Source organism: Eublepharis macularius, chromosome 18 (assembly GCF_028583425.1).
Source record: "Eublepharis macularius isolate TG4126 chromosome 18, MPM_Emac_v1.0, whole genome shotgun sequence".
Classification (NCBI taxonomy): domain Eukaryota; kingdom Metazoa; phylum Chordata; class Lepidosauria; order Squamata; family Eublepharidae; genus Eublepharis; species Eublepharis macularius.
Window position 1 is genome coordinate 12,716,754 of NC_072807.1, and position 138,232 is coordinate 12,854,985.

At 47.5% G+C, this 138,232-nt stretch overlaps 6 protein-coding genes across 11 annotated transcripts; 2 read left to right on the forward strand and 4 right to left on the reverse strand.

Moving 5' to 3' along the window:
- Window positions 1-6,331: 6,331 nt before the first annotated feature.
- ATG4D (autophagy related 4D cysteine peptidase) lies at window positions 6,332-27,364 on the forward strand. Of its 4 annotated transcripts, none has more exons than XM_055002539.1 (11): window positions 6,332-6,494; window positions 8,461-8,793; window positions 10,681-10,764; window positions 11,290-11,463; window positions 12,293-12,626; window positions 13,620-13,684; window positions 13,806-13,954; window positions 14,558-14,636; window positions 20,685-20,761; window positions 23,335-23,454; window positions 25,919-27,364. In XM_055002539.1, the coding sequence occupies exons 2-11, from the start codon at window positions 8,574-8,576 to the stop codon at window positions 26,099-26,101; spliced, it is 1,485 nt and encodes a 494-aa protein (XP_054858514.1). In that variant the 5' UTR covers window positions 6,332-6,494; window positions 8,461-8,573; the 3' UTR covers window positions 26,102-27,364. The 4 variants fall into 4 exon arrangements, with proteins under 4 accessions (XP_054858514.1, XP_054858515.1, XP_054858516.1 ...); XM_055002540.1 differs by lacking the exon at window positions 6,332-6,494 and adding an exon at window positions 6,495-6,804; XM_055002541.1 differs by lacking the exon at window positions 6,332-6,494 and adding an exon at window positions 6,495-6,688.
- A 5,438-nt stretch (window positions 27,365-32,802) lies between these two features.
- On the reverse strand, window positions 32,803-41,145 carry LOC129345783 (galactosylceramide sulfotransferase-like). Its single transcript, XM_055003013.1, has 2 exons — window positions 41,042-41,145; window positions 32,803-33,955 (listed from the first exon to the last, which is right to left on the reverse strand). Exons 1-2 carry the CDS (start codon window positions 41,143-41,145, stop codon window positions 32,803-32,805), a joined length of 1,257 nt encoding a protein of 418 aa, XP_054858988.1.
- Window positions 41,146-42,165: 1,020 nt separating this feature from the next.
- Window positions 42,166-64,990, reverse strand: KRI1 (KRI1 homolog). Its single transcript, XM_055002899.1, has 19 exons — window positions 64,894-64,990; window positions 64,720-64,799; window positions 64,531-64,630; window positions 63,921-64,023; window positions 62,265-62,307; window positions 61,364-61,398; window positions 59,574-59,673; window positions 59,292-59,369; window positions 58,827-58,939; window positions 53,972-54,080; window positions 53,665-53,760; window positions 53,349-53,519; window positions 51,458-51,533; window positions 49,868-49,980; window positions 49,037-49,178; window positions 47,502-47,632; window positions 47,316-47,380; window positions 44,199-44,294; window positions 42,166-43,595 (listed from the first exon to the last, which is right to left on the reverse strand). The coding sequence occupies exons 1-19, from the start codon at window positions 64,967-64,969 to the stop codon at window positions 43,181-43,183; spliced, it is 2,142 nt and encodes a 713-aa protein (XP_054858874.1). The 5' UTR covers window positions 64,970-64,990; the 3' UTR covers window positions 42,166-43,180.
- A 3,953-nt stretch (window positions 64,991-68,943) lies between these two features.
- On the reverse strand, window positions 68,944-71,894 carry CDKN2D (cyclin dependent kinase inhibitor 2D). Of its 3 annotated transcripts, none has more exons than XM_055002669.1 (3): window positions 71,820-71,894; window positions 71,536-71,698; window positions 68,944-70,399 (listed from the first exon to the last, which is right to left on the reverse strand). In XM_055002669.1, exons 2-3 carry the CDS (start codon window positions 71,683-71,685, stop codon window positions 70,040-70,042), a joined length of 510 nt encoding a protein of 169 aa, XP_054858644.1. In that variant the 5' UTR covers window positions 71,686-71,698; window positions 71,820-71,894; the 3' UTR covers window positions 68,944-70,039. The 3 variants fall into 3 exon arrangements, with proteins under 3 accessions (XP_054858644.1, XP_054858643.1, XP_054858642.1); XM_055002668.1 differs by having other exon boundaries at window positions 71,824-71,868; XM_055002667.1 differs by having other exon boundaries at window positions 71,536-71,843.
- A 9,568-nt stretch (window positions 71,895-81,462) lies between these two features.
- On the reverse strand, window positions 81,463-109,143 carry AP1M2 (adaptor related protein complex 1 subunit mu 2). The gene is made up of 12 exons (XM_055002422.1): window positions 109,003-109,143; window positions 106,422-106,578; window positions 102,714-102,781; window positions 100,665-100,795; window positions 99,431-99,578; window positions 92,521-92,647; window positions 91,068-91,210; window positions 89,009-89,080; window positions 88,065-88,223; window positions 86,678-86,803; window positions 84,670-84,745; window positions 81,463-82,671 (listed from the first exon to the last, which is right to left on the reverse strand). The coding sequence occupies exons 1-12, from the start codon at window positions 109,042-109,044 to the stop codon at window positions 82,649-82,651; spliced, it is 1,272 nt and encodes a 423-aa protein (XP_054858397.1). The 5' UTR covers window positions 109,045-109,143; the 3' UTR covers window positions 81,463-82,648.
- On the forward strand, window positions 109,078-118,146 carry LOC129345329 (gonadotropin-releasing hormone II receptor-like). The gene is made up of 4 exons (XM_055002423.1): window positions 109,078-109,151; window positions 115,715-116,281; window positions 116,550-116,757; window positions 117,560-118,146. The coding sequence occupies exons 2-4, from the start codon at window positions 115,745-115,747 to the stop codon at window positions 118,018-118,020; spliced, it is 1,206 nt and encodes a 401-aa protein (XP_054858398.1). The 5' UTR covers window positions 109,078-109,151; window positions 115,715-115,744; the 3' UTR covers window positions 118,021-118,146.
- Window positions 118,147-138,232: the final 20,086 nt, after the last annotated feature.

Here is a 138,232-nt window from a genome sequence, read left to right on the forward strand (position 1 = left end):
GGCTGCTAGCCAGGGAACTGCAGCTGGACAGGCCTTCAGCAATCAGCCAAGGCAGGGAGGCTGGGCAGCCAGGGAACAAGGCACAGCTGGTGCTGGTCAGTGGGGCCAGATCAGCTACCCCAGCTGCAACTGCTTGGTGCAGCCCAAGACCAGGCTGGAAGAGGGGTGGGACAGTAGAAGGAAGCCCTATAAAAGCTGGCTGGGAAGAGCCCTGTGGTGGTGGGTGTGAACGAGGAGTGATGATGTGGAGTGAGGACGGTGCAATGCAAGAGTGGAGGTTTGGAGGAGAGTTCTGGAAGGAAGGGATGAAGAAGGACACAGGGGGCAAACAGGCCAGGTTGAGCAGGCCAGCGAGTGGACTGAGAGGGAGTCTGGGTGAGGTATACCGCCCCTCCTTCCACAGAGCAGGGTCCTGCAGAATCCCTGGCCCCCCTATGACGTCAGGAGCAGACCGCCCAGGGCCACACCCAGCGGCAGCGGCGGCACGCCCTGACAGCCATGTTCTCCATGGGAACTGATCTGTGTAGTCCATGAATCTGTGAGATCTTTGGGGCCCACCTGGAGGTTGGCAACCTCAGTTAGTGCCAGTATCATTGGCCTGCAACTGAGAACCAGTTTGCTGATGGCTGCTCGGTGTTGAATATTAGTTGGCCAAAGGTGTCTTGCTGGAGAGAAGGCTGAACCCAGCCTGGTTAGAGGTAGCAGTGTGTGACAAAAACAGAACTGTCTGAAGAACGAAGTCTGTGGCCTGGCAGCAGGCTTGAGAGGGAAGCTGGGGAAAGAGGAGCCTGAAGAAGGTCTGTTGAGGAAACAGTGGCACCTTCTAAGGTGCCCTCATGACAGCATCTTTGAGAGCAGTCCTGTCCCACTCGAACTGGCTGCTTCAGAAGTGGTAGTTATATCTGCAACAGAATAGCCAAGGAAGGGCTTGGTAGGGAAATGCGATTTCAAAGCCAAGCAAGCAGAGCTCTGCTAGTGCTAACTTGAGAGACTTTATCTGGATTTAAATGAACTTGAGAGACTTTATCTGGATTTGAGCTACCCCAGGGCTTGCTCTCTCCCTTAATTGCAACAGCTTTAAGTAAAAGCATACCTGAATTAAGGAGTAGCTAGCTGCACTGCAAAAGTAATTATGTTATTCATTTAATTTTAGTAATTCCTTAATAAGCATTTTTTATGATTTGGTTCCCATGAACTCATTATGTGTAGGATAGATTACACTAAATAAAAAGCTACTGGAATAAATAATAAAGTGTCATAAAGTAAAATGGAGAAGTCGCTCTAACAGTGACTTTGTTTAAAGTTTTAATATGTCAGCTTTCTGGTCAGATTTAATTTGCTTGTTTTATTGTAAGTAACTCTGAGCAATGAGGGAAAGAGGCAGAGAAAGACAGTAAATAAATAAATTGGACAGATGATTTGTTTCTTAATGTATTGGAAGTAGTAGGAGGAGACCTAATGCCCCCGTCATCTTATCTTGGTGGCAAGCAGTAGCTGAAAGAAGATTTTTTTGTCAGGATCACTTAATAAGAATAATAAAGCTCTTACCAATCTCATATGAGCCAGAGAAATCTTTAGTACGAGTAGAATTTGTAGCTCTACCCCCTAAGACACACCATCCTTCTTTAAACGATGTATTTTTCTGAAAAAAATCTCTCATTCTTTAAATGATATCTGTCTCATCACAGTTAAAATTCCTGTTTTGTTTTGCTTTTTAAACTAGCGGGGCAAACTAGTAGCCAATTGGCCCAATAATGATAGTTTATTTCTGCAGAGGTTAAATATTTCTCCTAATGTCTGCCCCCCTCCCACACTCACATTTACATGCTTGTTCTTAGATTGGCAGGATTTGAGTATGAATCTGTCTGAAGAAGGGAGCTTTGACTCTTAAAAGCTTATACCTTTGAAAAATCTTGTTGGTCTCTAAGGTGCCACTGGACTCAAATCCTGCTGTTGTACTGCTGACCAACATGGCTACCCACCTGAAACTGTTCTTAGACTAAAACCATATATAAAATGCAGAGAAACTGAAATATGATGGTATATCCCTCTTGCATGGCCATCAATTGATTTAGACAGGGCTCATTTTGAGGGGGAATGCGCAGGAACGCAGTTCCGGCAGTTCCCCAAAGAGGTCACGTCAGGTGGCCCCGCCCACCTGACTCTCGGCCATTTTGGGCCCGTTTCAGCCTGGATTGGAGCCGAAACAGCCTGGATCGGGCCTCTGATGGGTGGTGGATCACTCTCCCGCTCATCATCAGTCCGATCCTGACCATTTTGGGCCCCTTTTCAGCCATTTTCAGCCCCTTTTTGCAATTTTGGGCCCAATTTCAGCCCTGAATGGCCAGGACTGGGTCCAAAACAGCCAGGATAGGTGATGTCAGGGGGTGTGGCATATGCAAATCATTTATACTGATGACACACTTCCGGTAATGGCAAGTGGCGTGACATATGCTAATGAGTTATGCTAATGAGTTCCTCCAGCTCTTTTTCTGCTAAATGACCCCTGGATTTAGAAATTCAGTAGAAGTCCTCTTAAGACGGCCTGTTTTTGACATCAGAAACCTGATAACACTTGCCTTTCTGCTTCTCACCAAGAGCAGAAAAAGGCTTGAAACGGTGGAAGAGGAAAATATTAAATTGGGTCAGTGATCATGAAATCTATCTATGGAAATTTACTCTGCATAAATCTTTCAGAAGGTAAGTATTTTCCTTCTTATTCTGGGTGAAGATGGTCTGTCCTTATTCTGCCTGCTGTGCTAGCACATTTTATTATTTCTTCGGCAATGTCCTTGTCACTGACTAAGCGAACATCTTAGCACTCACATTAATCTTATTTGCTAAAAAGCAAGCCCAATCCATGTGTTTCATTGGAGCATAGAGTTGCCGCTGTCGTCTTTCTTTTCTTGGCCTCGGCTTCTGTCCTAGGGGCTTCCAGATTGTTTGCGGAGGGGGGAGGATCCTCCTTACTCCATCTTTCTGATCACTGTAGAGAAATTTCCTAAACATTAGAAAGAACTTCCTGACAGAGTGGTCCCTTAGTGGAATAGGCTTCCTCAGGAGGTGGTGGGCTCTCCTTTGGAGGTTTTTAAGTAGAAGCTAGATGGCCATCTGACTGCAATGCTGATTCTGTGAACCTAGGCAGATGAGAGGGAGGGCAGGAAGGGTTACATCTGTGCTTAGTTCTCATGGCCCCTTCTCACGTGCCCAGGGTAATGCCGATTGCCACTTTGGGGTCAGGAAGCAATTTTCTCCAGGCCAGTTTGGCTGGGGCTCCTGACCGTATTTTACCATCTTCTGGGCATGGAGCAGGGATCAGTGAGGTTGTGGGAGGGGAGGTATTTGTGAATTTCCTGCATTGTGCAGGGAGTTGGACTAGATGACCCTAGAGGTACCTTCCAACCCTATGATTCTATGATTGGCCCTACTCAGGAAATGTATAAGTACTTGTATATTTCTCCAACAGGGCTAGCAGGCTTTGCATGGCTATTTCGAGTAGGAAAAATAGTGCAGGATGTGAGAAGGTTCATGTTGTGGTTCAGACCCAGTCAGGCCCCTGTATTCCTGCTATTTGTTTACTTAACTCTTAGCATCATGGCTGTTGTGGGTTTTCCGGGCTGTATTGCCGTGGTCTTGGCATTGTAGTTCCTGACGTTTCGCCAGCAGCTATGGCTGGCATCTTCAGGGGTGTAGCACCAAAAGACAGTGCTACACCTCTGAAGATGCCAGCCACAGCTGCTGGCGAAACGTCAGGAACTACAGTGCCAAGACCACGGCAATACAGCCTGGAAAACCCACAACAGCCATCGTTCTCCGGCCGTGAAAGCCTTCGACAATACATCTTAGCATCATGTCTGCTTTGGTCCATAGCAACATGTTATTCCTTCAGTCTTGTAACTTCCTTTTAGGAAGTTATCACAGGCACTAGATCTGTTCTTCTCTATAATCTTCACACCCACTCACCAGGACCTCTATCAGGCATCAACAGAGAATCTCTTTCTTTTTGAATCTCCCCTCAGTTACACTGTCTGAATCTTTAATGTACTTTAGACCTTCTATCTGGCATTGCTTATCTGTGTACGACATTGTGCCTACTGTGAGACAGTTTGCATTTGGCACATCTCATTAGTTAGAGGTATTCCTAATTGGAAATTTAAGCCAGTCCAAATCAGAACAATCTAAACCAAGAAGCTTTTTGTGGTAAATGCTAATGGGAGTGTGGTTTTTTCTAAAGCAGAGTGCTGACATATCAGGATTCTCTTTGTTATAAAGATCAAGTAGCTGTACATAATTTCAGTTTTCCATTCACAAAGTAAGCTGTAGTGGTGTGCACATAAAAAAAAACCCTGGGAAATCCAGATCTGGGTCTAAGGAATCTCAAAAAAATCAGGGATTCCTAAAATCTGGGAAAGATTCTGGGAAAGACAGAGCAGAGAATCCCAGATTTATTTGGCCATTATTCCTTATAGAGAAAACTATCTGGGGGTTATCCGAGGGGTTGAGGAGTTGTCTTTAGAGGACAGTCAGGAGTACGTTCCCAGCAAATTTGGAGGAGTTTGCTTGAAAAATGCCACCCCCAGATAACTCAGTTCATTTCCCCCTTAGGGAATAATGGCAAGCGGCTGAGGGCACCTTCTTTGGGGGGGGGGCATAGAATTGGACCCCAGAGTCTGATCTTCATGAAACTTGGGAGGTCTTTAAAGGACAGTCAAGAGTAGGTTCTCCACAAATTTGATGGAGTTTTCTTGAAAAATGACCCCCAGCCTCTCAGATAGCCCCCAGAGAGTTTTCTCTATAGGGAATAATGGATGAATAAATCTGGGATTCTCTGATCTGTCTTAGCAGGATCAGAGAATTTTTCTCAATTGTTTTGGGATCCCTGAGACCAGAATCCAGATTTCCCAGATTTTTTTTTTAGGTGCACACCACTACAGCTTACTTTATGAATGGAAAACTGCAAATTTTGCACAGCTACTTGTTTTTTATAACAAAGATGCCTTAGGAAGTTGAAATTCTGATCAGAGAAACAAAGAGTAGCGAACACTTAACCTTTTACCTCTGGTCATTTTTCCTCCTCCAAGTGTCCCATCAAGCCATATTACATATTAGCAGTGAAGCAACGTGGTGGTCCTCAATTATATGTTCTCCAATTTGAAAGGGGGAAAGGCCCAACCATACCCCAAATTCTACATGTAAATGGGACATGTGAACAGATTCTCCTTTTTCATCAGGTTTCACCAGTATCCACAGCTAACTGTATTTACATACATTCTTAATTTATACTCCTCCTTTCTCCCCAATGGGGACTCAAAGCAGCTCACATCAATCTCCTGTCCCCCAATTTACCCAAACAACAACTGTGCAAAGTAGGTTAGGGAGGGAGTGTTTCACTGACCTAACATCACTCAGCAATCTTCCATGTCAGAGCGGGATTCAAACCTGGGTCTCCCAGATCTTATTCTGACACTCTAACCACTACACCATACTGGCTTCAATGTGAGATTACAGAATGAATTTTGATGGGAGTCCATGAAAAAACAACAAGGCTCCATGAAGTTTAATGTAGTTTTCACACAATTGTGGAACCATGACTACATCTGTTGTTCTTGTGGGTTGCTCCCTGGACACTGGGGAGATGCATAATGTCACATGAGGATCCACGTATTTAATGCAGTTTTTGCACAAAGACAATGCCACAAAGACTTGGATCTGTGTTTTTCGTGGTTCAGTCTGTGGCCATGGGTGTGATGCATCATTTCATTTAGAGTTTTGGGTGACCTCATGTAAAAATCCTGAGGATCCATCCCTTGGGACCACATTTTTGCACTGTAGTAGAACCATGAAGCATGGGATGCATGATTGTTTTGCTCCTGCCTAGAGAGTAACACATGATCTACAATATGAAGGTGTTTTTATTTTGTTTCAAGGTAAAAATCCTATGAATTCAAGAGGATCCATGCCTCGAATGCATGTTTTTGTGCCATGGTGGCACCATGTTTCTAAATCCTTGCTTTTTATGGTTCAGTCGGTGGACCAGGCTATGATATGTGATTTGTTAGATTTGTGGGTCTTCTATTTAAAAAAACTATAGGATCCATGAGGATCTGTGTCTTGGAACCACATTTTTGCGCCATGGTGGCCCCATGAAGTGGTGGGTGAGTGGAGTTTTTTTGTGTGGCTATGGAGAAGCTATGGGGCTGTATAGTGAATTTTGGGCAACCTCGTGTGACAATCCATGAGCTTGGGAACCACATTTTTTGCACTGTGGGGCGCTATGAACCACATTTTTGCTCCATGGCCCCATGAAGTGGTGGGTGAGTGGGGTTTTTTGTGCAGCTACGGAGAAGATATGGGATTGCATAGTGAGTTTTGGGCAAACCTGTGTAAAAACCCTGAAGATCTATACTTGAGAACCACATTTTTATTTGGGCACTGTGAAGGAGCCGCGTGGATCCACGTTTTACTTCCTTCCCTACCTATTTCCACCTGCACAGGTAACATTCTGCCACCGGAAGTCCACTCTCAGACGCCCGGCGACCGTGGCTCGAGTCCCGGGCCGACCTCGGAACCGCCGCGCTGCCGCGCCTCCTCGCCGGGGGCGGAGCAGGACGGGCCGCCGGGTGACGCCACCGCAGGCCCGCCGCCGGCTCCCTTCCACCGCGCTCGACGCTGCGCCTTCCGCCCAGAGGTAGCGCCCGGGGGCGAAGCGGGCAAGCCCCGCCGCTTCCCTCCCTGCAGGGGTCTCCTCTGGGGCCGCCCCCAGGCACCCCTCGCCCGCCCCGGAGGAGCCGGGCCGTCCCGCAGGTGCGTGCGCGGGTTGCTCCGCCGGGGAGTGGGCGCCCTGCACGGCCAAGCCAAGCCCGGTCGGAAGCCACGGGGGGCGGAGGAGGCGCCTCCCTGCCCTCCCCTCATACGGGCCGGTCGCGCCGAGGCTGCCGCTGCCTCCCTCAGCCTCCCCGCTTGCCCTTGGCGCGCCCGGGCAGCGACGCGGCCTCCCCGTGGCCATCTTGTACGCGGGCTGAGCGAACTCCCGGCCTCCACTCGGCCGGTTTCCTGAGGCCCCGCCGGCCCTCCGTGAGAGGAATGAGGTAGAGAGCTTTGGGGCGGGTTGGCACTAGGGTTGCCAGCCTCCAGGTCGTGGCTGGAGATCTCCCGGAATTACAACTGGTCTCCAGGCCACAGAGAACAGTTCACCTGGAGAAAATGGCTACTTTGGGGGGTGGACTCTATGGAATTATGCCATGCCAAGGTCCTTTCGCTCCCCAAACCCCACTTTCTCCAGGTTTCACTCCCCAGATCTCCAGGAATTTCCCAACTTGGAGCTGGCAACCCTAGTTGGCACAGAAGAAGCCGGGGAAGAAGGCCGCAGGGGCGGCTCTGGGCGGCTGAAACAGGGGGAGTTCGGGGGTCTCTTAAAAGACTTAACAAACGGACTGTGTTACCCTGTGGTCTTGGTTATGGAAATGTTCTTGGTAGCGAGTGTTCTAATCTCACCCTGTGGCATCCGCCTTGGGTCTCAGTGAGAAAGGCGGACTATCAATGGCAGGAAATACATAAATGTTAAAAGTGTACAAACTCTTTTGAAAAGAGCAAGAGTCCAGTAGCACCTATCAAACTAACAAAATTTGTGGTAGAGTGTGAGTTTTTGTGAGTCACTGCTCACTTCTTCCGATACCGAGTCCAGTAGCACCTATAAGTAGCACCTATAATTTGTAGTAGGGTGTGAGCTTTTGTGAGTTGCAGCTTGCTTCTTCAGATACGAAGAATTGAGTTGTGACTCACTTCAGATACATCTGAAGAAGTGAGTTGTTGTGACTCACGAAAGCTCGTGTGTGTGTGTAACGCCCTCAAATCATAACTGATTTATGGCAACCCCTGGTGGGTTTTTCATGGCAAGAAACTATCAGAGATGGTTGGCATTGCCTGCCTCTGCAACCCTTGTCTTCATTGGAGGTCTCCCATCCAATTACTAACCAAGACTGATTCTGCTTAGCGTCTGAGAGCTGACAAGATCACAAATTTTGTTAGTCTTATAGGTGCAACTGGACTCTTGGTGTTGGAAGAAGTGAGCTGTGACTCACAAAAGCTCATACCCTACCACAAATTTTGTTAGTCTTACAGGTGCTAATGGACCTGCTTTGTCAGGTGCAAGAAATGTGAGAGAACGCAAGGGTACGAACTGAAAATACAAACTGAGGAAAATAAAATGTATTCATTTAAAATATTTACTCCCCACCACGCTTAGAACAACTTACAAATGTAACAAACTCCTAGCCAAAGGGTGAACGGTCACTGGTCATGAGGTTTGCCTTTTGAGCTTAGTATCCTTTGAACTTCTTTTGTTCATTTGCGGCATCTCCGAGATGTGAGTGTGGAGTGGAAGTTCTCTATGCAGGTTTAAGTGGGCAGAGGGCACTCGCATGAGCCTTGTTGTGTCTGAGGACTTTTGTTCTTTCTCAGGTGCTTTGCCAGAGGGACTCATCCTTGTCTCTGGTGGTTCTGCAGTTTTGCTTCTTTGGCAATGCACCCGGCCTGCCAGAGAGGACTCAGCCTATACAGGTCCCAGTTGTTAAATGAATTCCGTGTCACCTGCTTCAGTGCAATACTTGAGCCACGATGAGCTGCCCCACTCAGACGGACAGCAGTGCTTTCGTTCCAGGGCCGGCAGCCATGGGGAAAGCTGCATGAGGTCCATCTCTGCAGGCGGTTCTGCCCATGGCCAGCACGGCGAGCCTGATAAAGTGGACAAAATCAAATGCAAATTCCTTTCTGTCTGGAACAAAGTGAAATATGGTGAGTAGGAATGACACAGGAATTAATGGAGAAGCTACCGGCCTTTCTAAGCCCATAGTTTAACCGGTGGTGTTTCCTGCTGAAGAATAATAGAGTGTTCCCCATCCTCGGGCACCAATATTGGTTAGTATGCATTACTCCATTGCTCTCTGTGTGTCCGTGCCAAAAAGGTGTGACACCAGGATCCGTGAGTCTGGGAAAAACCTAGCTTGGTAATGGTGCCTGGAATCTATTTGAGCTGTTAAGCAGTGGTACCTCTCCCCCCTCCTCCCCCATGGCAAATACTGGCTGAGGGAATTAAGCAGGGGAAGCTAGCTCTCAGTTTCATCTGGAGAGCCCTGGTGCCTAGAACTTCATGAAAGTGCTTTGAATAGAGGATTATGAATTCACTTTTAATTGCCTGTAAAAAGGTGGCTAAGTTGGAAAGAAAGACATTGGAACTCTCTGCCGAATAATATCCGTGCCCTGCATGACTTGATGCAATTCCGCAGGGCTTGTAAGGTAGAGATGCTCCACAAGGCTTTTGGCGAAGGACAACGACAGACGCCAACCTACTGGCACTCCTTCCTCCTTTTTCCTCTCCCACCTCTTCTGTTTTTCCTGCCCCCTTTCCACCTTCATGGAAGCCAGTGAAAAATTTAGAATCTGAAGTATTAACACCATTCAAGTACGTTTTATTCATGGATTATTTAAATTGTTTACTTTTTGTGAATTTTTCTATTATAATGTTGTTGAGTTGTGTGTACTCAGGGACAGGGTGGTTTATAAGTCAAAATTATAAATAAATAAAAAGGTGTGTGTGTGTTAAACAGATTCCCACCGCTACTTAACTTCAGTTCCTTTTCCTTTTGAAAGAGTTTCAGGAGGATGGGTGGAAACAAGATCTTAAAACTCCTTTTTGACTAGCCGGAAGGTTCTCTGCTTTCCCATTCACTCTGCTTATGCTGAGGCAGGGAAATTGCCTCCTCCTCTCTCACTGATTGGCTTTTTCCTTTGTTGGGCTCTGTCTTTTGGGCATTGCAAGGCAGTGCAGAGGTCTAAATTATGTTCCCCCCTGAGCTCTCCACAGCAGGATGAGCTGTACCATCTGCCTCTTTTGGCAATTGTGTGTGTGTGTGTGTACCAAGATGTGTCTTCTCTCCCTCATTCCACCCATCAAACTAAGAGTTTGTTGTTAGACTTCTTAGCCAGGGGAAATGCAGAGCATCTTCCTAACTGCATGTGTTAGGGTTGGAAAGGAAATTTTCTTTTTAGTGGCCTTGAGAACAAATTGAGGCTGCAGTGTGCTGCACTTAAATGGACGGCCCACTGCTATCTTCGCGAGGTCCAGCAAGCAAAGGATAATGCTGAAGAGGGTCTTGACTATGGGCTGATGTTAAGGCCACCAAATCCTGTAAACAATGTCTAAGGAGATAGTTTTAGGTGGGTAGCCATGTTGGTTTGCAGTAGAACAGCAGGATTTGAGTCTGGTGGCGCCTTAGAGACCAAGAAGATTTTCAGGATATAAGCTTTCAAGAGTCAGAGCTCCCTTCTTCAGATACGAAAGACTCAGAGACTCGTATCTTCTTCATATCTGAAGAAGGGAGCTCTAACTCGCAAAAGCTCATATCCTGAAAATCTTCTTGGTCTCTAAGGTGCCACTGGACTCAAATCCTGAATGTTCAAGGGTTGTCTTGCATGATTAGTGGAGCAGGTTATGTGCTTTGCACAATATTTCTGTGGTGTATGAAGTTGAGGTTGGTGGAGGAAAGATACAGTTCTGGACATTCGGAACTGCTTCAATCTGCACACCAGTCCATAGAAAGAAAACGGAGACCCATTTTTGTAAGCCTGAAATGCCACTTACTGGTTTGTAACCAATACTAGACCTTTTTGACCCTTCTCCAGGTTGGACAGTCAAGAGCAAAACCAATTTCAGCAAGCTCTCTCCGGTCTACCTCTTTGGATACATCTACCACTTTGAGCAAGAGGGTGAGTAGCTTAGATTTAAGGGGTGGTTTCTACTAGCAGGTTTTTGTTTCAGGGATATTACCCCTCATGCCATCTGATCCGTACCCCTGGCCTCATCACGTGGGGGCTGCATACTCTCAATCCAGGGCAGTGGCTTTCTGACGGCGCAGTTTCCCAAGGTGCTCATGGGTGACTCAGAAGAACAAGAACAGGAGAAGCCATTTTGTATCAATTTGCTGTCATTCTTCCCTTCTCTTGCCTTTTTCTGCTGTTTGCATAGTGGGAAACAAGACAGGGTATTTCCACATGGGCTGTGCTTGCCATTTTTTTTCTTGCCTGGGGCTTCAGTTTTGTTTCTCTTCCTTCCATTTATTTATTTTACTTTTTATTGAAGGTTGGTTGTCCTGGCAGAACCGCAAGGGGGTCTCCCCGCAAATACCTTGGGATTTATGGAGCGTGCTTGGCTACCCGAAGTTACAGACTCGAGTGGAAATTTCACTTGCCTCTGGGCCAGTTCTACCTGACAAGGCTACATTCTTCTTGCAGAGGATGTGGAGCGTTTCCAGAAGGATTTTGCTTCCCGCATCTGGCTCACCTATCGGCGAGAGTTTCAGCAACTGGAGGGCACTATGTGGACCACAGACTGTGGCTGGGGCTGCATGCTGCGCAGCGGCCAGATGCTGCTGGCCCAGGGACTCCTCATCCATTTCCTTGGCAGAGGTGAGAGAGTACCAGAAAGAAGGATAGTTGTGAGAATCTGTTTTGCCTCCCCACTCAGAGTATGCAAACTTAAGCATAACAGGGTGGTTTCAGGTGAGCAGCCATGTTGGTATGAAGTCAGAGTACAAGATCCAGGTCTAGTAACAGCTTAAAGAACAACTAGATTTCTTATACCAAGGCATGTCTGAAACCTACCTTGGAATCATATGTGGACAGCCCCAAAGAGCCATCTAGTTCAACAGCCTCTCCTTCCCATTGCACTTGGTGATGTGGCATTAAAGTTTCTACTGGAGCACATAGTTTCTGGGAGTTGATCCCACTGGCAGGATTTAGGATTTAGCAACCCAAATCCATACTTCATGTTTTATTTTATTGTAACTTTTATGTTCACGTGCGGGACTTCTTGATTAGCCCTCTGCTAATCGTCAGGGTCAATCTGACAGAGGATTAGTTTCTTTTCTACTATCAGGTGATTGTCCCCACACTACATATACGGTTGCATTGTATTTCTCAATTGCCATGTGGATTAGGGAGTATACGGTAAATTCTGTCGACTGATTTTGCTGTTCTTTTGGTTCCTGCCCTGCTCATTGTAAATTGTTTTATTGTTTTATTGAATGCCAATAAAAGGTTGCTGATCTGCATGCCAAACTAGACCCTCTTGTCATCGTGGTTGTTGTTGATGGCTAACCTGTACAGGTGAGGAGCCATTCAGGTTGCCTCTCAGTGATTGTGAGCGTCTCTGGAACATGTTACTGGGTTGAACAGCCTGCTGCTCTTTCTTCTGAGGCTAAGAGGCTGATTCTTGGACTTGTGTTGTATTTTTCAGGATGGACCTGGCCAGACGCCTTACTCACCAGTGATTTGGCAGAGAACGAACCCGAGAAAAGCGCCTCCTTTTCCTGCTCCAGCACCGCTCACCTGCATCAGACCCCACCCCTCCCAGCTAATAAGAGAAGGGCCCCCGTGGAGAGCTGGACCCCTCAGCATACCTACAGCCCTGATGAACTGGAGAAGGAGCACTGTCACCGGAAGATTATCTCATGGTTTGCGGATAGGCCGGAAGCACCTTTCGGGATCCATCACCTTGTTGATCTTGGGCGCGGTTCAGGAAAGAAAGCTGGGGACTGGTACGGCCCTTCTATCACTGCCCACATTGTGAGGTGAGAAGGGTGTATGGCATGAAAAGTAATTTGTGTCTCTGGGAATGTGCTGGACTTGGAGGGCGGGGGGTGGGGCGGGGATGAGGACAGGAATATATCTTCAGCTTTACTTGAAGTATTTTAGCATCTCCATTATGTGATTGGGAGAGTGCCTGGTTGCTTTTGAGCACAGGGTGGGCCAAGTTGGTCTTCCAAGAGTGTTCAGCATAAAGCATTAATTGCTTTGGGGTGCCTTGGTAGTGTGGCCAAGGAAAGCCAATACAATAACCTGAGCAGATTGTGAAAACTGTGCCATGTATGAGTCATCACAAAGTTTCAAGATGGGTCACTGACATTTTAAGTGAAGATTTGTTACGGATCTGGCCAGATGCCGTGTTCACCAATAATATGGCAGGGGTGAAGCTCATGAAAGTTTACCTTTTTTAAGCAGTGTGATTTGACAAGTTACAGCTGCCAAACTTGCAGTGACACCATTATGGTCTTGCAAAATGTATTCTGCTGTCCAAATGATACGTGCCAGGCAGTACACATGATGTTTACCTTGATTCCTTTACAGTAGACAAGTGAAATAAAAATTCCCTAAATAAATAGTAGCGTCCAGTAGCATCTTTAAGACTAACCAACTTTATTGTAGCATAAACGTCCGAGAACTACAGCTCTCTTCGTCATCTGACATCATCTGTATCTGATGAAGATTGCTGTGGTTCTCGAAAGCTTATGCTACAATAAAGTTGGTTAGTCTTAAAGGACTCTTTTGCAACTACAGACTAACACAGCTAACTCCCCTGGATCTAAATAAATAGGTCCTTCTTCTCTACAACTGTTATAGAACAGGAGATCACTCTTCACTTATCTTACATGGTGAAGCAAGCTTGTCTCTTCTCTTTTGCACAGAAGCTTTAGGGACGGATTTGGTGTCCTGACTGAGAGTAGGATTGGGGGAAAAGCAGGCAGAACTGTGTCCCCGTGAAATCTATCCTCTCATCCTTGCAGGAAAGCAGTGGATTGCTGTTCAGAAGCAGGAAGTCTGGTTGTTTATGTGTCTCAGGACTGCACAGGTAAAGGGAATGGCTAGGCTGTCCTGTGGCCCATGAAGCACCAAGGGAGGTCACGTGGGTGACATTGGGCTGCGTTCCTTAGGGCATTCAATCACATTCTCTTTTCCTGCTGCCCCCTCAGTATACAAAGGTGATGTCGCAAACCTGGCCAACAGGAGTGAAGATAAGGCTGCGTGGGACCCCCGTGCAGACTGGAGTGCAGTCATCATCCTGATACCCATGCGGTTGGGTGGGGAGAACCTCAACCCTGCCTATGTGGACTGCGTTAAGGTGACGGGGCAAATGCGCGAGAGTTCAGTGGGCAGACGGAGTTTCTGGGAGTTTGCTTTGAAACAGGCGCCCGGTGGAAACACAGCAACCTGAAATAGAGTTGCCTGGGAACAGCAGTCAATTTGGTGATGGCTAGCTGGGTCTTTCCAAGACTCAGGTCTTTCCTCCTGAGTTCGCTTTCCATTAGCATCAGGGCTTTTTTTCAGCAGGAACGCAGTGGAACGAGTTCCGGAACCTCTTGAAAATGGTCACGTGGCTGGTGGCCCCGCCCCCTGATCTCCAGACAGAGGGGAGTTGAGATTGCCCTCCGCGCCGCTGAGCGGCGCAGAGGGCAATCTCAACTCCCCTCTGTCTGGAGATCAGGGGGCGGGGCCACCAGCCACGTGACCATTTTCTCCGAGGGCAACCCCCTGAGTCCCACCACCTCTTTCCCCAGGAAAAAAGCCCTGATTAGCATGGTTCTTGTCCTGCGCAGTGTATTGGGAGGCTGGGCACCTGATGTCAACCTCCAGGACATCACTGGGCATCCAAGCAGAGAGGAAGACATTAATTGATACTGTCATTAAGTTCTGAAGGGTCCGCCTATATCTCCTTGCCATACAGGAGCTTCTGAAGTTGGATTTCTGCATCGGGATCATTGGAGGAAAACCAAGGCACTCTCTCTATTTCGTGGGATATCAAGGTACCAATCTTCAGGCCGTAGATCTCACTGCTGAGCCCTAGAAATCATCTCCCCTCCCCAGCGTGTTGGGTTGTTACTTATCTCAAAAGATGGATGGTTGTGAGTCAGGCCAGGCACCCAATTTCTGTACCAAAAAATGCATGTAAAGCACAAACATTACAGCAAAAAATATATTATCCATCATCATAAACATGCCATACACTATGCACATTCAATATACACATATAATGCATGCTTGTCCATGCATTATATACATTATTAATGGGGCTTAGGTTAGAGACCTGCTTCAAACATTCCCTTCATCAAGTAACAATAACATCATCACGCTGAAACATTCTCTCTCCCAGACCTCAATAAAATTCTGAAGGGCTTTAATAGACAGTGAATGTTGTAAAGGCCATAAATACTTGTATCAGTGCATTTAGTGCTGAATAGAGGAGTCCAAAAAGTCAAGCATTTAATTTCCAAAGTAGTGTTGTGACAATTTGATTCTTCTCTCCTTGCATCCATCCAACTAGAATGTAGTTTAAAAAGTCTAGCATGTACATTCAGTGCTGACTTCAGCAGTCCCAACGTGAGTGTGCCTTCTTCCCTTTCTGTTTGTTTATGTATGTTATTTATAGTCCACCTTTCTCACTGGGGCTTCAGACGGATTACACAGAGTAAGGCAATACAATCAACAGGGTGAGACATCCAATAAATAATGTAATAGGATATTGAATGGCAGAATCTGGAATCAGCCGGAAATATGAAAACAAAACTGAAGCAAAGTATAAGTGTTAACGTGATGTGTTAAATGATGCAGGAAATTACGTAGCAGAATCCTACTTGCAGCAACAGGCAGTATGAACTATACACAATTGTATAGTCCCTAAACTTTTACCAAGTAGCAGGACTTGAGAGGAGGACGTGGTGGTCTTTTGAGAATCCTGGTCTCACGCTGGTTAGGGCCTTAGAAGAAAGGACAAGCATTTTGAATTGTGCCTGGAAAAAGATGGGGAGCTGGTGCAGACCTTTCAGCAATGCCTGGCCCCTGCATTTTGGACCCATTGAATGTTCCAAGCTTTTAGAGGCAGCCTCATGTAGAGCACATTACAGCCGTCTAACCTGGATGTGATGAGCAGATCACAATCTTTGAGGAATGGCTGTAGCTGGTGTATAAGGTGGAAAAAAGCCCTGCATGTCACAGAGGAGACCTGAGCCTCTGGCTGTAGGCCAAAATCCAGCAGCACGCCCAAGCTACGAACATTCTCCTTGAGGGGCAGTGCAACACCCCCCCCCCCCCAAGCAGGATCTGATTCCTCAGTCCACAAATTTCAAGGAGTCATTTGGTTTTGTCACTGATATAACAACATCATCTGCATAGCTTTTCATTTTGTATTCTTCTTTGCCTTCTTTTATTCCAATGATGCTGGTGTCTTGCCTGATTTTCACTGCCCAGATTTCAGGGATACTGAATTTTATTTTGGTATCCCTGAAACCCCGATCCGGATCAACCAAAAAATTTTGGGTGCACACCCTACTACAAAGCTCTTCACAGTCTTGCTTCAACACACCTATGGGACTGCCTCTCTCACTGTGTTCCTACTATGACAGTTTTGCTCATCTGTACAGGGCCTTCTGCAGGTGCCACCTTGAACACAGGCAAAATCAATAGCTGCCCGTACATGTACATTCTTGGTGGTGGCCCCTACCTTTATGGAGCAGCCTACCTGAAGAGGTCAGAAAAGCTCCCATTTTTCTGGCTCTCCACAAACTATGCAAAACTAAACTATTCAAGAGGGCTTTTTACTCAGTTAGGAGGGCTGTTTTGTACTGCAAGGAAGTGGTCTTAAAGAGCTGCATCAGTAAAGGGATAGGGACTATAGATTTTACTACTATGTACTGTCCGTTGCTGTACGTATAGTCCTACTGGGTAGTTTCTGTGCTTTAAATGTGTCAGTCTTAGAATTTCTTGTGCTCTGTTTCAGCATTTCTTCAACTCTGTATTGGATTTAAATCTTTGTAAATTTGCATTTATATACCCTATTATATTGTTTATTGAAATGTCTTTGAAATAGACTGTACTGACTCACCCTATGTAATTCTCCTTGAGTCTCAGCGAGGAAGGTGGACTATAAATATCATAAATAAATAAAACCTATTAAAAATCTAAGACATTTGTCAAGTTCATTACCAGCTTCTAACCCTTTTTGTTTTGGCTTCATATATCAAATAGGCTTAGTTGATTTTTACAACTGGCTAGCTTTATATACAAAATTATATTCTAAGCTTTTTCATTTTCAGTATTCTCATTAACTGTTTTCTTTTTTTAAAAAAAGAGTGTTATATTAATAAGCTGACTCTTATTATAAGCTCCCAAACTGTAGTAATTCTTATCATAGAATACATTTTCACAAGAAAAAATGTAGTTCTTTCAGTCACTTTGGAATAATATTGAGTTAATACAACTGGACGGTCCAGCTAATCCAATCTCATCAGATCTCAGAAGCTAAGCAGGGTCAGCCCTGGTTAGTACTTGGATGGGAGACCACCAGAGAAGTCCAGGGTTGCTCTGGACTTTTGCCTTGAAACCCCTAAGCAGTCCCCATGACTTGACTGTGACTTGACAACACACACACACACACACACACACAAATGGACTTTTTATTATATGGTCAACAAACCTCTAAAAGATAGTCATTAAAACAGAATAGCAAATATCACTTTGATTAACTAAGGTATTTTACCATTCAGGATGGTGTCCCAAAGAATATGTTTAAAAAAATTGCCACTGTTTACAGCTTTTACTGACCTCAAGTCAGCTTTTGACAGAATTGCAAGGGAACTTCTTCGGAAATAATATTTGATCTCCACTAATTTAAATTCAATTTAACTTAAGCGTACTCCAAGTTGAACTGCTGTTATCAATCAATATATACTACTGGACTAATATGAGCTTGGTTTGTCTTTCTGAGTTTTTGTGAGAGAAACAGACTGTAAATGAACTAATAGATACACCGCACACAAGATCGTCCAAATTATTCTTGATTAGCGTCAAAGAGAGAGTAGAAAGCAAAATTGCTTATTACTTGGTTTTATTAGCTTTCATATTTGTTTTTGGAAGAGTAGTTGCTCTGTTAGATGGCTTAGATCCTTCCATTATAGCATTCACTACACCATTTCTGTTTCTGCCTGAAAAAAAATCTCCTGAAAAGTCAGAGAATCTTGAAAACAAAATCTCAGAGTTTATTTTTCCTTCATTAAATGTGTACATTGTTCTCTAAGCTAATTTTCCCATCCTTTATTCATAAGGTAAATCTTTCTTTGGATGTGCCAACAATGTTTCAATTTTCCAGCCTTTTTATTAATACCAACCAAAAATAACACAGCACAGTATGCAAGCTTTCAAGCTCTTCAGAATTCTTCATCTGTCTGGATATTTAAAAGCAAATAGAAAGGCAGGGGTATCTCGGGCAGTCTAATGATGTGAGGCAGGATATGCAGTGCAATCCTAAGCACGTTGTCAACTCAGAATTAAGTCAGCAGTTGAACTTAGTGGGGCTTACTCATTAGTAGGGTTACTTAGGATTTCAGCCTTTGTATACTACATTTGGAGGGAAGCTATACAGTGGTACATGCATATTTGAGGGTTTTATCCCACGGAAACTAAGAGTTTCTTGGATTGTTCCAAAGCAACCCATTAACCACTAAACCATAAGGCTATGTTAAGATAATTATTCTCCTGAATAATCTTTAAGATGCTATCAGCCCTCTAACCGGAAAAAAGCATACATCATTCATTATCCTTTCTTAAATTTAAAAGATAAAATAGTAAAAATACAATCGCTAAGATCCTTATCAAAGTGTTTTCATAAAAGCGTTTCATTGCAACCCAAGTTTTGGAGATTTACGGGTATAGGGATGTGCCTTATTATCAGCCCAATTATGTGAACCTAACATGACTATTAAACCATCTCATTAGTTTCCACTGAAGACCTCAAAGCATAGAATGACATGTTCCCGAGGAATACTTGCTTTAAAGTATATTCTGCTTGTTTCGCTTGCTCTAAGATTTATTTCTGTGTGTGAAGCAATTTATTCATAAACTATCTTTCCCAAAGCTGGAACAGTAAGCAATACATGCTTACAAATTTGAAAAATACAAAGCAAGTTCTCGGGCATTTTTTGTTCAGGATCCATTGGAGTCAAAGTTAGGCGTGTGCACACAAAGACATTAATAGCATTCGATTTATACACCACCATTCAGGACAACTTAACACCCACTCAGAGCGGTTTACAAAGTATGTTGTTATTATCCTCACACCAATCACCCTGTGAGGTGGGTGGGGCTGAGAGAGCTCTGAGAGAGCTGTGACTGACCCAAGGTCACCCAGCTGGCTTCAAGCGGAGGAGTGGGGAATCAAACCTGGTTCTCCAGATTAGAGTCCTGCCTCTCTTAACCATTACACCAAACTGGCTCTAAATCCTAACTGGGAATAGAGATGGGCATGAACCAAAATACGGACCAAAATTAAGCACGAACCAGGCTGGTTCGCGAACCGTGGTTCGTCAGATCCCATTTCTGATGAACCGCCACAAACTTCTAGCCTGGTTTGTTTGGGGTTTTTTTTGGTTCGTGACTGCAAACAGCCTGGTGCCAATCAATCAGTTTCCTAGGCAACAGGGGATGGACTTCCGGCAGACCTTCTGCTGACCCGGAAGTGACCTTCTGCTGACCGGGAAGTGCTGATTTTCTGACCTGGTTTGATTTTTTTTCCGGTTCGCGCCCATCTCTAACTGGGAATACCGAATCAGAGCAAAAAATGGTATTCCCTGAATTCTGAATTGATTTTCTAATTTGGTTCAGTAAAATAGCAGAAATTTGGTAAAATTCGGCCATTGTTTCCTATGGGAAGCAAGTGACACTTGCAGTTTAGCCCAACTGAAGCAAGTGCTTGTGCTTGTGCCTGGATACTGCTTGGTTCTGTTCTGTGGTGTTCTACCACTGACGGAACCCAGTGCCTGGTTGCTGTGAATGACACTGGTTCTGTTGGGCTATGGTGCGACAGTTTCCATCTGGAAGGCCTCTGTGTTAGGTGGTGCAGAAGGAAAAAATAGCCTAACGCTGTGATCCTTCCCCAACTGACATTTTTCTTTCAAGGTGAACTGACTTGGAGGCTAAGCTCAAACCCTCATCATAGGCAGCTGGCAACACTAGCTTCAGTTTGGTCCCCCATAGATGACTTCTCACTAGCCAAGCATCCAGCTGTAAAATACTTTCTAAAGGGAGCAGTGCTAGGTTCCCTACTGCTGTTTGTGCCAGTTGCAGGCATTGCTTTGTACAAAGTGGTCCCAACCTGAAAGGAGCAGGTCAACACATGGTGGCAGGGTGGGCAAAAGCACATTTTGGGTACTAGTTTACGCCTAGTAAATGAACTGTCACTTGCCATTTTGCTTTAGCGGCATAGATCCTATGAAGAAACAGGACAACGAGTGGTTTCTTGTGAAGGTGATGGGAATAAGGCTGAGAAAGAGCCAGTGTAGGTGTCAAGAGTATTGAATAGTGCTGGAATTCATATCCCCATATTGCTATAAAGTGACCTTTTGTAGCACACTCAATTTCTCTCGCCCTCTCAGCATAGCCTACCTCGCAGGGTTGTGAGAATAAAAATGGGAAGGGAGAATCATAGGTACTGTCTCAATTTTGTCTACACTGCTTAGTGTTTTGCATAGTTTTAAGTGGAGATGTAACTCAACCTTTTCCCCATTCTAGTTTTTCTTGGGGATGACCGTTGCTTAGAACAGTGTGTGGCAAGTTAGATGGGCCAGTAGTTTTCATTGAAGATCGGCTCTGCTCTCTGCTAGAAAGCAGTATTGTTCAAGAAAGGTCGGACTGCATGAGCTTTATGCTTCTTTTAGCCCTTGAATCTACTTCTTGAAAATGCAGTCAGGACTCGGAGTACAAATTGGGTGTTGCATGGTTCCTTGTAAGTCTGTGCATATCATCATAGGCAAGCATCCATAGACTAGCTGCAATCCTTTACCTCCTGCTTCCTTGTCTTCCAGATGACTTCCTCTTGTACTTGGATCCTCACTACTGTCAGCCCTTTGTGGACACCACCCAGGAGAATTTTCCCCTGGAGGTGAGCATCTCCAGCATCTCTCTGAGCTTCAGGATTGTGCAATAGCGCATTGGTGCTGTGGTTTTGCCGCTATGGTAGTTTACCTTGTGGTCTGTGTGGAGTTTCCAGCTTAAGTTGCCATCACATTCTACCCACGAAGTCTAGGCCCCAAGACATAATTCTAAGTATTAATTGTTTAATCTGGGATATAAGAATATTGTGGGATTTTGCTGCTATGGGACTAATAAAGATTCCATACAAGACAAGAGAAGGTCTTGTGACTGAAACAATCTAGATGGCTGCTAAGATGTCTAATTTTATTTTCTTAAGAACGCCATTATTTTCTCCAAGGTCTCAGAGGAGTGTATTGTCCAAATGTAAGATTTGCTCCAAATCATCAGACTTCAGAAACTACTGATCTTCAGAGAGGAGGGGATTTTTATACAAAACTTTGATCTGTTATTGAGTTCTGAAAACATTTGCAGTTGTTTCTAATATATACTTTACTTCTTACTATTTTTACACCCTAAGTCATAAACAGTAACCCTCATCTGATAAATGGAAAACCTAGAAGTTAATGATCATATAACTTAACAACTACTGCCAAGAATTTTGCCACATACAAAGTAGTTTGTTTATCATTGTCACTGAATAACTAGGATGATTTTACTTCTGGAGACAAAGAGTTCTGAGTAAATAATAGGGAGATCGAATCGGCTTCTTAGTTCTGAAAATATAGGACAAATGAAGAAAATGTGATCTACTGAGTTGATTTTGTTGCTGCCGCAATTGCAGAGCCTATCGGAATATGGAATTCTACCAGTGATTTTTTTCTGGGGAAAGAGGTGGGGGAACTCTCACCCACGGCAACTCCCGGGAGGAGGTGGTGCGCCTCTCAGTACATGTGCCAATGATGGGAAGTGACATCAGGCAGGCTGTGGCCACCCTGGGAGCGCTTCTGTGCTCCGTGGGGGGGTGTCTGGTTTGGCAAGGGGGGGGGGTCTGATTCGGCACTCCCCCACCTGGCAGTGGCTGGATCTGGGTCATTTCAGGCCCAAAATGGCCCGAATCGGCCTGGAACAGGCTGCTGCTGCATGGGACAGCATTCCCCTGCCCGGCAGCAGCCTGAACCTGGCCATTTAGGGCCCCATCTGGGCTGTTTTAGGCCCAAATTGGGCCCAACCAGGCCAGAAATGGCCTGGATCAGCTTGCAGTGGGCTGCTGCCACATGGGAGAGCAATCCTCATCCGAGCAGTGGCCTGATCCTGGCCGTTTGGGTCCTGAATTGGGCCCCAAATTGCCAAAAGGGGCCCAAAATGGCCAGAATTGGGCGGCTGCTGGGGGTGGAGTGTTCCCCTCCCTGGCAAAGACCCAATCCTGGCCATTTTGGACCCAAATTTGGCCCAAAATGGCTGAAAGGGGCCCAAAATGGCCAGGATCAGGCTGCTACTGAGTGGGGGGATCTTCCCCTGCCTGGCAGGGGCCCGATCCTGGCCATTTTCAGCCTTGAATTGGGCCCAAAATGTCTGAAAGGGCCACAAAATGGCCAGGATTGGGCTGCTGCCGGGGTGGGGGAGTGTTCTCCTGCCATTCAGAGGCCTGATCCTGGCCGTTTTGGCCCTGATCCTGGCCGTTTTGGGAAATGTGAGGAGTGTTCAAAGAAACAGAAGGATTAATTTTGGCTTGATCACGTTGAATGAGATCTTCACTTACCTTGCTGGTTTACCTTTGGACTTGTTTCCGTCAGAATTCATTGATTTGGTGGACTTTAACTGTCTATCTGAACTCTCAGTGTTTTGGAATGGCTTATTTTGAGTAAATGTATGCTTTGATTATGTTTGGATTGTGTTTTTGACTTACACTTCCATTGTATTTAATTACACTATAGCTTAGTAGTTTCATATATTTGATTGGTTATTTCATTATTTTCCTTCACATACAGTCGGTTCCAACTTTGATAATTTGGCATTTTTGTTGGAGAGAGAATGCCAACCGAAAAAAGATGAGCACACTCTGCCGCATGCCCTCATAGTCAAGGTTCCTAAGACATCTTCTAATGAGCAGGGTCAATCTTTGACTACTCATCGTTTCCAGTGCATCCTGCGTAATGCCTAGGCATGACAGTGTATGATCGAGTAGTCTATCCCAGTAACTTAGATGATGGTCCAAATTGACTAGTCCAAGGAAACTTGATTCTGGATTTGATTTTAATATCCTAAATTTCAGATTAAATGCTTCAAAGAACATCTCCCCAAAAGATGTTTCTTTACATCTAGGACAAAGAAGGGCTCTTAAACTAAGAAAAATAGTGTCCAGAGTTGCTCATTGCATTTCACCATAGTTCCTGCTGCTGTGGGGGGGAAGCCCCGTTTCTCACTCGTAATTTGTGGCTGGGTTCTTCATTGGTCACTGGAAGTGCCTTTCACATTTTGCCCTCACAAGAAAGAGGCTAATAAGAGGTGCTGTTGGTAGATGATGTTGTGTCAGAGAAGCCATGAGGCCTTGACTGCCCAGAAGAGCAATCCTTCCGTCATATCCTGATTTTACTAACTTCCTTGTTCCTTTCACCTTTTCCTCCTCCACCTCTTTCCTAGTCCTTCCACTGCAACTTCCCTCGCAAAACGGCATTCAGTAAAGTGGATCCCAGCTGCGCTATTGGATTCTATGCCCGTCACCGCAGAGAGTTTGAGCAGCTGTGCTTGAAGTTGACGCAGGTGAGGCATCCAGACAAGCTGCGCTTTCTCAGAAATAACATTAAAACTGGTATTCTCTAGGTGGGCTAAATAATACCAGTTATGTGCCGCTTACTTCAAGCTAATGGGTGAATTTAACTCAGCTGCACTCTTTGGGAGCTCAGGTGGAGTGTTGAGTTTGTAGAATTCCAGATCTCATTTTGAGGTTACCAGAGCATGGACTGGAGTGGCCAGGTCAACTGAGTCTAAGAAAAGAGTGAGTTGGCAAACCAGATGCAGCAGATAGAAGGCACTCTTGGCCGCTACACCAGTCTGCTTTTTGAGCATCCCCCAAGCTCTTAACCTGCTCTGCAAAAGCCAACATCCTCCATGACACATGACTCCAGTCGCTCTAGAACATCAGCCTTCTGGACCAGCATTCTCTCTCTCTTGTCTGGATTCAACTTCACTTGCCTTGGCCACCTGGCCACAAAGCATCTGTTCAGAACCAAGACGAATGCCTCTGTAGGCCTGGATAATGAAATATAGAGCCGGATGTCATCTGCACAGGATGATCTCATTCAGCAGCCAGATACGTTAAAGAGTGTGGGTAGGAGAAAAGAACCCTTGGGCATACCACAGGACAAATCCCACCCATTTGATTCTGCTCCTCCAGTGGAAACTCTTTGCATCTGATCAGACAGAGAAAACCCAACCACCCCAAGGCTCCATCTTTAATACAAGTGCCATGTTCCAGCTGGTGGGTAAGAATGAAGTGGATCTGCTGGAAGATCTAACAGTATCGAAAGGGATGAGTGTCCTGTCCCACTTTGAACAAAGATCATCTACCAGGGCAACGACAGCTGTGTTGGTTCCATACCCAGCCCAGGAACTTTATTGAAATGGATCAAGGACAAATATGTCACCCAGGAAACCCTGGAGATGTCCAGCCATCACATGCTCTGTCTAGAATAGGTAAATTGGAGATTGGGCTATAATTGGCCACCCCATCCCTAGCCAATGAAGAGTTAAAAAAAATTTCCTTCAAAGGCCTAGGGTTTTTCAGTTTCACTCAATTCCTATTAGAATAACCTATTAGTTTTTTGACCCAGGATGCACAAACAAACACAACCTTTATTGGCATGTCAGAGTGAAAAAAGGTACATTAAAATTAGTTGATAGCTTCCCTGATACAGATTGCAGATTGAAGAAAGCTAGCCACATTAGAGGTTATAGAAAGGTTGTGACCAGATAGTAATCGCTGGACCTTGGCATTATCAGAAAGGCCGCACCATGAATAGAGAAGGGAGTTCAAAAGTTTGTCTCGGATCTTAGAATAAAATAAACAGTATAATAGAACATGGGAAACAGATTCAATGACACCCATGCCACAAGGACATTTTCTGAGTTCATAAGGGGTCCCTTGACATCTGCCAACGAAAATGGCCGGAGGCAGTATGTTGAATCTGGCCAGCGTTAGTGCCCTTCTTTGATGGGGATCAGTTAGGGGCCCCAGGATGCTTGAAATCACAGTCACTTAACACCTGATGGATAAAGGACTAAAGAAGGCTTATGCTGGGTGAATCTTGCCTTCAACAGATTAGTGAGAACCCTAGGGCTTCAGCTAGTGAATAGCTTTGCAGTGGAATTGTAAGCTGTTCATTAAGCGTTTATGGGATGGCACTAGGGTAAAGGTAACGTTTGAAAATCTTAGGGGCTGACGACATGACTGCTTGATCACCACACTCTCGAGCGAAAAGGCTGTGGTTCCAGATGGACCGTGAGGGCCTTGGATCAACAGGCCCTTTGTGTAGTGATTGTTTCTGGGAATGTCATCTGCGTAGATCCTGAAACAATGGACAGCTCTCTGAAAACTCAGAGTTTTGTTCAGATTTTTTGTTTTGGATACTGAGTTTTTCTTTGAGCGTAACACTCATAATCCTTACTTGTTTGATGGAATGATTGAGGTCTCTACAATTTAAGGTCATTATTTTGATGTCTCTAGCCACTCCTTGGTGACTCAAAAATACAACCTTTCCTGTTCAATGCTCCTCCTTGAAACTCTTAAGAATTAAAGTTTAAGTGAATTTTTTTCTGGCAACCTTTGTTTTCATCATTCTGAATATTTTAATGTTATTCATGAGTTTCTCTCCTTGATTGTTGATTCCCGGTTCCAGGTCCCAGTGCAGATTCCCAGGGACTTCACTGCCCACCTCTCTCCATTGCAAAAACTCTCATTTTATTCCTACCTTGTACTTAATTAAAAAAAAAGTTATCAGCCTATAAAAGTATATACCTCCATGTCCCATGACTGTTCATGTTACACAAAAACCTTTAGTGTGGCATCTTGTTGATGATTTTTTAGAAATTCAGGTATACCTCTACCAGCTGCTCCTGTCTGTGTGTTTGTTAAAGACTCTCAAAGACACCCTTCCCTCCCACTGTGTTCCAGGGCAAGATGTACTCAGCGTCAAATAACTTGGTTATTTTCCTTTGCCTGCTACAGGTCCTGAACTCTGCAGCCGTCAAAGAGAAGTATCCCATGTTCTCAGTTGTGGAGGGTTGTTCCCAGACATATGGCTTGGATGAACCGAGCACCCACTTCTCTCAGCAGACGTTGCAAACCCAACGGCTTATCAAGCGGGACAGGGTGAAAAAACCTACTGCGGAAGAATTTGTTGTCTTATGATTACTGAACAGGAAGCGTCAACATCACTGACTTATTTATTATTATTTATATAGAGCCTTTAGGCTGGCTCCATCCCTGTGCAGCTGAGAACGGGACTCCTGTGTCATCTCTGAAGATGACTCTGTTGCTGTAACCTCATCATGCTGCAAGTGAGAGGTCTTAGTTGCCACAAATAGGCCACTGCTAGAAAAAAGTCGTCACACTGGAATACTTAGCACTGAGATTGGCTATGCACAGCAAGAACAGAGACATTAAAACTGGGGCATGAAGACTGTGGGGGGTGAAGGGAAGACTTCTCATAAGATGGCTGTGAATTTGTTTTATAAAAAATAAGTTTGTCTGCTCTGCTGACATTCCAGTCCTGAACTTGGGATCAAGCTAACCCTTTGACTTGCTGCTGTCTCTCAGAGTTAAAATTCTTTGCTACCCTGATTGCACTGTCACTTTTCTCCATCAGCACTGTATCTACTCACCAGACTTTCTAACCCATCGCAGTGATGCGGGAGGAACCATGTCCTCTTTTCTGAGCAGGGGGAAATCCATAGTCACTTTAGTAAGGGAAGAAGAGCTTGCTTTTGATGGGGCTTTTACCCTGTAGCTCAGGGTAACCTCCTTGGGATGAAGGTGGCTCCCCCCCCCCCAATTTTTATTATTCCCAAAGCACCTTTCTTCTCTTGCATCATCAATTCATCCTGTCACAATCAAGGGAAGGCTACAGTAGTTCTCTATACAGGCTCCTGCGGCATGTTGACTGGACACACGGGGAGGGAGCAGGGCACAAGCGCATTGGCCCTGCCCGTCCACCCCCACCAGATTGCTGGGCAATTGCATAGTGTGAACAAATGGAAGGAGTGTCTGTACACGTGCTGCATCCCCGTAATTGGGAATTTTGTTTTCTAAATGCTGCTGATTATGGGGAGGAAGTGTACACGCGGCACCAGGTTTACAAGCCGGTGATCAGGCAGGGGCGGAACCAGCAGGCTCAAGCCCAATCTCCCTCTTGCCATGTTCGGCCAATGCACGGAGGGTTCATGTGTGATCTTGGAATCTGAGGAAGCAGGTTTGCAACTGAGTACTCTCATCTGCCTCTTGTCAACGATGCTCAACACATTTTTATTCATAGGCAGCCAGACTTGCTCTGAAGATTACTGTGTTGATGACAATTCAGAAACTTGCCATAAAGGGTTGCTCCTCTTTAGTTCCCTTCAGAGGCAAAACCTTCTGGATGCGTTTTAGTTAATAAATGATCAATTTGGTGCATAATTGTGCAGTTGTGTGTTCACCTGGGCTCGTCGTACAATTATTGGTCCGAGAGGGATCTACAGCTTATCTAATCTACCCCACGCATTTGGCAACCGGCCAGCTAAACCCAGATGCTGAAATCGACACATCCTGCCTCTCTGTATTTATTGTGTCATGACATTTCAGAGAGAGAAAAACCCTCACCCCTGTATGGATGGTCCAAATCCTCCTGCAGTCAAGAAAACCATCCCACCTCTCGAACCTCCCGTCGCTTTGGAGCTGTCATGAAAGAAGCTTTCCTGAGAATTTCTCTAGGGTAAGCGGCTAGGAATGCAAAGAAAAGAAGCAAAGTTCCCCCACAGAAAGTTGAGCAGGGGGTGAGCCTTCATTACAACTCTGGATTTTTCTACTTGCGTATAGTTTCAAGCTCTGGAACTCTGATTAATAAGCATGAACCTTTTCAGCTGCCAGTGGCCTTCAGAAAAGGTGGCAGCGCTTGACAACAGTGATACAGAAGTTGGCCTTTATTATTGGTGGGACATGAATACTGCTTGTGTACTGTGACGGCCACATTTTCTGAGCTGGGGAGTCCAAATCTCCATCCTACCTCAGTATTGAACTACTTGGTTACAGGAAAGCCATTTTCTCAGTCCCAATCTTCCCCCTTTCCACACACACCTGTAATATAGGAATGATTCTGCTCACTTAACAAGCCCGTTCTGAGAGGACTCAAATAACGCTTGTGCAAGTGGGAGCCAAAAAGCAGGGCTATGTGCTTAGGTGGGGAGGGGCAAAGAGGGAGGGAGGCTGGAGAGGGAATCAGCTGGCTGTAGGGTCGAGGAGGCTGCAGTTGGGAAATGCGTGCATGTGTGTATTGCTCCTTTTTTGCCCCTAAGCTGCAGCAGCAGCAGCTGTCTATCCCCTTCCGCCCTTCAGTCCTCTTCTACCAAGCTTATTTAATTTAGTACTTTATTTGTATGCTACCTTTCCCCCAGTGAGGACCCAAAGCATCTTACCTTGTTCAACATTTTATCCTCACAACAGCCCTGTGAGGTAGGTTACGCTGAGTGTGACTGGCCCAGGGTAACCTGGTGAGTGTCCGTGGCAGAGTGGGAATTCGAACTTGAGTCTCCCATAGGCCTGCAGCCACGGTGGGGCCCCATCAAAAACTTGTTACGCCCCCTCAGTGAGCCATTAGTCTTTCAAGTGTAAATTGTCTGTGCAAAGGGGAAAGGGTCAGCATCAAAAGGTGTGAACTCTGTCATAAATCTTCCAAGTGTGAATTCTTTCAGTAAGTGACTAGAACAGAATTAGTAGTTAGCAGGGCTGGTTTTAAAATCCTGCTGGAGAGCGTGGGTAGTAAAATCATGCTGGATAAAAACAGAGAGAGAGAGAAGCTAACTAAGGAACTAAGGGGTTCAACTGTATTGCAGCATAGCAAAGCAAAATTGAAAGAAAACAGGAATATGATCCAGAGGAGTTAGCCGTGTTAGTCTGTAGTAGCAAAATCAAAAAGTCCAGTAGCACCTTTGAGACTAACCAATTTTATTGTAGCATAAGCTTTCGAGAACCACAGCTCTCTTCATCAGATGCATGGAGGGCAGAAGGAAACTGGCCAAATATAGAGGAGGAGAGGGGGGATGTGAACAACAGTATTCCATAATAGTCCTACAGACCTCTTATTGCTGAGGATTTATTTTTTTTGGCAGGAGACAAATAAGGGCTTAGGCCCAGAGGTCGGTGAGTGCATTTCTTTTGTTGTTGCTAATATTATGCTACCCCACAGGAATCTGTATTCACAGGGGAGAGCTGTGGTGTTTGCTCTGAAGATGTCAGGGTCGTGGGGAAGGATTCCCCACCTGTGGACAGCTCAAGCATCATCCCGCTGTTACCTGACCCTATGCACGTTCACTTGGAAAACCATGCTACGTACAGCCTGTCCCTACGCGTCTTGTATGTTTACTTATTTGAACACACATGAAGCTGCCTTATATTGAATCAGACTCTTGGTCCATGAAACTCAGTATTTTCTACTCAGATTGGCAGTGACTCTCCAGGGTCTCAGGTGGAGATCTTTCACGTTACCCTTTTGTCTAGTCGTTTTTCCAAACAGGAGATTGAACACCTGGGACCAAGCAGATGCTCTACCGAATTACTGCAAAACAATATTTGGATGTGCTGAGCCGAGTTCAGCTACAAATGACAGGATGGGCATTCTTGGTTGGAATGCTCTGTTTCCCTTACAGGAAATTGACAAAGGACAGGGAAAAGGAGATTGTATTTACAGTTTCAAAGAAAGGTTCCAGCAATCTGTAATTCTGCAAACTATGTAAAACAGTTTTTTTGCGAGGACATCTTTATAAAGGTAACAGGACAATAGAGAACAGGGCTGTAGTCTATGCTGTATATCATCAATTTGTTGCATACACTATTGTGCTCTTGCTGCATTGTTTTCTACTTTTATAATTCCATTTTCTTTATAGTTTGAGAGTCCTATAGTGGCTGGATTTCAGAAGTTTGACCAGTAATTTGACTATTGCTAAAGCCAGGCTGTCAGTTGGCTGGAATGTGAATATTTATGTGGCTTGTCCCTAACCTCAACTGCTCCCTCTCCTTTGTAAGGCAGATGATATAAAAAAAACTTTAAAACTTAATTATATATACTATTTGTGTTTGATTTGTTCCTTCTTTAATCATGTGCTTCGCTGGCCAAAGAGCCTACTCTACCTGGCTAATCCCCCAACCTCACAGGAAACTCGGCTGTATTGTTTGTAGCTTTTTCCATTGCAGGTGCCGTTTTCTAGTTGAGAGTTGCTAAACATGGGGGCGGGTGTCAGCTCCTTTTTCTGGTTTCTTTGTCTGGAGATAGCATCCATCTCTCTTCATCTTGGAAATTACTTCTGATGCCTTTTGCCATTATAAGTTCGTTTTATGTTTTTTAATTTTTTATGTTGCCTAGCAGTTTTCTTAAATAAATCACATTATAATTTTGAACTGGGGATATTTCACATTCTGCTTTGAAGCTATTATTAAAATTGGTCACAGTACCAGGATGAAACCCAGTTGATGTTGGAGCTCTCTTTTATGACAGCAAGCTCTGAAGGGTCTGGATATCACCTGTCAAATGTATTTCTTTAGCCTTTTCATATCATACTTTTATTATTTTCTGGGGTCATGGAGACATCGCGTTAATTCATGGGGCCAGAAAGTGATAGTGTACAAGAGCTCTGGGCAATTGAAAGAATATCACCATGAAACTTGTAACATGCATGCTAGCTGGGCTGCCACTTCCAGGAAGGGGGTAATTGACTGAGCAAGCCTGGGAGAGGTTTTTAAACATCTCCATTCCTCACCTGCAGTAGCTCAGTGCCTGCAGTTGGGAAGAAGTTGGGAGTCATTTTTCAGCTGCGTAGGTTCTCTCTACGAGAGGATAGACTCAGATGTGCATTGTGTGCATGGCTTTCTTTGGCATAGAAGTCTGGGGGGGCATCTTGGTCCTGCTGAAAAGATGCTGATACAAGTTCCTACAGGAAGCTTCAGGTGAGAGCTGGTACCTGTTTTGTGTAAGTTCAACCAGGTTTTCAACAGTTGAAAACCTGAGAAGTTGTGAATATGTTGCTCCTGCTTTCCTGTACCATGACCGAAACAATCAACAGGGCCCTTATCTCTACATTTTTATCGCACCGAGGAGTTTAGGGTGGCTTCCCGTTTTTTCTGTTATTTTAAAAGGCATTATACGCTTTTAAATAAGATGTTTTGGTGGTCATTATCTTGAACAGACAGGTGAATGTCTTGGCTCCAACATTGTTTGTATGTGTTTTGACTGCTTTGGAGAGAGTGATAAGAATACGGGTCTAGAGTTCAGGAAAATAAAGCTACCCTTTGATACGTATTATTTTCTTCAGTCCAAAAACTATTTCACTTTTTAAAAGCCCTTTTCTCCCTCAAATGATGCACAAATTCCAACAGCTGCAAATTCTGACTAGTAGAATGATGGCGTTAATCCTTTAAAATGGTTTTCCGTCTGCATAAATTTAAACTTTTTGTTAACTGCATAAATTAAGCTTTTTCATTAAGTGCCTGAAGTTTGAGTTAATCAAATTTATGGCAATGGTATTTTAAATGTGTATTTTTATATCGCATTGATGCCAGTCAACTGGATGACTCAAAGAGATTTTGTTCTATATCTGCAGAGGAGTTAGCCGTGTTAGTCTGTGGTAGCAAAATCAAAAAGAGTCCAGTAGCACCTTTAAGACTAACCAATTTTATTGTAGCATAAGCTTTCGAGAATCAAGTTCTCTTCGTCAGATGCCTGATACAGATACTGGCCAAATACAGAAGAGCAGGAGAGAGAAGAGAGGCGGCAATTTCCTTTACAGAGGTGGGGTCTGGGGGAGCTCAGTGGCACCTGGTGTGAGCTTTCGGGAACCACAGATCTCTTTGTCAGATGCATCTGGCAGGGAGAGCTGTGGTTGTCGAAGGCCCATACTACATTGGAATTGGATGGTCTAGCTGTTTGGCTGCTACAAACTAACAGGGCAAACTCCTTTGAAGCCAACTGATACACACACCAAAAGGAGATGTTTACATATACTAGCAAAGGAATGTTTTGGTTGTACCCTCCTCCTCCCTCCCTAATTGCCGCCTCTCTTCTCTCTCCTGCTCTTCTGTATTTGGCCAGTATCTGTATCAGGCATCTGACGAAGAGAACTTGATTCTCGAAAGCTTATGCTACAATAAAATTGGTTAGTCTTAAAGGTGCTACTGGACTCTTTTTGATTGTTCTATATCTATATCCTAAAAAGAAGAAACAGCAGCAGTTTGTCAGGCAGGGGTAAGACACTGGCTAACATTCCCTCTTCTACACAACTCTGAAGAGTAGAGGAGCCCTGTTGGCCTTTGCAGAAATTCTGCAGGGCCGAGCGCCTGTCTCCCAGAAATCAACCTAGTAGAAGAATTCACAACCCTATAAAAAGGCAGGAGGAAACAGACAAACACATACTTCTACACACAGTGCAGATGGGCTGTTACAAAGGACCAGTAGCTGAACAATTCTGATACAATCTGATTTTTTTTGCTTTCCCCCCTGCCTTTAGTGTGCTGGAAGAAGCAGGAAAGGGCCAACAGCACTATCCATTGTTGCGAAACTGGTGAAGGGCGAGATAAGATCTCTCAGTTGCCCTTTGGCAACCTGAGGAGCAGAAGCCTCGGCCGACTCCCATGGCCACCTTGAAAACATATTCATGCACATGCGATGCAAGAAGTTGATCCCTGCCTTTTCGAACTAGTCTATTTTGAATTCTTTCCTCCTCGTGATAAAAGCAAAAGACTTCAGATTTTGCTTTCGAATCACAAACCCCCAGTGTACCCTGTCTGCTGTGAGAGGACAAGGGGATGGGGGAGTCTGTAGGAGCAAGACTGGACTTCAGATCCCTTCAACGACTGTTTACATTGACCTCCTACGTGGTGGGAAGGGGGCGCATGTTCCTTCCATATTGCCTGTAATAGAGGTAAGCATGATACTGGAGTTCTGGTAAGACCATTCTGAAGCAGTCTCTGTATTGGGCAGAGGTGAGATTCTGCCTCAGGTTATAGCCCAGTATGGTGACACTTCCCGGCTGCCAGGGCCGCAGGTCGTCTGCCATGATCTCTGGACCAACAGGGCCCCCTGCTAGACACCTGGCTACAGTCTTCTGCCTCAGGGCCCGAAAGGCGTCTAATTCGCGCTTCATGCGTACATAGCCATAGTGCTCCACCTTGCGCCAGAAGACACTCTGGAAGAACCTATAGAGTTGCACATCAAACCAGTTCCAGGCCTGGATTTTCTGCCCCATCTCCTTTGCCAAAGGCGACGACTCCTTATGACGGACATTTAGCCGGACATAAACCAGTTCTTCCATGTCTAGACCTAACAATTCCCGTGCCAGAAGCAAGGACTCATCAAAATGTTCTGCAAGCATCACCAGCTGAAAGGTTTGGTTAAGTCTTTCCAGCTCACTTGCCCACTGGCTGCTCGGGGCTGCTTCGCGGCTTGCATTCAGGCCCAGGTCAAAGGTCATGGGGTTCCTGGCTAGTCCGTTGCTGACATCCTGAGCATCATAGTACTGACTTGATGCCTCAAGAAAAGCAAGTAGTGGGCTGGAGTGGTTGTACAGTAGCTGGAAGGCGGGCACGATGTTTCGATAGTAATGGAAGACAGATTCAAAAGTCTGCACTGGATCCCGCAGGATGGTGAGGAAGATGGTTTGGGGGGCCATGACAGCCTGGACTTCCCCAGCGTCCAGCCTCATGTGGCTGCAGAGCAAATTGAAGTGGGCAGCCCCAGGTGGGAGGTCTTCCACAAAGTCCCCGGAGAAGCGTTCTGGGTATGCAAACTGATAGGAGTAGCGTGGAAAGGCCACAGTCAAGTTGCGCCGCTCGCCGGCACGGAAAAGTATATTCTGCACTGTACTACTGCCTGTCTTGTGGGTCTTCAGAAAGACAACGCTGGGTCTTCCCTGCTTTTCCAAGCCAGACTTTCTTGCAGCCCACTGTTTAGCCAAAGAGCGGGTTAAAGTAATCTTCTGTTGGCGGCTGAACAGCTTTTCTCCAGAGTTGATCTTCAGTATTTCGCTGTAAGAGAAAGCCACAGAAAGGTGAATTAATCTGCATAGCTCGGAATGAGTAGTTGGTTAATGCCCTGGGAGGCTACTTGCAAGAGCTGGACAGAACTTTGGACTGGGACAGCAATGCTCTGATTGCTTCAGTGATCGTGGAATGGAAAAGCTCCACAACCTATCCTAAGCAAGACTCTAGAAGATGGTTGTTGTGGACCATATACCTTCAACAATATACAAGACTCTAGAAACTGATTACAAATAGAGGAACTGAGCTGGAACCTAAGCATGTTCCTGTCACTAGTCTTGCCATGATCCTTCAGTTTCCAGTTTGTTGGCAACAGTTTCTTACCCTTTGGTTTGTGACATGTCTATCTGTTCTGCCAGACTCCAGCCTCAACCTGAGTCTTTTCAGGGCAATGGCGCAGATTGAAGCCTGAAGGAAGTTCACCCGTCAAAGGCCCCAACTCTGGAGTGACGTGAGCAGCGGTGCCCATTGTGGCGGAACAGCTGCTCTGACACACAAGCAATGCCCTTCCTGCTTTCTGGGGTTAACCAGTGGCAGTCTGAGTCTCTGCCTTTGCACGTGCCACCCACCTTGTGCCCTTCCAATTCTCAGAGGCTTTTGCTGTCTCTTGCACCCGCTGCCACCATTTGACCTTTGTGGGCACTGTTCACAGGGAGGGCCAAGGCTTCCACCTCCCCTGTGCAGGCGTGCCCCTCTGAGCCCTGCCTTGTGCCCAACCAGCACCTGGGCTACTGCAGGGACTGTTGACTGCATCTTTGCACCACGGCGGAATCAGCCATTTGACAACAGTCTACCCTCTTCCTGTGGCACCTGTTTTAGGTAGTGTGGTTGAGCAGTGGGAGACTGTGGTACAGGGAACAGCTACCAACATTTAAGAATTTTAAAAGTATTTATTAAAGAGAAAAAAGTACTCGTATTCACACTTTTAAGCACATCACCAAAGTAAGCAAGGGCTCTCCAAAAGAAATAGGTAAAAACGCAATTCCTCCCTTTTTACATGCCAACTTAGATCTTCTGTTTAGGCTCTCTATATTAGAAGGTTCTGGCTTATTGAGAAGTCCTCACACCTTTCGTGGTTCAGACCTTCAGCGTACACAGGGCCAAAGCTCCTTCAGCTTCCAGCTTTTTCTCTGGATCGTCTTGGACCCCCCCCCCATTTGATTCTCCTCCCAAGCATCCCTTCTGAACCTCTTTTTAAGTATCCAAGTGGTGTGCGAGTCTGAAGTCTGTGTGGATCATCAGAGACCTGGATGCCTGCCTTCCCAGAAGACTGCTCCATGCAAAATAGGACAGGTAAAATCCTTTGCCTTGCTTTTTTACATATGACTCATTTTGCAGATGCCGAGAATGGCTACATGTATTTCTGGACTTCTTAATATCCAGTCTGTAATGTACTTTGCATCTTACTTGGACTGCATGCCTCAGCACTGTACCCACCCACCTCTTCAGTGTATCTGCTTGTGCTGTCATATTCTTGCACCAGTCTTTCTCGTACATCACTTTGTTACCGATACCTAAAAATAAACCCAAATTGGGGCATGTTTCACACTGTGCGCGTCTTATGTGCTATCAAGTTGCTTTTGATATATGTTGACTCAATGACTTCCAGAGCATCTTATCAACAGCCATGTTCAGCTGTTGCAACCTGAAGGCTGTTACTACCTTTATTGAGACAATTCATCTCATGATGGCTCTTCCTCTACTTTCTTACTGACTGGGAATTAGGACCAACCACTGCTAGGATTAAGGAAGCAATAGTAGTGCTTGTCTATTTGGGTGACTTGGGCACCAAGGTGTTTTGCTGCCTTTTAAAAAGACCTGATTTGTCTTGGCTTTGTTTTGCAGTGATTTGTGCAGAAATGTGTCTAATACAGACTGATAAAGAGGTTTTGCAAGGCTTCTTTCCCCTTTAAATTGGCCTCCTTCACTCTGTTGTTGTAAAGCATTTTCTGTTTCTCAGCATCTTTACTTCCTTTTCACTTGCAGCGGCTGTTGCATTTCTGAATTAGCCTTTAATTTAATCCGTTCTTCTTGTTCATCAGGTGATAGATAATTTTATAGCACTTTGCAGCTAAATAAATTGCTGTTTTTCTTTCCTCTGTCATAATTATACAACTGTGGCCGTCGTCACACGGGCATCTGTTCTGTTAAATTTACAGCATATAGCGTCATCGCTGATATCGGCACAGTAACGCTTCTTTGGGTCACCTTGCGTTTCTTCGCGCTCCCAGCTGTCCACACCTAAGCGCTCTGTTCCGTTCTCTCTAATGGGCGCAGAAACAGCTCCTCCCCCCCCCTTTTAATTTTTTTTGGCGTTTAATCCGCTATAATGGAATAACAACGTAATTTTAAAAAAATGGAAAATGACTGAACATGGCCATTTTTAGCGAGGTGTGGTTTTGGGTTAAAATAAAAATTTCTCTAATGGCAATTCAGTCATTTTTACTTGTTTTCTTCAGCAGAAAATTTTCATTGTGTGATGTTGTTATAGCGATATAAGGATATTATTACAAAAAAAAAACGGGAGTTGCGGGAGAAATGGATTCTGGGATTGAGGAGAGAAAAAAAGGGTGGGCCTATGGCGTGGCGAGGCGAAAAACATCGATGTGAGGCATTCAAACTGAGGCGCAAAATATCGCGACTATCAAGCACAAAGCAGAAGAGAGAAAATCGCATCAGTGTTGGAATAAGGTGGGTGTTTGCCGGGAAATTGCGCCATTTTCGTGCTAAATAGAAGCCCGTGTGACGACGGCCTGTGAGATAGTGATCATGGAAAATTAACCAGCAGTTGCTTTGGCTGCAAAGAGGACCAACACAAACCAACTGAATTAAGGCTAGAATACTGAATGACACGACAAGAGTACATGAAATAGCTAATGAAACAGGCAGAGGCAATTGTACAACCGTGAAGCAAGGAAGTTCATTAAGGGGAGGTGCTGAGTGGTTACCACCTTGCCCAGGAGACAGGCTCACAATACGGTTCTTATTGCACAGCATGGTCTTTGCAACTCAGCCCAGATTTCAGCTCACCCACCTGCATTGCCCTAGCTCAAGGCTCCCAAATGTGTCGTCCATGGGCATCTGCCCTTAATCCACTTGGAGCTCACCAAGGTTTTCAGAAAGCGGGCTGCACCAATGTAAGGTGGAATTTGTTACTGGCCTCCCTGATTCAAATAAAAAGGATTTCCCGTGGTTGCAATAGCAGCTACTGGCGGACCACAAGAACTAGTAAGCACCAGGGCTTTCTTTAAGTCAGCATGTGCTTTCCATTCCCCCTTCAGGCCTGAACAATTATTGTTTTGCAAAGCAGGAGTTTTGTTCTGGTCTTTAACGTCCAAGGAGATGAATTATTGCATGAGGGGCAAGGATTGTTCAAGAGTAGAAGCCCACTCACTCCTTCAGGTTTGTTATATTCCCAGTGGCTGGACCATGCATCCAACTAAAGTGTAGATATTGAACGAGAGAGCTTAATGAGTTCAGCGTGGCTGCTGTGCAATTCTCCATCTCCTGCAGCAGTCATTTTGAGTTTGGCTCTGCCTCTTCTTTTTCACCAACCTCTCTCAAACTTCCAAAGAAGCCTACAGGCTCAAAATGCTTTGGGACCCTTCTCCTAATCTCATGCCTTTAAACCAGGGCTTTTTTTCAGTTGGAACGCGGTGGAACGGAGTTCCAGCACCTCTTGAAAATGGTCACATGGCTGGTGGCCCCGCCCCCTGATCTCCAAACAGAGGGAAGTTTAGATTGCCCTCCGTGCCGCTCAGCTGCACGGAGAGCAATTTCATCTCCCCTCTGCCTGGAGATCAGGGGGCGGGGCCACCAGCCATGTGACCAATTTCTCCGAGGGCAACCCAGAGTTCCATCACCTCTTTTCCCAGAAAAAAAGCCCTGCTTTAAACCTATTGTCTCCCAAAGGACTTGCCCCATCTCCATTACTGAAATTCTGACACCCCAAACAAGCAAACAATATATTCAAAATGTTTTTTCTTTCAAGGAGAAAACACAAAGTGAAGGCACCTGCAGTTTCACATGTGTGCATCCATGCCTGTCATCTTGTCCACGCAGCACTGTCGATCCTTATTACCTGTTTTGTTTTTAATTGCTTTTTAAAATTATTAATATATGTTGCTGTTTCTGATTTTAAGGCATTGCTCTTTAGGCGCTTGCCTTGAACACGTTCCTGCAGTGGCAGCATAGGTAAATAATGCCATTCCTGATAAGATAGTGGTCACAAGAGAAGGAGCAAAAAGCCCTTTTGAGGGTTGATGGGCACCATGTGGGTGGCACGGCAGGCAGAGATCAGAGTGCTGCTGGTAACCCCTAGGCGCCGCAGAGGGCAAGAAGGGGCAGTGCTCGTGGGTCAGTGGGACTGTTCCACTATAGAAGCACTTTGCTCTTTCATGTGCTTTGTGTATATCTTACTACATAAAAGCTTAAATGTGTTCAAGACGATTCACCGGGATTCCATTGTGCAGGCTCACTCTCATGTGCCCGTAGCAGGGAAAACAGGCGAGTCTTGGCAACAGGCCTTGTTGAGGCGGCCAGAGCAGGAGCGTGCCCCGCTGCCTGCTTCCTTCCCTCTACATGCTGCCAGCTGAACAGGACCAAATGGGGCACCTGATGGGCAAAGGAGCTCACCGCGCTGCCTGCTCCCCTCCCTCCCCGCCTCCAGCTGAAAGGGGCTGAACCAGGCACCTGGCAGGCAAATGAACACGCCACACTGACTGCTCCCCTCGCCCACCCTCACCTCTGCAGTGCGCCCCGCAGCTTATAGCCTCCTCCTGCTTGTCCTTCCTTTCCCTGCATTCTCCTCTCACTCCCCACACCTCCGCCCACCTGCCAGCCTGATTTCTGCATGTCTCCTCCCCTCCCCACTCCCCCCTGCAGTACTCTCCCTGCCCGCCTGCTACCTGATTAGGCTGAATCGGGGCAGCTGGCAGGAGCACAAGGACCATCACTCCCGCCACTCCAGCTTCCCTTGCTGGGCTGGTAGACCTGGCCTCCATTCCCTCAGAAACCAGGTTTACCTCTCCTTCCTTGGCTAATTCAGTAGACCTGGCCTCTGGACTTGCGGAGGCCAAATCTACCTGCCATGGCTCTGCCAGCTGAGTAGACCTGACTTCTGTACTCCTGGAGGCCAGGTCTACTGCCTATAGCCTTGCCAGTAGACCTGACCTCCGGACCCAGAGAAGCCAGGGTCTGTCTCCCATTCCTTTATGGGGCCAGTAGACCTGGCCTCCTTTACCTGGTTTTTTTTGGGGGGGGGAGGGGGGAGAACATGCTGCTGTCAGGCACAGGAGCCCACCAGGGAACCTGGTGCCTGTCAGGTTCAGAATGCTTCCCTATATATTGTAACCAAAGAGACTCCATTTTAATTCTTTCAGTGTTCTAAGTGCTTCTTTCACAGGTGCCAAGATGTTCCCTAGCAGCTCTCTCTCTCCAGAGGAATGTTTTGACTACAGCTTTTCCAGTCCTGGGAAACTTTCACTTTCTCAGCTTCAAAGGGATTGTTTTGAGAACTATGGGGGGAGGCTGGGCCTACTGAGTCTTAATACTTTGTACTGTATTATAATGGTTGCATTTTTCAGTAAAGCTTTTGAAAACAACGGACTCTTGTCTGATTGCAGAAAGTAGTCTGGATACAACTATTATTTAGCCACAGATCTGACAGTGCCAACCCCCCCAGCAGCACTCCCTGCTTGCTACAGTCCAGGCAGCAACCCGTTCCAACCTCAACAGGGCCAGAATGGGCCACTGCCAGGAGCAGGAGCCTGCCAGGACGCCTGCCACCTCCCTGGCAGTGCTCCCCGCTTGCAGTGGCCTGATCTGGTGCCAATGGGGCTGGAATGGGCCACTTCTGGGCACAGGAACCTGACAGGTTGCCTGCCACTGCCGCCCCCCCCCCCCCCCGTGGCACTTCCCACCTGCAGTGGCCCAATCTGACGCCATCAGAGCTGGAATGAGCCACTGCCAGGCTCAGGAGCCTGCCAAGCCACCTGGCATCCCCCCAATGGCACTCCCTGGCTGTGGAGGCTCGATCCATCCCCACCGGGGCCGGAATGGGCCGCTGTCGGTTGCAGGCACCTGCCCCCCCCCCCATTGCAGCAGTGGGGAGAGGGCAATGCCTGGCCCACCTGCACTGCCCTTTCTAGAGCCCGTTGTATTTTCCTCCCAGAACGGGCTTTGTTTCTAGTTATAAACAAACTCAGTGCCTTGGGGTTAAGTAGGCCATTATGCACTGAGTTCGTGAAGGGGCCAGCTCCGTCTGCTCTGCAAAAGAAGCTCATGACCACAATCAGTCGGGGCTGAAGGTGGAATGGAAGCACGCACTAAGGAAAGCCCGGGTGCTTACCGGCCCACCTAATCCTTCAGAGGCTGGAAAACTCTTTCCTTTGAAAGAGGGAGCCCAATAACAAGCCCTGCCTTACAATGGCACCACCCGCTTTCTGCAAAGCTCATGGGGCACTAGGGGAAGGAGTGGGGATGGCACCCCCAGTGGTTCGGGGAACCCTTCTTGAAACCAAAAGCACATCATTATTCCTGGCAGCTGGTTCCTAGGGCTTGTGATTCTCTGAAAAACAGTGGGAGCTGGCTTGTAGTTAGCCAGAACTGCAAGCACTGAAGTGTAGCAAGAACATAAAAAGGCAGGCAAGAGGCAGCGCAGATGTGCCAGAGCGTGGCCAGGAAACAGCAGAGGCTGCTGCAGCTCTGTGCCACCAAGAGCCTCGAACAGGCCAGGGACGGCAAGAATGCTCTCATGCCCCCACACATTACCTGGACATCTCAGCTGCAGAAAGGGAGCTTCTGGGCTAGCGGTAATGGAGCATTTCAACAGGTGCCAGGATCTTTGCAGTAGGATGGCTTCAGGGAGACCTGGCCCAGTAGTGGCCTCCAATGAGTGGAAGGGAGGGAGGCTCAAGTCTAGCTAGGAGGTCTCCCTTCTGGAGTAGGAGCAGACCGAAGGAGATGGGGGGGGGGAACTGTTCAGTGGTGCTGCTGAGCCCCAACCCCAGGACTGACTTTCAAAGGCAGCCTGTGCCGAGTGACACAAAACTTCCCCCTGCCCAAATTACTCACTTTCTGGTCAGGTGCCTGAGGAGCAGAAGCAGGAGGAGCAGGATGATGGTCACCAGCCAGGAGCGCTGCTTCCAGATGGCAAAGGGAAGCCAGACACAGTTCATGGCAACGGGGCTGCCTGGACCAGCAACCCTGTGGAAAGTGTCGGGGACTGGGACAGATGGTCACAGAGCAAACTGCACCCGTCAGTCCGACGGCAGTTGCCAAATGAAGCTTTTGCTTGGGTGGCTTAAGCCTCTCAGCCCTGGGCCTTGCCTTATTTCACCTCTCTAAAGCCGCTCAGAACCTCTACAGGCCAGCAGGGGAGATGGAGGCCAAATTAGCAGCTGAACGAGCAGGAGTTGCCATCTCATAAACCCAAGGAGGCTGTACTCAGCCAGAACCAAAATTCAGAGGTGGGGCGTGAGCCAAAGAATAGCATTGCCTGTCCAACTGCTACCCAAAACATATTAACAAATTCCAGCAGTGTACACAAGTGGGGACCTGCAAGGATTCAGGGCAAGGGATTGCAGTCCTCGCACCTGGTCCCTCCCCACTTGCATGTCCCTTGCAGAGGCGGTAGGGGCTCCAAATGGATGCATGCGCTGGCTCCACCCTAGTGCTCACCCTCCAACCTCCATACCTTTATTGCATCCACCCACCAACTGTGGTTTCCATCCACTTGCAGTCTCTCCCTGCTTCCTGACCCACATTACCCAGCCACAGCTGCCCAGAGAGCTGGAGGCAAGCAGGCAGTGCTTTGGGCTGCAGCCTCCTCAATCCTCAGCAGGTCAGCAGTGGGCCAGGCAAGGCGGACTCAGAGCTGTACAGCACAGCAACCATGGCCTCAGCAGCTCCACTACCATTTCTTTCCTTGGGTAAGGAACTTTTCACCGCCCCCTTAAGCAAAAATCTGGTGTGTGTATGTGTGTGTGTTGGGATGTCCCCTACTACCCAGCACACAGCTGCAACAGCAACTCAAAAAGCTGCCTAAATGTTTTGCATGCACAGAAATTGCTTTTGAGTTTTTTTATGCTTTGGAACCCCCCAAGATTTCCTCTCACTTCCTCCCCCAGGTTTACAGAAACATTGACCCAAGTCTCAAGTGGCCCCACCGTGCAGGTTTTTTGAGCCACATGCTGAAGCCAAGAATTAGGTAGGATTTTACTGGGCAGAATTTGTACTTTTAACAGACTCGTAATAGTAGGTGAACAAGAAGTCCAGAAAAATGGAGAATGACTCTGGGATAGAAGTGATAATATGTTGGGCGGACAGTTTAGGGAAAAAGTCACCCTTCATGGCTAAGGGCAAGAAACTGGGGAGGTGGGGGGCGGCGAGAGATACTTTTCTGGAACATGAAATCCAACGTTAATTTTTACACTTAAGATTTCTGTATCAGCTTCAAGAGAATGATGCATCTTTTTAACTCCGTAACGAGATCCCATTCCAGAGACGTGCTCTAAAAGCATTCCAGGAGGTCACCAGCGCCTGAGAGGCACATCTGACCTTACAAATTCTTGAAAGGCAGCCCGCAGCGGGGAGACATCTGCTTCATCTCTCTACCAAGACACCGACGGCAGGATTACTTCTCCAAAGCCGCTCTCGTATCCTGAACTCGTCACCCCAAGTCCCCTCCGGGTTACAAAGCTAGAAAAAGCAGGAGAGACGTTCCCGGGGAGTTAGGAAATGGAGAGGGGGCAGGTTTACGCCCACAAGGCGCTGGAGGGAAGAACGAGGAGCCCTGTTGATCGTGACACCGGTCCTTGTGACCGTCTTCAGAGTCCTCCAGGATCCTCTCTTTTACTTCCATGAATAAATCTGAGGGCTTTCTTGAAAGCACAGCTTTCCCCAAAGGACTTGGTCCCACCTATAGACAGGTCTGCTAATTCTGTTTCCAGGACAGTGGCAGCCGGTCCCTTTTTCTTTAGGCACAGGAGTTAGAAAACAAACGACCAAACCAAAACGCAGAGGTGGTAGAAGATCAGAAGGATTTAGCCGATTATCAAGGACACGTACATCCCTTCCAGAGAGACGGAGCCTTCCTTGCAGCACAGCAACCAGGCCAGAGCATCGACAGGGGAACATCGGTTGCCTCCGTCTGAGTGTCAAAGCGCTGTTGCTCACTGCAAGGGCCAAAAGAATAATCCTCCCTGCCTTACTTTATTTCCCTCGCCTCGCCGGGTGCGCCTTCTGCCTTCTCTTCTGTCTCTCCCGGAGCAGCTGGCGATAGCGCAGGCGCTTGGGATTGAGACCGTAGGCCTGGAGCCGGTGGCTGCTGAAGTCTGCGCCCCCAACCCGCACCTTCGTGCCCAACAGCAGTCCCTTCCTGCCTCTTCGTCTCTGACCAGGAGCTGGAGCAGGTGGAGCAGGGGCCACTGAGGAAGTTGCTGGGGTGGCCTTGCCCTCAGCCAGATCCAGAGGGATTCTGGCAGCTTCGCTGGGAAGTGGGAGCTCCCCCTTCTTGCCTTCCGGGCTGACCAACTCTTCAAAGGGCAGCTTCTGGCGCTTGGTCTGGTCCTGGCTCTTCTTTCCTTTCTTGCCTGAAGGGGCCTTTGCATCTTCTGCCTCTCCAGAGCTACAAGAAAACGGCACATGTGGGTCTTTGTGTACCACAAAGTGAAAGGGATGCAAATTCGGGGGGAGGCAACAGCTGAATTTTGCTGTTGCCACCTGCACCAAAGACCTCAGAAGTCAGAACCTTCCCTGGGCCCACTGGATGGGTGAGTACTAGAAGGCCAACAACTTGGGCAGAACCGATAAGCAAAATGGCATTAGTAGGTTAGCAGGGGCAGCTGATCAGGAGGGTCTCCTGCCCACCCCCCCCCCCCCGCCTTCCTGAAGGTGGTTCTAGGGAAGGCTGCAAGAACTTCTTTAGATGGTAGGGGGGCTGCCTGGTGGGTCTCCAGTCCTGGTTTCCACACACATCCCTCCCTAGTACCATGTGGCTTGACTCACTCAGACATTATGGACTACCTTAAAACAGCCATACAACAAAAGGCACCTGTGAATATGCCATCTCATTTGTGTTCTACCTGGGACATATTATACTAGCTGACAAGATTACTTGGGAGGGGGTCAAGAGTAGGACTTGGTGCAAAGATTAACACAGCTAGATTTCTTCTGGGGCCCTGAGAAGACTGACCACGCTGCCAGATCCACCCATCCCCTGCATACATACTCTGCCCAAAGAGATTTGAAGATCTGTTGCTTCTTCCAGGAGCTTTGGCCTTTGTGCTCATAGACTCTCTTATCATGCAGCTCTTCCTTCTCTGACCTGTATGGAAAACAGACACCCTGATGAAATCCGGAGCATGACTGAAAACCCAAACCCACCCACCCAGAGTTCTTTCGGCAGAAGAGGAAAGAAACAAGGGGCTCCATGCAGCCAAGCTCAGAGACACCAAGAGAGAGCCAGCTGGAGAGCAAACGAGGAAGATCAGAACGTTAGTTATAGATCTGCAAATACAACTAACCTGGTTGTTGTGGGTTTTCCGGGCTGTATTGCCGTGGTCTTGGCATTGTAGTTCCTGACGTTTCGCCAGCAGCTGTGGCTGGCATCTTCAGAGGTGTAGCACCAAAAGACAGAGATCTCTCAGTGTCCTGCTGGCGAAACGTCAGGAACTACAATGCCAAGACCACGGAAATACAGCCCGGAAAACCCACAACAACCATCGTTCTCCGGCCGTGAAAGCCTTCGACAATACATACAACTAACCTGGATTGGCGCTTGGGCTACGCTCTGTTTAAATTTTGTGAGTAAAAATCAGGCTCTTACTGCACCATGTTGTACTAATTGTGAGACACACAATTCAGGATGCAGTTGCTGTAATTTCATTAAGATTATACTGGATTAAAAAGATTAGAGGTTCATGTTTATCTTTACTGTAATCCATTTTGCTCGAATCAAAAAAAGGTACGACTGTCTTTTATACCGAGTATTTTCCTTGATCAACTGAACTGTTACACATTTCAATTTTCTCCCCCTTTACGTAACGTCATCAGGGGGAGATCACTCAAATTTTGGGGGGCAATTTCTCATTTATTTCTATTCATGGGTTTTTAACTTCACATTCTCCAAACTTCTGTTCTGTTTAGCAAGCTCAGTGGCTTGGGGGCCAAGACGGCTCTTCCTAGCATTCGACCCCACGTCAAGGAAAGGGGAATGGCCATTGCCCTGGGAGGCTTGTCACTGGCAAGAGGTCCCCACCTTGAAACAACCATGGGAGGGCAGGTAAACTGTCAGCCTCCTTGAGGTGCAGGCCTCAGGACTAGGAAGGAGGTAAAGGGCCCCTCTCCCCAACACCCCTCACCTTCTCTGCCGCCTCTCACCCCAGCAGTCAGGCAGCTGCGTAGAGGACAGCAAGTGAGAATCAAACTACCACCCTGGCAGCAAAGACTGGCCACAGTGGCTGTTGGTGGTTTTTCTACCCTTTCTCCTCAGCCAGCTTGTCCACCAGGTGCCTTGGTAATCTTGCTCTCTCCCCTGAGATGCTGTGCCTCACACCAAGGAGAGAGTGAGAAGACAGATGGAAAGAGGGCATTGCAGGCTTCCTGCAGAGAGAAGCTTCGGAGCAGGAATCCCGAGCACACTGCACTTCCCTCACTGTCTGGAACAAGGCAGAGCTGTGAGCCACACGCCAGGGGGAGAGCAAAAGAACAGCCTAGGAAGTGAAGAGCACACAGGTAATTTAAAGGTGGCTGTGCCCGTGTTATGTTATCAATTGTGGACATGAAAGACATGAGAGCCAGTTTGGTGTAGTGGTTAAGAGTGCAGGACTCTAATCTGGAGAACTGGGTTTGATTCCCCACTCTTCCACTTGAAGCCAGCTGGGTGACCCTGGGTCAGTCACAGCTCTCTCAGAGCTCTCTCAGCCCCACCCACCTCACAGGGTGTTTTCTTGTGGGGATAATAATAGCATACTTTGTAAACTGCTCTGAGTGGGTGTTAAGTCATTCTGAAGGGCGGTATATAAATCAAATGTTGTTGTTGTTATTATTACTATTATTATTATAAATTGCTTTAATAGCTGAATGTTCTGGGCTCCCATGCCTGCTTCTGGATGGAATGACATTTTTGGGTATCCAGGAATATTCTTCTCTGGTGCCTAATCTCTCTTCCTGCACAACATCTCCCAGGTAAGATTCGGGCCCATCCACCTCAGCTCATGTAAGGGGCAGATGCCTGGGGAAATCTCCCTTTCCCCTCTTCTGGTTCTCTTCAAGAGCCAGTTTGGTGAAGTGGTTAAGAGCGGCAGGAATCTGATCTGGAGAACTGGGTTTGATTCCCCACTCCTCCGCTCGAAGCCAGCTGGGTGACCTTAGGTCAGTCACAGCTCTCTCAGAGCTCTCTCAGCCCCACCCACCTCAGAAGGTGATCATTGTGAATTTACTTGGCTGTCTTTTTAGGATACCTTTTGCTGTCTGAACTGCTTTCTGCTGGCTGTGAGCACATCCAGTTAGGGCTTCCTATTTCAAGTGCTGGCCTTTATTTCTTTACACTGACTTAATATTTACGCAAAACTCACACCATTTGGGATGCCCCTCTTTCCACGGAAGCTACTGAAAGTGTTTCTGTATTTTTGGCGTTTTTTCCTACTCTGAACGTCATCTTTTAATAAAACCTTCTCAACTCTCACGCTGTCCTAGTTACTCTGACCCTGTGGAAGCACGAGTGGCCAAGGGAACCGAGGGCGGGAGGAAGACTATTGGCTTCTTTTAACGTCAGTCCTCTGGTGTGTAAACTCCCAACTGGCTAAAGATTGGGGGGCAGTGATTTCCCAAAGCACACCTGTCCAGAGGTTGGTCAGTGCAGATGGAAAGGGCAGGAGCTGGCCAAGTCAGCCTGCCGCCTACCCAAGAAAGTGGCCCCCTTGGCTGATCTCTTCCACTCCTGGACCCCCGCCCCCTTCAGTGACAGTTAATAAACAAGCATCTCATCATATGCTCATAATCTGGGCTTTATGAATTCTCATCAGAGTCCTTATCCTCATGCTGTCCTGCCCTGGATAGCCCAGGAGAGCCTGATCTCATCAGATCTCAGAAGCTAAGCAGGGTCGGCCTTGGTTAGTAATTGGATGGGAGACCTCCAACGAAGACTGGGGTTGCAGAGGCAGGCCTCTGTTAGTCTCTTGCCATGAAAACCCCACCAGGGGTCGCCATAAGTCAGCTATGACTTGAGGGCTCTCTCCACCACCAATCTTCATGCTACTTTCCATTCTGGCACAGGCGCGTGGGGAAAAAGCTTTCATAAAAAGCTCCAGCCACTGCCAATGGCACCTGTTCTCCCTCCACTCACCTGTACATGCAAGCCTTCCGCAGAGAACACCAGCGGTTCAGCTCCTTGTCATCGGCTGCCAAGATCTTTGGGCGGGGAGGAGAGAAAGAAAGTCGGTCAGTCCTTGTGCTTCTGTCAATGGGGAAGTGCTGAGGGCATTCGCTGCTCTGGATTCTCTCCCCCTCCCACCCTCCCAGAAACTTTTACCTCCTCAGTGGACAGGCCATAGCTGCAGGGAACCACCTGACGGTACTTGAAGCGGCAAGGCATGTCCCCGATTAGATCCTCGTAGTCAAGGCGGTAGAACTCATCCAGATATTTCTCAAATGACTCGGTCTCTGTGGGGACAAGAACAGCAAGGGGTGCTGTTTCACCGCAGCTGGAGCCTCAACTATCTGCTTCAGCTGGCCCTCCACTCCCCTCATCCAGCCCACCCAAATGCTGAAGCTCCTGCCACAGTAACAGTCATTTCATATTCAGTCAGGGACATACCCAGGGCTAAACGTAATTCTTGCAAGCCAGAAGATGATCAGGGTTCCTCTAGCATGTTTAGAGGCCCTTCACACTCAACTCAGCTCCTGTTCCTTGAAGCTGGAGAACTGGAAGAGAGTATGGAGGCCAGCTCCCTTCTGCCTGGATTGGCAGGGCTTTACCTTCAGAATATCCTCAGAGAGAGGACAGCTGCAAAGGCTGGCTTCCGCTACTCAAGGTAAGAACTGGTCAAATGTTATATTCTTCACAGGAATCAGCATCCTTTCCAAAGTCATACACCCCTTGGGCACACTGTTTAGCAGTGACCAGAAAACCCATCACGTGATGGCCCAGACATGGAAGCCAATTAAACAATACAGTTGGGAACAGACTTGGAAAAATAACCTGTGTGTGTTTGTTTGTCAACTGCTTTCAAGTATGGCCCAAGTACCAACAACCAAATCTGTGGAAACCTTAATGGCCATCCCAGCTGGAAACAGATGAAAAGGCTGGTTCACACATTAGCTGGAACGTGACACCTAAGTGTGGACACAGAAACTTGGGGGTGGGAGAGGCTGGATTGTATCTTCCGGGAGATTCTAGGAAAGGATATTCTAACCCACATGGGGGTGGGAAAACAGAAAATACGTTGGCATGGAGGGAGAGAGATGCATTTTGGATGATTCCATCTGAAACAAACAGCTCTCACACCTGAGGTCCATTTTGATGGCCCCTATTGCCATATGGAACAGACAAAGGGATGGCTGCCTACACAGACTCCAAGGTAATCGAAAGCAAATTGTAGCTTCTAAGTTAAAAAATCAGCTAGGGCAGTGGATCCCAACGTTTTTGGTACGGTGACCCATCCAGGGCTGACCCGAGAGACTTACTCCCCGCATTGCAAGTGTTAACTAGCTTGGCAAAAACTGAGACTAGCACCTGAGGTTTTTCTTGGTTATGGCTGAATTTTATATAGCGACATTTCATCCTGAACTTGCTTGAATATTCTACTTCTACTGTTTATTCTTTTTTTCCAGATCCTGTTACATAAAAGGTCTGCCAAGTGAGGATCTTCTACGCTGCATCTGAAAGAATGGGTCCAGTCCACGAGACAGAGCACACACAGCGACTCCAAAAATGGGCTCCACTGTACCTCCCTAGTTGCAGCCAGCCAGCCGGCCTCTCTGCTGCTGTAAACGGGATGTCCCGCTCTCCCTCTGCTCCTAACCCCTCAAACCTGAGTGAGATGCCAGCACATTCAACGGCCTTACCAGGGTCAAAGGGTTTCTTCTTTTTCTGGATGGCCTTTGCAAACCACGACTGGTGCTTCTTCTTGCCTAGCTGGGGAAGCTCCAGCTTCCGTTTCTTTTTTGAAGGACCGGGCTGTTGAACGGGGTCGTAATCCGCATCCATCTGTGGAGGGGGGGGGGGCGCATAAGTGGCAGAAAATGAACAGCAAGAACCACAGAGCCCCCCAAGGGGCAGCAGAGCAAGCACCCCTGGCTCACCTAGAGTGCCTAACAGCTGAACAAGAGAGACAGAAGCCCCAAATGGATCCAGGCCTACACCAAGGAGCCAGCAGCCACACCCCACAACTCCACAGCTGCCCCCGCCCCCCCAGACATGCATTTGCACAGGCACCTCTAGTCCTCCAGCAACCCACTGAGAATGGAATAAACTACACAAGCAGACTGAAGTTATTATCACAAGGCTTCCTCTGCATGTGAGACTCCTGCAAAATACAGCCTCTCCTTTATCTTTTGAACACCAAACAGGTGGTAAGCAGGCAAAAGGCCTGGCAGTGTAGCTTGCAAGGAGCGGGGAGAAGAGGCCACCATTTCACCCTCTTCCGTGGCCAATTCCTCCTGTTGTCAGATGCCTTAACTGCTGGCAACTATCTTAAATTGCAGTCGGCATGATGCACCTCACTGTAGACACAGCATTCTTTCCCTCGTCATTTGCCCTCTCTCTCTCACATGAGAACTTCCACTCTCTACAGCGGAGTGACCGAATGAAGTAAGAGAGCACTTCCTACTGTGTTTCCCCACCCCCACGCCGGTAAGTAGGGATGACACATGCAGTAAAAATACAAACAGATATACCACAAAGTCAGGATCCTCACAGTGCGGCTGGTACTCCTCCGTCTGCTGTGGCCACAAATCTGCTTCTGACTCGGGGCCATCCTTTCCTGTCCACTTATCCCAATTCCACTCATCTTGATCGGGAAAAATTAAAGTATTTGTGTTGTGGTTTTAGAGCAAAAGTTTCTACAGATTCTGCTGTTTGCTAAAACCCATGGGATACTGAAACCAATCTTCCAATACAAACAGAATTCCCCAGTCTGCTACAGCCGCTTTTGGGACAAGAAACCAAGCAGCTGCTTCCAACAGAAAATGGGGGGGGGGAAGGTTTGTATGTGTGCCTCTCTCTCAATGAACAACTTGTCAATGATATCTTTAGTAATTTGATACATCTGTCATACAATGTGAATTCCTGAGACCCAATTTTCATTTTAGCAGTGACGCCAGCCTCCAGGGCCAGAATCCCAAATCAAATTGTACAGTTTCTCCAAGAGGTTTTCAGCTTGGTCTGTTCATTGCACATTTTCCTGTACCTCTGTCACAGCCCCTAGTCCTGTTCCTTCTAGTGAGTGACCTTCACCGGAGGCATTCCCAACTAGGGGTGTGCAATTTGGGTTTCTGATTCGGGATAAATACCCAAATTGGACCCAATTTGTAAAGATTTGGGATTTCCGAATCAGGCCCAGATGCTGGCTCCAATTTGGAAATGCCGAATCAAAGGTTCCCAAAGTGATCCAGGCCACTTCGGAAAGCTACATGGCCCCGAGACTGGCTCCACCTGACCAACGGAGGAGGATCCTTCCTGAGGGCCAGCTGGAGTTTAAAGGGCCCTTTCCCTGCCGCTTTGCAAAGCAGCTGGGAAAGGGCCCTTTTGGTGCTCCAGCCTGTCCGTGGGGAGGATCCTCTCCACAGTCTGGCTGGAGCACCAAAAGGGCCCTTTCCGTGCCACTTGCAAAGCAGCAGGGAAAGGTCCCTTTAAACTCCAGCTGGCCTGTGGGGGGGGGGGGATTTCTAGCTGTGCGAAGCAGCTTTAAGTTTGCCCGTTGCTTCAGCTGACTGGGGCACCACCAATCAGCTGGAGCAAGGGGGTGTAGAGCTGGCCTGGGCTGGGCCAAAGCTTCCCATGGCTTTTTCACTTTGGTGTACTTCAAATCTTTATGGAGCATACCAAAGCGGTTTAAATACCCGAATCCCAAAGTGGCTTGCTGCTTCACTTTTGGGGGTATTCCGGATTGTTTTCCTGCTTTGGGTAAACCTGAAGTAGGAAACCACTGCACATCCCTACTCCAAACATGTGCAATATGTGCAAAATACCTGTCCTCACCCTTGAGCCAATTAGAAAGCATGAGCAGATCAAGATGGCCACATGTAGCCCATTCTCCTCCCCATTCTACAGCAGTCACCCATCAACCACACCTGCCACTGTTTGGTCTCCCACCAAATAAAACATGGAAGTTCATTTATCCATCACAGGCTGTATCCGTTGGCCTCTCCTCTATGAATTCTTCTAACCCCCTTTTAAAGTCAGCAGCCCCAACATGACAACTGTAAACCTAGCTTATATTTTTATCCAGTCCATCATCTCCCCTTGTCCTAAAACTACCAACATACCATCACTTCCATCCTCTGCCTCAAACTGGGGCTTCTCTTCCTCATTGATCCCATAATACTCATCTCCAAAGAGTTCCTGAAGGAAAAAAGGATAGCATTAGGCTTCACTGGCTGCCACCCAGGATGAACGCACACAGGGACAACCTGGGCAAGACCTATTTGCACACAACAAGAGACGTGGGGGGCCTCGTCCACATTCTCTCCCCAATTCCTCCCTCCTCAAAGTATGTTTGTGGCCTGTTCCCAGAAGCACCTTGCGCTGAAATGTTGCTTACTTTTGAAGCAAAGCGTCCCATGTGCTTAGCTTCTCAGTAGTGTCACCTGCTTAAGATGGCTTTAGAAAACAAAAGATGATCCCTCTAGAAAGGCAGTGGTACTCACTCCATGGCTTGTGGACGGCCACATTCGAAATTACTACCAACCAGATAAGCTATATTTACTTCATCACTGGCATGAGTCCTGCCGCTTACCCGTACCTCTGGTGGCAGTTGTTTCAAGCTGGTGCCAACCACAAGCCCTACTGGGCAATGGCCTTGCCCACTTTCCTGAAACATGGGACAGGTGCCACATTGGGGAACACTGCTCAGAAGAGCCACAGGTGGCATGTCAAAGGACTCCTGAGACAATGCATGACGATGTTGCTTATGTGAAGAAGGAAGGACAAGAGTGCAGCATGTGGACTGATGCTTGTGGAATGGCACTTCATGGACTGTTCATTTTAAAAACTTTTATTCTCTATAGCAGTTGTAGAGAGAGATCCAAACAGGGAGAATGGGGACCAGTGAACACAAGCACTAACTCTCAGTGCCCTGAAAACTAGCTGGACATTTCTGGGTTGCGAGCTTCCGCAACAGATAATTTGCATTCTTAAATTTGTCATCCTGAGCAGCGGATGGCTTCCAGACAAACACAGCACTGCCCCTGCTTTACAATGCAGGCACTGGAAACTTTACCCTAGATATTCCACCAGACTTCTGATAGCCATTGAGCCCCAACCTGGCCAGTCTTCTCTGCACAACAGAAGCGTGGCAGGCACAGGATCTTCTTATAAGACTGCTGGGAGTGCTATTCTCGCCAGGCACTTTCAGATGGAGACGTGGGCAAGCCACACTCCCCAGTCAACCTGCTCTCAGTTCTGCCCTGGCACATGATTGGCTTATAGCAGGGGTGGCCAAACTTGCTTAATGTAAGAGCCACACAGAACAGACGTCAGATGTTTGAGAGCCGCAAGACATTATGCATTGAAGTGACTTCAGATGAGGTGGGTTTGGGGGAGTGTCCTGAAAGTGACGTCACAGAAAGGGGTGGGGTTTGGTGCAGTATGCTGGAAGAGACATCATCGGAGGGGGTGGAGCTTGGGAAGAGCCATCACGTGACCTTTGACGTGGAAGTGACATCACAAAAGTAACATCACCTCCTTGCTAGGCTTCACCCCCAAAGGTCCCAGATATTTTCTGAGTCAGACCCAGCAACCCCAACATTTCTATTGAAAATATGAAAGACATGGAACGAAAGAAGGAAGGAAAAGAAATGGGAGGGAAAGACATGGAAAGAAAGGAGGAAAGGAAGGAAAAGACATGGAACAAAAGGAGGAAAGGGAGAGAAATTAACTAGACTAAAATAGAATGTATGGCCTCAGCGACCTCTGGGAGCCGCACAATATGTCTAAAAGAGCCACATGTGGCTCCCGAGCCACAGTTTGGCCACCCCTGGCTTATAGCAAGGAAGGGCTTTTGACAGGCAAGGAACAGAGATGAGAACTAGAATTCCTGGTTCAAATGTGGTCTCTGCCATGAACTCCCTCGGTGGCCTTAAGCACCTTTCCTTCAATGCAGAGCCCACACTGGCCTACATTAGGGAAGCCCTGAGTACTGGGGGAATGTGCTCTCACCTGCATGAACTGGTCATGCTGGGCAGGGTCAAAGTCCGTTTCAAGGTGACCCTCTTGGAAGGGGTTGGCTTCACTGCCTGTGATCTCACGCAGCTTCTCCAGACGCTGCAGGATCTCCTGCCGCTTCAGGTTCTTCAGCTGTTTCAACTCCTCCTGCTTGTGTTCCCTCGCCTTTGAGACAGACAATTCACAGCGTTAATTGGGGAGGTCACAGGTGGGCCATCCAGGCACCCAGCGCCATACTAGCCAAAGTCTCTCTGCAAACACACCCACAGACCCAGGTCACCATGAACCAGACCCCAGAGAGGCCACTCACTTTTCTCTTGCGCTCAGAGATCTCCAAGCGCTTCTCCTTCCGTCGCTCATCTTTCTGGCGCACTGAAGTTGTAATAACTCGGGGATGGGATTTCAGCTGGCAGGAGTAGGGGAGAGAGGAGGAGGAGAAAAATGAACGGGCCACTCATCCATTCCTGTACACATTCGGGTGAGAGGCAGAAGCTCCCTCCCATTCCAGACAATCTCTCGCCCAGATTCCCTCTCAGCGATCACGCAAGGAAGACCCCGAAGTTTCACTGGGGAGCCCCCTGTCCCAGCCCCTCCCAGGCAGAGGAAGATTCTCTCACCAAATGGGCCTGAGGCTCCTCGAAACGGAAGTTGTACTTGCGCTCAAAGTCTTCTTGCTTCTTGAGGAAGAGTTCGCCCTCATCAGAGGAGTCCGACACCGTCAGCTGCCTGTGGCATGAGAAGGAATGATAACATCGAGCCAAGGGCAACAGAACGGGTTCTTATCAGCTGCAGTCCCATATGTAAGTCCATGATACACTTAAGATGGATTCTGAGTCATCTCAAGCAGGTAAGATAATACTGATCCAGAGGTATCTACCACCCTAAACGAGCCACTGCAGGACTGGGCAGCACTTCCAGAGTCCTGTCCAAATACAACAACAATCATTTGTGGTCTACTTTGCTTGCTTACACACAGACACACAAAGCTGCCTTATACCAAATCTGGTCCCTCAAAGTCTACCCAGACGGGCAGCTGCTCTCCAGCGTCTCGGGCGGGGAGGGGGAGTCTTTTACATCACTTACTGCCTACTCTTTTTAACTGGGGATTGAACCTGGGACCTTTAGTATGCCAGGCAGATGCTCAAAAACGAGCCATGGCCTCTCACCTAACATGCGAAAAAATTTATTTTAGACAGACAAGTTGACCCCGATCAAGGCGGTCACTGCTTGAATGCTCAAGGTGCGGGACTGTAACCTTGGTCTCCAATTCTAGCCTCTCGAGGACTAGGAAGCATTTATTAAGCTGGACTGAGGAGGCAGTAAACGAACGGCCTTGCCCCTCCCCTGGCAGGTGCCTTGAGGGATCCTCCCATCCTACACGCTGGCCCCGCCAAGGAACTCCTTTGGCACTGGAAAGCCCAGAAGGATCTCCCAGCAATGGCCGTATCCTGTAGCTCTGCAGGCGCTCTCCCTCCCTGAATGCTGTTGCAAAAATAGCAAGGTTTGTGACCTGGTGCTTTGCCCAATGATTTACACCAAGACTCGGAGAACTTTCAAGAGGAAAAAATCATGTATTTCATAAAACAAGGGGACAGGGTTTCGGCAAGTAAAAAATACTCCGAGCCCACTCAAATATGGCAGGGAGGGTCTTCTATACCTTTCTCCTTCTTGAAAGAAAGGCTCTGATCTGAGGAAAACCCGCCTCCTTCTGTTTCTGTGCCCTAGTGGAACTTTCCCTTCGCCTTATCTCTCTAGCTCAAACTAGTTCTCGTTTTCAGTGACTATCTTGCTGTCTAAGCTGTTCTCTTACACTGTTATACACTGAAGGCCAAGCAACTAAGCTGCTTTGTCTTTCAAGCTAGCAAGAACAATGGGCTGTTTTTGCTCACAATGTAACAGCACCCACAATATTCATGAAGCAGACATGCTAGATGGAGGGGAGACTCACAGAACATAGCAACTGGGGGCCAAGCTACAAGTGACACTTGTCAGCTTCCCTCAAGTTTTGATGGGAAATGTAGGCGTCCTGGTCTTGCAGCTTGGTTCTCCCGACTGCTGTCCAATGGACTTTTCAACTGTCACTTGTCCAACATTCCGCCAAGCTGCCTACATTTCCCGCCAAAACTTGAGGGAAGCTGACAAGTGTGCAACCTGTGTCAGGCGTCACTTGTGGTTTGGCCCTGAGTCAAGTTTTAAACCACAAGACGGCTACCCATTAGTTACCATGCTCTGTTCAGGCTATTTATTATCACTTACAAAGCTCTTCACAGCCTTGGTCCGGCATACGCTCCCTATGCTCCTCCATGGCAGCTTCGCTCTTACAAATAGGGTCACCTGCAGGTGCCACCCTGCACATGGGCAACATCAACAGCAGCCCGTACACGGGCTCTCTCTGTGGTGGCCCCCACCCTATGGAACAGCCTGCTTGAGGAGGTCAGGAGAGCCCCCACTCTCCTGGCTTTCCACAAACAATGCAAAACTGAATTATTCAAAAAGGCTTTTTACTCAAATAGGAGGGTGGTATAGTAGAAAGGGGATCTCAGATGATCCACTAATGAGTTAGGAACCACAGACCTCACCACTATGTTGTATTAGATTCCTGCTAATGCTACGTCCTTGTGACCTTGTATCTATTTACCCTCTGGCATTGTTTATGGAGATATTCCTGATATTGACTGTACTCATCTCACACTGTGTAATCTGCCTGGAGTCTCAGTGAGAAAGGTGGACTATAAATGACACAAATAAAATAAAAACAAGAGGAACAGCTGCTGTCGAAGGAACCTCTGATTTGAGCCTGGACCTCGCAGAGCCTAGCTGTATACTCTAACCACTACTCCACGCTGGCTGTCAGCTGAGTAGTTGACAAGATGGGAGTGAAGGGGAGCTCTTTTTCATGCACAGCTTTATTCTCAGATGCTCAGAGCCAGAAAATCTGGAGGCTCAGAGGTCGTGGCCTGTGGGATGCCACCCAACTTCACCCCTCTACCTCCCCTGGCAATAACCCAGGTCATCTCTCAAGTTCGCTGTTACAATTGGACATGATGGCAAAACCTCCTCGGAGCAGCCAATGGGAGGGAGAGGCAGATCTCTAGGATGCCTGCGGATCGATACAGTATGATGAGAGAAGTTACTCTGTTGTTAGTCTAAGGGCGGCTCAAAGAACCGGGGGAGGGGATCCCAAGCTCAGTCTCCGGCGTCTCCAGTGAACAGACCTTCAGCAGCAGATACTGGGAACAATCCTGACTTGCTTAAGGCTGGAGAAAACCAATGCCAGTTAGCTTGGCCTGTAAGGGCTCACAGGGGAAGGAAACCCGACACTGCTACACCAGCACTCAACGCCCCCCCTTTGTTTTATGACCCCCTTCTCATTTCCCCCTTTCCCCAGCCTTTCTGCTTCTCCATTCCTATTTGTTCCCTCTTCCACTGTCCCCCAGCCTGCCTATGGTTCTGCTTCCTTCGGCATAGTGGTTACGCAGTGGGGCTGCTATGCAGCCATTCACTGGCTTGCACTACGGCCATGAACTTAACAGGTGGCCTTGGGGAAGCCACTCCTCTCACCCCAGCTGCATTGTGGGGATAACAACTCTGGTGTTCACATGGAGCGGCAAACAAAAGCAATCAGTCCAGGAGAGCGGTATATAAGCACGCTGTTATTATTAAGTTGCCGCTGTCCTCTCTTGGCTCTCCTCCCACAAAATCCTACAGCCATTCCCCACCTCACCTCTAAAGAGGAATTGCAAAGTAATTGAAAAGTAATCTCTCCATACTTGCACTATGTCACGTGCCAACAGGGCAGCCAAGATGAGGTAGCCTCATGAGACTTCGCCACTTGTAACCTAGTTATGTTTTATTTAGACTTCCCTCCCTTAACTGTAAGGTTTTCTTCTGCACATCCGAGGTTCTCCTAGGGTTGTAAACCTCCACCCCCCTGGCCATGGTTGATTACCTCTCCTTTGTACAACTGTGGATTCATATGGGAGGGCCAGGGCTTTTTTTCAGCTGGAACGTGGTGGAACGGAGTTCTGGCATCTCTTGAAAATGGTCACATGGCCAGTGACCCCGCCCCCTGATCTCCAGACAGAGCGGAGTTGAGATTGCCCTCCGTGCCATGTGGCGCGCAGGGCAATCTAAACTTCCCTCTGTCTGGAGATCAGGGGGCGGGGCCACTGGCCATGTGACCATTTCCGCCGAGGGCAATTTAAACTTTAAAAAACTCCCCCCTTGTTCCAGCTGACCCAAAGTGACATCATTGTGAGGTCCCGAGTCCCACCACTGAGTTTCACCACCTCTTTTCCCAGAAAAAAAGCCCAGGGGAGGGCTATATCTGGCAATCAAGAATAAGATGGACCAAGGGTCCGACTCGACAAAAGGACAAATCCTACAACGCAAGAGACAGGCGGAAGTCGGCTATTCTTAAGTGGTAATTCCAAGCTGGAAAAATGAGATCAACTAGCTGGGGGGCCTCCATCCCTCTCCACTGGCACCCCTGGAATTAGCACCGTCCAGATTCTGTAGGCACCTAGGCCCAGATCACACACGCGCCAACACTGACACAGCTCCACATGGTTTCTGGGAAGCAGCTTTCCTTGTGGTTTCACTAATTTCAGGCACAACAATGCTGCTGCTTGTCTCTCCCCAGGGCACCTGTGTGTGGCAAGAATTGGCAACAGCACGAAGAACAGCTGCAGGGAACCAACACCACAGGAACGCAAGAACCTCAATACCCTTGACCATCGGATCCACGGACTGCAAACCGCCACCCCATTAAACACTGAAGTTACCTCATCTGACTACACAAAAGGTGTCAAGTCACGTTTCGAGGTTATTAAGTGCCATTACACGATCTTGCATATGCACACTTGAAGACAGACCCATACAGACAGCCTCAGTAGAAAGAGGAAAGGAGTTTTCTATTCTTTTCAGGCCCCACCTGGAGTATTGTGTGCCGTTCCAAAGGCCTCGTTTAAAAAAAGATGTGGATAAAATTGGAACGGGTGCAGAGGAGAGCAACCGGGATGATCAGGGGCCTGGAGACTGAGCCCTGCGGGGAAAGATTGAAGGATTTGGGAATGTTCAGTTTGGAGAAGGGGAGGTTGGGGGAGACATGATTGCTCTCTTTAAGTATTTACAAGGCTGTTACTTAGAGGAGGGAAGGGAATTATTCCTTTTAGCAACAGAGGATAGGACTCAAAACAGTGGGTTTAAACTACAGGAGGGAAGGTACCGGCTGGACATTAGGAAAAACTTCTTCACATTAAAAGTAATTCAATAGTGGAATTGGCTGCCTGGGGATGTGGTGGACTCCCCCTCCTTGGCAGTCTTCAAGCAGCGGCTGGATGAATACTTGTTGGGGATGCTTTAGGTTGTTCTAGCATTGAGCAAGGGGTCGGACTAGATGGCCTGTAAGGCCCCTTCCAACTCTATGATTCCCCCATCCCCACCTCAGAGCCTCCAAAGCCCACCACTCACCTTTTGTCCTCTCCTTCACCGGATTCCTTGAAGCGCTCATTCAGGAGATAATCTCGCAAAAACCGTTCCTTCTCATCCAGTTGAGGGTCATTCCAGTATTCTCTAAGCGGGGCCTGGAAAGAGACAGGTAACGATTCACGCCTGGAGGAAGCTCACCCACCCAAACTCTCCCAAGTCCAGGGGGACATGAGGAACAATCTCCATCAAGCCACCAAATATCCAGACCGAGACTGGAAACAAAACCAAAACAGCCTCAACAAACCAGAGACAAGGCTAGACATTTTGGTAGGCACATTCTGTACAGCCACAGAATACTGGACAGTCGGGTGGAATAAGGTTTGTGAATTCAGGAACGCAGGCCAACACACACACGCCTTGAAGTCAGTAGCCATTAGCCAGAACTGGCCCCTCGGTGGCCAACTACCTGCTCCTTCCTCACTGCAGAATCATCAGCTCCTCGCTTACCAGATCCTGAAGGGCCTCCTCCGCCTGCGGTTCCTTTTGACCTTTCAGCCACCTGATGTAATCTGCCTTTTCATGCTCCTGGAATACAACAGAGAATGCCAGGATATGCCATGCACACAAACCCAACACAACCAGGCCTGGTTACTCTTATTTAAAGGTTTAGTTCTCCGGAAAAGCTAGAGCCCCTGCCCAAAGCTGCAGCCAGGGTCCTAAAACCTTGCCCACTGTTGGAGGTGGAAGAGGCCAGAAAGTCACGCAAGATCCCAAAGCTTCCTCACTTACTTTCTCCTCTTTGCTTTTATTCCGTTTGTGCAGCAAGGCTGCGGAACTGCCATCTTCACCTTGTTCTTCTTCATCGCTGTCAGTCAGAAATTTCCGGAAACTGTGGAGGGTGGACAGAAAACAAGTCATTGGACTTACCATAAAAGTTTCTTCTCATCAGTAGACTGAAAAATATCCTCACCATGGATTACAATCCCGTTTGCGCTGTAGGCCAAATATATGCAAACTAATTGTGGAAGCTTCCATACAGTACATGGTTGTAGGCAGAACTGTAGACCCCAGCCTATGGCCCCCCAAGTTACGGAAGATTGCTTCAACAAGAGTTAAGAACAGAGGGATCAAGGGGGCAGTCCAGAGAGGAAAACGGACTGGATTTGGTCGCAGGGACAAGTCTTGTTCCCCTGCTTCTGGGCCAATACAGAGTGCTAGTGCCCCTACCATCTGAGGTTAGACAGGTGGCAACTCAAGAAACGGTCTTCTCAGATGTGACATCAGAACTTTGGAACTCCTTCCCCAGGGAGAGTAGTCTGTCTCCCTCTATCGTTGCCTTTCGCTAGTGGGTGGGGTGGGGTTATCACGATTAAAACATTTAACTTAATTCTTCAGTCATAACCATCATTCAATCATCGTGAACATTATGGCAAATTCACTGCACAAAAATTAGTCGCATCTGAGCAATTTGCATCCTTGAAATGGTGATATATGTCTATAGCATGCAGAGGAATCACCTGTAGATCGCAGTGTATGTGAAACATGAAGTGGTTAAAATCTGGTCAAAACAAGAATGTCCAGCGTTCCCCCAAATTTACATTGGAAAAATTGTAACTGGTCCTCAGTCACTTGTACCCGTTTCCAGGCCTTTCCATTTTTAGCTATAATAAGCATTATCAGAGGGAGAAGGTAAATGGACTCTGGTCTAGAACTGAAGGGTAGACTAGCTTGTCTTTGTTACCCAAATCTACATCCAGGCACAAATTCCCTTCCCTTTACGTCTTTACATAGCTTACCTCTTCCCAAGTTCTGGAAAATCAGAACTCCAGTTTCCAAAAGACAAGTAATTCAAATTACACAAGACGTTTCCTCCTTTCCAAGCTATTCTACTCTGTGGAAGGAAAAATCTGAGCAACTCAAGTTTTCTCTAGATACAAGCCTGTTTAGGAACTGCAACTCTGAAACTGTCCATTTCAATGAAGAATTCACGTGAGATATCAGCATTTCCCAAGAATGGTTAAAAGCCTGCTTTACCAACTTTTTTGTCAAAAATGCCTTGTATTTCATAAATAAGCGTTTCTGTAAAATCGCTGCATATTTTAGGAAGACAGCACAAAAGGGAAACAACTATTGTCAGGAGCACACCACAGCTCATTCTCGTGTGTGGCAGGATGTGCAACGGCACGAGGCATCTCATGAGGTTATTCCAGATGTGATGCCCTTTACTTATGAACACTCCTAACCATAAGCTCTGGGGAAAGATGCAATTCAGGATGCGTAAAGTTCTGGGGTTTATCTTGGATCAGGCCTAGTCTAGCCCCAGAATCCATTTTCAATGTCCTCAAAGAAGTAATAAAAGTGAGGAGCTACTGGGTACGCACAGAATGCAATCTCTTCCTCACGTTTTGGAACAGGAAGAGGCAGTAATACTGGGACCTTTATTTTGAGAAGTTGGCCAGTGGAATAAGATACACAGCCTAGAACATTAGGGTGTCTATCTTCTATGCAGTTGGTGGGGTTGGCAACACAACGACATATACAAACCCAGACCCAAGGCACTCCCCTCCCTCAAAGCTTACCTCTCCTTAAGCTGTTTCTGTTCTTCGACATAGCTCTGGGAATTTGAGGGAGAGAAGATTAACACAATACACCAAAAGATTTTTATTGATTTATTTATTTCAGATTTCTATTCCGCCCTCTCCGTGAGCGGGCTCATGGCAAGTAACATTGTATTAAAAATGCAATTTAAAAGTTCACGTACACTAAAAACAACACATTTAAAATAGGATGGTGGACAGCCTACACAGGGAGGGTTAAGATTTTATACACCCCTTTTTCCAGGCCAGCAGAGGCCCAGCCTCAGCCATATGCCTGGCGGAACAACTCTGTCTCGCAGACCTGGCGAAAAGATAGTAGGTCCTGCCAGGCCCTGATTTCAGCAGATAGAGTGTTCCACCAGGTGGGAGCCAGGACCGAAAAGGCCCTGGCTCTAGTCGAAGCTAGGCGGGCCTCCTTGGGGCCAGGGACCACCAACAGCTGCTTGTCCCCTGACTGGAGTGTTCTCCGGGGAATATATGGGGAGAGACAGTCCCGTAGATACGCTGGTCCCAGTCCACACAGGGCCTTATAGGTCAATACCAGAACCTTGAATCTGATCCGGTACTCCACTGGCAACCAATGCAGCTTGCATAAGATCAGTGTTATATGCGCCTTATTTGGCACTCTCATAATAACACGTGCCGCTGCATTTTGTATCAGCTGTAATCTCCGGGTCAGGCTCAAGGGCAGCCCCGTGTAGAGCGAGTTACAGTAATCTAGCCTAGAGATTTTAACTCCTCTTCTACAGGAGAATGGCAATAATGTAGTTCAACAACTGTACCACAATACCAGATCCTTCCCCACCCCAAACCCAGAGGACATGGAGACTCTTTGCCCTAAATCCATCCATAGCCTCCCTCTTCACTCCCCTCCCAGCCTCACCATATGCTTTTTAACTGCTACTCCATCTTCATCCTCATATTTGCTGCAAAGAAAGAAAAAGGGATTACTGTACCAACAGATCTTCTCAGAGAGACGCACAGGACTGCTTCATTTTATTCCAGGTGAGAGAAAATACATTTGCACACCTGTGCAAATCCAAATACAGGAAAGGCTTTAGAAGAAAAGCACTGCATTTTTAACTGGCTCATATCGCAAATAATAGGGCAAGAGGCTTCCTGCTCTATTCAGTCCTTGACACTGTAGAAGCAAGATACAGATGAGATAATGCAATTGCTTTAAAAGTGGGAGATATCTTTAACACTGCACTCAACATTCAGCCATCTCAAGACCCCTGTTGACTTTCCTGCCTATTCAGAACCTTGGAGAAAAACTCCTGTCGTCTTGGATAACTGATGCTGTACTAGCACCAATACAGGTGAAGGGGTAGGAAAGTTTAAGGGCATGCTAAAGTCCTGGAAAAATGGGAATCTGTGCACCATCAGTAAACAGCATACAATATTTCCTTTGGTATGTCTAGAACAACAGGCCTGCAACAGTTTACTGCTGTCTGAGCTTTCATATGCCACAGCTCACCCATTTTGGCAGGTGCACAAGACAGACGTAAGAGTCAGGATTATCTTAAAAAGTTGGAATCATATTAACTGAAACAAATGTAACATTCTGCATTTCAGTAGTTGGGTTTTAAAGTGTTACTGGACCCAAACCTTGCTCTTCTACTAAAGACCAACACGGCTACCCACGTGAAGTACCCACCTCAGTGGAACAGGCTTCCTCAGGAGGTAGTGGGCTCTCCTCCTTTGGAGGTTTTTAAGAAGAGCCGAGATGGCCACCTGACAGCAATGCTGATTCTGTGACTTAACATGAAATCAGGCAGATCAGGAGAAGGAGATCAGGGCAAGAAGGGATGAGCCAGTGCTTAGCTCCTATGGACCTCTCTTACGGGCCATGGCAACGCCAATTCCCACTTTGGAGTCACGACAGAATTTTCTTCCAGGCCAGATTGGCCAGGGAGCTTTAAAGTTTTTCGCCTTCCTCTGCATTATGCAAAGGGATAGACTAGATGACTCTTAAGGTTCCTTCCAGCTCTATGTTTCTATGATTTCTTGTCAAGAAAGAAAACCATCTTGTCATCTCTTGCAGGTACATTTGAGGAAATCTCCACATCCAAGCTTAGAAAACAAGCACCATGTGAGTTGCTGTAAGTTTAAAAGCAATACTGCCCTCACATCATATGATTTCTTTACGTCTGCTCTTCTACCACTCATAGACAACTAACAAACTTTACACATCAGAATCACAGTCAAAACACTACCATACCCTCCTAAGGCCCATGACTAGAATATATGGACCAGGCATGCCAATGAAAATGTTACAGAAAGCAGAAGAGAGAGACAGCATGCTTGGTTGCATGGTGGCACGGGGGCAGCCATCACACATCCTCGTTGACTAACCTTGTTAGTTGCAAGGTTGTAGCTGTAACTGCATGAGAGAATGATTCCAGGCTACAGCTTCACATGTTCAAAGAGACCATTACAAAAAGGCAATATGCTAATCCCCAAAACACTTCCCAGCATTTCAAAGTTCTGGAGATGAGGGATTTTAATGGAGCGACCACCCTGCTTTATCATGTCTTACCCTGCCCTCTCCAAGATGACCTTCCTCTCATAGTCCTTCAGATACATGGGCTTCTGTTTCTTCTTAGAGCCCAGCTTCTCATTCTCTCTGCCTGAAGAGGAATCTGAAAACAAAGCCAAGCAATATGTACTACCTGTTACTTTAAGCATGACTCTACTGGGTAGCTCTACCTTGTCTCATGCCAGTTCTAGAATTGCTTATGCTGCTTCAGCATTGCTTCAACTTTGCATTGGATTTTTGCTAATGCTATGTCTTCGTAAACTTGCATTTATTTACCCTGTGCGTTGTTTATTGAAATGTCCTTAATATTGACTGTAATCCCCCTTGAGTCTCAGTGAGAAAGGCTATAAATGACATGAAGAAATAAATAAACTCCCAAGAGAATATGGCCAAGTGAGCATGGACAAAACGAGGTGGAGCAGGGGGCCAGGTCAGAGCAGCAGGGATGGCTACTGGAAGCCCCCCCACCAAGCCAGGTGGGGATAATAATAATGCACTTGTAACCCACTCTGAGTGGCCGTTAAGTTGGCCTGAAAGATAGTACATAAATCGAATGTTGTCGTTATTTTTATTATTGCTATTGTTACTGTTTGTTTATTATTACTGTCACCTTCGTCGGAGTCCAAATCGTCCTGCCGGTAGATGCGGGGGTCCCTGGTCTTCAGCCAGCCCAGCGTGCGATAGAACGCGGCATCAGCAGCCTCCAGGTCCTGCCAAGGGAAGAGAAACGCCCGGAGCTGCCGGTGAGCCTGCAGGCCCGCCAAAGGCCTCCGCACGACCGCCCCGGGGCCCGACTCACCCTCGCCGCCGCCTCCTCCTCCGACTCGGAGCTGGACTCCTCGCTCGACTCTTCGCCCGCGTCCCCGTAGCGGTCCTGCACTGGAGGCAAAAGGCAGCCAGAAGCGGCGCTGAGGAGGGCCTCGGAGGAAGCGCGCCCGCACGAGAAACCGCCGCCGCCCGCCCCGCCACTCACGCCGCTGCAGCTCCTCCCGCCGCCGGTACCGGCTGTAAAGCGCCGCGAACGTGGCGTTGACCCGCAGCTCCGACATCGTGAAGCCACCAAGCTCCACTTCCGGCCCAAGAGGAAGGGGAAAGACTGTCCCAGCCTCACTTCCTCCTTACAAGCCAATCAAAAGGGAAGGTGAGGACACTTTAGCTGTCAATCAAGAGCGCTGGGTACGCCCCCGTTTCTCGAAACTTCCGGAGGAGTCAAACAGAACAGGCGCGCTGTGGGATTGGCGCATGCGTTTTGTCTGTTCCGTTTACCCCTCCTACCCACGGGAATGGCAAATCGGGTTAGCCCATTATCCATCTGTCACTGTTGCCAACTCCCGGATGGGAAATTCCTGGAGATTTTGTGGATGGAGTCTGGAGAGGACAGGGTTTGAGGAAGGAAGGAACCACCATTGTAATTCCGGGAGACCTCCAGCCACCACCTGGAGGTTGGCAACCATAACACACGGGTGCTGAAGGAAGCCACAGCACTAGGATTAGAAAGTTTGAAACACTTCAGAAAAGGTATCAGAGCAGGTATCTCAGCAATAATGCAGAAAATGGAATTACAAAAGTAGAAGTGGAAAAGAGCGAGAGTCCAGTAGCACCTTCAAGACTAACAAAATTCATGGTAGGGTATGTGACTCACGAAAGCTCATATCCTACTACCAATTCTGTTAATCTTATAGATGCTATTGGACTCTTGCTCTTTTCTACTGCTGCAGACAAACACGGCTGCCCATCTTGATCTAGAAGTAGAAGGCAATGAATGCACCAAGAGCCAGATTGCCACATACACTTCTACTGTGGGAAAATGTACTAACTTGTTGTCCAAGAAAAGAGCAAGAGTCCAGTAACACCTATAAGAACAACAAAATTTATGGTCGGTATGAGCTTTCATGAATCACAGCTCCCTTCTTCAGATACCAAGAGTCTGTATGCGTTTCAGAGACTTGGTAAGTTAAATTTGGTCAAAGCGTATCATGTAGGAGCAGGGGCCTCTCCTTGGCTCCAGGTATTTCAGGATTGGCTTTGTTTAAGCACCAAGCAGCACCTGCTACCCCTGCAGAGCAGACAGCAGCTGTCCTGCTTCAGCAATTCCCATAGTCAGCTGTTGGCGGTTTCCTGGCAGATGCAGCGCGCTTGGTAAGGCTTCTGAAGAAGCAAAACAGGCTCAGCTGTTCTCATGTTTAAAGCTCCTGCTATCTCTCTCCGATGCGTCAGAAACCACACACGCACAGTGCAAAATGCCTGGCAACTTTTTTTTGCCTGTGCCACACCCAGCAGCTGGGACAACATTCTGGGAGATAAATGCTAGGTTACTAACTACAAGTCTGTATTTGTTGCTTCAGGAGGTCCCTCCCCTTTTTTCCCTTTTCAGTCACTTCACTGTGGTGAATCCAAGGAGTTCTTTTCACTAGCATATGCCTGGCTTGCAACCTGACAGTTTTCCCAGTATCTCAGTTCTCTAACTGCTGGATTAGATAGCCAGTGGTCAGTAAAACAACTGCAAAGAGTAAAACTTTGCTCCCCCATATCTGGGAGAAGTGGGAAATTAGTTCTATAGCCAGCAAGAACTGTAGCAGCCATTACAAATACATCAAAGGGGTGAATAGATTCCAAATTTTCTCATGACTGACCACAGTCAGTACTTTCCAAGAGGTTTTTATGGTGTCCTACCAGGACAGGGAGTCAGTCCCCTTCTTTCCTCTCTCTCTCTCTCTTCCCCCCTCTTCTGTACCTGCCCAGTTTTGATCAGGCATCTGACAAAGAGAACTTGATTCTCGAAAGCTTATGCTACAATAAAATTGGTTAGTCTTAAAGGTGCTACTGGACTCTTTTTGAGTCAGATGGAGTTCACTGAACTCTTTCTGATGTAGTAGTAGGACATGAAAATCCAGTGACTGCCCACCCATATGCAGTGAGGCACACCCAACACTTCCATGCCTTTTTCTTCATCAGTCTCACTTCCCATATCACTGTTGTTTTTAGTTTTCTTTTCATCTGCATGGGACCCCTCTGCAATTTATAGGTTGTGTGTGTTATGTGCTGTCAAGTGATCTCCGACCTATGGAGACCCTATGAACGAGACCTCCAAAACGTCCTATCATTAACAGACTTGCTCAGATCTTGCAAACTGGAGGAAGTGGCTTCTTTTATTGAGTTCAGCCATCTTGTTTTAGATCTTCCTCTTCTCCTACTGCGTTCTACTTTTCCTAGCATTGACTTATCCAGAGAATCTTGTCTTCTCATAATGTGACCAAAGTACGATAGCCTCAGTTTTGTCATTTTAGCTTCTACGAGAATTCAGGCTTGATTTGATCTAGTACCCCCTTATTTCTCTTTTTGGCCATCCATGGTATACCCCAAACTCTCCTCCAGCACATTTTAAATGAATTTTCTTTCCGTCAGGTTTCTTTACTGTCCAACTTTCACATCCATACATGGTAATGGGGAATACCATTGTTTGGATTATCTTGATCTTGGTCCCCAGAGACATCTTTATCTTTAATGCAGAGGAGTTAGCCGTGTTAGTCTGTGGTAGCAAAATCAAAGAGAGTCCAGTAGCACCTTTAAGACTAACCAATTTTATTGTAGCATAAGCTTTCGAGAATCAAGTTCTCTTCGTCAGATGCATGGTACAGAAACAGTTTCTGTACCATGCATCTGACGAAGAGAACGGTGATTCTCGAAAGCTTATGCTACAATAAAATTGGTTAGTCTTAAAGGTGCTACTGGACTCTTTTTGATCTTTATCTTTAAGGATCTTCTCTAGCTCCCTCACAGCTGCTCTTCCAAATCTCAATCTCCTCAGTTTGTAACCTAGATTAGTTACAGATCAATTGTCTTGCTTAATTCAATTCAGTTCAAGTCCTCAGTTTAGGAGTGAATCAGAGATCAGTCTCAACTGAAAGCCAGATCAGGACGCTCCTCCAACTTTCATGCCAGGACACGCAAGTGAGTGTGTGAAGAGATGACCCATCTCTGACCCAGGGTGTTGTGCCAGGAAGGAGGTAACTGGTAAAGCAAGATAACAGCCAGCTGGGGAAGAAAAAACCAGAGGCTGATCTCAGCAAGTGCCAAGGTTTAGAAGTTAAGAAGCATATCAGAATCATGATATAGCCCTAATCTAGCTTCAATATACACCTCCTTCCCCGTGCTGAACTTTTCCAGCCTACCTCATAATTGAATTAAAACCTATGTCCCTGCTTCAGCCTCCCCTGCCCTCTTCATGGGAAGGAGGGAAGATGGGGTTCCTTCCACCAACCTGCTTTGTTGCTTTTATACTACATTTCTAGATAACCTCAAGTTTTTCTATTGAAAACAAAAACCGTACATGATACTCATGGCTTTGGACCACTTCTCTCAGGCTGTTGTGGATGGTTATATTCTCTTTCCTCACATGTACTGCCCGAAACATCTTGGCCCGAGGGCAAGATTCAGCTTAATGAGTACTTGCCACTGCCTGTCTCTGTGTGGGAATAGGGGAAGATGCTGGCCACAGCATTCCATCCAAGGGAAATCTCCTTTACCTCTCTGGCACAGGTATTTGTTTAACCCTGGAAAGAATTTAGTGCTGGATTCTACAGGGTTGGGATAGTTCCTGTGTCTGATCCTATTGCAAAAAACAGCATGCAAAAAATCTTCAGTCTGAAATAAAATGAGACTGTGCACTTCAATGCCAATGGCTTTGGTCACATGGTGTAACATGGTACATTGTATTACCCAGTTCACTGCCCCAAGTTGGTGAAAATGCCCTGGCTTAGATGTTTTTAAAAATAGTTGGAGAAAATACATCTTCCATGAGACACCTTGCCACTGAAGGTGTCTGTTGTGGGTTGCAATAGAACAGCAAGAAATTAAGACACCATCCTGTGTGACTATCTTTACCTGTAAGAACTGTGTTTCAAACCTTTACTAATGATGTTAACCAAAATTGCCATGGCCACACTCCATAGGGTTGTGTTCTTGACAAAAAAAGGGAGAAGTTGAAGACATTTCATCTTAAGAAAACAACAACGACATGAAATCAAGTCCAATAAGCCACCGGCTTAATGTTTTAATAAGTAAATCCGTCATTCCATAAAACAAAACCTTGCAAATCACAATAAATAAAATAAATTTTCCTTCCTTAGAAATCGACTATATACATAGCTCAGATCCACAAATTCATTTCAGGGAACAAGCTGCCAAAAAGAAGCATAAAACATTTCAGTAAAAACATAACAGAGTCAATACATACTTTCAACGCTTGTGTGATGGGCAGGAATAAACACAAAGAGTCGTGGAGGAAATGGTCATTTTGAGTATAGTGGGCCAAAACATCCTATGAATTTTAGAAAAGCTCACTGGATGGATGGGGACAGTGAAAGACAGATGGAATTCTGACCAGTTAGATGTTAAGTGAGTTCTGACACTGTACAAGGGATTGGGGGCCACACATCCAATCTGCAGAGACAGAGAGAATAGAACTACACCCAAAGTTTCACACTATCGCTACTGCAGCCTGTGCCCCTTGGCATCCCTGCCCAGCGCACAAAGGTGAAAGTGCAACACTGGAAAAGTGCTATCTACAGGAAAAGTTTAATGGAGAAATAACAGATGCAACAAGATACCTTGGAGGGCAAAACACCAACTGTTCCCCAAAAAACAGAGTGAGAACAGAGAAAGCCCCAGCCAAGCAAAGCCTTCCACCTGTTCTCTTGGGTGTGCTTTGGATCAGAAACATCCCTTGTTCCAAACAAAATGCTACCAGGAGTGACTAGAGCTGCCTCCTAAAGAAAGTATTGGGGAACAAGAATCAAGGTGGGCAATCCAGGTGCAAGCAGAGTGGAAGACTGCATAAGCTGGCCCGGCCCACCGAAAGGGTCATCTGGTTCTCGGGGACGTGACAAGTTTCAAAAGAATAGGATGTTAGAAGCAGAGAAGAGAACCCATAAAATAATATAAATAGAAACAACAATAAATGTAACTGAACACAGAGTGTGAGGTAGGACAGAACAAGCTGTCTCTGTTCTAGGGCTTGAGGCCGTCAAGGGACAATCCTTAGCGAAGGAGGCCTGAGTTATGCACAAAGGAGCTGATTCGGTGCCGATGCCGTTCCTTCTGCCCAAGTAAGGGCTGGGCTAAGCTAAGATGGAGAAGTGCTGCTCAATGATGCCCTGGATGTCTCTAAGCCCCAGATGTTGTGCCAGCTCCAGCGGCGTCCGTCCCTCAGCATCTCGGTGGTGCAGATTGGACCCAAGTGCCAGGAAGCGCACAACATCAGTGTGTCCTTCCCGGATGGCAATGTGCAGGGGCAGGGAACCAGAGGCATCAGGTATGTTTACGTCAGCGCCATGTTCTGCAAGGATCCTCAGAGTATCGAGGAAGCCGGTGCGGGCAGCATCGTGGGCAGGCGCCGTGCCAGACTCGTCTTGGATATTGGGACTAGCACCTTGCTTCAGCAGCTCTTGCGCTACAAAGGTGTTGCCAAACATCATAACCTGGAAGCAAGAATTGAAAGAGGTTAAAAGGGGGTGGGACAGGGAGAACGTACAGCCCAGCAATCCTGTGGTGCGGGAGGGGCAGGGAGGCAAAATTCTTACAGTGCAATCCTAAAGCAGAGTTACTCCGGTCTAAACGCACTGAAATCAATGGGCTTAGACTGGAGTAACTCTGCTTAGGATTTCACTGTTCGAAGCAAGCAAAGCTTTGTATGTCTCTAGAATGCTAGAATGAAACTAGCAATTATATAATTGGAAATAGCATCAATGTTGTCAGTTGATGGAGAAGGGTTTTATACGGCTATGGAGACAGGATGAGGGGGCTTAGATTGAGAGTTTATTGGTACCTTTTGCATATTTCTGTAACCTGTTTATTTTAAGAACCCGTTTAATAAAACTGTGGTGCAGCTTAGTTCTGCAGTATGAACTTTGGCATTCAAGCTTCTTGGTTTTCCCTTTAAGGAGCAAACGTTGCAAAGGTGCAGGCGATAAATTGAAAGAGTATCACCTGCGGAAAAGAGATATGGGCAGGGCAGCCCACTCCAAGTCTCCAGCATCAGCACCCCTGCACACACACAAACCTTTCCCGGACTTGCCAAAACCACTGACAGCCTTGCAAACCAGCAAGGCAAACCCGGTCGGGCCAAGCGAGGCCAGCGCCCCTCGGTCCAGAGCGGGGCGGAAGAGGCCGGCTGCACCCTTCCCCGAGCCCCGTCCAGGCACTGACGGGCTTGAGCGCAGCAAGGAAGGCAAAGCACCGAAATCAGCGCCGGGGAAGCCCGGCCTAAGCGCGGCCTCTGCACCTGTCGGGCGGGGCGCCGGGAGCCGGCCTCTGGCTGTCCCCCAAGCTGCCCCCCGCCCGCCTCGATGGCGTCTACGCCGCTCGCTGTTCCCCCAGCCCCGCGCCGGCTTCTGTCGAGGGGCGCCTCCCTGGAAGGAGCAGCGGGGGGACGACGTCCTGCAGCCCGCCCCGCAAAGAGGGCTGGCGGCCGGGAGAAGCCGGGCGGCCCCGCGGGCGAGGCGCAGCGCGGGATCCGAGAGGGGGCTCCGTCCCAGCGGCAGCCCCCAAGACCGGGGGGGGGGCGCAGCTGCCAAGCTTTGGCCCCGGCGAGCCGCCGCCCCAGCGCCCGCCCTACCTGCAGCGCCGTCTTGCCGAAGCGGTTGAGCGAGTCCGGGTGCACCAGCTCGTGCTGCAGGAGGCGCCGCACCTCGGGCAAGTCTCCCCGGGCGGCGGCCCCGCTCAGCCGGTCCCCGGCCTGGAGCTCCGCCTGCGCCGGCGGCTGCATCCTGGGCCGGCGTCTGAGGAGACAGAGAGAAAGCACCGGGCGCGGGTGAGCGGCGGCGGGCGCTCTGCACATGCTCGGCCGCCCCCCGGGGACTCCCTCGAGGCGGGCGATCCCCGCACCCTCCCGGCCAGGACCTGCCTCCAGCCGCGGCTTCCTCGTCGGAGCGCAGGCGGGACTGTCAGGCGAGCCGGCACCCCCCGCGACCCCGCCCAGCCCCGCCGACTGGCCGCGGGAGGCCCCGCCCCGCCTGCCCCACGTGCCCGGCCGCGGCTTGTTGTGCTGCCCGCGGCTCTTGGATACCTTGCGAGCGCCCGCCCCGCTCGCCCCGCCCCCTTGCAGCACCACAGCCAATCAGAGACCCGTCTGCCGGGGACGCCGAGCCTCCCGCCTCCGGATTGGCCGTCCGCGCGCGGACTGCAGGGCGGGCCTCGGCAATTCAAATGCGAGTTCGGGCGGGAAGAAGCCGCCGGCGCAGGTGAGGGGCGCTGCCGGCCGTCGGGGCGCCTCCATCGGTTGCACGGCGCTGTCGTGAGGGACGCGTCTCCCGGTCCCCTCCCCGTGCATGAAGTGGCAGTCCTCCCGGCTGGAGAGGCCATGGCGCGGGAATGGAGCGTTTTCTGCGTTCTGGGGGCTGGGGAGGGGGACACAGCAAGGCCCTAGGGTTGCCAGCCTCCAGGTGGCGGCAGGAGATCTCCTGGAATTGCACCTGATCTCCAGGCCATCAGGATCAGTGCCCCTGGAGAAAATGGCTGCTTTGGAGGGAGGGCTGTATGAGTCTCTCTATACAAATTATCTTACATCGGACGCTCAAATGACTTACCTGCTGTGTGATTTTATGTTCTTATATATTCTGTCTCCCTAGCAGTGCAGGTGTAACCACAATGGGAGAACAAGTGTAAGATCTTTCACTTGAACCTGCTGTGCGTCTCTCTATGCGAAACATCTTAAAGTCTCTATGCATGAGACGTCTTACAGGGGGACACTCAAGTGACTTACTTTCCATGTGGTCTTATATTCAAGTGTACTCTGTCTCCCTAGCAGTGCAGGTATATCCACAATGGGAGAACAAGTGTAAGATCTTTCAATTGAGCATCTCCATGGAAGATGTCTTGTGTAGAGAGAGACTATGGCATTATACCCTGCTGAGGTCCCCAAACCCCACCATTTCCAGGCCCTGCCCCACCCAAATCTGGAATTTCTCAACCTGGAGCTGGCAACCCTAGGTCCCACAAAGTTTGGCATGGAGACAGTGCTGCTTCGCTTGTTCCAAAGCCGTCTAAGGTCAGCTCTGAGCATGTGGCCAAGTTTGCAGATGACACCGAATTATTCCAGAGGGAAAGCCAAGGCTGATTGGTGTGTGGGGATGGGGGGATCCAGTAAGGCTTTTTCCAAATTTCGAGAGTGGGCAACAACAAGGCAGTAAGTTTAAGGTGATGCTGTCTGGGAACACCTGGAGGACGTTCTGCTCTCCACAGTGTAAAGATTCCACCCTGTCCTTACTGACTCATTCCAAAGTGGATGATAATGTTGATTTATAGGCCATATTCTCACCACTGACTGGTGAAGTTAATAGACTGGAATTCTCTTTTCTCATCCTGTTTGGCAGGAATTGGTGGTGCAATTTTAACAGCAAATGAATGAACAATCCAGTTGGGGAAGGTAGGAGCAAACCCAAATGCCGTAATTATGTACGTTAGCACGATGCTGGTGCTATTTGCCTGCTTATGCAAGGCCTCTTACAGCCCAACCCTATACACTGTCTCAGCTTGCAGAGGCAGCAGAGTCTCCTAGGCCTGTACCTGGCTGCTGTGAGAATGCACAAGCTAAAGTTAAATCCATGCAAGACTGAAATGAAGCTAGCTGGAAACGCTGATGTCTGGGAGGGCATGTTCCCTATTCTTTTTTTTTAATATTTTATTTTAAATTTCCAAATTCAATATACAAAGTTAACAAACAACTGCAAATGAACAATCAACCATATTCATATATATAGATATACACTTGTCGTTTCTATTGATTCTATACATAGTTTTGTACTAAAAGAAAGAAGAGAGGTGGTGATTGATAAACCAATTTGCTAATTCAAAGAAAACTAAAGCTTTATGAACTTAGTAGCCATTTCTTCAGTCTTGTGCGACGAAGAATAAATGTTTAGGGGGTTGTTGATTAGCAATAGTTATAAATTCAATAAATGGTAACCATTTTGCTATAAAGCCAGTTTCTTTTGGGTAGTGTTCATTTTGATATAATCTATCATATATTTTTTCCTGAATGTAGTAATCCCATACTTTCTCTAGCCATTTGTTGAGGGTACCTTCTTTGATTTCCAGTTTAAAGCTATCAGATTCTTAGCTACAACTAAGAGGTTACTGATTAATTCTCTTCTAATTTGTGGAATAGTATTCCATTGATTCAAAAATAAAATTTCCATGTCAAAAGGGATTCTGTAGCCTGTTATTTCTTTTATAAGATCCAATATATCATTCCAAAAAGTTATGTTCCCTATTCTTGATGAGGTTCGCTCGTCCCTATCAGAATTGTTTAGGGGTTTATAGTACCTCTGTTAGAAGAATGAGTGAGGAGGGGCAGACTACATTTTGCCAACAGAAGCATGCAAATAAGTGGGTCCCCTTCCTAGATCTAATCTGATCTATGCAATGGTTACCTCAAGGCTAGATTATTGTAATGCCCTCTACATGGGGCTGCCCTCAAAGACCATCCTGAAACTTCAATTGGTAAATAACAGGCAACTTGCTTCTTATTGTGGACCAGTCACACAACCAGGGCTTTTTTTCTGGGGAAAGAGGTGGTGGAACTCAGTGGTGGAACTCAGGACCGCACTTTGGGTCAGCTGGAACAAGGGGGGAGTTTTGTAAAGTTTAAATCGCCCTCGGCAAAAATGGTCACATGGCCGGTGGCCCCGCCCCCTGATCTCCCCTCTGTCTGGAGATCAGGGGGCGGGGCCACCGGCCATCTGACCATTTTCAAGAGGTGCCGGAACTCCGTTCCACCGCGTTCCATCTGAAAAAAAGCCCTGCACACAACTCATATTAAACCTATTTTAAAATCATTGTTCTCGCTGTCTGTTAGTTTCTGGGTTTAGTTCTTGGAGCTTGTTCTTTCCTTTACAGCCCTTCATGGCCCAGGAATAGCATAGCGGCAGGATCATTTCTCTCAAGCTTTTTCCTGAGGTAGGGTCTGCATTGTGGAACACCCCCCCCCCAACCCCCATCTGCTTTGTTTATATGCAACTAAGAAAAATTCAGATTTCTATTGGCACTCACTCTGTCACTAAAGGAGAATAGCTGGCAAGCTATCCTGAACCACAAGGCCTTAAATGGGTTTACGAAGTACAGGAGTTTTAGGATGGAGACCCCGAAGGCCATTGCAGAGGCATTTCAACCAGAAAATGTCATGGCATTCGTTGATGTGGTGGAAGCATACCTCCACGTTTTTTCTGCACAGGTGTTTTCTGTTGTATACCCTTGAGACTCAGCACTGCCAGTTCAAGGCCACGCCATCTGTCCTGTCCTTGTCTTTGAGGATGTTTACCAAACTGATGCTATCATGGCAAGCCCAGGTTGTTTACCTGCATTTGTACTCACCAGGCTGTCCAGCAGGCAGCGCTGTATCGTGGGTTGCCAGCACCCGGGGCAACTCCTGTCAGGTGGCGCCCTTGCCACCACACGTGCAAATGCATGCTCCCAGGACCGCACGATGACATCACTTCTGGGAAGTGATGTCAGGGTGCAGCTGCTCCTCAGGAGTGCTCCCACGATTGAGGCTGTGGCTCCCCCTGTTGGTATGGCAGGCGGCCAGGGCAGCATGGGCAGCCACCCAGCCCTTCCATGCAGCCGCCCACACTGCTGCCGCCAGCTCTGCGTGCTCCCAGCCAGCAGCCATGCCCGGCGCCCTCTCTTTGGTAATGCCTGGGGCAAGCAACCCCCCCTAAATATGGCCCTGCCAGCAGGTCCATGTCTACATAAAGGACCCTGAAGGCCTATGTAAACATGGAAGGAGAAATCCGAGTTAAATGTCTGGTCACAATGTGACTACTATCCTCATTAAAAGTGGGGTACATTGGGGCCAACGTAAGAAGACTGGTTCAGTTGGAGCATAGAGGACCAGGGACAGTGATCTCTTGATCTAGATCTGTTCCAGATGTCAACTCACTTTGGCTGTTCCATGGTGGACCTCATCACCTCTCAACTGAATAGCAAACTGCCAAGTTCTCCTTTTCACTGCCTGAGGCTAAACAGACAAAAGTCCTTGTCCACAAGGTTGTCAAAACTTCTCTATGCCTTCTAGTGATTCTTCTTCAGTCCAAAGTTCTGAAGAAAGTCGGGGACGAACAGGTCTAGAGGATGTATGTTACTCCCTGATTGCCCAGAAGTCCTTGCTTCTCTTGTCAGTCCTCTGTGAAAATTGCCGCTCCTGCCATACTGACTCAAGGTGTGATCTCAGTACAGTTGGGTGGCTTTAGTTAACTAGGTGGCCATTGAGTGGCATGTGTCAATGGCAGAAGGTCAGAAGCTATTCTCCATGTCCCATATATACTACCACATCTGCAAAGCATGTCAGGTAACACATCAATAACGGAAGATCTCTGTTCCTCCACAGCAGCTTCGCTCATCTGAACAGGGACTCCCGCAGGTGCCGCCCTGCACATGGGTGAAATCAACAGCAGCCCGTAGACGGACTTTCTCTGTGGTGGCCCCTGCCCTGTGGAATGGCCTGCCTGAGGAGAGCAGGATCACCTGACTTATGAAATCTAAGGCCTGAATCCACTGCAGGGAATTATGGCGCATTCCTCAGCAGCTTTTGACGTTAAGGTCTCTGTAGTGAACATCTACAAAACTACAGCTTGGGCCTCAGCCTCAACATTCGTTAGGCATTATAAGACAAACACCTTTGGCTAGGGCCCAAGCATTATTTTTTTGGGCCCAGTACAAAGTTGTAACTCATCAACACCACAACCCCCCTTATTCATACAATCTCATGAGCTCTGCAAGTTCATTTTAGCTTTGACATTACTGTTACATATTCTACATTTTGGAAAAATGTCCACTGTTGTAACTTTTAATAATAACAGCTAGCCTTGAGAGCCCTAGAAGTTTGCTAACTATTTTGTAAAATAGTGCTCAGCTTTATGATTGTTGTTTTCAAATTTTTCTGCTACCATACTCTATTGTATCTCTTTTCACAGAACGTCCTAACTATTGTTCATTATTGTACTTTGCTCAGTTAATGTTCTAGCTGTTGATTATATTGTGTTTTCACTCATACTGCATGATCCAGCTTGGATCGCAGTGAGAAAGGTGAACTATAAATAATAAAAATAATACCTTATGTTGTCTAGGTTTTCTAATACATAACAGCCTAAATAATCAGACTAGCCTGATCTTATCAGAGCTTGGAAGCTAATCAGGATTAGTCATGCTTAGTACTTAAGATAGGAGACCACCAAGGAAAACTAGAGTTGCTATTCAAAGGTATGTAATGGCAAACCACCTCTTCTCATCTCCTCCCTTGAGGAGTTGCCCTAAGTCAGTTGCGACTTGACAGCACTACACATATATCTATATTTATAAAGACAAGTGTCCTGACTGACTCATCAATGCCCAGCCCAAACCCCTGGACCTAGAAACGTGAAATTTGGGGAGAACATTCCTTTTGTGATGTAGAGGCTCACTAAGAAGGGATTTTAAGGAATTCACCCCCTAAGAGAGTAAAAAGGGGTAAAATGTGTTTTCCCATACGGATACATCTTCCCTTTGTGGCTGGCAGGCAGTTGCCTGCTCCCCCGCCACAACTGCCAACATGGCCACTCTTCCCTGACTGGGCTAGCTTTCAAGGTCATTTGCATATGTGGCCTGATTGGGGCTCAGCCCAACATTCTAAACAGTATGCAGTTGCTAAGAGAGTCATGGAATGTGTCCTGAGGTAAAATGCACCTCCCAGTCTTCCCCTAAAAATTCACTAGGGTTGTCAATCTCCCTGTGGAGTATGGTTGCCAGCCTTCAGGTGGTGGCTGGAGTTCTCTCGGAATTACAACTGATCTCCAGGAGACAGAGATCAATTCCCCTGGAGAAAATAGCTGCTTTGGAGAGTGGACTCTATGGTATTATACCATTCTGAGGCCACTCCCCTCCCCAAACCCCACTCTATCCAAACTCCACCCCCCCCCAATCTCTAGGAATTGCCCAACCTGGACCAGGCAACCCTACTGTGAGGCATGCCTGCTTATACCCCCCCTCCCCCAATGGATCTGGAATTCTGTGTTCTGAAGTAAAAATCAGATCAAGGAAACTGCAGACAATTGAAAGACAGTACAGGACTCCTGAATAGGAATTTTATATAAAAGTCAGTATGGCAACTGAGTTTTTAAATGTTCATGGGGAGATGGTGTACAACCTTTCTGGGGGCCATTTCAATGTGAACCTCTCACATGAACCTGCCAAAGTGCCCACCACACCACCCCTCCCACATTCCAACTCCACATCACTCACAGCCATCACTTCTTACTGCTCCCAAGAAGCCTTCTGGCAGACGTCGTGCAAGATACACTGACGCTAAAAGGAGGAAGCAACTTAGAGATGCAGCAAAGAACTATGCACATCGTACTCCTGTGGCGCACCGAGCAGCAGTGACCAAGTACCAGCAAGATCACCTGGAGGTGCACAGAGTGGCAGAGCAGAGAGGCGCTCACTTCCATGGAGGGTCAAGGCTCACTCAGGCATGGCCTATGATCCTTCGCTACCTTCAAGCTGCCTCTTAACCTCATCTATGCAGAAACGTTCCTGTTTAGCATCCCAAAACAAAGCAACATGGCCCAAGTGCTGTGGAACTGTAAGCTCATTGTTTGGGATGAGAGCACCATGGCGCACAAGGGGTGTTTTGAGGCACTGAGCATAACCCTCAAAGATGTCAGGGGCAACGAGAGAGTGATGGGGGAGTCATCGTGCTGCTGCCTGGAGACTTCCAGCAGACTGCCAGTAATCCCAAGGGGAACTTAAGCTGATGAGGTTACTGTGTGTGTCAAGGCATCGTATCTGTGGCCCCTCATCAGGAAACTTTCACTAAGAAAGAACATGAGGGTCCACTTGAGAGGCAAGGGGTCTGCTGGGGAATTCTCTAAACTCCTACTAAAAATAGGTAATGGAGAGTATCCCGAGTCCAAGGGAAAGGTGACCATCCCTGCAGGCCTGGGCACTGCAATGATGACCCCAGCAGACCTAACAGCCACAACCTAACAGCCCTGATATTGCCACTATCGCAGAGAAGTCCATGGACTGGCTGTGCAAGCGTGCCATTCTGGCCCCCAAGAATGACAAAGCTGCCATCATTAATGAAACAACTCCCTCGAAAGGGCAGAAATGGAGTACAGATCTGTGGACTCAGTGGTGCAAATGGATGACGCGGTCCACTAACCCATGGAGTTCCTCAACATGCTCAACCCTCCTGGCTTCCCATCCCACAAACTTCTCCTCAAAGTGGGGGCTTCGGTGATGCTGCTCCAGAACCTCAACCCACCCAAACTCTGCAATGGCACCAAACTGCGAGTGAAAGCCCTCCACAGGAACGTCATCAAGGCTACATTGTTCACTGGCAGTGCTCGGGGCGAGTCGGTGTTCATACCATGCATACCACTCATACCATCAGAGACCTCTTCAAGTTCAAGAGACTGCAGTTCCCCCTCAAGGTCTGCTTTGCTATGACGATCATCATGTCTCAGGGTCAGACACTGAAGGTGACAGGAATTGACTCAAGGGAGGACTGCTTCTCACATGGGCAGTTCTACATGGCCTGCTGCAGAGGGAGCTCACCCAGTAGCCTGGTGATCCTAGCACCCGAGAGGAAAACCACCAACGTGGTCTACAAAGAGGTCCTTCAGTAGAAAAAAACCCAGGTTGTACATATTTTTTACTTTATTTATTGCACTACAATCTTTTCCTTTTAAGATCTCTTCAATAAATGTTATGTTTCACAATTCACTTCATCAGTTTTCGGCATCAATGCGCTTTGCTTTATTCAAACATCTTTGTGAAGCTCAGGTACTATGCTATTATACTAAAAAACCAACTCAACCACCCCCCAAACCAAAAAAAATGTTACATACCCATAATTATTATAACTGGATTTAAAGTAGTTAAATACTGTAGCGAAGCTTGGGTATCAAGCTAGTCTTATATATATATATATATATATATATATATATATATATATATATATATATATATATATATATATATATATATATATATATTCAAACATCTTTGTGAAGCTCAGGTACTATGCTATTATACTAAAAAACCAACTCAACCACCCCCCAAACCAAAAAAAATGTTACATACCCATAATTATTATAACTGGATTTAAAGTAGTTAAATACTGTAGCGAAGCATGGGTATCAAGCTAGTCTTCTCTCTCTCTCTCTCTCTCTCTCTCTCTCTCTATATATATATATATATATGGGGAGAACATTTCTTTTCATGATGTAAACACCCACTAAGAGGGGTTTTTAAGAAATTCGCCCCCTAAGGGGGTAAAATGTGTTTTCCCAAAGGGATACAGCTTCCCTGTGTGGGAAGCTGCAGGCTGCTGCCAGCTTGCACCCCAGCCCACTGCCAGCTCGGCCACTCTTCCCTGATTGGCCAGTCTTTCAAGGTCATTTGCATATGCGGCCTGATTGGTCCTCACCCCCCACATTCTAAACAGTATGCAGTTGTTATCGGGAGTCACTGAATGTGTCCTGAGGTTAAATGCCCCCCCAGTCATCCCTAAAACTTCCCTAGGGTTGCCAATCTCCTTGTGGGGCCTGGCTTTCCTGTGGGGCTGGCGGGCTCCTGCCTGCTTGCACCCTCCTCTCTGATTGGTCAGCTGTGGAACTCAGTGTTCTGAGGTAAAAATCAGGTCAAGGAAACTGCAGGCAGTTGAGGAAAGACGCTACAAAACTGAATAGGGTTTTTATATAAACCAAAAAAATCTTACATACCCATAAGTATTATAACTGGATTTAAAGTAGTTAAATACTATAGTGAAGCACAGGTATTAAGCTAGTATTTCTATATAAATCTTAGAATGTATCATTTAAACCATTCTTCCTCTCCCTCAACCTTATAGCTATTGAGATGTAAAATTAACATGGGTATTTTCAAATGTTCAAATAAAACATACTAAATGAGTTCACATGCTTCACCATATGGAAAAAATTTCCAATACCATTTTTTCCCCTGAAAAACTTCCATCAGTAGCTGTTAGTTTTGGTTGCCTCAGCCAGGGTTAAAATCCATGTTGAGGCTTGGAGGGAGAAAGAGGTAGTTTCCTCACCGTGACCCAAGTTCGTGTGAGCTCTGGGTGGAAACATTCACCAGAATGTGTTCCACTGATGACAAACAACAAACATTTTAGATGAGTAGTAGCCGTTTTGGTCTGCAGGAGAACAGCAGAATTTGACTCCAGTGGTACCTTAGAGGCCAACAAGAGTTTCAGGGTGTAAGATTCAGAAGGGAGCTATGACTTTTGAAAGCTTACACCTTGAAAATCTTGTTGGTCTCTAAGGTACTGCTGGACTCAAAAACAACGAAATGTGCTTAAAAATGTGCGTACAGCCCAAGCTATTAACATCACATGATAGGGAAAATGTAAAATTATACACATGACATTTTGGCTCCCTATGAGAATGTATATGTACAACACTAACCATAATGTTCAATAAAATGCCCGATTTCATAGAAGCGCGATAGCATCATGAGAGGGAAGCAGTTGCCAAACATCCAAATTTAATATGTTTTATTATTTTGACATAACATATCGTAAGAAGACAGCCGGGACCTGGTCCAGACCTAATTTTGTGAGCTCTCAGAAGCTAAGCAGGGTCAGCCCTGGTCAGTATTTGGATGGGACACCACCAAGAAAGGCCAAGGGGCAGGCAATGCCAAACCACCTCTGAACGCCTCTTGCCTTGAAAACTCTACAGGAGTGCCATTAAGTTGGCTGCAACTTGATGGCACACAAAGTAAAAATTCAGTAAACAGCCTTGGGTTTACGGACATCTGTCAAGCTGACTCACAGTGACCAAAGGAGTGCTTGATTTGTGGGAAACGGCCAACACAGCTGCTAGAATAACCAACAACATTTGTAGTCTATTGTGCAGCAGAGCTCAGGTGATTGGAGAGAGCACAGCAGAACAAAAGAACTGATGTGTACAGTGATGTATATGACCCTATTACAATTTATTGATTTCACTTGCATTTATAATTTATCACGATATAAAGAGAAGGAAAAAGTAGTAACCTGTCTCACTCTTCTTCACAATTATCTCATAAGTAGGCAGTTTCTGTTCACATTGTACAGAAGTGGAGAAAAACCAGGAATAATTTCCCAGAAAATCCATGCATGAACTGACGGTACAGACTTCTAGGCACAGTTCTTTGTGCCGTCCCCATCTCTCGTTCACCCTGCACCAAAAAAGGATTCCATACAATCATGGGAAACTGGTTCCAGCTTCCACTGGGCTAAATTCTCTCCTATTCACCACCTCCAAGGGAGGGCAGAACTGATCCCCTTTTAGCTGGGCTGCCAGATCAAACCTTCAGAACAAAAGAGCACAGCTGAGGGAGTTGTGTCTGTCCTTATTCTATGATATCCTCCAGAGGACAGATGTTCCAGGAAGTTTTCCACCAGAGAGCCTTGGCAAGGCAGAGTGTGCTGATATTTCACCAGAAGCAATTCCAGTTCAGGCAGAGAAGTAGCGCCTCAAGAAGAACAGGGCCCTCGTTTTCCCTTCAGGCAGAGTAGTCAAAAAACTGCTACCTAGTTAAATTGCTGATAGGCTAAGAAAAGAACAGGATAACATTTTAGAAGAACACACACACAGTGTGCTTTACAGGAGGCATCTGCAGATCATAAAGTTCTCTAGGCATCCAATTTTTGAGCTGTCCAAGTCTGTAAGACGTCAAGGCTAATGTGTCCGGAGTTGATAATCTGAAACAAAAAGGAAGAAGGCAACATTAAGCTTGATGGAGCTTGATCAGTCATCCATCTAGGTTTCTCCTTTCTCTTGGCGACAGGAATAGTCTTTGCATGTTATTCCTTGATAATATCTCTGGTTTCAGCCCACAGTTCTTCCAATTCACGATCAATTCAACTTAGTAATGCAAATCTGTTCTTTATATGGTCTTCAGGAATGTTATTTAGATTATATTTTGGCACTATGATTCTTTTAGTGTTTCTCTTCATCTTTATTCTAATTTTTGGTATTAACAATCTGCTCCTGGTGTTGTTTTAGCAGAGAGCATAGAGCTTCTCCATCTTCTGCTTCTGATTACATAATCTATATGGTTCCTGGACTGGCCATCTAGTGATGTCCATGTATACAATCATCTATTAGGTCGCCTGAATCAAAACAACAACAACAACATTCGATTTATACATCGCCCTTCAGGACAACTTAACACCCACTCAGAACAGTTTACAAAGTACGTTATTATTATCCCCACAACAAACACCATATGAGGTAGGTGGGGCTGAGACAGCTCCAGAGAGCTGTGATTGACCCAAAGGCACCCAGCCGGCTTCAAGTGGAGGAGTGGGGTATCAAACACAACTCTCCAGATTAGAGTCCCACGCTCTTAACCACTACACCAAACTGGCTCTCAACACCAGACTGGTATGTGTTAGAAATGAAGAACTTGTTGGCTTCACAGAATTCTATGAGTCACTCTTCTATTTCATTTCATAATCCTAGTCCAAATTTTCCGACAATGTTTGATTCTGCTTTGTCTCCTATTTTTGCATTCTAGACTCCTCTGATTATCAGCGCATCTCATTTGGGTGCATGATCAATTTCTTTTTGTACACTTTGGGTAAAAGCTATGGATTTCTAACTCTTCGGCATCTGTAGTTGGGGCATAAACATTAATGATGGCCATGTTGACCTCTTGCCAGGAGTCAAATGATTGGGATACAGGAAAGCTAGGGCCTGTATCTGAATGAACAAAGTAATTCAGAATATTATTCCATTGTATTATCTTTACTTGTGATAAACATCAAGAAGGTCTTTGGAGAGGCAGCAGTTACAGTAGCATGATGACAGTGCAATTTCCAGCAATGTGTTGATGTAGCCTCAGTGCTTTAGTGGGAAGAGTAACCTTACATTTTAAGAGCCACTGCCTATGCTGTAATCCAAAGAGCGCCAACCTTGTTGAGCCTATAAGCACTTTTGAAATGTTCTTAAAGTTTAGTGAGCATCACTACAGAATTGCTGTCATACAGCTGGGATCTGTCACAAAATGGCTGCAACAACATGGGGCCAATAGCACCACATTGGAAGCTCTGGAGCTAAGCCTCTTCTCATGACACAGCCAGCTACTCCAAATGGCACTCTGGCAGATACTGATACCCTGGTTCCTCCTGGGCTCTTTGGAGGCTAGTCAGTCAACAATAACTCTGGAAACCTCCCGGTCCCGCAGGACAGTTTCTTACGGGAGACCGGAGTCAAAGCACTCAGAGCTGGAAAGTGGAGTCTCCCTTCTGGAGTAGCAATTTCCAGAGCTCACATCTTTCAGGGCTCCAGCCACGTAGTTGGGAAAAGTTGGGAGTCAAACTTCCCCTCTGCCATGATGTGCACTGGGTGACCTTGGGCCAATTCTCTCTCCCCCAGCCTCAACTATATCACAGGGTTGTTGCAAGGATAAAATTAGGAAAGGAGGACCACGCATGCCATTCTGAACTCCTTGGCGAGGAAGGACAAGATGTATTACATACACTGGTCAAGGTCAGTGAAGCAAGACACTTGTCCTTTCTTTTACCTTCAACTATGTAGTTTGATTTTCACAGAGGAACAGGATGCCTGTGCGCTTGTGCCCGTGCGCACATGTTTGTGTGCATGCACGCACGCGTGTGTGGAAAATCTAGTATCTATATGCTTGCTGCCAATTCATCTTCTGGGTATATGATCTTGGCAGCCTATTGATAACTTACCCCCACTCTGGGTGATATAGCGGACCCAAGGCAGAGCCTGATACCCACTCTTCTCTATGATCTTCATGTACCGCACCTGAGAGGCGGGGGGGGGGGGGGGAGAACACAGGAAAATGGGAAAGAAAAGAGTGGCCATCAGTTTCCTTTAAGTCTTCCAGCACCAGTCATTCACACTGTTTAGTACCTCCCAGCCCAGACAGCAGCTGATCAGCAGCCTCAGGTCTCTTTCCACTCTATCCAGGGAGACGCAGAGAGTTAAGCAGAGCCTGAATTTGATCCTATCACATGTGGGAGGCTCATCACAGACACCAATCCATAGACAAACCCTAAAATTGTTGATGAAAAACTAGTTTTGGTGTCAAAGAAAAGAAATGACAATTTGATCAAGAGAGGCCCCCACTCTATAGAATGCTGTCTTGAGGAGGTCTCCCACACTCCCACACTGCTGCAAAATAGTTTGCGAACTATTTAAAACAGAATTGTTTAGGAGGGCATTTTTGTAAAGGAAAAAAAGGGCTACATCAGAACAGACTGGCCCAAGAAAAGGCACTGTGTTTCTACTGGTGTAATACCTTCTGAATTGTTTAAATGTTCAAATGACAGCTACCAATTTAAAAAATAGAAAAGAGTCCAGTAGCAACTTTAAGACTAACCAACTTTACTGTAGCATAAGCTTTTGAGAATCACAGTTCTCTTCTTCAGATGCATCTGAAGAAGAGAACTGTGATTCTTGAAAGCTTATGCTACAGTAAAGTTGGTTAGTCTTAAAGGTGCTACTGGACTCTTTTCTATTTTTGCTACTACAGACTAACACGGCTAACTCCTCTGGATCTATACTACCAATTTAAAAAGTTCTATTTTTCTTATTAGATGTACTATCCTATTGACTGCATTGACTTACATTATGTAATCTGCTTTGAGTCTCAGTGAGGAAGGTGAACTATACATAATGTAAATATGTATGTATAATACACTGTGGAATACACTTCATTGATAATACACTTTTTCAATGTTAACTCAATATCCAAATTTGGTGATAGTCTTCAACACTGACAATATCAAGATTGTTTTTATGGCTAGATAATAAACCTTTTTTTGATAGTTAGAAAGTTTGTTTTTTATTTGAAAATTAATCCTCCCCACAGCTTCTCAGATGGCAAAAAGATGTACGAGCTAAGATACCTCAGACTGCAGCCGTTCACATCTTTCCCTCTCTGAGTATTTTAAATTTCATCAGTATGATAAAGAGTATGATGTTACAAAAAGGTAAAGAAAGTCCCCTGTGCAAGCACTGAGTCATTACTGACCCATGGGGGGACGTCGCATCACAACATTTTCTTGGCACATTTTTTACGGGGCGGTTTCCCATTGCCTTCCCCAGTCATCTACTCTTTACTCCCAGGAAACTGGGTTCTCATTTTACCAACTTGAGAAGGATGGAAGGCTGAGTCAACCTTGAGCCGGCTACCTGAACCCGGCTTCCGCCAGGATCGAACTCAGGTCGTGAGCAGAGCTTGGGCTGCAGTACTGCCGCTTATCACTCTGAGCCACGAGGCTCATATATGATGTTCTACGTTAACAAAAGTACAGATTATACCCTTCGCTTTCTTAAAAGCAGTAACATATTTTATGTTTAATTATAAAGTACTGCATTTTTTCAGTTTTACCTCCAAACTTGATCAGTGTCTTCAAAAGTTTCAAGTCTAGAACTAGAGCTATAGTTTGCATAACAGAATACATATTTCCAACCTACCTTTTCAGGGAAGCACATCTCTTATTGTACTTCCTGTTCCTCAACATTTAGTGCTATCTGATGTCAACTATTCGAGGCACAATGAAAATCATTTTCCAGATGCATTTAATACCTAGTTGTTCCTAACATTTTAATTCACAAAGTTCGTGCTTCAATATCAAAGCCAACCCAGCTTATATTCCACCCAGTTTTCATGCGTATAACATACAGAACGTTGCCATTCGTACATGTCCCTTCCCAATCGATCTAGCTCACCTGAATCCCAGAGACTGTGAAGTAAGGGATCTCAAACCGGACGGAGATGGGTGGACGACCCTCCAGCTCCTCGTTTTCAACACTGGGTAGGCCAAAGTGGGCTCGCATCAAATATTCCTTACCACCCTGCAGAGCCAAATGCAAGACAGGTTTGGGGACTTTCTAGCCAATAGCAACAGAGACCCGTCGATGTCACAGCATAATACCAAGGATCAGAAAAGATCTTCCGAGAAAGGAAGCAAGGAAGCTCACGGCCAACATTCTTGGAAGCCCCCTAAGATTTCCTTCAGTGGTGCCTTAAATGTCATTTCAGTAGCAGGGGAGGGAATCCAGTGGGCAGTGATTTACTAGCTTTTATAGCACCACCTTCAGCGGAAATTCTGGCCCTGCCTAAGTGCTTTCCATTAAGGGATTTTTATATAGCCGTATAGTTTTAGCTGTATTCTTTTCTGAGGTTGGTTCTTCAGGAGAGCAGTATGGGAATGAGTCTCAAGAGCAGAACTACAAGTGACAAAAGGCACAGGTTGGACACTTGTCAGCTTCCCTCAAGTTTTGATGGGAAATGTAGGCAGCTTGGCGGAATGTTGGACAAGTGACAGTTGAAAAGTCCATTGGACAGCAGTTGGAGAGCCAAGCTGCAAGACCAGGACGCCTACATTTCCCATCAAAACTTGAGGGAAGCTGACAAGTGTCCAACCTGTGTCAGGTGTCACTTGTAGTTCCACTCTCAGCTACCTTTATCCCATTTGATCTTTTCCCTACTTTCATTTCACTGTCCCTCTCTAGAAATTGCAATGTAGGTAAAGATAGTCAGACAAAGAGTGTTTTGAATTTACAACAGGACATAGCACTGAAAGCGCTTGGTTGTTACGACTTTGTTTTCCCAGCACTCCTTTTAACATCTCACAAATGGACTCCTCTAGTTTTCCAAGAGATAACAAGAAGTGCCAAAGAGGTATTAAATGTCACCCTTTATAGTTTATAGGACCTGCCATCTTTTTTAGAAATTACTGACTTACACTTGTTTGTCTTTTGTAAACTGTCTTGCTATTGTAATAAGCTTGTTTGTAAGAGGATATAAAAGTGGGTGCCTACCCTGTGAGGTACATACTCTGCCAGATTTGACCGAAGCGCATCAGTTTATTTGAGTGTTTCTTCAATAAACTCTTCTCTTATTTTGCCAATATTTCTCCCTTGGTTTGATTGAGATCCAGAGTCCTGATTGGGGCCTCTCTCTATTGGGACACTGGTGAGAACCCCCTCACACTTTTTTAGTGAAAATCTGCATCTTATTTAGATAAACAGCAAAACTTCCATTGTCTGGAATGCACTGCTGGCCTATGGAAGCCTAGAGGGTGATAGAAAAGGGAAGAGCAAACCCCCTCACTGGGAAGGACTTGATACTCCAGATGACAACGTTCTTCTCCGGCAGGTATTTCGCACTGCCGATGCTGGTCTTGAACTTGGGGGAATCCGCATCGCTCGGGACTGGTACAGCTATCTCGACACCATTAGCCACCGACTGCTTTTTGAACTGGCCCTTTGCCTTTTGGAGGAGAAAACAGAATGAAGGAGAGCATGAGGGCCCTTTGTATCTCCCCCTTCCCAACTCTCTGTGTCACAAGAGAATCACCACCAAAACAATGATGTGAAAAGCTTGAAATTTATGATCGAAGTGGTCCAGAGTTCAGGGATTATTTGGGTCAGGTCCATAGCGGCAGAGGGGCACAGGGGGAAACCTCCCAAAATATATCATGCCCCACCTATGAATTTCCAACTTTGCCATTTAAAAAAGAAAAAGGTAAGTCTGTGGCCCTTTTCTTTGGGGTTGTGGTGATAAAAGGGAAAGCACACAACTAGTTTTTACCCGATAACCTGGGAATGAATGGGGCAGGAGCACCAACGACGTGACTGAAGCCCAGAGCCAAGCTACAAGTAACGCCTTACACAGGTTGGACACTTGTCAGCTTACCTCAAGTTTTGATGGAAAATGTAGGTGTCCTGGTTTTACAGCTTGGCTGTCCATTACAGCTGCAAGACCAGGATGCCTACATTTCCCATCAAAACTTGAGGGAAGCTGGCAAGTGTCCAACGTGTGTCAGGCGTCACTTGTAGCTTGGCTCTCAGTCAGTTGACTCTCTCACACTGTTCATTAGAGCGTACTCTTTCCTTCAGAGTAGTTGCAGATTGCGGATTTAGATCAATGGGAGGTTTTGTTACTTTGGATTAGACACCAAATATAAGCAAAGTCTACAAGAGCAAACTACGAGGGCCCCCACGCATTGTGGAGACGTTGGATAAAAGTGGAGGCATTTCTTCAGAGGAATTCACCTTAACCATAATCTCTACTCGGCTGTGAGAGAACTTCTCAATAACTGACTCAATCCAGATGAGAGGCTTCACCTGGAAGGGGGGAGAGAGAGAGAGAGAAACAACATTCAATAGTGTGTTACAATCCTCCAGCAATTTTGAACAGTGATTTCCATTGAAAAATGGCGCACAAGGATCAAAAGTGCTCTCAGGCTAAGCTGATGAAGTTGAGAACACGACTTAGAAGGTCCACCACTTTAACCAGCCCTGTACGCTCAAGCAACCACCCCAGAGCAGCAAAGGATTTGGCAGTATTTATCTTGCAGTCACAAAATAGGTATTTAAGGTTTCTTATTCCTTGAAAAGCTCCAGATACTAAAGACATAAGAATACATTTGAAAGGAAGAGATGTAGGATGCGAATTTATTGTATGTGGCCATAGGCCTTCACCATCTAAAACCATTCATTAAAAAACAGCAAAAAGATACAAGAATACAGATATAGTTACATAGATATAAATAAAATTACTACAAAATGCATTTTACCTAAAATACAAACATTAAACAACATTAAAACAGAACCGTTTCTAATTTATGTCACGTGTTTACTCTCCTGGCTACCACATTTGCCCTTATTTTCCTAGCAGCCAGGGCATAGAGGGCCACCCTATTTGAAATAAAAGGGTCTGTATCTGAAAGAATAAAATTTAAGAGATGTAACCACGATCACTTTGGCGGACTCCCTATTACTTTAGTGTTAGACCATGTCGAGTTCTCTTCAATATATTAAGAGAAAGAAACCCGTCCTCTGTTAATCTATCTAATTCCCTTTTAAAGCTGGCTATGCCCATAGCCAGTCCTAGATCCTCTGGCAGTGAATTCTACATTTTAATCGCTTGTTCTGTAAGGGTTTCCTTTGTGTGTGCTGAATCTACTGCCTGTCAGCTTCATTGGATGACCTCAAGTTCTAGTATTCTGAGAGATGAAGAAGAAGTTCTCTTTGTCAACTCTTTCTACACTGCACATAATTTTATAAACCTCTATCTCATCCCCCCTCAGTTGTCTCTTTTCTAAACCCATTAATCATCTTTGTTACCTTCTTCTGCATGTTTTTGTACTATACTCTCTTTTTTGTACTATATCTTGTTTAAGATAGATACAAAATAGGGAGAGAAAGTAAAACTGCAACCAACAGACAAACCAAGATAAACCAGAAAAGGCTGAAGAGCAAATATATAGATAAAATCACAGCCACTTTTCAAAATCGGTAACACCAAAACAAATTAAACATCCTTTAATAAATTAACTGCATGTCTATAATGTGTAACACATTCCTATAATAAAAGACCAAGTGCATTTTGACATACCCACAGTCTGCCAAATGAAGCCAGACCACAGGTATATAAAGGGCATTGCAATACTGGCTGTTTAATTTCAATCCATTTCCTAATAATCACCAGTACAGAGTTTTCCTTTTCCTCTGCTGCTGCACAATGAGCTCAATAAAAATGTTGGCTATCTACGACAACCCCAAGATTACTTTCCCTGTCACAGTCACCGCCAGTTCAGACTCCACCAGCATGTGCTTAAAATTAAGTGTTTGCTTCCATGTGTATCACCTTGCCATTATCAGCATGATAGATCCAGAGGAGTTAGCCGTGTTAGTCTGTAGTAGCAAAATCAAAAAGAGTCCAGTAGCACCTTTAAGACCAACCAATTTTATTGTAGCATAAGCTTTCGAGAATCACAGTTCTCTTCGACTAAGAGAACTGTGATTCTCGAAAGCTTATGCTACAATAAAATTGGTTAGTCTTAAAGGTGCTACTGGACTCTTTTTGATTATCAGCATTGAACTTCTCTTGCCACTCATCCAGTCTTGCATTTCTTCACAATACATCCTGAACAATTTGGTATCATCTGCAAACTTGACCAACAACCATTGCTCTTCCCCAACACCAGGTCATTTATGAGGAACAAGCATGTGAGATCATACTAGCACAACCTTCACCTATTCATTCATTCATTCATTCATTCATTCATTCATTCACCCTAGCACGACCTTTTCCCTCAACCACAATCACCTGCGTGTTCAGCCTGTAGGACATAAGCTCAAAATCTCCATCTGGTGGGATGAAGGAGATAGTGCGGTCATTGTCAAAACGTGAGAGTCGCACACACTGGTGGAACTTGACATCCTCCAACTCCACAGATTTATTTTTTCCACCTGGAAGTAAACAGTGGAAGAAGAGAGATCAAGAGAGATAGCCATGTTAGTCTGTCTGTAGCAGTAGAAAAGAGCAAGAGTCCAGGGCCACCTATAAGACTAACAAAATTTGTAGTAGGGCATGCGCTTTCATGAGTCACAGCTCACTTCTTCAGATACAAAAGTGGACTGTGACTCACGAAAGCTCATGCCCTACCACAAATTTTGTTAGCCTTATAAGTGCTACTGCACTCTCGCTCTTTCCATTGGAAGAAGAAGTTGTTAGAAAGGAAGATGCTTCCATTTGATAATGACAAAGCAGCCACTCTCATAGCTAGGAAGTGTTAAAAATAGTTGTCTGTCCTCCTAATGTTTTAGGCCTCTTTAAAATTCACAGCATTCAGTGGAAGGCATTTCCAATAAAAGAATGAAGATCCTCACCATAGAAAACAGAAGCGTAATGATGGGTTCAGAAAGAAACATGTAAGGATATAACAACAACAACAACATTCGAGTTATATACTGCTCTTCAGAACAACTTAACGCCCACTCAGAGTGGTTTACAAAGTACGTTATTATTATCCCCACAACAAAACACCCTGTGAGGTGGGTGGGGCTGAGAGAGCTGTGAGAGAGCTGTGACTGACACAAGTTCACCCAGCTGGCTTCAAGTGGAGAAGCGGGGAATCAAACCCGGCTCTCCAGATTAGAGTCCTGCTGCTCTTAACCACTACACCAAACTGTCTCTCAGTTTGATCTGAATGATCTAAGATATGAATGATCTAAGTTACCAGGTATTTTTCGTAGAGCCAAACAATTTACCCAGGTAGAGCTGTCCCTAATTCTAGTACCAGTGGTTTCTCAGGCTTAAGAAAAAAATGTCCAGGAGCTCTAACCTTTGAGTCTACTGCAGTCATGAATTACAGCATTCAAAGTGTCCCTTGGCCGAGACCGGGCTCAAGCTAAACCTTTTCAACTCAAAAACCAGGTTAGACAGATTCATGAAAGTCCACCAGTGGCTACGAGCCATGGTAGCTAAAGGTAACCTCCACGTCCAGAGGCAGCAAACCTCTGAAACCCAGTGCTTGGAGGCAACATCAAGCCTTTATGCCAACTGTTGACCTTCCACTGCAACTGGTTGGCTGCTGTGTGAATCAGTTGGCTAGACGAGACAGACCATTGGTTCGCTCCAGCAGGGCTGTTCTGATGTTCTTAAGATGAAAAACTCTAGCATTCTACCCAGCCCCCCATCCCAATATAATGTCCCGATGCTCATCCAAGCCAGTCTCGTTTAGCCCACCAACCAATACTTTGGTTTCAAGATGACTTACGTCCCGTGAGTTCAAAGAGCACCCGATCGTTGAGGCCCAAGCGCAGTTCTGGCATGCCCGAGAGGAACACCTTCAGCTTGACGGAGCCCACGACCTCACTCAGCAGGACGCTCCCATTGACATTGACCTAAAAGACAGCAGCAGTCTGCGGCTGGTAGAGCCTTTCCCACCCCTTTGCCCTAAATGGGCAAAGCTACTTTTTTTGCCTAAAGTGCTGGAGAGTGCCCTCAAGTCATAGCGCCCCCTGGCAGAGTTTTCATGGCAAGAGACTAAGGGAGGTGGTTTGCCATTGCCTGCCTCTGCAACCCTGGTCTTTGCTGGAGGTCTCCCATCCAATTAATAACCAAGGCCGACCCTACTTAGCTTCTGAGATCTGATGAGATCAGGCTCTCCTAGGCTAGCCAGGTCAGGGCTCTTTTGCCTAATAGCCATGCTAAAATAATTTATTTTTATTTATTCATATTTGATTTATATTCCCCGCCCTCCCCACATCAACAGGCTCAGGGCGGATTACAACTAAAATTTAAATTACATATCACAATTTATACAATTTAAAACCATAAAACATTTAAATACCATCGTTAAAATACATACATATAAACACAGCGGCACAATGATCTAGCCGACCGCCTTTTTAGCCATCTCCAGAGCAATTTGGCAGGGAACAATGTGAGAGATGGAAGGCGTCACTAGTAGGGAGGTCATGTGATGTACTCCCCCCCGTGAGGAGGCACCGCCTTGCATCAACCATATGCCTGGCGGAACAGTTCTTACAGGTCCAGCGGAAAGATAACAAATCCCGCAGGGCCCTGGTCTCATTGGACAGTGTTCCACCAGGCTGGAGCCAGGACTGAAAAGGCCCTGGCCCTGGTCGATGCCAGGCGGGCCTCCCTAGGGCCAGGAATCTTTAATCCAGAGATGGAAATAGATCATATCAAGCCATAGCACATGCAGCAGCATCAGTATCTAATCAGGGATGGTTGACACTTAGCTGATGCTACAGGAAGAGAAGAAACTATTATTTGGAGGAGGGGAGGGGGAGATGAGGCCGAACTTCTTATGTATGTGGGGTACATTATCCCTGCAGCCCCCCAGTTGGGTTAGTAAAGTCCTCCTTCTGGTATCTATGCCCCAAAGTGGGGTATCTGGAAGGGTTCTGAGCACAGCGAGTTTGGTCTTCTCCAATTGATGTTTGTGCTCAGTAAGTTGAGAGATCATTAGGACAGAGAGATGCATACAATCTCATGCCCCACCTGAGCTGCAGTTTATATAATGCTTGGGAGGACTGTTATGGGCTTAATTGGCATCCTATGTCATCCTGGTGCTTGGAGGGTGCAGGGAAAGGTAGGTGATCAGGTTTTGTTCTGATACACCCCCCCAAAACCCTAACCTACCCTTGCACCAGTGTTGGGGGGCATGCTGGGGTCAAAGAGGCTCAGAAAACCTGCTCTGTCCACAGCACACCAGTAGCGGGGCAGTCTACGGAGTAAGTAAAGCCCTTTAAGTATCTAGGACTTATATTTCAAGCAAATCTTTCTTGGAAGGTTCATTTGAATTCTGTTGTATGATCAGCCATGAGTACCAGGAAGGCTATTTTAGGGTTCTCTTACTCCTCAAGAGGACAATATGTTCCTGCAACAGTAAAAGCTAAAGTTTCTGGGCAATTGCTGGATGCTGTTGCGGTATGGATCAGCATGGTAACAAATAACATTGATGGACCGCTATTAAAGTTCCTTCACAATATCTTGGGGATTCCAAGTTGTGTGTCAGGAATAGTTTTGAGAGCTGAGATTGAGGAGATGTCTTATGAAGCAAAGGCTGGGTGGATAGCATTTAACTTAAAAATTAGGATCTTGAAATCAAGCTTAGAACAACGTCTCCTTGGATTAGTTATGCGGGATCATCATACAAATAATTGGGATAAGTATTTGGAAGATAAATGATCATGTCTGGACATCACCCATGATATGATAGAAACTATGAGTAGTAGCGAATTGAGTAAGTTAATAAAAAGATGTCTGAGGGGTCTTGTTTAGAACAGCATGTTAGTTAGAGCTCGATGAGTGTGCTCTTCTCTTTCGGTGGGTATCCATCCTCCGATGAAAATGGCGAATTTGTATCCCTCCCAAAGTAAAGAAGGGCATTTTTGCTTGCGCGTTTGAACACTGTGCCATCAGCAGTGCTGTTTGGGAAGGTTTTGTGATATTCCACACTCAAACAGATTCTGTGGATGTACTAACTGAATTGATACTATAGATCACACTTTTTTGGAGTGTTCTGAACTTTTAGACTGGAGAGCTAAACTTACTCTTCTTCTGTTTAGGCAGGATTTTATTTCTCTTGAAGCTAAATCTTCTTGGCTATTAACAGCTCAATCCTAAGGGGGGAGTGAACAGGGAGAGAACTAAGGCTTGCACCAGCGGAACTGGCTCTTATGTGGGCGCAAATGCCCTTCCGCCGGTGGCGGCACGAGGTATGCTACCGCTGCTGAGCCGCCAACGGCGGGAACGCTTGGTGAGCGGACAGAGGCAGAGAAGCGGTGCAGGGCCCTGTGCTGGCGCAGGAGGGGGCGGGTGGAGGGCGGGGCCAGAGTTAGTTCACCCCCTAAGCCCTTCCAGGCGTGGGAACACCCCCAGCAGTGCAAAAGAGCTACACCACCGAAAAAGGCGGCGTAGCCCATAGGGGCCCATTGAACGGGGAAAACTCGGCCCCCTCTCCTCACGCCCAGGCCTGCCCCCGCGGCCTGAAGGAGCATAGGATGGGAACTACCATGGGGGCCAATCTGCGTGTGCTTCCGGGGTGGGTGAGCCCCCCTCCCTGCACCCTACAAAACATCTGGCTGCGCTGCTCATGACCTCAGGTGGGTGAGCACACGGCCGAAGACTCTGCCCGTCAGCCGCCTGCTGCACAGACTTTGTGCACGAGACGGGAGAGTGCACTGGAGGGGACTTAGCGGGAAAACTGGGAGAACTTTGCACTAGCTCAAGGGAAGAAGGGCAAAGTCCAGAATGTCTGGCTAACTAACAATAACCACTCAAGTTTCCTTGCAGGTTATCTGACTCTGAAGTTCCATCTCAGTAAGGAGCGAGGTAGCACTTAAAGGTAAGAAGGAGATGGGGCGGTGCTAACCCAGCTCGCTCATTTGTGCTGGCTGCCCCATCACCTGAACTTGCCTGACCACTATCCTCTTCAGGTGAGGCTCAGCAGGGGAGTGGACGGTGGCAGCAGCCCCTTGTCTGCCCCAGAGGCAGTTGCCCAGAAAACTACTTTTGACCGGGTGTTTGTAACTACTTGTTGATTTTCTCCCTTAAAGGTAAGATCACCCCAAGGCAGAGTGCTTCCTTGCCAGAGGGTCTTGCATCAGCTGATCGCTAGCTGCACCTGTGGGGCTGCTGCCGCTGCTCTCTACTATGTGCATCTTCCCAGATGTTGGGAGTGTGGGCTCGGCCTCGACCTTGGACCGAGCAGGGATATTTGCAGCACATGTCTCTCTTTCCTTTGCAGGCACGTCATGACTTGTCCGGGAGACGACAGAGCATGTCTGCTTCCGCCCCCCCCCCCCCCGTAGTCCTCCGTGAGTGCCATTCACATCCAGCCCAGGGAACAATATCCCAAGGCAGTCCGCATTTCAGCCTCACCCCAGGAGCGCAGAACAAGGGCTGGGCAAACTGCCTTGGCTCCCTTTCCAGCCGAGGGACATAGGCACTTTTCCCAGTTTGCATGCTTGCCTGACATTGCCTGCAGTCACCCCCTCAGCTCCCTGTCACACACATCCATGCAAATGTATCAAGTGACACCCCGTCCAGCCTCCCTGCCCCCTTCCTCCCCTCAATGTAACTTCAGGCAGTGGGGTGGGAATTGAACTGTGGCCCATGAATGTCTGCGGGGGAGGGGGGCACTGAGGACTTTCATTCTCTGATAGTCTGAGCTGCTGTCATCTGATAAGCCAGGAAGATGATCGCTGTATGTGGGAAGTTGCTGCCTGGGGGTGGAGGATGTGTTTGTGGAAGCAGGGATGGACTTGGGCAATCCGGCGTGGGGAGGGCCTGTCAGTCCACCCCAGGACTGGGGCATGGCTGTTGAGGTCCACCCGCATCATAGAGGTGCAGTGATGTGTTCAAGTGGCGCCTCCGCAAGTTTGTGCGCACTTTTCATTCCCCTCGCTTCCAAACGGCCTCCCGGCCTCCCATGTGGTTCCCAATGGGTGTTCCTGTCACTCATTGAAAGCCACGCCTCCACCCCCACCTGCTTCTCTGGAAACAGGGGACTAATTAGGGTAATAGCTGGAGACCTCCCAGAATTACAACTGATCTCCAGGCAACAGAGATCAGTTCACTACTATCTGGCCCTACTTTTCAGGGAGGGGGAACCTGTTTCTTGTGCCGGTGGCAGCGGGGATTTGCAGGCACACCGAGCTGCAGCCACCGGCCTGGCCCTCATCAGAAATGGGGGCTGGATGGGCGAGAGGGTGGGTGTTCAATCTGGACCTTCACTGTCACCTCTGCCCCCCTCCCTGGCAGGGATGCCTGCTCTCTGACGGGGGCCTATTGGTGGCGGCGGGGATCGCGGCCTCCCCATTGGCTGCGCCACTGCTTTTCCCTTGCCTGCATGTCTGGGGAGGGGTGTGGCCATTGGCTGGTGTGACCGGGGTTGTCAGGGGAACGGCAGGCGGGCACTCCTGGCAGTAGCCGCACCTTGCCTTGTTGCGCTCGGGCGCCAGCAGGACTCTTCTGCAAAAGTCCATAGGGAGCTGTGGAGCAGCGCCCCATTTACGTCAACGCTCAAGCGACGACGCTGCCCTGGGGCATAGGACTGAGCTGCCCGAGATGAAGATAAACAAGTAACTTTGTGTGTGGCTAAATTTTTGGTGGCTGTAGTAAGATCACTTCATTACTCTGGCAATAAACTCTAGGTTTCTTTTTTAGTAGGTGATGGCTCACTATTTATGACTGGTTGTGAAATCAGTAATAATTATATGGCCTTGTGTAGATTAGAAGCCACTTAACACATATTAATATATATTATTTGTTGCAGAGGGCATGTAAGAAGGGCAAGGATGTCCAACTCCACAGAAATGAAGATATGTTTCAAATATGGGACTATTGAGGGTCAAAAAGAGATTCAAACTTGTAATCACCATTTTAATAACTTCATTAAGATAATACACACCAAGAAAAAATGTCAACATTTGGATGAATCCAAAACACTTCTCTTTTCTGAAGAAGTTTGTGCAAGCTCAAAGATGTCTTCTGTATACACAAACTTGCACAAACTTCTGCAGAAAAGTGTTTTAGATTCATCACCTCCAGACGTTGACATGTATGGGACTGAATCAGGGCTTTTTTTCAGCTGGAAAGCGGGGGAACGGAGTTCCGGAACCTCTCAAAAATGGTCACATGACTGGTGGCCCCGCCCCCTGATCTCCAGACAGAGGGGAGTTGAGATTGTTCTCCGCGCCACTGAGCGGCGCGTAGGGCAATCTCAACTTCCCTCTGTCTGGAGATCAGGGGGCGGAGCGCCATGTGACCATTTTCTCCGAGGGCAACCCAGTGAGTTCCACCGCCTCTTTTCCCAGAAAAATAGCCCTGGACTGAATGAAGAAGTGCACTCAACCTGCTATAACTAACTGAGATTGGTTTCTGTGGATCGGCACCTGGGTTCCATGTTTGCCAGTACAGATTTCTAGAAGCTTCATTTCCCCCCCCCTTCTCTCTTCTCTCTCCTCCCCCCTCCCTTCCCTTGGGAGCAGAGTTCCATATCACGTGAGAGATATTGCATCACCCTTTCATTTTATTATATAGCTGAACTTTACGGGGTAAAGGTACCATTTGATTGTAACTACAGATTGATGATACATATCCAGAAACATTGGAAACCACGCACCAGGTTTGTTTGGAGATGGGAGGGCCTTTTGGGTTTAAAGGTTTCTTTATGCAATATTTAGCTCATTTGTAATTTTTGCTCTATAAATTATAACACCAAATGAAGAGCTCTGTGTGAGTGCAGTCACCATGTGAAATTATCTAGAGCCTGCTGCAATAATCTATCACACCACACAACATAAAGAGATAAAATTGGTTCTGTGTTTTCCAAAAATGTTTTACAGTGTAGCTGCTGCCGCCATCATTATAATTCTTTAAAAAAAAAAATTCTTCCTCCTGTCTCCTTTTGCCTTTGCAGATAAGAACATCAAGAGCATTTTTATACATATTGGTTTCTGGATGTGTGGGTTTGTTTGTTTATTACTAAAATTGTATGATTGACAACTGAGGAAGGCCCTGGGGCCGAAACGCACATGGTCTGATTTATGTCATTTGATAGTATCATCAACTGTATTTGGAGAACGTTATACGGTATACCTGTTTTAAGCACATGTGTGTAGCCTGCTATTCAGGCTCTAGCTTCTTAATTTGAGTACTGTGTACACTGTTTAATACTTATTTTGAATATATTTTACAGGTTTTTAACTTGACCCTTATAGAATCTACTGTCCGTTTGGGTTGAGCTTGTGGGGTTCCCCCTGCCCTTTCTTTGTTTACTTGACAAGGGTCCCATAAGTCAGAGATAGCAAAGAGTCCAGTAGCACCTTTAAGACTAACCAACTTTATTGTAGCATAAGCTTTCGAGAACCACAGCTCTCTTCATCAGATGCATCTGACAAAAAGAGCTGTGGTTCTCGAAAGCTTATGCTACAATAAAGTTGGTTAGTTTTAAAGGTGCTACTGGACTCTTTGCTATTTTGCTACTGCAGACTAACACGGCTAACTCCTCTGGATCAATAAGTCAGAGATGTATTGCATTTACTTCCCAGGCCAATATCGCAATATTGACCTTGCCTTTCTGAAGTCACCACTCCACCCTGGGCTCTCCCCAACCCCAGAGCCACACATGGGTCCCTCCACTGACTTACCAGCAGATTGACTGATTCAATGACATCGATGAAGACCTCGTTCTTCTTGTATTTGATGCCCTCCGATCTCCATGAAACTGCATTGGTGACAGTGGACGGGACACGGGATTTGCCCGTCTCCAGCTTGTTGCCCTGCTGAGTGATGTATCTACATTGGGGGCAAAGGGGAAAATACAATCAAAACTGCTCCTGGAGCATCTAGAATTGCCTTCTCCCCCTCCCTCCTGATGGCATTTCCAACTGCATCTTAGCCGAGTATTGCAGCTCCTATAAAGAGCAGAATCTGGAATGCCAAAACAAACACCGGGTTTGAAAAATCAAATTCAGAAAATTAATATTTGAAATAGATAGTTCATAATCTCAAGACTAATTACTTCCGCACTGAACTTCAAATCCTAGTTTAAGCACCGAGTCCTGTCTCCGAGCCAAGCTAGAAGTGACGAATTACACTTGAATGGCAAGTGAACAGACTCACATATATTCCTTCCTGTTCACTTGCACTCCACTTGCACTCCACTCAATCATGTCAAGTGGAGAGCAAGTGGAGCGCAAGTGAACAGGGAGGAATACATGTCAGTCTGTTTACTTGCCATTCAAGTGTAATTCATCACTTCTAGCTTGGCCCTAAGTAAATCTCCCCCTGTTGTTTGGGGTTGATTGGGCCATTACTATGAGCCAAGCTACAAGTGACGAATTACACTTGCCTGGTAAGTGAACAGACTCACGTGTATTCCTCCCTGTTCACTTGCCATTCACTTGCACTCCACTTGATCAAGTGGAGCTCAAGTGAATGACAAGTGAACAGGGAGGAATACACGTGAATCTGTTCACTTGCCAGGCAAGTGTAATTCGTCACTTGTAGCTTGACTCTACGTGATCGAGTGGAGTGCAAGTGAAGCGCAAGTGAACAGGGAGGAATACACGTGAGTCTGTTCACTTGCCATTCGAGTGTAATTCGTCACTTCTAGCTTAGCCCTCTGAAATGTAAGTTATTGTTTTACATCCTACTTCACCAAGTTCCAGTCCACTCTAAGTAAAATTCAACCAAACAGAAATGCAAAACTCTTTACTGAACATTTAGATTTTACACACATTCTAGCGTTCTGCTCCACTCCACTTTCTATAGACTAGATCTAGGAGTCACCGTTTTCAAATCTTGCCTGGTTGTTTGTACGGGAACAAAGTCCAAGCTGAAAAGTAAATTAAAATGATGAAAGAAAGCACAGTGACTCACTCTTGCAGTATTTTACTGTCTGTAGTCTGGGGAAACCCAAAATCCATCAGCTCATCTAGTAGTTCATACACAATGACAAAGTTGTCACGAATGCTCTCTTCCTCCAACTCTTTGAAATATTCAGAAAAGACCTGACAAGAGAGAAGGGGAAGAGGGGTCAGGAGACATCTACCTGGATTTTATACGGAAAAGGTGAAAGTAATATAATCCCAGTGGCCAAGAACCTGGAATTCTGCGGCCACGTTTCCCAAAGGCTGCATATAGAATAAACTTAGCACATTTGGTGTGTATACACTTCATTTGACTGCTTTGCCTAAATGAATCTTTCCTGCAGAATTTCCAGTGTGTTGTGTGAATGTCAGGAATTGGGAACAGTGAATGGAGTGGGTTATTTACATATCAAGTTGGCTCTAGGGACCAGCTGCAGTGCCAAGTAAGAAGTATCCCCTCCTGCTTGGCCCCTGGAAGACTTACACTCTAAATGTTTTCACAGATGCACTTTTAGTCTGAATCAAGTGAAAGCAACATGTCATTCCTACTCCACAAGAATGAGGGGGAACAGCAGCTCCCTAGCTTCAGAGGGGCACTGACACCACGGGGTGGCTGCTGGGGCTCCAGGAAGGGCCCCCCGCATTGGCTGGATTACACAGGCCTACTGGGAAGTCAAAACAGCCCTGGAGCAAGCCCCTCGGGCACTACAGTACCACTCAACTCGGGACAACCCACAATGGGCACTGGCTCCTCCCACAAGCTAGCGGCGATGGGTGAACCAAGACCAATCATCATGGCCATTGACAGGTCTCAGCCAACTGGCCTCTGAAGCACTGGCCAAGTTGCTGGCACGTAGATCTTGCCCCTCACCACCTGAGACTTTCTAGTGCAGCAGTCCACCTGGAAACTTCCATGTCAGAGCCAAGCTACAAGTGACAAATGACACTTGAACGGCAAGTGAACAGACTCGCGTGCATTACTCCCTGTTCACTTGCCCTCCACTTGCCCTCCACTCTTGCACTCCACTTGCCCTCCAATCGAGTGGAGCGCAAGTGGAGCGCAAGTGAACAGGGAGGAATACACTCGAGTCTGTTCATTTGCCGTTCAAGTGTCATTCATTACTTGTAGCTTGGCCCTCAGTTAAACAGCAGATCCACCCCATCCAGATTTGACCTTTCTTAGAGCATGTGCGCATAGGTGCTTGTGGGTCCAGTATCAGGCCCCTCGTCCTGCTTTCCTTTCTCTGCCCTTTGGCAGAGAAGCAAATCTTGATCCACTTGCTTCCGTTTAAGCCTGAGGAGTTATGGCAGATGGGGGCACTCCCACCGTCATGAGAAAGACAAATAGGCAGAAGGGGAGTGAACTGTGGTGGCTCCGTGCCACTGCTGCTGGCTCAGTTACCAGTGGGTGAGCAAGTAAATGGCACTGAGGCAGCCATAAGAGACCTGGCCAACGGCTTGGCAGTTGCCCAAAGGGAGGTGGCGAAGCGGTGGTGCCAGCAATTCCCAGATGTTTCTGTCTTGCATAAGCCGCAGCTAGGAGCAACCATGTGCACAGCTACACACTCACACGCCCTGTTTGTCTCCCACAGCCACTGCTGCACATGGGCAGGAGGTGAGTAGCCCCACCCACATCCAAAATCGGCTCTGTCCTTCAACCATCAGCACTCCCCTCTTTTCACACTCTTTGCTCCTCTTTGGCTCTACCCTCGTGATCCCGAGGCTTTCTCATTACAGCCACAAGGCACAAACGCTCAAGAACAATGGCCTGGATTCTGCACAAACTGCTGGATTTCCTAGCCCGACGGGATGCTCGGATAGGCACGTTAGTTCCCTCCCCCACAGCCCCAGATCAGGTCAAGGGGGCTGAAGTGGCGAGGCCCAACACTTTTCTCCGGGTTGAGAATACTCGGTAACATCACGATACTCTGAGGCAAAAGAAAAATGCCCCAGGAAACATGGGAGAGCATTCCTTCGCCTCTGCTCGATAGCAGAAGGAAGGCACTTCCCCCATCTCAGTGCCCCATTGATCTCCGCAGGTCTGAATACGGCTACTCACCTCTACCACTTTGTAGAGAAAAGAATACACCAGGGAGGCATTGGCATTCTTCGCAGTGAGGGCCACCACTCCAGGGAAGGTTAAGGGCAAGAATAAGGAAAGAGACCCCTGAGCTACTGCCCTGGACACTTCGACAGACCACCACACCCTTCTCTTCCCCTTTTAATACTGGCTAGGAAGATGGAGGTAAGCCATGGAGGAAACACACAGAGAGGGCAGGAGTTATTCAGGAGGACAGTTTTACACAGCCACGAGGGCTGTACGGTAAGGAAATGATTCAGAGGGATGTTTTGATAAAGAGACAGAGACTGTGGACTATACTACTGTGTACATACTGGGTAACTTCTGCATCGTTTAAAATGTTATGTCTAATTGCTTGTGCTTTCTTTGAGCATGGTTTTCAGGCCTTCTATTTGGATTTCTGTACACCTTCAAATTTCTGCAATCTATACTCGATTGCATTGTCATCGAATGTCTGAGCCACTGATCGTATGGACACACCGTGTCATCTGCAACGAGCCTCGTTGAGAAAGATGGACTATAAATAATGTAAATAATAAATAAATAAAAATTAAAAGGTTGGCTGGGGAAGAGTCCAGACCTCCTTGATAATGTGGACATGTCTTTTTTGAAGTGACGGACATTTGGATCCCAGGCTTCAAAAAAAAAGTTACCTATTAGCCATGGTCAAGGGCTCTGGTTCCACCTGTGGCAATATTAAATGATGCCTTTGGCCTGCTCCAGACCAGCCACATGCAGCCACTGGCTGTGGGATTCTCAACCAACACAGTAAAGAGTTCAGTAGCACCTTTAAGACTAACCAACTTTATTGTAGCATAAGCTTTCTAGAACCACAGCTCTCTTCATCAGATGAGAACTGTGATTCTCGAAAGCTTATGCTACAATAAAGTTGGTTAGTCTTAAAGGTGCTACTGGACTCTTTACTATTTTGCAACTACAGACTAACACGGCTAACTCCTTTGGATCTCAACTAACACAGAAAGCAGAGGCTGTGATCTGTGCAAAGTCTACAGACCAAATAATTTGCGCAAAAGGGTTTAGTTATCGGGAGTTATTCGGAGCACCGGATATTTGAATAACAACTAAATTCAGAAGAAGTGGACAAGGAATAGAGGACGATAGGAAGACTGGACTTGAAAGGCTCTTTCCCTCCTATTGTCCCATGTCATCCACCCTTATTTTCAGTTGCTCTGTCACAAGCTAAGTGTTTTTTCCAGGGTTTTTGTAGAGCCTCAAAGCTACCTGCTCCGTTCTGCGCACTCACAGGGCCTGCCCCAGAGGACCAGAAAAGCTATTCTCAAACACAGGCCTGTTTCCCTGGGAGTTTCCAAACATCTCTAGCATTACATAAAATGAGACATAATTCTAAACAAACAGACCCTATGCCAATCCTCTTAAATATCTGGAGCTATTTATGAAGTCCACTATTAGGGGAGCACTCACTCGTTTTACCACATTACTGCTCATCTAACCCTTAAAAACCAAGGGTGAGGGTGTGTAAGCAACGTAGGAGCAGTTCCACCCTAACCCCAACAAGGAATAGATCAGCGTGGGCTTAATGACGCTACCCTCTACCCCAACCCCTCTATGGGGACCTCCTTCCGATGCAACCCTAATATATTTTCCCAGTCCCCCTGCATCAACATCATATATATTATCTCAGACCCTGTGGTTGCTTGGGTCGCCATCTGTCTGGAGAAAAAAAAATTTTCAAGGTCTTTTAATAGAGGCTTATTTACCAGGTGATGCTTATTTACCTCTGTTCTATAAAACGCTGCAGCTAGCCATTTCTATACATTAAGCAGATATTAAATTATTTTTTTTCTCTAGGCCTGTCAACAATACAGGTGGCAGCCACCTCCACCCCTCAACACACACACGGAATGCTTTTTAAAAATAATAACAACAACATTTCAATGTATATATCGCCCTTCAGGACAACTTAATGTAGACAACTCAGAGTGGTTTACGAAAGGTGTTATTATCCTCACGGCAATCACCCTGTGAGGTGGGTGGGGCTGAGAGAGCTCTGGTCAAGGGCCCTGAAAGAGGTCAAGAGCTGTGACTGACCCAAGGTCACCCAGCTGGCTTCAAGTGGAGGAGTGGGGAATCAAACCCGGATCTCCAGATTAGAGTCTTGCCGCTCTTAACCACGACACCAAAAGAATAATAGCTATAGCACTACAACACTATAATGATCTACTGCAACAATGTACTAGTACTCAGCTTTCATGGTCATGTGTGTTTATATTTTTCATTGAATTATTGTATTGTATTCAATTTTGTATTGTATGTTTGTATGTACAATACTATTTTGTATTGTATTCAATTTTTTCATTGAATTATTGTCTGTTTTATGTGTGTGTGTGTATTTTATATATATAAAATCTGGCCTTTTTTTCAGCTGGAACGCGGTGGAACGGAGTTCTGGAACCTCTTGAAAATGGTCACATGGCTGGTGGCCCCGCCCCCTGATCTCCAGACAGAGGGGAGTTGAGATTGCCCTTTGCGCCGCTCTGCAGCATGGAGGGCAATCTGAACTCCCCTCTGTCTGGAGATCAGGGGGCGGAGCCACCAGCCGTATGACCATTTTCTCTGAGGGCAACCCACTGAGTTCCACCATCTCTTTTCCCAGAAAAAAAGCCCTGTACAAAATACATATACAATTTCTCTGGAAAAGTCAATAATGCTAGGAAAAGTGGAAGGCAGTAGGAAAAGAGGGAGACCAAAAACGAGATGGCTTGACTCAATAAAAGAAGCCACGTCCTCCAGTTTGCAGGATCTGAGCAAGTCTGTTAATGACAGGACGTTTTGGAGGTCTTTCATTCATAGGGTCGCCGTCGGTCAGAGGCAACTTGACAGCACATAACACAAAATTTAAATGTTTTCAAATTGAAATGCTTTAATGTTTGATGTTGGCTGCCATAGGAAACCTATTTAGGTGGAAAGGTGGCATACAAACAGCATAGTTTTAAATAAATAAAAATAAACAATTTTTCTAAAGATACATACCTAGTCCTTTTAGTTGTTTACTTACAAGGAAAGTGGTACCGGCTGTACATTTCCCTTTATAATCCCACCAAAGGACCACAGACTTACTTTTGTTTAAAAGAAATAAATGCAAGAAAGAAAGCTGGGAACTAGCACATTGTTGCAATAAATTGTGATAACAGTACACTACTCTGGTGATATAGCTATTATCAATTCTTTAAAATACCTGGAAAGGCCTTCAGTGGCTGGGTGATGTGGAAATGGCAGCCACTCAGGGGTAAGGCAAAGAAAGTGCAGGGGAATTTTCTATGTGGACATTCTGTTGCCATGGCAAATACGGAGGTATTTGCAGTAGTCACCCGAGCTACACAGATAATAGTTTTCATATGGAAACACTGACAATATGGGAAGAGGCCTCCACCCAACAACTGACAGCATATAATTGCAAGAAATCCATTTGAAAATTCTTGCACAGATTATACTTTTTTAAATGTCCTCATAAAAACATAATTTTGCAAGAGAACATCAAATAAAGGTATCTATTTCCAAGCAATAGCTTTGCAGCCAACATTCATTTGACAAGCACCCTTCAAGGGCTGGCAAAAATGGAACCACAGATTGGCCTGACACAAATGTTCTGGAGCTGATGCCAGTCACAGCCCCACATCTAATCAAGAGATGGCACAGAAAGGATACAGTAGAGGTTGCTGTGCTTGATCCAGAGAAAATGGACCTTCCCACGGGACAGGAGGGGCGTCAGGGCACATTCTTCCTCCTTCTGCATCAGCAGCGGCATGAAATGATCGATCTCCGACATGTTCACATCTCCCTTGTAATTGCGACTGATCAGTGGCTGCAGGGTGGGAAAGCAATTCCACAAGGTTGAGTATGTATCAGTGGCATGTAGTTTACCCCATTTTTGCCAAGGCTCCAGCTAGACGACATGGCATCTTTATCTCATTCGTCCTCGCACCGCACACTATCCAGAATGAGTGAAACGATATCCGATAGTGATAATGAGACCCCCACAGGGGCTTTGTTTTTTGGGGGCGGCGGCCTGGATTGGATCACACAGTGTTGGGGATAAGGACTTAACTACCCCCGCACCATTTAAAACCCCAGCCCTGGAACAACAGCTTTCCGGTCCCTCTGCAGGGACCCGTATCATTTCCCCCACAGGGCCAACAGCTCTGCAAAAAGGGACAATTTGCACGGGGGAAATGAAGCACTTGAAAAGGTGACAGTAGATGTGACGGAAAGCCTTCCGCTATCACATCCACTTTCTCCCCAGAGGATCGTCAATGTTGCATTCCAGCTGCTCTGGGTTTCACACACCAATCGTTACATTCAGCCCAAATTAAGAAGAGCTCCTCTCCAGCAACTTGTTAACCATCTTAATAGGTGTTTAATTCTGTTTCTTTAGTCATAAGCAGAGCTGCTGTTTTGAAGAAATAGAAAGAAAAGGCCTGGGCCAAGTGCACACCAGTTGCCAAAGAGCCAGCAACAAAGCCCAGTTGTTTTAGCCTTCATTTCCCCCCACCCTGTCCTTATTTTGAAAAAAAAATTCCGCACACCAGAAACTCTGTGAACACAAGAAAACGCACAAAACAGAGATCATCAAAATCACAGCATAGATCCAAAGGGCTTGTCAGACTCTTGAGCACTCAACTTGTTCTTAATAGCATTCAGGGCTTTTTTTCAGCTGGAACGCAGTGGAAGGGAGTTCTGGCACCTCCTGAAAATGGTCACATGGCCAGTGGCCCCGCCCCTGATCTCAAGACAGAGGGGAGATGAGATTGCCCTCTGTCTGGAGATCAGGGGGCGGGGCCACCAGCCATGTGACCATTATAGCAGAGGGCAATTTAAACTTTAAAAAATTCCCTAAAGTGATGTCTCTGTGCAGTCCTGAGAGCGTGCACACACTTTGCGCGCATGTGGTACTGGAGGCACCACCTCCCACCAGGAGTTGCCCCCTGTGCTGGCAACCCACTGAGTTCCACCACCTTTTTCCCCAGAAAAAAAGCCCTGATAGCATTTATATAGCATTGAGAGCCAAGCTACAAGTGACGCCTGACACAGGTGGGACACTTATCAGCTTCCCTCAAGTTCTGATGGGAAATGTAGGCATCCTGGTTTTACAGCTTGGCTCTCCATTACAGCTGCAAGACAAGGACGCCTACATTTCCCATCAAAACTTGAGGGAAGCTGACAAGTGTCCAACCTGTGTCAGGCGTCACTCACCTCAGGGCACTCCCAGAGAAATATCTGCAATGATCAGTAACAGAACCGAGGTTATCGTACTTTGGTCACATCATGAGAAGATTCTCTGGAAAAGTCAATATGTTCAGAAAAGTGGAAGGCAGTAGGAAAAGAGGAAGAGCGAAAACAAGGTGGCTGGACTCCATAAAAGAAACGACATCCAGTTTGCAGGATCTGAGCCAGTCTGTTAACGATAGGTCGTTTTGGAGGTCTTTTATTCATAGGGTCGCCATGGGTCAGAGGCGACTCGATGGCACATAACATACATCAGTAACAGCCAGCAAGAAAAAAGGTTATTATCACAGCAGGGGGAGGCATGCAAAAGTGTTGCTTGTTCAAGGCCACACAGAAAGATCAGGAGGGAGGGAAAATCTGAACTAGAGCCTTCTTGGGCAACTTTTATTTTTGTACACTATGCCCCCCCCCCCGCGAAGAAAACAAGGACACTAAGAAAGAAAGAAAGAAAGAAAGAAAGAAAGAAAGAAAGAAAGAAAGAAAGAAAGAAAGAAAGAAAGAAAGAAAGAAAGAAAGAAAAGCCAAATGGACGGAAGGAGGCGGAAAAGTTCGTCTCCTTCGCCCAGCGTCTGCCTCGCCTCCCTCGGCTTCCCTTCCTCGCCGGCTCGTCCCTGCCCTCGTCCGCCCCCGGCCCTCTGGCCCAGCTGGCCGAACAGGTTCCCGCTGAGCTCGCCCCCAGCAGAAGCACCAGCGGGCCGCTCGGCCGTCGAGCTTCTGCGGGCGGCCCCCAGCCAGAGCCGGCCTCGACAGGCGATCCCCCCGGAGCAGCTCCGGGACGGGCCCAGCGAGGCACTGCAGCGCTGCGCCCCTCCGGGCTCCGCGATCCGGACCGGACCGGGGGCTTGGTCGGCGCCCCCCCCCCGGCACTCCCGTTGGGCCAGCGCGGGGCCTTCGCGGTGGCGGGGAGGAAGGAGGCCTCCGGCGGGCAGCAGCCCCGGGGCGGGAGACTTGGCGCGGCCGGGCGCTTCGCGGCGCTTGCCCACCGTCGAGGGGCGGCCCTCACCTTGCCTTTCAGGTCAAGGATGAAGACTGCCGAGGCGGACATGCTGGCGCCGCTTCCTCCTCGGGGCCGCTTCCTCTGCCGCTGCCCCCGCCTTCCTCCCGCCGCCGCCCGCCCGTCACCTGAGCCAGGTGCCGGAGCTGCGCCTACAGGTGAGCCTTAAAGGGGAGGAGAGCTCCGGAGGTGGAGAGAGCCGCCTTGAGACGGGCAAGGCGAGCGCCCCAAGCAGAAGAGGCCGGTGGGAAACTCGAGAGCCGGCCGGGGCGCAAGGCTGTCGGAGGGAGCGGGTCTCCTCTGGTCTCCTCGGAAGGAAGTTGGCTCATTGGCAAGGGGAAGGCTTTCCGCGCAGGCTGAGAGGAACTCTGCAGTTCGGTAAAATAATAGAGTCCAGCAGCACCTTTAAGACTAACCAACTTTATTGTAGCATAAGCTTTTGAGAACCACAGCTCTCTTCGTCAGATGCATCGTCGGCGTAAGCTTTCGGGAACCACAACTCTCTTCGTCAGATGCATCTGACGAAGAGAGCTGTGGTTCTCGAAAGCTTACGCTGCAATAAAATTGGTTAGTCTTAAAGGTGCTACTGGATTCTTTATTATTTTGCAACTATAGACTAACACGGCTAACTCCTCTGGATCTAAAATTCCAGACGTACTAAAACTAAGGTCACCGATTGGGGACAGGGTAAAAGCAGGAACGGGCATTAAACAAATAGCGGTACTAGAAAGAACAGTGGGATATGTTAAAGACATCGGAGAACAATATTTTAGAAATGAAAACATGGAAATAGCATGCTTTTATTAACCCTTTCTCTGCCAAAATGTTCCAGGAACAGCACAAAACAGGCCGGAGCAGGCACTAAAGAAAGGCCAGTACCACAAAAAAACCAGTGGGAAGCATTAATGACACAGAAGTTCAATATATTAAAAATGAAAACATGAAAATATTCTGTTTTTATTAACCCTTTCCTGTGAAAATGCTTCCGGAACAGCACAAAACAGGACGGAATAGGCACTAAAGAAAGGCCAGTACCAAAAAAACCCAGTGGGAAGTATTAAAGACACGAGAGAACAAGAATTTAAAAAGAAAAAACACTGAACTGGCACACTTTTATTAACCCTTTCCCTGCCAAAAAGTTCCCAGAACACAGAATGGGCTGGAACAGGCAATAACTAAATGCTAATACCACAAAAAAAACACTTTTATTAAACCTTTCCCTGCCAAAAAGCCCCTGGAACACCATGGAACACACTGGAATGGGCACTAAATAAATGCGAGTATCATCAAAAACCAGTGGGAAACATTTTAGAAAGGGATAATAATTGTAGCATAAGCTTTCGAGAACCACAGCTCTCTTGTGTCTGGATCAGCCCCAGCACATGTCCTTTTGTAGGGGACATTCCCTGGACTGCTGAGCTGTATGATTTAGGGTGATCCAAAGATTTTTTGGGGTGCAATTATTCCCTCCTTCTGCTTATTGGTTTGTTCTGGGGCCACCCTACTTTGAAGCTGTTAACTCAAGAACAGGGCTTTGGAGGAGGACCCAGTTTATGTCCACTTTAGAGGACAGAGTTTGCTGGATATAGAGGGGTATGATATGTGCTCCTACAGTCTTTATTTTGGCTTTTCAATTTCCCCCAATATTTGTGTTTTGCTCTGCGAATAAGGAACTAGGAACTGGGAACCAACTTCAGCTCCCTCCTGCTCTTAGATTTGGCCAGCCCCTTTCAAGTCTGTGATATACATTCTGTCCATGTTTCCATTGTTAAAGATTTAAATCCAAGCCTCATATGGAGGGATTAGACCCTCCTTACCTTCCCTCTAAATTTCCTTTTGACCACCCCATGAATTTTTTAGAACTTTGGCCTTCCAAAATGAAATGTTTGAAATTGGGTTTTGGTTGGATTCTTTCATTCACATATAAGTTGGACTCCACTGAATTGTGATCACAACCAGCTCTACACCTCACACCAGGTTATGAGCATTACTTAGGACTAACTCCTGGATCACCTCCCCTCTGGTTAGTTCCATGCCCCTCTGTTCCAAGGAACAATCATTTAGATTCGCCTCTATGCTTGAGAGGAGACAGATGGCAGGGTCTCAATCAATTGCCTCAGTTGCTCTCAGCATCCCACAATTCAGGATACATCAATCTCCAGTTTTGACACAGGGGCCATTCTCACACATTTTCACACATTTTAGTGCTTTTTTGCACCGAGACCGTTAGTTGCGATTCCGCTATCATGTTCACTGTTCACTGTTCACATCGCCTTGACTTATGTGGCTGCGTCGTAATTCCAGAAGTTCACAGGACGCAGAAAAAGCGCTATTCTGGACGGTAGATGAGCTCACGTCACAGCTGACAAAAGCATCTTCCCACCCATTTTGGCTTTTTTAAAAACAGGAACCCAGATTTGTGGTTTATCGCTGTTTCTATATGCAACATTGAACCTCTCCTCCCCAATGGTAGCCTGGTGAGGCTGTATTTTTTGCCCGACAATTTATTTAAAAGACATTGGTGGATCAAGGGTCGTCAGTGGGGAGACCCTTCGGAGCAGGGCTTTCTTTCAGCTGGAACACGGTGGAAGGGAGTTCCAGAACCTCTTGAAAATAGTGACATGGTCAGCGGCCCCGCCCCCTGATCTCCAGACAGAGGGGAGTTTAGGTTGCCAGCAGCGCGGAGGGCAATCTAAACTCCCTTCTGTCTGGAGATCAGGGGGCAGGGCCACCAACCATGTGACCATTTTCTCCGAGGGCGATTTAAACTTTTAAAAACTCCCCCTTGTTCCAGCTGTCCCAAAGTGACGTCATTGGCCTTGGGAGCATGTGTGCCCTTTGCGCGCACACGTGGTACCAGGGGCACTACCTCCCGCCAAGAGTTGCCCCCTGTGCTGGCAACCCACTGAGTTCCACCACCTCTTTTCCCAGAAAAAAAGCCCTGCTTAGGAATCAGTGATCTCAAAATGACGCACGCATGCTCAGTAAACCACTGCCAGCCATTATGTTCCCACTCAAATTTTTTCAATGAATTTGCGCGATTGTGCTGTCACTATAATCTTTTTTTAATCCAATAGTTTAGGGGTGTTCCGTTATTTGCAAAGCATAACTTTAACATTAAACATATAATGTCCTTGGTTTTTAAAAGCTGGCTATTAGTGCGGCTGGTTCCTTTTAAACAAGACATCGCAATAGCACAACAAAAGTGTCCTTTTAAAAAAAATTAGACATAACTGTCACCTGGAGTCCTGGTCGTGGGCAGGAAAATCTCTTCCTAGGGAGCAGGAACCGAGGAAGGAGGAGGGGTTGAAAGGGCATACTCTGAAGAAGCGTTTCCAAGCATTCTCATGCAGGCGAAAAAAGCGCTGAAAACGTGTTACATAGTAGAATAAACAATGACGAGTTTTTCATGGGTGAATTACAAGGATGTGTATAGTGAGTATAGTGAAACCAGGGCTTATTTTGAGGGGGAATGTGCAGGAACGCAGTTCCGGCAGTTCCCCAAAGAGGTCACATGTCAGGTGGCCCCGCCCACCTGACTCTCAGCCATTTTGGGCCCATTTCAGCCTGGATTGGGGCTGAAACGGCCCGAATTGGGCCTCTGACAGGTGGTGGGTCACTCTCCCACTCAGCAGTGGCCCAATCCAGACTATTTTGGGCCCCTTTTCGGCCATTTCCAGCCCCTTTTTGCCATTTTGGGCCCAATTTCGGTGCTGAATGGCCAGGATTGGGTCCAAAACAACCAGGTTAGGTGATGTCAGGGTGTGTGGCATATGCAAATCAGTTATACTAATGACACACTTCCGGTGATGGCAAGAGCTGTGGCATATGCTAATGAGTTATGCGAATGAGTTCCTCCAGCTCTTTTTCTACTAAATGACCCCTGAGCGGAACAATTGCAATACTGTGGCGCTAAAATAAGGTCGTGTGAAAATGGCCATGGTATCCTATGGTATCATGGTATCATATGACAACAGTGGCTAGGCTTTTATATGCACAAACATGGAAAAGTACAGTATTGCCTTCAATGGATGACTGGATGGTGAAAATGGTGGAGTTAGCGGAGATGGCTAAGCTTACAGCTCGGATCAGAGATAAAACATTGTCTACCTTTATGGTTAACTGGAAACCCCTTATTGACTTTCTGCATGAGATGAGAAAAAATGAATTGATGATTTGTGGATCTGATCTTTAAGAAGATAAATTTGGGAAAAATAAATAGAAGGGGGGCAGTACTGAAAAGGTAAATTTTGGAGGTATTAAAACTACAAGTATAACGTTTGTAAAGGTATGATAGGTGTTGTAGAGAAAAATGGAAAATGTAATATGTCTTTTTTTTTTGTCGAAGGCTTTCACAGCCGGAGAACCATGGTTAGTGTGGATTTTCCGGGCTGTATAGCCGTGGTCTTGGCATTGTAGTTCCTGACGTTTCGCCAGCAGCTGGGACTGGTATCTTCAGAGGTGTAGCACCACAGGGTGTGACACTGAGAGATCTCTGTCTTTTGGTGCTACACCTCTGAAGATACCAGTCCCAGCTGCTGGCGAAACGTCAGGAACTACAATGGCCGTGGTCACACGGGCTTTTATTTAGCGCTAAAATGGCGCTATTTCCCGGCAAACACCCACCTTATTCCAACACTGTAGCGATTTTCCCTCTTCTGCTTTGTGCTTGATAGTCGCGCTATTTTGTGCCTCAGTGTGAATGCCTCACATCGATGTATTTCGCCTCGCAACGCCCTATGCCTTCCCTTCAATCCCAGAATCCATTTCTTCCTGCGACTCCCCTTTTTTTTATTTTATTATGTCCTTATAACGCCATAACGACATAACACAATGCAAACTTTCTGCTGAAGTAAAAATGACTCAATCGCCATGGCAGAGTCTTCAGCGATGGGGATCATGCCAGACAGGGAGTTTTCTGCGGGCAAAGGGCTATTTATATAATTTCAACGTTGGAAAAACAAAAGGGTCGTAATGTTTTGCTCTAACGGGATGTTTATATGCTGTTATTCCGTTATAGCGGAATTAAACGCCAGAATAATAAAAAAGGGGGGGAGCTGCTTCTGCGCAGTTAGAGAGAACAGAACAGAGTGCTTCGGTGTGGACAGCTGGTGGCGCGAAGAGCCGTTAGGTGACCCAAAGAAACGTTACTGTGCCGATAACAGTAGGACGCTATATGCTGTAAATTTAACGGAAGAGATGCCCGTGTGACGACGGCCAATGCCAAGACCACGGCTATACAGCCCGGAAAATCCACAACAACCATGTCTTATTTTTTTTCCTTTATTTTTTTGTTCTTTTTTTCTTTTTCTGTATTCCTTTTTCTTTCTCGTTTCTTTACTCCTTTATTGGGCTTTTTATCTTATTAATAAAATAAAAAGTATTTAAAAAAAAATATCAACTTGCCACCAGATCTTTCTCATGGACTCTGGCATTGTTCACAGGGTTGGGTGCACCGGAGCAGAATGCTATCAGAAGTTCTCATTCATCTAAACATTTGCAGATGAGCAGATGAAGACGGTCAAAATGTGATTTGGCTGGCTGGTCTCTCTCCTTTAAGCCAAGCTGCCTAAGGGCCAAGCTACAAGTGACGAAGGACACTTGAACGGCAAGTGAACAGACTCACATGTATTCCTCCCTGTTCACTTGCCCTCCGCTTGCCCTCCACGTAGCGATTGAGTGGAGGGCAAGCGGAGGGCAAGTGAGCAGGGAGGAATACATGTGAGTCTGTTCACTTGCCTTTCAAGTGTCGTTCATCACTTGTAGCTTGGCCCTGATTGGCTGCAGGGTTATAGAACCATCTTGTCTCTCTGGCAAGCTGGAGACCCATCTTGTTCTCCAGAACAGAAGCAGAGGAGGAAGAGGGGAAACCCAAGTGTTGCTATACGAAAGGAGCAGGGCTGCAGAGCTAATTGGCTGGCCTACATTAGGCAGAATGTTTTCTTTTAATTGACAACACTTTCGTGCTCCTTTGGCCTCTGACTATCTGAAACCAGTGGCACACTCTTTCCAAGCGTCACCAGCTGCTCTGCTTGCCAGCTTTCAGCACTCATGCCAAAAGATGCTCAGGAGAGTGACAGAAAATCTCAGGGCTACTCCCAGGCACAGAAGGGGGGGGGCTTGAGATGTTTAACAACACGCCATTTCAGTTCGTATCTGAAGTGGAAACCGGCAGCCTGCAATCTATTCATTCAAATACGAAAAATGTGCAACGTTTAGAAATGTGCTGCTGAATTTGTGAGCATGCCAGCGCAGCGGCTGGCTGTGCTTGTGAGTGGGAGGCAGCGTTCCAGGGCCAGCACGTGTGCCTCTGCCAAGGGTGTCGCTCTGCTGAGCCGGGGCAGGTGCTAGAGACCTGAGACCTGGCCTTCCCTCCCACACCCCTCCCAGCTTCCCAAGGCTGGCAGAGCTGAAGGAGAGAAGAGGGACCAGCTGGGAGGCACAGCGTGGTGACTGGCACAGAGAGGTGACACGGCTCGGGAAGAAGCGGCTCCTGATACCGGTGGGCATCCCAAACAACAGGTGGGGAGAGAGGAGGGGAGGCTGCTTGCCATCCACCTGGAGGGGGTGGCTGAGGAAGTCTGTTGCTGGAAAAAAGGAGAAGAGCAGGCAGGTGGCACCTGGCAGACAGTCATGTTCCTTCTCGAGGGTGCCTTGACAGAATGTCTATTCACGTGCCGCCCACTGTAGCTCAGCTGTATCTTCTTTACCTTCTCCTCAGGAGGCAGCTGGTGGTCTTGGGTCGTCCGTGATGGTCCCAGAGATGAATACCAGTATGGTAGATGGCCCGGTGCCCTGGGAGAGCCTCTTCCCCCTGGTGGGGGTTGCCCCAGCCAACTGCAGCCAGGAGGAGGCGCTGGCGCTGCCCACCTTTTCAGCCGCAGCCCAGGCCCGCGTGGTGATCACTCTGCTGCTGTGCGTCTTCTCCACTGCCTGCAACGTGGCTGTCCTGTGGGCCGGCGTGGGGAGGAGTCATGCCAAGCGCTCCCATGCCCGTGTCCTGCTCCTGCACTTGGCAGGGGCAGATCTGCTGGTCGCCCTGGTGGTGATGCCACTGGATGCCGCCTGGAACATCACCGTGCAGTGGCGGGCGGGGGATATGGCTTGCCGGCTGCTCATGTTCCTTAAACTCCTGGCGATGTACGCCTCGGCTTTTGTCACGGCCCTCATCAGCCTGGACCGCCAAGGCGCCATCTTGCACCCGCTGGCCTTTGCAGAGGCTGGGCAGAGGAGCCAGGTCTTGCTGCAAGCTGCGTGGCTCCTAAGCGTGGCGCTCTCCGTTCCTCAGGTACTTTGGACACCCTCTGGGGAGAACGAGCCCTGCCCACTGGTAGCATCTGGGCAGCACAGGGCATGTGGCAAGGGGAAGGGGTCCCAAAAGCTTTGCAGGGTCTTCTAGCCGGGAATGTCAAAAGCAAGGATGAGAGGGTGGCCGTCAAGCCTGGATATCCCAGGACAAGATGGATATCCAATGCAATCCCCTTTCCTTTGTGGAAGGCTGAGCTGCAGGAGGAGCTGTTCCATATCTCCCCCCTGCCATGTCATTGTCCCCACAGCTGTTCCTCTTCCACACAATCACCATCAGCGCCCCTCAGAACTTCACCCAGTGCACCACCCGGGGATCCTTTGCCCAGCGCTGGCACGAGACGGCCTACAACATGCTCACCTTCTCCTGCCTCTTCCTGCTCCCCCTGCTCATCATGCTGTCCTGCTACTCAAGGATCCTGCTGGAGATCTTCTACCGCACCGGATCCACAAGCACCCGTGAGTTCCCAAGGGAGACCAAAAGGGCGCGGGGGGGGGCAGAGCCTGAAGGGCCCATGCAGCTCGTAGCCACAGGGTGTTTGGATGGCTTTTGTGAAAGGTTATGGAGAGTTCTGGATAGGCCAGGAGACCCTGATCTGGTCAGAGCTCAGAAGCTAAGCAGGGTTGGCCGTGGTTAGTAATGGGATGGGAGACCTCCAACAAAGACCAGGGATGCAGAGGCAGGTGATAGCAAACCACCTCTGTTCGTCTCTTGCTGTGAGAACCCCACCAAGGTTTGCCATAAGTCAACTGTGGCTTGACGTCACTCTCCATCGCTATGAAGAATGTAGCAATTCTGGTAACTAAAAATGGAATCTCCCTCCCCAATCAGAGTATTATAGCCCCAATTAGCAAAAGCAGCCAACGGGGCGTGGCTGCCTTCCAGTCTCCCCTGCCTGTTTCAAAGACCTGACCTTCAATCTAAACCTGTGTCACAGCTCTTATGGCCGGGGGAGTCTTTGGGTGATCTCTTCCTGCCCGCTTTTGATGTGGAAGGGCAACAGAGAGAAACTTGGGCCCCTATTTGTTGGGGATTTGGGAGGGGAGGACCCTGCAGGGGCTGATCCCCTTTGGGTTGGCTTACCTCTTGTAGTACTTCCTAGTGGCTGCAGAAGTCCTGGCAGGTCAGCCGCAGAAGGCAGGTGTGTCTCTGTCCAGTCTATGACCAGAAGGTCCGTGCAGCTGTCTCCTTCCTTCTGGGTCAATGAGGCTTTGTTCATCTGTCTGCATCCTGGTCCACCTCCGTCCTTTGTCGTTTCAGTGTCTGCTATGGAGCTGCCTTTGCGTCGGTCGCGCAACCCCATTCCACAAGCTCGGTTGCGTATGCTGCGCCTCAGCGTGGCTATTGTGTGCTCTTTTGTGGTCTGCTGGACTCCCTACTACTTGCTGGGTCTCTGGTACTGGTTCTGGCCAGCAGCGATGGAGTCCCAGGTGTCCCATTCACTCGCCCACCTCCTCTTCATCTTTGGCCTGCTCAATGCCTGCCTGGATCCTGTAATCTACGGCCTCTTCACCATGCCCTGGCCCTGGAGGCTGCGGGGCTGCTGTGCAGAAGATGGACCAGGGCTACAGCCTCAACCTTCGTCCTCCGTCACGGGCTCCTTCCACTGCTCAGCTTCCACCGTTTGTGACAGACGGGGGACATCCCATCTTGGCCTCGTGGAGGCGGCCAGGCCCCCAAGTGTCTGGACCAAGGGCCCGATTCATGGCAGCTGCTTGTGAGACAGACTGACAGCTGGGGCTTCTTGCCTGGGCCACTCCATGCCAGGACCTTACTCCTCCAAGCTCTCCATCTTGGCATCACATGCTGTGCCCCCTGAGGAAACGGAGACTTGAGGGTCCATACCTTGGGCTGGAGAGTGCCATGTAGGTGCGGTATGCCAATCGCCGTCCAGAAGTGTATGAGGATACAGCCGCTGCAGCTTAAGAGCGAAAGCCTGAGCATCCTTTGAACGAGGCTCATAGCATGTTGTCAGCATCAGGGCCACGCCCTGAGAAGCATGTAGTCGTAATAAACAAGTAGGTCTCTTGTGAACGTGCAGACTTATTTCTCCTTTCCAATGAGCCAGGAGTAGGAAATGGCTTTTCTAGCTTTTTCAGGCACATTTTTGATGCGTCCCCATTTAATTTGCTGCTAAGGTGGGGGGGGGGCAGGTCCTCTGGAGTGTCTTCCAGGGGTAGAAAGAACTGTGGCTCCCCCCATCCCATCAGCGGCGGCTACCCCAAAATCCTTCCTGCATCTGCTGTGCTGCTTTTGCTGTTTGGGCTAAGTAGGAAGGTGTGCCAGGAAGCCGCAATGCCGTAGCCGGGTCATAGGCGAACCAGGTGACCCCCCACCCCCCGCCCTTCTGCAGAAGAACAGCATGCCAGATTTATGGTGTGGCCCAGGCCTATGCAATACCAACTTTTCATGAATGTTTATTAATTAAAATACAAGATTAAAAAAACCAGTCTCTAGAGCAAGGGAAAGGGGGTGGCCGAGAGTAGCAGAAAGCATGCCTCCTTTTGCTGTGCTCCTCGCCTGAGTATCTGCTAGGCTCCCGGTTATTCCTGCATTTCCTCCACAGAGCTCGAGGAGAGATACATGGCTTCCCAACAACAGCCCTGTGAGGTAGGTTAGGCTAAGAGGCAGTGATTGGTTGAAGATCACCCAGTGGCTCAGTAGGTATTGAGAGCTCCTCCATCCATGTCCAACATGAACTCGGAAGGGACAGCACAGCCACCAAGGGGCCCTCCTGCCTTAGCAGCAGCCCTCCTGCACATGATGCTGGCTCCTCCTTCCCTTGGAGGCCTGGCTGAAAGTGGACATGAAACAGGCCCTGTGGCTCAGCTTCTCAGCTCTGTGTCAGGTCTATGGATGACAGGCTATGGCAGATAGATCCCTGTACCCTCACAGCAAGCACTCCATGGTCTTGGTTGAAAAGGCTTTATTCAAGGAATCAAATCATGTTCACAGGTTGATCAGAAGGTTGACAGGAATAACAAGATCTGTAAAACTATGGTTCATATAGGTGCCAAGTACATATCCCCCCTCCCAACAGGAAAACATAACTGGAAGCAGACCTGAGAACTCCCTAAATAGTTTACATGCTTCGTCTAGACAGGAGAGAGGCAATAGATTAAGAATGAAACACGGTATTCTTCTTCCCCCTGAGAACTAGCAGGTTTGCAAGGTCAGAGACACCGAGCTTCAAAGCACAAGAGATAAGGCACTCTGGATACAGCAGGCCTGTGAATAAAAGGCATCAGCAGTATGATATCAAGGCACAGCATAGAACAGTGGTTCAGCACAGAATAATGGTTCATGGCAACCCACCAGCTGAAAAATAATGGCATGGATGGGTGACAGACATGACACTCTGCTCCCTCTGGCTGGCCTCTGCTGCTTACTCCAGAACCAGCACTGCTTCAGAGTCTTTCCATGGTGGAAGATTCTTTTTAAAGGGAGATCGGAAGATCGGTTGTGTCAGGGCTTGCCGCGGCTGCCACTGGGCGTGGCACTGGGCGGTCTGCTCCTGACATCACAGAGGGGCCAGGGACTCTGCAGGACCCTGCTCTGTGGAAGGAGGGGCAGTATACCTCACCCAGACTCCCTCTCAGTCCACTCGCTGGCCTGCTCAACCTGGCCTGCTTACCCTCTGCATCCTCCTTCATCTCCTCCTTCCAGAACTCACCTCCACCCTTGCATCCTACTGCTCTCACTCCACATCATCACTCCTCACTCACACCCACCACCTCAGAGCTCTTCCTAGCCACCTTATATAGAGCTTCCTTTCCCCGCCCCGCCCTCCTTCTTGGCTTGTTCCCTCTCCTGACTTGGCCCAGCTGTGCCTTCCCTCAGGTGTTTCCCTCCTACCACTAATCCCTTCTTGGCTTCCTTGCCTTGCTGGCAGGGTGGGGTTGAATGCGAGCCATCCCCAGCTGAGGTCTCCTTGGCCTTGCTCACGAGGAGCTGCCCCAGCCGGCTTCTGTGCTGCTGAGCCTGCCTGGCCTTGCTCACGAGGAGCTGCCCTGGCCAGCTTCTGTGCTGCTGAGCCTGCCTGGCCTTGCTCGCGAGGAGCTGCCCTGGCCAGCTTCTGTGCTGTCTGTTCATTGATGCCGGGAGGGGCTACCCATCTCCTCCCCCAGAATGCCTGTGGCAGCTCCACCTGGAGGGGCTTGGCTCCTAGCACCTCCTGAGCCAGGCTGCTGTCCTCTAGCCAGGGTGTGGCTCTGGGCTGTAGTGGCTGCTTCTCCTCCTTGGAAGGTAAGGGCTCTGTTTGGGTTGTTGCTGTGTCCCTATTCCCCTTGCCTTGGCCCTTTTCCTCTAGCCTGCTTAGCCCCCTCTCTCCCCCATGGTGGGTGGGACTAGCTGGCTTCTCCCTGCTCCCTCCAGCCTTCTGAGGCTTTGGCCTTTCACCCCTTCCCCCTGGAGTAGGCAGGTTCTGGCTCTGTTTGCCAGACAGAGCGGCTGAACTGCTGTCTCCCGGCTGCCCCCTGCCGCTGTCTGTCAGCAAGTCCGGGGGCTGGGCTGCTGACCCCGGACAGGTTGTAATATCTTTTTGGCCTGTGATGAAGGCCATGCTCCAGTTCCACCTCTAGGGGATGGCGTTTGCACCCCTGCAGCCCTAAACAGCCTGCTTGGGACCCCCTGGTGTGCCCGTCACAGGGGGCAGGGGCAAGGTGCCAACAACCTTGGCACGTGGCTCTCAGTTGGATCACCGAATGTCCCTCTCCCCTGTGTGCTATTGGCAAGGCTGCAGCACCTGCCCTGCCGCTGGCCTTGGTGAGGAACTCACCGTCTTGTGACATTTGGGCAGGTGGTCAGGCTCCAGGGCAGATCTTGGTGTCCCTTGGCTAAGCTCTTTTCTCCTTGGCCACACTGGCGAGTGTGTGTGTGTGTGTGTGTGTGTGGGAACATTTCAGGATCATGCCCTTCTGTGTAATAGCTGCTGTTGCTTTTTTGTGCATCCCTGGTGGATGACCTGCACTGAGAGAGAGACTGGGTGGTGGAGCGCAACACTGGCAGTCCTGCAGGACACTTGGGTGGGGTTCATCCCCATCAGTTGCCTTTGTGTTTGTGTTTGTGTTTCCTTCTGGAGGGGAGGGGCCAGAAGGTGGGTCCAGAGAACAGAACCAGGACAATAGGATAAGAATCCCCCGTGGGAAAGCAATGATTCACGTCTAATTCAGTATAGATACAATAAATCGTTGATAAAGTGCCGAGTGCTCAGTTGTGCAATCTAATAAATACCCATTCATAAATAACAGTAAATACTACACATAAACATCACCTCTCAGCACAATAGTCAATAAATATATCTAATATCACCAGAAGTATCTGAAGAAGTAAGCTGTGATTCACAAAAGATCATACTCTACCACAACTTTCGTTAAGTCTTCTAGGTACTACCAGACTCTTGGTGTCTGAAGAAGTGAGCTGTGACTCACAAAAGCTCATACCCTACCACAAATTTTGTTAATCTTCTAGGTGCTACTAGATTCTTGGTATCTGAAGAAGTGAGCTGTGATTCACAAAAGATCATACCCTACCACAAATTTTGTTAATCTTCTAGGTGCTACTAGATTCTTGGTATCTGAAGAAGTGAGCTGTGACTTACGAAAACTCATACCCTATCACAAATTTTGTTAAGTCTTGTAGGTGCTACTGGACTCTTGCTCTTTTCTTCATCTAGTATCACAGTTATGAAAACAGAAGCCCCTCAATTCATCCAGCGGGAAGAAAAGATTGCTGTTAAATGCTTTCTTTTCCAGCAATCTTTTCATCCCACTGGATAATCTGCGGGACTTGTATTTTCATAACTGTGATACTAGATGTGTTTATTTACTATTGTGCCGAGAGGTGATGTTTATGTGAAGTATAGTATTTATTGCTATTTATGAATGGGTATTTATTGGATTTCACAATTGAGCACTTTTGCACTTTATAAAAGATTTATTGTATCTATACTGAATTAGATGTGGATCACTGTTTTCCCATGGGGGATTCTTATCCCGTTTTCCTGCTTCTGTTTACCCGTGGGGGTCTCTTTAGATATGAGGGTCTAGAGCCTCATTCTGCCCCACTGGAATAAGCCACCACGGAATTCTACTTTGTTCCTACATGATGCTACTGGGGGGAGTCAGCCCAGCTCAGGAAGTGTTCAATGTCATCCGTAAGCTGAACTAACCAAAGGACACCATGGCCTGTGATGTTCCCGGCGCGCATGTCCGTGGGAGGAATGAGCTGGACGGGGGGTCAGGTCACCGGGAAAATTCTGCTCTGAGCAGCGTTACAAATCAGAAATGCACTCTGGTGATACTTCTGGGCTCAGCAGGATTAGTGGAAACTTACACAGCTGCTGTGGCTTACGGTGCCTTTTCTCAACTCTGGACAAGGACACTGGGTACTTTGCTTTAGGCTACTCTCTGTTCTCTTCATGGGGCTGCCCTTGATGATAACTGGAAACTGGTACAAAATGTTGTTGCCTGCTTTGTGCTATGTTGGTGTGTCTTGAACTGGTTTGTTCCTTGGCACAACTCGAGGTGCCCTGTGGGTCCCTCAGTACCTCCGGGAGTGCTTTTTCCTTCCTGACATTCCCCATTATTTTGTGGTGCGGCAGAAGAAGGAGTGTGTGTGGAGGCCTGGCTTCACTTGGCCTTGTCTTCCTTGGGAGGACAAGAGGGAGGGAAAATGAGGCCCTTTCCCATTCTTCTGGATTTCACTTTTGTTAGCAGTTGGGGAATTGCAGTGATAGCTATGTTTCAGCCGCAGCCAAAGACCCCAGCATCGGTGCCTCAGGTGCCCCACCCACAGAGAAATCTTAAGCGGAGTTACTCCAGCCTAAGGGCCAAGCTAGTAGTAACGAATTACACTTGAATGGCAAGTGAACAGACTCCCGTGTATTCCTCCCTGTTCACTTGCGCTCCACTGAATCACGTAGTGAACAGGGAGGAATACACATGAGTCTGTTCACTTGCCATTCAAGTGTAATTCGTCACTTCTAGCTTGGCCCTAAGCTTAGGGTTTCATTGGCTACCTAAAACACTTGATCTCTAACATGAAGCAAACATAGCAATTGCACTGTACCACCCCGCCCGCCCCCCTCAGACAGCAGCAAGATTGCTGGTTGCAGTTTCCAAACTGTCTTCAAGGGCAGCCCTACACAGCAATAATTACAGTAGTCCAACATGGACGTAACGTAATCACACCTGGCAAACTAGATAACGCTGGTTATGGGTGCCTCCCATTACAGTTGAGACCTGGACACTGAGCCATAGATCCAGACCAAACTGCACCCCAAAGGTGAAAACCATTTTTGTGTGTGTGGAAGTACAACCCCATCTAGAGCAGGCTGTCTCATAAGTCTGCAGTCCGTATTTGTTTCAACCAACCACACCTGAGCTTTGTCTGGACTCAGCTTCATTTCATTGGCCCTCATCTATCCTGTTACCTTGTCCAGGACTGATTCAGCAGATCACTTAATTGGGATGAAAAGGAAATGAGAGGTATGTCTGCCTGTCAGTGACATGTCACTCTAAATCTCTGGTGACCTTTCCCAATGGTTTCCTGTAGACACTATATAGAGGGGGGAGAACAGAACCTTGTGGAATGCCACATCATATTGGTCACAGTGCCAAACAAAATCCCCCCAGCCCCACTTTTGGGAAAGGTAGAGGCACGGTATCTCTGTAGCAGGGACCTCATTGGGGCCAGTGTAGCCCATGGACTGCCCTGGACAGCTCTGCTGGATGGTGCCCACAGACCACGTTGGCACTGCCAAGTAAGAATGCTTGCCCTCTTCATCTCTTCCGTGGCTGGCTGACGTGCTCTCACCTGTGTGTGGAGATGGTGAGATCTCACCCTGTGTGTTTCGTCCCCCTCAGCTTCTCAGTGTAAGGAGCAGCCCAATGGATTCCACGAGGAGGGCTCAGGGGCAATTATTCCAACTGCCCATTCCATGGAGTCCACCCTGGCTCCAACAGGACTGTCAGCCATGTCTGCCGGAAAGCCATCAAGGGCTGACAGGATGCTATCAGGACCCAGGCCGTTCTAATAGGTCCCCCACCTCTGCAGAGGTCCTGAGGTCCTGACAGTCTAACCTCAACCAGGTGACTACCAGAAACTGCCTGGATCTCTCACAGGAGAAAGGCAGGTGTGATGGATTCCTGGGGGGTAGCCACCACCCCGCATGGATTTTCCTTCCTGTCACAATAAATTTCCCACCTAAAAAAGAGCAAGAAGCTGGGTTCACAACGGGTGGGTCCAAGCATAAACCCACCCAAGTTTGGACTGATTACTGAGGTAAAAAGTGACAACTGAGGCAAAAGTGACAGGAACAAGAATGAGTAACGGTAGCAATGGACAGGCAGCCAGCTGGGGTGAGCCTTGAGCACTAGAGAAGACAGCCGCAAAGTAGAGTTGCCAACTGCCAGGTGAGGCCTGGAGAGCTCCCAGAATTACAATGGATCTCCAGACTGCAGAGATCCCTTCCCCTGGAGAAAATGGCTGTTTTGGCAGACCCTAAGGCATCACATCTCTGTTGAGCTTCCTCTGCTTCCAAGCACCACCTCTAAATCTCCAGAGATGTCCCAGCAAGCCAGCACTGGCAACCCTGTGGTAAAACGGCAGAGAAAGAGAGGCAGAAAATGGAAACGTTTAAGATTATTCTGCCTGCATCCAAATTCACCATCAAATGAGGTAAGTCGTAGATCTCGGCAAGGGGTCGTTTTGTAGGAAAAAAGCTGGAGGAACTCATTAGCGTAACTCATTAACATAACCCATCAGCGTATGTCATGCCCTTGACATCATGAGAAGTGTGCTATTAGCATGACTGATTTGCATATGCCACACCCCCTGACATCACCTATCCTGGCTGTTTTGGACCCAATCCTGGCCATTCAGGGCCAAAATTGGGCCCAAAATGGCAAAAAGGGGCTGAAAATGGCCAAAAAGGGGCCCAAAATGGTCAGGATCAGGCTGCTGCTGAGGTGGGAGAGTGATCCACCACCTGTGAGAGGGCCGATCTGGGCCATTTCGGCCCCAATCCAGGCTGAAACGGGCCCAAAATGGCTGAGAGTCAGGTGGGTGGGGCCACCAGACATGTGACCTCTTTGGGGAACTGCCGGAACTGCGTTCCTGCACGTTCCCCCTCGAAATGAGCCCTGGATCTCGGGAAAGAGGATGTGGGTATTATTTTCATTTCTTTTACTCAGATGTTAGTCAATTTTCCCTCAACTTCATGCCTTTAATTTTTATAATCAATGATTGCTTATACAAGTAAAAACAATATGTTTTGAAATTGGTGTTATTGTGGTTCCTTGTGGTCTGTTGCATACATGCACAAAAAAATCCTTTAATTGGATTCACTCTTACCAGTAAAATCAAAAAGAGTCCAGTAGCACCTTTAAGACTAACCAATTTTATTTTATTGTAGCATAAGCTTTCGAGAATCAAGTTCTCTTCATCAGATGCCTGATCCGAACTGGTCAAATACAGAAGAGGAGGGGAGGGGAAAGAACAGGACATATATCACAAGAAGACAGAATGCAATTAGTGTGAAGGCAATCAAAACATTCCTTTGCTTGTAAATGTAAACATCTCCTTTTGGTGTGGAGTCAGTTTGCCGCAGTGAAGGTATACAATTCCTATGTAGTATAAGCCCTCGATAACCACAGCTCTCCCTGCCAGCTGCATCTGACAAAGAGAACTGTGGTCCCCGAAAGCCCACAGGCACTCAGGCTGAGATAATTGACGAACAAAGCCCACACCAGGCGTCTCTGGGCTCCCCCAGACCACGCCTCTGTAAAGGAAATCTGTTACCTGTGATAATGTGATAACCATTCATAGTCTCTATTCAGTCCCAGCTTGACAGAGTCAAATTTGCATATGAATTCCAATTCAGCAGCCTCCCGTTGGATTTTGTTTTTGAAGGGTTTCTGTTGAACCACAGCGACTTTTAAGTCTTTGGTGGAATGTCCTGGTAGATTGAAGTGTTCTCCCACTGGTTTTTGGACGTTTCCATTTCTAATGTCAGATTTGTGTCCATTTATTCTTTTGCGTAGAGGTTGGCTGGTTTGTCCAATGTACAGAGCAGAAGGACATTGTTGGCACATGAGGGCATATATCAGATGGGAGGATGAGCAGCTGTAAGAGCCAGAGACAGTGTAGTTGATACCATTGGGTCCTGTAATTGTCATCCACTGGAACCACTACTATACTTAAGATTCCTGGATGACATCTTCATCATTTGGACCCATGGGAAGGAAGCCCTTGAGAGATTTCATCAGGACTTCAATAACTTTCACCCTACTATCAACCTAAGCCTGGACCACTCTACACAACAGGTACACTTCCTGGACACCACTGTACAACTACATAATGGACGAATAAATACCACCTTATACCGGAAACCAACAGACCGATACTCATATCTACATGCCTCCAGCTTCCACCCTAAACATACCACTCGGTCTATTGTCTACAGCCAAGCCTTACGTTACAACCGTATCTGCTCCGATGCTCTCGACCGAGACTCACACTTAAGAGATTTACAACAAGCATTTTTGAGACTACAGTACCCACCAAATGAAGTGAAGAAACAAATCAACAGGGCCAGACTAGTACCCAGAAACAGTCTGCTCCAGGACATACCTAAAGGAACTAACAACAGAACACCACTGGTTGTCACCTATAGCTCCCAGCTCAAACCCATCCAACGTATCATCAGGGAGCTACAACCCATCCTGGAAAATGATACCTCTCTCTCAGAAGTCCTGGGTGGAAGACCTTTCCTTGCCTACAGACAGCCCCCCAATCTTAAACGACTTCTCACTTACAATCATGAATCGGCCAGCAGGGCCACCAGCACAGGTACCAGGCCCTGCAACAGACCCAGATGCCAGCTCTGCCCCTATATCTACCCAGGGAATACAATTACAGGACCCAATGGCATCAACTACACTGTCTCTGGCTCTTACAGCTGCTCATCCTCCAATCTGATATATGCCCTCATGTGCCAACAAGGTCCTTCTGCTCTGTACATTGGACAAACCAGCCAACCTCTACGCAAAAGAATAAATGGACACAAATCTGACATTAGAAATGGAAACGTCCAAAAACCAGTGGGAGAACACTTCAATCTACCAGGACATTCCACCAAAGACTTAAAAGTCGCTGTGGTTCAACAGAAACCCTTCAAAAACAAAATCCAACGGGAGGCTGCTGAATTGGAATTCATATGCAAATTTGACTCTGTCAAGCTGGGACTGAATAGAGACTATGAATGGTTATCACATTATCACAGGTAACAGATTTCCTTTACAGAGGCGTGGTCTGGGGGAGCCCAGAGACGCCTGGTGTGGGCTTTGTTCGTCAATTATCTCAGCCTGAGTGCCTGTGGGCTTTCGGGGACCACAGTTCTCTTTGTCAGATGCAGCTGGCAGGGAGAGCTGTGGTTATCGAGGGCTTATACTACATAGGAATTGTATACCTTCACTGCGGCAAACTGACTCCACACCAAAAGGAGATGTTTACATTTACAAGCAAAGGAATGTTTTGATTGCCTTCACACTAATTGCATTCTGTCTTCTTGTGATATATGTCCTGTTCTTTCCCCTCCCCTCCTCTTCTGTATTTGACCAGTTCGGATCAGGCATCTGATGAAGAGAACTTGATTCTCGAAAGCTTATGCTACAATAAAATAAAATTGGTTAGTCTTAAAGGTGCTACTGGACTCTTTTTGATTTTGCTACTACAGACTAACACGGCTAACTCCTCTGGAACTCTTACCAGTATACACAAAAAGAAGTCTGACAGAAAGATACCTGTCTGGATCAGAACCAGTCTAATAAGTGAAATTTCCAAGGTTTTCCTTACATCCTCATTGTGGTTTGGAGTACAAGAAGAGTTTGTAATGTGAGGGAAAATGATAGAAATCGTGTGTCAGCTGACTCTAATCCTGCCATGGGTAGTGAAAAGAATCTTAGATGTGCTGGAAAGGCAGAAGGAAGCTCCTCGTTGAGGTCTAGCAGCTGGAGACTTGAGCTAGCTGAGGAAATTCCACACACCCCATGGTAGAACAGGGTGCCTGCAGGAGGCATTTCACCACACTGCCCAGTCTCGCAAAGAAAGGGCATGTTATACTGGAACATAGAAAGTAGCACCTTTAAGGCTAACCAACTTTATTGTAGCATAAGCTTTTAGAACCACAGCATCTGAATTGTCAGATGCATCTGACAAAGAGAGCTGTGGTTCTCAAAAGCTTATGCTACAATAAAGTTGCATCTGAGAGCTGTGGTTTTCGAAAGCTTATGCTACAATAAAGTTGCATCTGACAAAGAGAGCTGTGGTTTTCGAAAGCTTATGCTACAATAAAGTTGGTTAGTCTTAAAGATGCTACTGGATTCTTTACTATTTTGCAACTACAGACTAATACAACTAACTCCTCTGGGTCTTGAACATACAAAGAATCCTCTTTTAATCCTTACATGGAGCTGGATACATAAATCCTGGCAATACACCATTTCCCTCACCAACTGTAGGTAGCAGGGCTAGATGGGGAGGGTGGATGGAAGGGTACGTGTTGGTTTTTAGAATTCATTTCTAACCTTTTCTCCCCTTACCTTTGAATGTAACAGTATGGTTTGTGTGAGAGAGAGCATGGGGAAAGAGTGCCTGCCCACACAAAGGTTGACACACACGCATATGAACTGTGTGAATTTTATAAGCAACACAATGGGAATTCTTTCACCTTTTTAGTTGCTGTTGCTGACTATCCCACACCTTTTCTCTGGGAGGTTTAGATTTCCCTGTCACGTTTCCAATGTGTGGAACCCCTTTCCTTCCTGAAGTTCTGAGCACTTTCCAAAATGCTGAGCCCTCCCCCCTTCCCTGGTTCCCTTCCTCCACTCCCAAACCAGACGGCATGCTCTCCATCCAAGTAAGTTTCTTAGAGGCATGCCCCTTAGGGGCATTCTGAAGGTCCCCCCCCTCAAAGATGCTTTTCTTCAGCTGTTGCTGTTCTCAAAAAGTAAGTTTTGTTTTGTCTTTGCAAATCTTGAGAACTGCATTGTCTGTGTATTAGTTAACAGGATGTTTTCTGCATTTTTTAAAAAAGGTGGCCTTTGGGAACCATTGACTGGAAGATAATTCCACTTTTTGATGTCCCAGCCATTGCCCCTCTCTTCTCCCTATGGCAGCTGCCTCCCAAGCAAGCCTGCAGGGGAGAAAGAGGCCTCATGTAGTACCAGTGGAGGCCACCAGGAGGCAGGGCTTACCTGCCGAAGGAAGAGCTGGAAGCCGCTTTAGAAGAGAGAAGGGCTTTGATGGCAGTATGGCTGTCAGCTCCTGGCTGGGGAATTCCGGGACATTTTGGGGGTGGAGCCTGGAAAGGGCAGGGTTTGGGGAGGGGAGTGACCTTAACAGGATATAATACCATAGAATCCACCCTCCAAAGCAGCCATTTTCTCAGGCGGACTGATCTTTGTGGCCTGGAGATCAGTGGCAATTCCAGGAGATCTCCAGCCACCACCTGGAGGTTGACAACCCAAGATGGCAGGCACTCAGGTGGCAGAATGGGAGCAGGCCAAGCAGGTGGCCAGGCAGCCAGGTACTGGAATACAGCCACAGGCTCCTGAACCCTGGCAAAGCATTTGGGTTCCTAGGATGTGCCCATGGGGAAGATGTAGTTCCAAAGGAGATGGGGAACAAGAAAGGTAGGGCCAATTGAGAGAGTAGAGGGAGGAGCTTGCAGGATAAAAGAGGGGAAATGGCAACACCCTGGGGAAGCAAGGAATGGTAGGCTGAGTGGGGAAATAGGATTGCAAGCCTCCAGGTGGTAGCTGGAGATCTCCTGGAATTATAACTGATCTCCAGGCCACAGAGATCAGTTCACCTGGAGAAAATGGCTGCTTTGGAGGGTGGACTCTATGAGATTATACCATGCTGAGGTCCTTTTCCTCCCCAAGCCCTGCCTTCTCCAGGTTTCACCCCCCCCCCCGCCCCAAAATCTCCAGGAATTTCCCAACTTGGAGCTGGCAACCCTATGGGGGAAACCTGTGGCAGCCCCATTGCCACCATGCTGTGTCGGCCACCAAGTCTGTCCATGTGTGAAAGCCACCCACTTACCTCTACGCAGGTCTTTTTTTCTGGGAAAAGAGGTGGTGGAACTCAGCGGGTTGCCCTCAGAGAAAATGGTCACATGGGTGGTGGCCCTGCCCCCTGATCTCCAGACAGAGGGGAGTTCAGATTTCCCTCCGTGCCCCGAGCGGTGCGGAGGGCAATCTAAACTCCCCTCTGTCTGGAGATCAGGGGGCGGGGCCACCACCCATGTGACCATTTTCAAAAGGTTCCAGAACTCCGTTCCCCCGCGTTCCAGCTGAAAAAAAGCCCTGCCTCTACCCCATGAAAAGCGCTGGCTGTTCATTTCCCTTCATTAATCTTCTATTAAAGGGACAGGACACATTTTCCTTTAGGTGCCCACTCGTTGGTCTAAGAAGAAGACTATTTTCTGAAATTTTGCTTTCCCTTTGGCTAAAAACTCTTGTGATCCCTTCCTTTTTTGGGGGGGGGGGGGGCAGTGTGATGAACAGTCTTTCAAAGCTCTGCCAACATTCAGTAGTAGAAAGCTCTGCCAACATTCAGTAGCCAACATTCAGTAGTAGAAAGAGGCCTCATGTAGTACCAGTGGAGGCCACCAGGAGGCAGGGCTTACCTGCCGAAGGAAGAGCTGGAAGCCGCTTTAGAAGAGAGAAGGGCTTTGATGGCAGTATGGCTGTCAGCTCCTGGCTGGGGAATTCCGGGACATTTTGGGGGGTGGAGCCTGGAAAGGGCAGGGTTTGGGGAGGGGAGTGACCTTCCAGCTCTTCCTTCGGCAGGTAAGCCCTGCCTTCTGGTGGCCTCCACTGGTACTACATGCTTTGCTCTCCAAGCGGTGTGCAGCAAACCTGAATTAAAAGACTCCTCGTTTGCTCGCTTTCCTCCGAAGGTTGCATTACAATCAACAGTACAGCTGCCTGTGGATGCTACAGGTGGTATCTTCTGATTTCAGTTTCATGCCATGTCTTTATTGCTGATGCTTTAATTTTTTTAAAAATCTACCTGTTCCTTTTCACCAGAATGCACATAATGAAACCACAGGGTTTTCTACGACTCCCACATCCACTCACCAAAGCAGAGGTCCTTCCTGGTTTCTCAGCATGTCCACTGCAAACTTAGCCACCGGATACTGCAGCTTGTTTCCTTTATTTTGCTTTTTAGGTAACCAAGACAGAGATTTTCAGATTTTGTTCCAAATTTGTAATGATGTAAACAAACACGGTTGGTAGTGCAAAAAAGGGAAAAGGGAAAAGTCATGTCAAAACAACATTTTCCTGATACCCTCTCATTGTAGTCATTAGAAAAGAGCAAGCGTCCAATAGCACCTAGAAGACTAACAAAATTTGTGGTAGGGTATGACCTTTCGTGAGCCACAGCTCAGTTCTTCAGATACAGCTAGAATGTGAGTCCATCTGCTCTTATATCTTGGAGAGTGGAGTGATTGCAGAAGATCATACCCGACCACAAATTTTGTTAGTCTTAAAGGTGCTACTGGACTCTTGGTATCTGAAGAAGAGAGCTGTGATTCACATAAACTCATACCCTACCGCAAATGTTGTTAGTCTTATAGGGCTACTGGACTCTTGGTATCTGAAGAAGAGAGCTGTGACTCACGAAAGCTTATACCCTACCACCAATTTTGTTAGTCTTCTAGGTGCTACTGGATTCTTGGTATCTGAAGAAGTGAGCTGTGATTCATGTAAACTCATACCCTACCGCAAATGTTGTTAGTCTTCTAGGTGCTACTGGACTCTTGGTATCTGAAGAAGAGAGCTGTGACTCACGAAAGCTTATACCCTACCACCAATTTTGTTAGTCTTCTAGGTGCTACTGGATTCTTGGTATCTGAAGAAGTGAGCTGTGATTCATGTAAACTCCTACCCTACCGCAAATGTTGTTAGTCTTATAGGTGCTACTGGACTCTTGGTATCTGAAGAAGTGAGCTGTGATTCACGTAAGCTCCTACCCTACCACAAATGTTGTTAGTCTTATAGGTGCTACTGGACTCTTGATCTTTTCTACTGCTACAGACAGACTCACGCGGCCACCCATCTCGATCTATTTTAGTCATTGGCTCTCTGCAGCATCTGTATCATAGATCATATCTCACTGCCTCACTACTACAGGTATCCTTTTTGATAGTATTTCTATTGCCAGAAAATATTGGAGAATGTGTGTGTGTGTATGTGGAGGGGGGGGGAGGATTTCTGTCCCTAGAAAGTGGCAATGAGAAACGCTAATTGATCTTTCCCTCCCGATCCGTTGCCATGGCAGCACACGTGCATTTTTAGAGATTCCTAATTGCGCTTCTGGCTTCCAGGTTCCTTCCGCCAGAGCAGATGGTGCGTCACCGCTTATGTCCTGAAGCTTCTTGGTTATCTTGACTGTACCCTGAGCAGTTTTATTTTGCCACAGCGATCCGTATTAGCCCACCCACCAGCAAGCTCAACATCGGCGGAGTCTTGGACCATGGCACCTGGGTGTGCCATTGGCAGGGCAATGCTGTGACCACCTCCCTTTGCTGTATAAATGGATCCTGAGCTACTTCAGCCGGTCAGGGAACTGTGGGGCTGGGAAGGGGGAGAAGAGACAGAAAGAGGGCTTAGTGAACAAGCTCAGATGTTAAGTCCTTGGATCGGAAATGGTCACAGAAACAGAAGCAGCTAATATGTGTTCTTCAGCTAGGGGTCAGTCTTTGTATGGGTTTAGTAACTTGCATATTTGGCCTGCTTGGAAGAATATGACAGCAAGCGGTACTAAATACACCATTGCCTTTCCCTCAGGTTTGAAAGCTGTACAATATATACAGTTCTAGTTGCTATGTCTGGAGACCGGCCCTGTCAGAGTGGAAGCTAAGGTGTGCCTTGCCTCCCTAAATTATTGGCTTTAAGAGCAGCTATTTTCAGCAAGGCCTGACTTAGGGTTGTCAGCTCCAAGTTGGGAAATCCCTGGAGATCTAGGGGGTGAAACCTGGAGAAACCTGGAGAAGGGGAGGTTTGGGGAGGGAAAGGACCTTGGCATGGCATCATTCCATAGAGTCCACCCACAAAAGTAGCCATTTTCTCCAGGGGAACTGATCTCTGTGGCCTGGAGACCAGTTGTAATTCCGGGAGATCTCCAGCCACTACCTGGAAGCTGGCAACCCTAGCCTGTCTCCACTGCTCCTCCTGGATATACCTGGATCTGAATGGCTTAAGAAAGTCCTTTGTAAACTTGCGAGTTTAGGCTTTTCACCTTCCATGATTTTAACCATGGGTTTTGATCAGGCAAAACAGGCCATAAAACAAAGGATGTTGGACACTGAACGTCAGCTTGATTTAGGGAGGGTCTCTTCTTTCTTGTCCACTACGAACACCAGATACAGAGTCAAGCCAGCTGTCTGTCTGTCCTTCTTGGAGGTGCAGAGTCACAGGAGGGCTTTTACACTTGCAAGGTGTGCTGCGCGCCCTTCTGCTGTTTTAGACAGGTGGATTAATAGACTTACATATGAAAAAGAGGCTTTGCTACTGCCAGGGCTTTTTTTCTGGGAAAAGAGGTGGTGGAACTCAATGGGTTGCCAGCACAGGGGGCAACTCTTGGTGGAAGGTGGTACCCGATACCACATGTGCGCGTGCAAAGTGCACGCATGCTCTCATGCAGCAGCGGTGCCAGGGTTTTCGGCACTCACAGCTGGCCAGCTGGCCGGCCACCCCCACACGCACGCACACTCACCAGCCTGCATGATGACGTCACGTGTGATGTCATCACGGGTGCGCGCACACCGCCAGCCCGATCGCTGAGGCGGGCGGCTTGGATGGCGCGCGGGTGGCCTCCAAGCTTTCCCGCTCGGTTGCCCTGCGCCACTGCAGACGCCTCCCCGCAGCTGCTGTGCCCATCCAGGGGCGTGTGCTGGCGGTGGCGGTGGCAGCATGGCGCAGGAGGGCTAGGAGGCTGCAGCTCCGTGGCGCGTGCTCCCCCTTCCCCCGTGCCTCCTCCAGCACTCCCTCCAGCACCCCGCGCCCTGAGGCCACAGCCTACCTGGCCTCAATGGGCGTGCCAGCCCTGCTCCCATGGCCACTTACGTCACTTTGGGTCATTTGGAACAAGGGGGGAGTTTTTAAAAGTTTAAATTGCACGCGGCGAAAATGGTCACATGATTGGTGGCCCCACCCCCTGATCTCCAGGTAGAGGGGAGTTTAGATTGCCCTCCGCACCGCATGGCACGGAGGGCAATCTAACTTCCCCTCTGTCTGGAGATCAAGGGGCGGGGCCACTGGCCATGTGACCATTTTCAAGAGGTTCCGGAACTCCGTTCCACCGTGTTCCAGCTGAAGAAAAGCCCTGGCCCCTGTAATGAAGGAGAAATTGAAACTGTAGACCGCATTCTTCTACGTTGTCCCTTCTATCAAGATGCTCACGTCAAGCTCATTGCTCCTTTAATCAATAGCACACCTGGAAGAACAAGCTTGGAATATGTTAGGCTACTACTAGAAGACGGAAATCCAACAATTACAGCCTCAGTTGCAAAATTTTGTGCAACAGCCTATAAAATCCATCAGCTGCTTTCATTACTGGGGTTTATGTAAATACCACCCATTTATATTACTGTCTATTTATATTATTGCCTATTTTAATTTTTGCTACTTTTTACTAATAATTTTAACCTTGTGTTAGTACCTCATATCTTTGATCATACACTACATTTGAATTTATACAGTTCTAAAATAAACCCTTTCCCTGATGAGCATTTTGTGGGTGGGCTGGCAGGTTACAGAACAGAAATAGGCCATATTCCCGCTGAAGCCTGGCTAAATATCCCCGTGGAAGAGTCTAATCAGGAAGGTGACTGAGGGGCTCAAAGTATAGTACATATTTTCGAGGGACCACCAGCTCCCAATATGTCACGTATCTCTGTACTTTTTCATGAGGGATAAAAGTAAGGGGTGTCTTCCTTACTCCACACATGGGCCTAATTTAGGCAATAGTGAAAGTGAGGTAAAGAACTGGAGGGTTTTTTTTATCTTCCTTCTAGAGTCAGCTACAAATGATGTTGGGTTGCAGGGGACGTTGGGAAATTTCCTTGGCCTGTGCCTTGTACCTGTTCCATCAGACACCTGCCAAAAGCGGAAGTCCCCCTCCTCCGCCAGCACACATGCACGTAAAGTTCTATTCCACTTGAATATTCCACCTCTCTATTCCACTTGGACTCTTTTAGTTTGTAGTACAAACTCATGGACCTCAAACACGTTTCTTTCCCATTCAAAATCTGAGAGGAGGGGATCATACTTTATTGGTGCAATTCTATGGGCTTGTGAATGCTCTGGGAGCCAAATATGAGGTACAATAGCATATTTGGCCTCTCCTCTGTCGTAAGGCCCAGTTATGATGGTGCGGCATCCGGGCGCAGGTGGAGCCAGGGTGGAACTCCTTGCGCTGGCAGCCCGGAGAGCAGGGAGCAAGTTAGTCAGCTCCTTAAGCCATTTTGGGCCCAAGATGCCCCCCAGAGTGGTAGAAATTATGCCACAAAAAAGATGGCATAGCCCATAGACTCCCCTGTTGCAGCAAAAGTTGCCCCCACCCGCCCAGTTCAGGCCTGCCCAGATGTCCCAGAGGAGCATAGGATGCCAACTACAGCTCCAACCAATCCGCTTGTGCCCCCACGGTGGCTGAGCCCCCTCCCAGGAGGCCAATCATAGTCCCTCCCATCCTACAAATCACCAGCTGGGGCCCCCATTAACACAGGTAAGTAGGAACGCGGCACAAGGCTGCCCGAGAGCCCTCTGTCATGGGAGCAGGTGAGTGTGCACGTGGTGGCAGGGAAAGAGCACAGTGGGCTCATGGCGAGATTTGGCAAGCGCTGTGCACTCACACACAGGAGCACAGCTAAGTCCAGAATGTCTGACTAACAAACCCAGTTCAAGTTCCCTTACAGGTCACCCTCCTCCACAGTCTTGGCTCAGGTGGGAGTGCAGATCCACTGACAGGTAAGGAGGAGCTGGGCAGCCGGCTGCCCCAGCTCGCTTGTTCACACCTGCCTCCCCGCTGTCATTTGTTTCAGACCCCCCCCCACTTTTCTGTAGGGCTTCCCCCCTCCAGGCTCTCAGACTTCGGGGGCTGATCTTGAGTGCTCGGGGCTGTTGATTTGACCCTCACTGTGTCCGGTTGCCTTTCTGGTTTTACTTTTCTGGGAGAAGGGTGCACATTTTTTGGAGCGGTGGCGCCGGGGGGGGGGGTTGTGAGTGGGCAGTGCTTTGGCTAAGAGCCTGGTCCTTGTAAGAAATGGGGGGTGGGGGGCATCCTGTCTGCATACCTGTAGTGCAACTCCCCCCCCCCCTTGCAGGGCAGGGCTCCTCTTGAGGCAGGAAAATCTGTTGGGGCTCAGCAATCTTGCAGCAATGGTAATTGCGGGGGTCTTTGTGCCCCTAGTGCCTGCTTTCTGGAGGGGAGTAGCATTGGCAGCTGGCAGCAGGGGTGCTCGCGGCCAGCAGATTGGCTGCACCTTTCCCTGCTGCTAACGGGGCTGTCAACTGCAGCCACTCCGTGATTGGTGGATGCTGGGAGGGTTGCCAGGGCAACAGGGGAGCCTGCTCTCCTGGCCGTGCCTCACCTGGCCTGGCCGGGCTTATGATGCCAGCACACCTTGCTAGTTAAGGTCTTTAGGGAGAGAACAAGTGGTGCCAGGGATCCATGGGTGGCTGGCTGCTTCCGTGGCAGGGAGGACTAGGATTGCACAGCCCACGTCTTTGTTGCTCTTGGAGTGTTTTTTTCTTCTTTGATGCTTTACATTGACAGTTTATTCTCTTTTCTTCTGCTTCTCCCTTTTTGTTAAACATGTCCACACCAACAGTGTTTGACTTTTATTATTCAATAATATATTTGATGATGATCTTATGTAACTTTGGGCCCCATCCTAAAGTTCTGGCTAAAAAAGGGGTTAGGATGGTGACTAAGGACTACATGGGCACATCTCAGGGCCAAGCTAGACGAGACAAATGACACTTGAACGGCAAGTGAACAGACTCATGTGTATTCCTCCCTGTTCACTTGCGCTCCACTTGATCCACGTGATCAAGTGGAGTACACGTAGAGCGGAAGTGAACAGGGAGGAATACACGTGAGTCTGTTCACTTGCCGTTCAAGTGTCATTCGTCACTTGTAGCTTGGCCCTAAGAGATATGCAGGCATACATGGGGAGGCACTGATGGCCAGTGCTTCACTGGCATCATAGGGCCAAGCTAGAAGTGACGAATGACACTTGAATGGCAAGTGAACAGACTCACGTGTATTCCTCCCTGTTCACTTGCGCTCCACTTGATCTACGTGAGTCTGTTCACTTGCCATTCAAGTGTCATTCGTCACTTCTAGATTGGCCCTTAGTGTCACAAACCCTATGCCAGTGTAGAACTGGGCAGTGTTAGTGACGTGGCATGAGCAGGGTGAGGCTTGCCAAGCATAGACCCTTCCAAGTGCATTGACTTCAGCGGACTTAGACGCATATAACTGCTCAGGACTGGACTAGAGGTTGCCATCTGAGATCTCCACAGCCCATGACCCAATGTTATGTATCCAAAACAATGGCATATCTCAAAAGCATCCCACCAGGCCCAGGCCCTCCAACTCTCCTACCCTGCCTCCAAGCAGTGGTGCAGCTTAGGATATTGCTAGGTCTGCTGTCAGCCTTCCAAAACAGCTAACCATGGTCCTCCCAAGCATGATATGAACCGCCCCCCAGGACATCTGTAGCTCTTGCATACAAAGCCATTGCCTTGGCCCCTTATATCTATGAGAGTGCCTCTCTCTTTATGCTCTACGGGCCAAGCTAGAAGTGATGAATTACACTTGCATGGCAAGTGAACAGACTCACGTGTATTCCTCTGT

Excerpts from the sequence above, each read along its gene's own strand:
- ATG4D (XM_055002539.1), top strand. The coding sequence starts at position 8,574 with ATGAATTCCGTGTCACCTGCTTCAGTGCAATACTTGAGCCACGATGAG. Across the intron at positions 11,464-12,292 it reads CATCCATTTCCTTGGCAGAG|GATGGACCTGGCCAGACGCC; the intron begins GTGAGAGAGTAC and ends TGTATTTTTCAG. Across the intron at positions 12,627-13,619 it reads ATCACTGCCCACATTGTGAG|GAAAGCAGTGGATTGCTGTT; the intron begins GTGAGAAGGGTG and ends TCATCCTTGCAG.
- LOC129345783 (XM_055003013.1), bottom strand. The coding sequence starts at position 41,145 with ATGAACTGTGTCTGGCTTCCCTTTGCCATCTGGAAGCAGCGCTCCTGG. Across the intron at positions 33,956-41,041 it reads CTCAGGCACCTGACCAGAAA|CGAAATACTGAAGATCAACT; the intron begins GTGAGTAATTTG and ends TTTCTCTTACAG.
- LOC129345329 (XM_055002423.1), top strand. The coding sequence starts at position 115,745 with ATGGTCCCAGAGATGAATACCAGTATGGTAGATGGCCCGGTGCCCTGG. Across the intron at positions 116,282-116,549 it reads TGGCGCTCTCCGTTCCTCAG|CTGTTCCTCTTCCACACAAT; the intron begins GTACTTTGGACA and ends TTGTCCCCACAG. Across the intron at positions 116,758-117,559 it reads CACCGGATCCACAAGCACCC|TGTCTGCTATGGAGCTGCCT; the intron begins GTGAGTTCCCAA and ends TTGTCGTTTCAG.
- KRI1 (XM_055002899.1), bottom strand. The coding sequence starts at position 64,969 with ATGTCGGAGCTGCGGGTCAACGCCACGTTCGCGGCGCTTTACAGCCGG. Across the intron at positions 64,800-64,893 it reads GCGGGAGGAGCTGCAGCGGC|TGCAGGACCGCTACGGGGAC; the intron begins GTGAGTGGCGGG and ends TTTTGCCTCCAG. Across the intron at positions 43,596-44,198 it reads TTCAAATCTCTTTGGGCAGA|CTCTGGAGAGGCAGAAGATG; the intron begins GTATGTATGCAG and ends GTTTTCTTGTAG.
- CDKN2D (XM_055002667.1), bottom strand. The coding sequence starts at position 71,757 with ATGTGCAGAGCGCCCGCCGCCGCTCACCCGCGCCCGGTGCTTTCTCTC. Across the intron at positions 70,400-71,535 it reads TCGGCAAGACGGCGCTGCAG|GTTATGATGTTTGGCAACAC; the intron begins GTAGGGCGGGCG and ends TCTTGCTTCCAG.
- AP1M2 (XM_055002422.1), bottom strand. The coding sequence starts at position 109,044 with ATGTCCGCCTCGGCAGTCTTCATCCTTGACCTGAAAGGCAAG. Across the intron at positions 89,081-91,067 it reads CCTACAGGCTGAACACGCAG|GTGAAGCCTCTCATCTGGAT; the intron begins GTGATTGTGGTT and ends CCCCCCTTCCAG. Across the intron at positions 86,804-88,064 it reads GGAGTATCAAGTCCTTCCCA|GGTGGTAAGGAATATTTGAT; the intron begins GTGAGGGGGTTT and ends TTGGCTCTGCAG.